This window comes from Thalia democratica, chromosome 4 (assembly GCF_965202585.1).
Source record: "Thalia democratica chromosome 4, ktThaDemo2.hap1.1, whole genome shotgun sequence".
NCBI lineage: Eukaryota > Metazoa > Chordata > Thaliacea > Salpida > Salpidae > Thalia > Thalia democratica.
In genome coordinates, this window is record NC_139168.1 from 21,190,409 (window position 1) to 21,329,741 (window position 139,333).

The 139,333-nt window shown below is 25.3% G+C and overlaps 1 protein-coding gene across 4 annotated transcripts; it reads left to right on the forward strand.

Moving 5' to 3' along the window:
* The first annotated feature begins 16,268 nt into the window (after positions 1 to 16,268).
* Positions 16,269 to 92,118, forward strand: LOC145833855 (uncharacterized). 4 transcript variants are annotated; one of them, XM_082941074.1, is made up of 23 exons: positions 16,269 to 16,361; positions 17,004 to 17,164; positions 17,458 to 17,514; positions 18,332 to 18,442; positions 18,991 to 19,102; positions 19,578 to 19,676; positions 20,844 to 21,022; positions 22,303 to 22,438; positions 22,873 to 22,927; positions 23,358 to 23,425; positions 23,717 to 23,817; positions 24,235 to 24,409; positions 25,854 to 25,936; positions 26,551 to 26,589; positions 27,928 to 28,088; positions 32,093 to 32,303; positions 34,012 to 34,132; positions 35,705 to 35,983; positions 87,197 to 87,259; positions 87,519 to 87,638; positions 89,222 to 89,359; positions 89,748 to 89,876; positions 91,600 to 92,118. In XM_082941074.1, exons 1-23 carry the CDS (start codon positions 16,286 to 16,288, stop codon positions 92,109 to 92,111), a joined length of 3,186 nt encoding a protein of 1,061 aa, XP_082797200.1. In that variant the 5' UTR covers positions 16,269 to 16,285; the 3' UTR covers positions 92,112 to 92,118. The 4 variants fall into 4 exon arrangements, with proteins under 4 accessions (XP_082797200.1, XP_082797201.1, XP_082797202.1 ...); XM_082941075.1 differs by having other exon boundaries at positions 20,868 to 21,022; XM_082941076.1 differs by lacking the exons at positions 87,197 to 87,259; positions 87,519 to 87,638; positions 89,222 to 89,359; positions 89,748 to 89,876; positions 91,600 to 92,118 and adding exons at positions 36,722 to 36,784; positions 38,744 to 38,881; positions 39,285 to 39,413; positions 41,158 to 42,401.
* Positions 92,119 to 139,333: the final 47,215 nt, after the last annotated feature.

A 139,333-nucleotide genomic window follows, 5' to 3' on the forward strand; every position in this document is an offset into this window, starting at 1 on the left:
ACAATATAGTTTTTTAACCCTACCTATTTAAAGTAAATATAAATAAAAGTAAGTGATTAATAGTTATTAGTGTTTATATCATCCATTTTTACTTCTAAAAGTTGTTATAAATAAGTTGTTCTTCTACATTCTATCACATGTTTTATCTTATAAAAGTTAAGCCTTATAAAATGTTTTAAAAGTTTTCTATAAACAAAGCACTTAGAATAGTAATCACTAACTTTATTAGTGTTTACTTAAACTGTTTTTTTAGTTCCAAGTATATTTAGTTTGAAATTTTATTTGTATTAGGTATTGGTCATTCAAATAACTTTGTTTTAATTTTCAGACAAAGTTTTAAACATTTTACAATGGAAACTTTACTACAAGTAGTCGATGCTATATTCATAAAAGAGACAGTAATTTTTCAAGTGGCCTTGTTCCTATTCTTCACTGCATGCTACGTCCTTTCCGGTCCCTTGAAGTTCTTATTGTGGATCACTTTCCAGGTTCTGAAGTTCCTGTTGCAGATCACTTTCAAGATTGTGAAGTTCCTCTTTGGATTTTTCCTTCATGTCGTGTTCACCGCTTTAGTTTGTTTCCTGGCCATGGTAGCTTACAAGAACCAAGAAAAGGTAATTGAGTTCATGGAGTACGGTTTTGGGGAATTGAGCAACTATTTTTGATTCGGGATAGAAGAACACTATTGTGGTCTCTGAGTCCAAACGCTGTTGTTCTCAGAGGTTTAAAATAGCAAATGTTTTTAAGCTCGTTTAATAAATTGTTATTACAAATTCTACAAGCTGTTGCTATGTATCATTCAGTAACTATTTATAAGCTTATTTTGTTTAAATTAACAAGTTTATGATAAACTTTTAATTTAGAAGTCGAATAAATTAAAATCTTATTTTTTGAAATAGCTGTAACTGTTGACATCGGATAAAGATTTAAGAATAGCTGCTTAAATCATTAAAGTTCTTAATTATAGAGAAACTATAAAAAAATTAAAAAGTTATTAGTATTAAAGGTTTATAAACCTTACAATATTTGTTAACACCAAAGTATTTGAACACACTGAAAATTTTAAGAAACATAGTTTTATTTTCTTTAGCTACAACTATGATGTTATTGTTTTTGTCCAAAGGAAGTTTTATAGTTCAAGTAACCTTTGTGTGGATGGATTTCAATTAATCATTGGTTTAATCTGGCTTGGAACAGAATACTCTACTTAGGGCCCATGAGCAGTAAAGGGGCCACAGTTTGAAACTTACACTAGATATTCTGGAGTTTATAATAAAGAGCAAAGAAAAAAAGATACTGGGTGTTTTTACTGGTAATTAAAAAAAAAACACTAGATATTCTGGAATTGATAATGAAAAACAAAAAAAAAGTTTTTTTTAATTGTAGTTTTTCTGAGGAACTTTGTTGGAGGAGCCATAGCATCTTTGAGTTCTTTAAAGGGGAACCTTGAAAAAAAAGTTTAATAAACCCTAGTTTAGAGTTTTTAAATGAAATAAACATTTTTTCTATATCTGTAGAAGCACAATTTATCATACTTTTACATAAAGAGTATTATAGTTGCTATTAATTAAAAAGGAAATTTACTGCAAGCATTAATAATTTCAGATACAAATAATGCAAACAACACTTTAAGTGTTAATCAAAGAATGTCTTTGTTTTTTAAAACGATTCCTCAGCAATATAGTATAAACGCTGTGCTTTTTGTTTTTCCGATAATCTTATTTCAAACATATCACTTATATATAATTATACCACACAGTTAATTTGTGTTTGTCCAAATTACCTTACACATGGAGCATTTTATAAGTTACGCACCGAGTTCCCTGAAAAAAGATTTTATCTGTTTCAAATAAATACGAAAACAGTTATCAGAATATAAATTAGTTGTACAACATCCAATTACAGAGTGGGGCTTTAAAAACAATTATTAGCCTGATCGGTTGTATTGAAATAATTTTTTTTTTTTATTCAAAATAGTACTTTTAAAATTAAAAGTTCATTGCAGAACCTTGCACTGTGGTTCGGCGACCTCTGATTCGTCTAAACCAAATATTGCATTTAAACATATCTGTGTCATATTTTTCTGACAAATCAAATAAGTTTTTAGTTTTAAAGTTTTTCTAATCACTTATGGGAAACATATACTTAAATCACTCCACCACTTAAATTTCAACCACTTAAAAACTAGCTAAAATGACACTACTCAGTTGAAAAAAAACTTTAAAGAACTTTTGATAAACGATTATAAGTTTATTTTAAAATTAGAATTTCGCAGTGGTATTACTATCAGTGCTCTTCGACTTCAGTCAAAATAAACTTGCAAAATCATTACTAATGGCTATTTTATATTAAGTATTAGAAAACTAATTGGGCTTATTAATTGGCGTTAATATTGTGTTAATAATCTGTTAACTAAGCTTCAATAAAAATATAGCCATATGTAGTTAATTTGCAGGTTTGTTTTGACTGAAGAGCACCAGTAGTAATATCATTGCAAAAATCTAATTTTAAATAAACTTAGAATCACTGAATTTTTATTTGAAATAGAAACCAAAATACACTTTGTCACAAATTTTAATAATTTAATTAGTTTTAGTTTAATTTTTGATTTGTTCTGTGTTTTTAAAAATAATACTTTTACAATGAATAGAAATATAAAATTTCTATAAAGTTAAAGATTATTAACACAATATTAACGCCAATAAATAAGCCCAATTAGTTTTCTAATACTTAATATAAAATAGCCATTAGTAATGATTTTGCAAGTTTATTTTGACTGAAGTCGAAGAGCACTGATAGTAATACCACTGCGAAATTCTAATTTTAAAATAAACTTATAATCGTTTATCAAAAGTTCTTTAAAGTTTTTTTTCAACTGAGTAGTGTCATTTCAGCTAGTTTTTAAGTGGTTGCAATTTAAGTGGTGGAGTGATTTAAGTATATGTTTCCCATAAGTGATTAGAAAAACTTTGAAACTAAAAACTTATTTGATTTGTCAGAAAAATATGACACAGATATGTTTAAATGCAATATTTGGTTTAGACGAATCAGAGGTCGCCGAACCCACAGTGCAAGGTTCTGCGGCCTACAATGAACTTTTAAGTTTAAAAGTACTATTTAAAAAAAAATAAATTATTTCAATACAACCGATCAGGCTAATAACTTTTTTTAAAGTCCCACTCTGTAATTGGATGTTGTACAACTTATTTAAATTCTGATAACTGTTATCGTATTTATTTGAAACAGATAAAATCTTTTTTCAGGGAATTCGGTGCGTAACTTATAAAATGCTCCATGTGTTAGGTAATTTGGACAAACACAAATTAACTGTGTGGTATAATTATATATAAATGATATGTTTGAAATAAGATTATCGTAAAAATAAAAAGCACAGCGTTTATATTATATTGCTGAGGAATAATTTTAAAAAACAAAGACATTCTTTGATTAACACTTAAAGTGTTGTTTGCATTATTTGTATCTAAAATTATTAATGTTTGCAGTAAATTTCCTTTTCAATTAATAGCAACTATAATACTCTTTATGTAAAAGTATGATAAATTATGCTTCTACAGATATAGAAAAAATGTTTATTTCATTTAAAAACTCTAAACTAGTGTTTAATAATTTTTTATTTCAAGGACCCCCTTTAAAGAACTCAAAAATGCTATGGCCCCTTCAACAAAGTTCCTCAAAAAACTACCATTAAAAAAAAAATTTATTTTTGTTCTTCTTTATCAACTCCAGAATATCTAGTGTTGTTTTTTAAACTACCGTTAAAAACGCCTATGATCTTTTTTTTGTTCTTCATTATCAACTCCAGAATATCTAGTGTTTTTTTTTTAATTACCATTATAAACACCCAGGATCTTTTTTTCTTTGCTCTTTATTATAAACTCCAGAATATCTAGTGTAAGTTTCAAACTGTGGCCCCTTTACTGCTCATGGCCCCTAAGTAGAGTACTCTGTTCCACGCCAGATAAAACCAATGATTAATTGAAACCCTGCCACACAAAGGTTAATTGAACTATAAAACTTCCTTTGGACAAAAACAATAACATCATAGTTGTAGCTTAGAAAATTAAACTATGTTTCTTAAAATTTTCAGTGTGTTCAAATACTTTGATGTTAACAAATGTTGTAAGGTTTATAAACCTTTAATACTAACAACTTTTTAATTTTTTTATAGTTTCTCTATAATTAAGAACTTTAATGATTTAAGCAGCTATTCTTAAATCTTTATCCAATGTCAACAGTTACAGCTATTTCAAAAAATAAGATTTTAATTTATTCGACTTATAAATTAAAAGTTTATCATAAACTTGTTAATTTAAACAAAATAAGCTTATTTTATTTAATTGAATGATACATAGCAATAGCTTGTAGAATTTGTAATAACAATTTATTAAACGAGCTTAAAAACATTTGCTATTTTAAACCTCTGAGAACAACAGCGTTTGGACTCAGAGACCACAATAGCGTTCTTCTATCCCGAATCAAAAATAGTTGCTCAATTCCCCAAAACCGTACTCCATGAACTCAATTACCTTTTCTTGGTTCTTGTAAGCTACCATGGCCAGGAAACAAACTAAAGCGGTGAACACGACATGAAGGAAAACTCCAAAGAGGAACTTCACAATCTTGAAAGTGATCTGCAACAGGAACTTCAGAACCTGGAAAGTGATCCACAATAAGAACTTCAAGGGACCGGAAAGGACGTAGCATGCAGAGAAGAATAGGAACAAGGCCACTTGAAAAATTACTGTCTCTTTTATGAATATAGCATTGACTACTTGTAGTAAAGTTTCCATTGTAAAATTTAATCTGTTAAAATCTGTAAAATTTTGTCTGAAAATTAAAACAAAGTTATTTGAATGACCAATACCTAATACAAATAAAATTTTCAAACTAAATATACTTGGAACTAAAAAAACATTATAAGTAAACACTAATAAAGTTAGTGATTACTATTCTAAGTGCTTTGTTTATAGAAAACTTTTAAAACATTTTATAAGGCTTAACTTTTATAAGATAAAACATGTGATAGAATGTAGAAGAACAACTTATTTATAACAACTTTTAGAAGTAAAAATGGATGATATAAACACTAATAACTATTAATCACTTACTTTTATTTATATTTACTTTAAATAGGTAGGGTTAAAAAACTATATTGTGTGACTAAAAACTGTTCCGAGTAAACTACCTTAAAGCAACCTGAGTTTATTAAAATCATTAATTTTTTTATTTTTACAGAACAACTAGTTATAACTATTTTTTTTCTTCTTACTAGTGAAAAAGGGAAAAACTTGTATATGGATCTATATTTAATGTTAAAATAAAAATAGCTTTATAATTAACAAACCATTAAACTGTAAATACTAAATTATATTCAAGATTTTAAAAAAATTTATAAAAGATGTAAATAACTGTTAAGTATTCAGTTTTGAAATATTTTTAATATTCTTATTATACTGAGTTACCCAGTACTGTATATACTAAATTTCCTCAAAAGATTAAAAAATAAAATTACTGAGTCTTTTCTTAAACTCTCCTGAGTTAATAAAAAAATATATATATGTTATACTGAGTTACTTAGAACTATATACAGGGTTGCCTTGTAACTTTCTAAAAATTTTTCGAGGTTTTTAAAACTACATACTTTTGGGTCTATTTTTAGTTTAAAATTACGTTTAAGGTAAAAAACTGTTTTAAATAGTTAAAACATTGAAAAGATACTGTAAAGCTACTTTAAATATGTTTTTTAATAAAAAAAATGTTTGTTGATGACAAAAATTTTCTATTTAAATGATAGATTTTTTTTAGTTAAATCGAAATTTTACTACTGAACATTGCAAAAAATTGCTAAAATTCCAGGTTTTTACATTTTCTTTTTCAAAAATTTCTAACTTACAGGTTTTTCCAGGTTTTTTGTCTAAATTGTCAAGTTCCAGGTTTTTTCAAGGACTCCGGGTAAAGTGGCAACCCTGTATAAATACTAAAAATCATTTAAGATTAGAAAAAAATATCTTGAGATTGAAAAAAATTTTTAAACATCCTGATTATTTTTAAAACCCTCCTGAGTTTAAAAAACATATTTACTATGCTTATTTTTTTTATTTGCTCAGTACTGTATATAATAAGTCATATTCAACATTAGGAAAAAAAAGTGACCGGAAATTTTAAAAAAAGGTTAAATAACCCTGAATTTATTTTTTTAGAAAATACCGTCCTGAGTTAAAAAAAAAACTACAATATCCTTATAATACTAAGTAACTCAGTATTGTATAAACTAAACCTCAATCAAGATTAGAATAAAATGTGTCACGAGATAAGAAAAATTTGAATACCTTAGTATTTATTTGTAAATCCTTATTAAACTGAATTACTTAGTACTGTATATACTAAATCTCATTCAAGATTAAAAAAAAATACGTCACGAGACTAAAAACAAAATAAAATATTATATGTTTAAAATGATATATAATGTATATCATTTAAATTGCACGAGCGTACGAAATTGCACGTGGGGACAAAATAGCACAAGTGATCAAAATTGCACGAAGGGTCACTTTTGCACGCGCAGAAAGTTTTGCACGGATTATTTTTTTTTTTATTACTAAACATTTTCATAAAGTTTTATTTTACTATCCCTCAGTCGGTAGTTTTTTTTCTGTTCTTTTTTATTAGTTGTTTTTTATTTATTTTTACTATCCTTGTTACCCCTAACCCTTACCCTCGGTCAGTAACTTTTTTCTTTTTATTTTTTATAAAATCAATTTTTATTTTTATTTTTTATTTTATTTTTTTCTTTTTTTTTACTCTCGGGCAAAATTGATCCTTGGTTCAAAATCGTCTTCGTGCTATTTTGTGCACTCGTGCAATTTAGTAAAATTGTGCAATTTAGACCCGTTCCCAATATAATTACTATACTGAGTTACTCAGTACTTTATATACTAAATTTCATTCAAGATTAGAAAGAAATGTGTCCTGAGATAAAAAATAAACAAAATATACGGAGTTTGAAAAAAAACTTTTTCGAATTAAAGTATAAAATAAAATTCCTATTATTTTGAGTTCTGGGTTGCCACAGATCAAGCTGAGAAAAAATTCCTATATTTTATTAAAATTTTCTGACTTTTTTAAATCTAATTCTTAACTGAAACTTATTCTAAAACTCACATATAAAAACTGAAACTATATTAAGCTTTAAATCTTATATTTCCTTTTATCATTTAGTATAAAGTTTGTAACATTTAAATCTACACTTATTTAATTTAAAAAATTACAGTTATTCTAAAAAATACAAATAAGTAAACTTAACCATGGCATAAACCTCTCTAACTTATTTTTCAGTTTTAAACAAAGAAAATATTATTAAGTGTTAAAGTATGCACAAAAACTTGTTACATAAAATACTAAACTTAGAGCTTGATTATAAAGAACTTATTTACTTAAACAGAAATCACTTTGCGTCTGAAATTCTGCAAGACAATTTTTTGTGTTTATATCACAGTTTCACTATTGAAGTATCCTTGCCACAGATCATCAATACTAAAAAGCATACAAAAACTGCTTGTTCAAGTAAGGTCTGTCTAATATATTAATAGAAAAATTTTGCAGTTTTATAAAGGTAATGTTACTAATTTTATTTTCAGATGAAGGCATTGCAAAATAAGTTGTTTTGTAAATTTTAGGAAATATTTGCAATTTTAGTCTGATTTTAAAGGTATTTTAATCGATTTTCTTATATTTGAAAGCTTTGGAAAACAAGGAATTTTGTAAATTAAAACAAACAAAGCCTGACGTTTTTTTTTTAAATTTTGTAAAATTTCCTGACTTTTTTTCAACAACCCAACTTTTTCCTGACTTTTCCTGACTTTTGTCGTTTTTTTTTTCCTGACTTTCCTGACCTTGTGGCAACCCTGTGAGTTACACAGTACTGTATTAACTAAATATCATTCACGAATAGAAAAAAAATCCTGAGATTTTAAAAAGTTTAAAATACAATAGTTTTTTATAAAAGACACCCCTCTAAATTTAACAAAAACTAACATATCCTTAGTATACCAAGTTACTTAATACTGTATATACTAAATCTCATTCAATATTAAAAAAAGACTTAAGATTTAAGAACAACTATAATATCTTTATTATATTATGAACATGGTCACAGTATGTTTATGGCAAATTTGTTCCAGGTTTTCAAAATTTCCTCCAAGTTTTTAAAATAACAATTTTTTTGTCTATTTTTAGTTTAAAGTTAAGTTAAAGGTAAGAAACTGTATTAAAAAGTATAAAAACATTAAAAAGATAATGTAGAGCTACTTTAAATGTGTTAAAAAAAAATTGATGATGAAAAAAAAGTTTATCTATGTGGTAAATTTTTTGTGTCAAGTCTAAATTTACTACTAAACATATTAAAATTGTTTAAAATACCCAGGTTTTCTTATCCAAAATTTCTCAAACTCCAGTATTTTAAGCCTAAATTGTTAAATTCAAGGTTATTCCATGGTTTTTTTAGGTCTTCAGACTTTTGGGAAACCCTGTAAGTAAATCAGTACTATATATACTGAATCTTACTGTAGATTAAAAAAAACATATCCGGAGATGAAAATAATGAAATACCTTTAGTTTTGTTTTAATTTGTATATCTTTATCATACTAAGTTACTCAGTAGTCAGTACTGTATATACTAAATCTCATTCAAGATTAGCAAAAATGTGTCCTGAGACAGAAAACAAAATTGAATACCGTCAATTTAAAAAAAAATGTGATCCCCCTGTTCTACTGAGTTTCTCAAAACTGTATACATTAAATTTCTTTCAAGATTAAAAACAATATGTTTTGACATTCTAGAAAATTTTTATTATAATTATATACTGAGTAACTATGAAATTTTTGAATATGTTTATGTATTCTGAGTATCCTTTGTATGGCAAATCCGTAAAACTTATTGAGTTTTTTTTACACTAATTGTGTTTAAAAGGTTAAGAATCGCGAATATTTAACAATATAGTTCACATGTTCTAATTTGGCTTTTAATTTGTTGTATTCAAAGATAATATCACATAATCTTTAGATGCACATATTCTTTAAAAAAACCTTTTAAAATCTTGAATATACTTTTGTCTAAGACCTGATTTACAGTTTTTATGTTAATTAGACAACCTTTTGATTTCTCTCAAGATTTAATTAGTATTTTATTGCAAAAATTTATCATATAAATTAAAGTTCATCAGAAAGTGGAGTTGCCAGATTCTTATGATAAAATCGCCACACAACTACTCGAGCGTAAAGTTTTAACTTCAAACAAACAATTATACAGTGTTCGGAACCCTATGGTTCTGGCAACTCTAGTTAAATGTACCGATGTTTTCTGTCAGGGCAGAAAACACTTCAATTATTACATTTTTGGTACACATGAATGTCGTTATGGCTTTCCGACATGCTTAATTTTAAATTTTGTTAAACAAATGAGAAATAAAATAAAAAATATCAGCTGTTAGCAAGTTTGAGTTGACGTCTTTTTAGAAATAGTAAGAAGGAGGGAACAATTGTTTTACAGGTAGTTATACTTTTGTTCTCATTTATCTAAGTTTTATTTTCTACTTTGAAGAAAAAATTAATTTTTAAGCATAACAGTTCAAGTTCTAAAATTCAACAGGTTCTTTATGGTGGAAGAACAGACTATTTATAAAAGAAAAATAAAAACAATGTATTTAAATTATGTATTCGTCACAACTTTTCAAGCAAATACTCAAAAAGTTTTATTGTATAGCATTTATTTAGTAATAGACTTTTTGTTATAAAAAGCTTTTTTTTTAAATAAGTTTACAGTTTATCTATAAGAAACTTTAAATTTAATTTTTAATAATAAAGTAAAGCACTATCTAAAATATCTTACTAAATACTGAACTAAAATTGTAGATACTTAAGTTTGTATTACTACAAACTGTGGTGTACGACTCGATAATCGAAAGGTTCATTTGTTCACCAGGTCCTTGGATCAAACTTTTTGAGCGCTTTTTTTCATAGTTCAATAAACAATATTACTACAAAAAATCCTTGCACTATCAATATGTTTTCGTTTTGTATTGTTTAAAGTTCTCGCAATTTTACCTAACTGTGTTATACATATTAAATTTTCAATATAACTTTACTAAATATTTAATGATCAATTAATATTAAGATTGTTTTTAGTGTGAAAATATTTATCTATAATTACCACGCCTTGTATCTAGTTTGTAAGAAAACTGTTAAAAGACACATTGAATTTTTTTTGAAAATATGGTTAAAATGAGCTTTCAATGGAGGATAAGTATTATTTTAAAACTACATATCACCGTACACTTATTTTAAGCTAATAAGTACTTTCATTGAAAAATGCAGCAAAGACGTTTAACAAACCAAAACTGTTTTAAAACCTTTTAAAATTGAGACAAATGTGATTATTACTTATTACACATATCAACTAGTGAAACCTTTAAACTAAACACTTGTTAATTTTTTCAACAACATATGATGTAGATATGTTTCATTGCAAATTTCAGATCTGCTAACGTCAGAACTTAGGTAGGCCAACGGGCCAATGACAGCAGGCAAAAAAAAGAACGACCCGTGAGATACTTTTCGGCTAAGTACAAACTTTATATTAATAAATTTCAATTAAAATTAAAATTGAGCTATTCGTTCAGTACAGGGGCGTGTCTAGACTTTTTTCATAGCGGGTTCACAATTTTTTTTTGTTCTTAATTTGCCGCTTAAGTACGCATTTTTTAAGTATGTACTGCTAGTTTAATACGCAATGTTTAGCCAAAAACTCTGTATTTAAAATGTTTTTTTCTGCTTAGAAATAAAAAATATATATAAGAAGTAATTCAAAAATATTATATATTTTTATATATTATACTGTATTAAATTTAGATAAATTAAAACTAAATGAATCAAAAAAAAAATTATAAACTTAAAAATAGTATATGAAAATTCAAATATGTTATTAAAGACAAAAATATTACAGACATAACTAACTCACTTTATAAATAATAAACTTTTTTTATACGGAAACAATATTACAAAATAATTAAAAGTAGAATAAATTTTTATAATAAGAATTTCAATTTTGAATTAAATATTAGTAAAGATGGATTTCTTTAAAAAATATTTTATAATTATAAACTCTTTAAATTTATATATGTATTTATAATAAAAATTTTTTTTTAAATAATTTAGTCTATAAAAATTGAAATATCACTAAAAAAATGTTTAAACTTATACAATTAAATTAAAAAATTATTATAAAAAATTATTCTAGTTTTAATTATTTTATAATATTGTTTCCGGATAAAAAAAAAATGTTTTTATAGAGTAAGTTAGTTATGTTTGTAATATTTTTGTTCTAAATCACAGATTTGAACTTTGATATACAATTTGTATGTTCATAACATTTAAATAAAGTTAAAAGAGAATTTCAACATTGATTTGAATGTTATTATAGATGGAGTTCTTACAAATTTTCTTTTAAATTTTAAATTCTTTACATTCATATATCTATTTATAATAAAATATTTTTTTCAAGTAATTTAATTTTTCAAAATTGAAATTTCACTAAAAAATGTTTAAACTTATACAATTAAATTAAAATATTTTTAAATTTATATAAATCTTTGTCTTATATTGAAAGGGTTTTAATAAAGGTTTTGAAACCTCTTTTAGTTGAAAATTTCAAAAAATCAATAATCAACTTTGTAGCCAGCAGATAAACAAAAATAAAATAACTAAATAAAAAAATTAAATACCATTAAATGATAAAAGAATAAATTGCCAAGTGGTTTAGTTGTCTAAACATGATTTTTAAAATTCTCTGAATAGAATTTTTCAAGGTTTTAACCAAGTTGGTTGACACAATAACAAATAATATAAATGTTTAACTACAAACACAACATTATTGTATAACAACATAACAAAAAAGCTTCACACAACATTATTATATACAATAAACTAAGTAAAATAAAACTTTAGTGATTATATTGGATATTTTTTAAGTAAAATTGTACTTACTAGTTCAAAAACAATTTTTTATCAAAAGTTATTTACAATAACTAACAATTTATAATGGGAACTAAGAGCATCTTAGTAAAAAGTTTCCTAGAAAAAAAAATTCTACTTTAAAATTTTTACCTATTATGACGTCACAATAAAAATTTCATTTAAAATCTATTTCAGCTGGGCAAAAACGAGCTTTTTTTGTTAAGGAAACATTTTAATCTTTCAGTGTTTTAAATTCAACATTTATTGTTCAAAGTTTCTTAAATAACCAAAACAAAGTCAATAAACAACGTTTTTAGTGATATTCTAAGAATCTTTTATTTTCTTTTTTTTCAGGAGGTTCACAGGAAACAGGAAACCATTCAAAACACGCTCCTGGTTCAGTACTATTCTTTAGTGACACGCACTCTACCACTGCATAGTTTTATTACGATTTTCGTTTCTTATTTTCTTTATTTTATAACGACAATTATTAAGTATAAACAGTGGCTTGCAAGCTTTTTTATAGAAAAATCATTTCGCGAATTATAAAGTGATATTGTTAGTGTGCTAGATAATTTAGTTAGACAAAAATGTATCATATTATGCATTTGAAGATGTAAATTTAAGTTTTGGTAAGAAAACATGAGATTATTTACATTTTTGTTTCTGAATTTTGTTTAACTAGAAAGCAGTGACATGTTTTAAAACTGTTTAAATAATGGCTGTTTTTTGATAATGCTTATAGTTTAAAGCAGACTGAAGACTTTCCAACTTTTAACAGTTTGTTTACTTTATTTTAAAATATGAAAAAATAATAAAAATATACAAATTAAAAAAAAAAAAGGATTTTAATTTTTTTTAAATAATAATACTTGTAGAAAAATTTTACTAATTTTAATAATAAGTAGTATTATCTTTATCTTTATTAATATGTGACTTATTTCAGTGCTTCTGAAATGGGGTTCCGCGGAACCCTAGGGTTCCGCGACGCCTCTCAGGGGTTCCGTAAAGCCTTTCGAAATTTAAAAAAGAGCATTTATTTAATCAAACATTTTATGTAAAATTAAAATTAGGGGTTCCGCGGAAAAGTTGAACTTTGGAAAAGGGTTTCGCCACTAGAAAAAGGTTCAGAAGCACTGACTTATTTGATACTTAACATATATATTCTTTTCTACTTAATATATTCAATTTATAGTTAAGCATTTGTTTACAATTAAGATATGGCGTAGTGTCTATATTAAAATTTGTTTCTATAACCATTTTAAAAAATATGCATTTGGTGCTTTAATCGATTTCTTATTTTGAACAAAAATACACAAAATATAAGAAAAACGTTTAATTAAAACTAAGTTACTACAACCTTTTTTTAATTTGACCTTTGCTCACATAAAGACAAATTGTATTGCATTGTATTTAAGATATATTAATGGATTTTTTGCTTAATGCTATAAGAACTTGAGGAATTGAAAAGTATGAATATGAATTGTAAACTTAATATGTATAACACTGTTAGGTACAAATGTACCATTGAAAAAATTTTAAATAACACAAAATGAAAACATTTTAGTTGTGCAAGGATTTTTTGTAGTAAATTGAGCTTAATTATCTAAAGTTTAGTTTAATATTTAGTAAGATATTTTAGATAGTATTTTACTTTATTATAAAAAAATAAATTTAAAATTTTTTATAGACAAATATTTTTAAATATAATCAAAATTTTTAAGTTGTTGATAACAAAAAGTATATTACTAAATAAATGCTATACAATAAAACTTTTAAGGTATTTACTTGAAAATTTTTGACGAATAATAAATTTTAATACATTGTTCTAATTTTTTGTTAGAAGTAATCTCTTCCATAAAGAACTTGTTGAATTTTTAAGCTTGAACAATGATGCTTAGAAATAATATTTCTTTTAAAGTATAAGAAAAAACTTAAACTTAGATAAAGTGAACAAATAGTATAACTAACCTATAAAATAAATTTAATTTCTACTACATCCTATATCTAAAAAGACATCAGCTTAAACTTGGTAACAACTGGTAAACTTTTTTATTTATATCATGCTCCAAAGTTTTTATGATAAATTTAGCCTGTCAATAAAAAGTTTACCTAAAGTTACTCTAACAGTTCTACAGCTTTTTAAACTTCTATAATATAATAAAAGAGTAGTTTTGTATATTTTACAGTATAACTTGATTTTAAGATTTTAGTTTTTGTTGATAAAAAGTGTATAAACATACTTTTAACTTTTTAATAAACTACTTTTAACACTTTATCAATCAAAAAACACAAAGGTTGTTAACTAGATAAATATTTTGTAAACTTTAGTTAGTTTAAAGCAATTTTTTCTGTATTCTTAAGAAATTTTAACTACTATAAACTTAAGTAAAGCTTAAGTGTGTTACTTAGTACATTTTAGCACTAAAGTTTTATTTTTACTAATTCTATTAAGTATCGAACATAAACAGCTGGTAGACAAGTACAAACAATGTATATTCCTAAATCTAAGTTCTTTAAACTAAATTGCCACATAGCTCATGTATAAATAAAGAATACTTAAAAATTAATATAAAGAAAACAGCTATGTTAATTATTTTTTAATACTTATTAACAATTATTAACATTCCTGTTTTGTAAAGCATTTACCAATCGTAGACACAAATTTAGATCAAAACTAAACTGCAATTTTTAAAACGTAGATTTTTAAGTTTTAAAGTTTTAACCACTTAGTGGCGTATAAAGAGCAATTTTCACTAGTCGATTTTACTTCATGCAATTGAGAGACAACTTAAATGCGCGTTTTTTGCAGTATATCAAACTGCATTGGCTGTTATACGCTTTGTACGCAGTGAAACTTTATACGCTTTGTATATAGTGAGTTTTATATCAAGACTTTTGTTTCCTTTTTTTTTATAGCTTAGCTTTGTGTGTGTTTAGAAAGTTTCTATTTTAGTTGTTAGATATAGTTTTAGCTTTTAATTTGTCAATTTTTTTTGCTTACATTAAACCATCAAAATATAATAAAAACCAGTTATTTAGTTTTATTTACAAGTTTAAGCTCAAACAGTTTAAAATTATTTTATTTATTTACTTAGATACTCAGATTTTAAAATATGACTGTTACGTTTACTTACAGTATGGTTACAAAAAAAACAGTTTTTTTTTTTAATTTAGAAAATAGCTTTTAATTAATGTATTTTTAAGTTTCAAGTAATTTGAAATAATCGGTTTAAACTGTTTATTTTAATTTGCTTATTTTTTGTTTTATTGAAACAGTTATAAAGTGAAAAAGTCTTAAAATCAAGTTTTGTTATAGAATAACTGTTTTTATTTGTATTATAGAAATTTATAAAGCTGTAAAACTTTACTTTTTTTGAACAAAAACTGATTAAATTTTATCAAAAACGTTAGTTATAACGGTTTCATAAAACTAAAAATGAAGATATAGTTTTTAATTTAGCATCGACATAGAGTATTTTGAAACAAATTAATTCATTAAGTAGTTTTCATTAGGCTTATATAGTTTAGTAGTGACTTTAAGATTAAAAAGAGCTTAATGATAGTTTTAAAGTAGCATAAATTAGAAACTCTTAAAAACACTTATCTAAATATACACTTTAGAATAATGTAATACTTTGTCCAGTTAAAACTAGCCTAAGGGTTTAGAAAATTAAAAGAAAGTTTTACAAGAGTTTTGATATTACATACACTTATTGTGTGGTTTGTACCTTTTTAGTTTAAAAAAGTTTAATATAGCTTTAAACGTATTAATTTTTTTTTTTTTTTTTTTTGACTGTTGTGTGTTTTTTCAGAATACTTAGATTCTCTACAAAAGTTAGATAAAAGTTTTAAAAAATAGCCTGTTACCTAAATCAAAGTGACTTTAAAGTAGAAAACAACTGTTTTTATTTAAAAACAGTAAATGGTAAGGTATTTGTTTGAAAAGACTTTGCAATTAGCTATATTAACAAAATTATATTATAATTTATATTCTTTTAATAACGATTGACTGTTATATGACAAACAAATTACTAAAAAAATGAAATGAGTCTAGCTATAATTTGTAGCAATTATACACAAATTTTTTTTTAAAGTGAAAAACCAAACAAAATGTGAATAAAAAAATCAAAACAAATAATAAATAAACTTATTTTTTTATTCCAAAACGACCGTGTGTGGTCAAGGTAGCTAATATTTATCTTGGAAATATAAGTTTTACTCCTCTTTGCAGATTAAATTTTTTGATATTGAAATGGAAATAAAAACATGCCTTGATATAGCGTTATTGGTAGTTTTCTTATGCATTTACAGCACATCAGCAGCAAATTGTAAGCTTACTCATTACTTGACTAATTAACTTTAAATTAAATTTTAGTCTTTTGTAAAACAAATTAAGGTATATAAGTTGCAAACACTAATTATAGTTATAATAAAAAACTTAATGGTTATTTTATCGACAAACAAAAGACTGAGAAAAACTTACATATCAAATTTTTAAAGGTTATATTTGATTTTAGATTGATTTGTGAAAACTAGTTTGTGTTATAAGCCTTCAAAAATATAAGTTTAAGTAAAATAAAAACATTTCTTATGAACATTACGCATAATGTTGCTAAATAGGGTTCAACTGTTTTAAAATTCACTGAATGTCTAAGTTGAAAAATAACTATTGGTTAAATTGAATAAAACATTCAGTCGTTTATTTTTTTTACTGTTCAAATAACAACGCTTTACTCGCATGAAAACCAATTGAATTATGCTTGTCTAAAACACTAGAATCTTTATTAAATTTTTACTTGTAGATTAACTTCAAGCTTTCGAATGCATAAGTTACAAAAGTTTGATCAAATTTTTATAAAAATTCATCAACCTTATAATAATCCACTTTATACAAAAATAAAACTATTGCTAACAACTACCTACAAAATGTTCAAAATAAAATCTAATTAAACCTTGTGCATATTTACCAGCAAACCCGCATGGAGTGTGGGAAACCATACACACGTTCAAAGACAACGCTAGAGATTTGCAATCGTTCGACAGGCCCATATTCAACCAGGGAAAGCTAAGTTTGATTGGATCATTCGGAAAGGTTTACGTCATCAATAGAACTTCGTTTGCTCAGAAAAAGGCTAGTGTAATCTTTTGATGTTTTTATGCGCGAATAAGTTATCATAAATGCTTATAATTTTTGATAAATTAAATTAGTTATGCAGACCAATTTTTTATTAGTACAAAGCATTTTTGAAATAACATATTTTTAAGTTTATGTTTGCATGTATACGAAACTAGAATAACAAGATAAAAGGTAAATCGAAATCAAAAGTTACCATTATTGAAGCAAAGTTGTTTTTGATTAGTTTCTAACTCTTCGTATTCATAGTTTTAACTACTTACCACTTTTGAAACTTTTGAAATCAACAGATAGTTTTTCCCAAAGATGACCCTGAAGCTATTGAAAGAGCAGAAAACATCGGTTTTGTTAGTTTTTTTAATTAAATTAGTGTACCTTTATTTTAATATTTTTTATTTGTTTCTTTTCTTAGTTTTATAATTTTGTTAAACTGTTATGATCTTAATTCAAGCATTCTTCAGCTATTGAACTTTGAAAAATAAAAAAACAATACACTCAGTCAATAAGTTTTTAGAATAAATTAATATAACTTCTTGTAAGTTTATTATTAAACCATAGCACTTTAAAAATAATGTACATAAAGAAATATTCGATTTTAAAGGCTTGAACTTTATTGACTTTGTTGAATAGGCTACTTAGTCAAATAATTAAATCTTTAAAAAAAACAATTTAAAAAGTTAATCAGTTTGAATTAACTATGTAAAGCTTTAGCCGTGTTTAGATTTTCTTCTCAATATTTAACTAACTCATTAATTTTACATAAAATACCTATGTCACCTTACAGAACTTTACATGCAAAATAAAATAAAAACATGAAATTTGTTTTGTTTTATTTGTTATGTCAAGCATATTAATTTGTTGAAATGTCTTTAATTTTTTTTAAGTTAAACAAACGCGATTTTTTTTTAGCACTTATATAGGGTAAAGTACATGAATTAAACTTTTTTTACTAAAAACCGACGATGCTGTTTTAGTCCAACAACTTTAGAAATTTAAAACTGCCCTTATGCAGGGTATCGTTTCAATCGTTCGTTAAAGCCCAACAACCTTAGAAATTTAAAAGTACTATAATGCAGGGCACAGTTTTAACTTGTTTGTTACACTTTCTTTAAAGCTGATCACTTTATATTATGTATGATTATTTGTTCTATACTATTCATACAGCCTGAATACCACCATATATGGACAATGAATCAGTTAGACGATAAAACGAGTGTCATGTGCGGAAGCTCTGCAATTCCAAAAAAGAACACTTGCTACTTCTTGGATAGTGAGGTTGGTATATATTTAGTTTCAACGGGACACGTTCAAAATCCACCCGCGATCAAAATCCACCCAGTGAAATTTGAGAACCGCTTACCGATCGAGGGTAAGGGTTAAGGGTAACAGTAAAAGTGAAAAACAAATAAAAAATTGAATTAAAAAAAACAAAAAAAAATGTATAAATAAAATAAAAAATCGGGTGAATTCTAAACGAGGGTGGATTTTGATATTATACCGTTTGAATAATAAAGGGGCAAGAAGGGATCAATATCACCTTTTGTGAGATATGCTGTTCTTTGCTGAAGAAAGCTTTGAATGATATTCAATTTCTAGAAGAAAAATTTTTAACACATACTAAAGTGTCACTCCGTGCTAAAGTGTCACACTGTGCTAAAGTGTCACCCCGTGCTAGAGTGACGCTGTGCTTTTCTGACACTTACTCAAATATACAGTGTTGCTAAACTGATGTTTTTGTTTAAAAATTACTTGATTGCATTAAAAGATAAACTATTTTTCAAATAGGTATGATTACATTCCAAAAAAAGGCTTTTTTTTTACAGAATTTAACAATACAACGAAACGAAACTTATCCGAAGATAGACACTCAGTATATTCTTAAGAATAAGTGGGATACAGTGTTCTTCACTAGGATCTTTCCTGACAACAACATCAGTAAGTTTGAAACTTTACCGTAACTTATTATGTGCTAAAGAGGCATTCAAAGTAATTAAAGTGCAAAGTGAAGTAAATGAATAGAAGCTTATATTATTAAACTTAACATAAAAAAGGGATGTTCGAAAAAACTATTGAAAAGTCATTACTTTAGTTTAAAATTGATACCACATTTAAATTGTTTGCTCACATTTATTTGTTGAGGTCATAAACTTTAGTTGAAATAACTATGAAAAATACTTTCTGTTACTTCTTGAATAATAATATATAGCACATTTGTTCTTTCAACTCTATATAAACGCGTTGAAAACTGTCTTTTAATTTTTTGATGCCTACAAAACTGTTAACTGTTTAACTACATCAGTTTTTTACTAATATATAGTGGTTAAAAACACATTTAAGATTTATAGTTGTTTTCATATAACAAACAAATTTACTAGCTGTATCAATGATGGTTTTATATATATATTTACAGACAAAATGCAGGGATACATGACGAGCTGTGTCAATGATGGTTGCCTGATAAGTCAGATGTTCGGCAACAACAGAATCACGTCTAAAGTTACCAAAAGCTGTAAGTAAATTACTGTGTAAAACACACACGTGTATAGAAAGTATAAAGTTTTTATAATTGAATATTGGATTGTGAGCACTAATAAATAACGTTTATTTGAAATATTATCACTGTTTTTAGTTTAAAAACTTATAATTTAAAAAAAAATAATTGAGCTGTGCAGAAAAAACTTATTCATTTTAATGCTTTAATATAGATTTAATTTTAAATTAGGTAAAATTGCGATTAGGTTTTGCAAAGGTTGATAAATCAGAAATGTTAAGCATTGATTTTTCAGTCTTTGCAGTGATACTGTTGCAATCTTTTTTTATTAGATGATTTAAATTAAGATTGATGAAACACTTCAACTGTTTATGAATAATTTATTTTCTTCAATTTCTACACTGCGCAAGTGTAAAATTTAATTTTAGTTTAAAGTGCTTAAAAAACGTTATGTAAATATTGTTTTCAATTTATATAAATAAGACGTATAAAGCATTGATTTTTTCCTAAAACTAAATTTTATTTTAATAGTTTTTTAAACTTAAATCTTGTTTACTTTAAAACATACTTGATGAAGCTAATCAAACAGATTTTTAGAATGATTATAAAGTATTAAAGTACGATTTTTTCTAAATACTTATTGGCATGGAAAAGCAATCAATTATTGATCTTGAAAATTGTTCAACCAAAAACATTTTTGTAAAACTGCCAAAAGTTAAAAAAATATTTAGGCAACATTTTACTTATATTTTACAAAATGTTTTCAATTTCTAAAAGACAGATAGAATACTACCTAGCATAAGTATAAGAAAGCTGAAAAAATTCATTAGCTTTATTTTTATGCAATTGTTTTTTAGTTGTTTATTTAAACTTATGATTTGCTGCTATATTTAATAAGGTGCATTATTTTACAGTGTTTACAGTTCTAATCAGATCTTTTAAAACAATAAAAAAATATTATCCTAGAAAAAATTTGTTTAATTTTAATAAGCTTTGTTTTTAAAACTTTTTTGCTAAATTCAAAACAAAATCTTAAAAGTAAACAACAAACTTTTGTTCTTTTTTTTTAAGTAAGACACTTAAAGATCTAGCAAATGCTGATTATACATATTTAGTTTTTTATTTATTATGTTTTTGCCTGTTGCACGACTTATCATTTCATCACCCTCCATCCCTCCTTCACAGCTTCAAGCCTGAAGCACTTTTCAGCGGAGCCCAGGTTCGCCGGCATAGTCGCTGACGAGGGAAATACCCGTGCGTTCACCTTCTTCACGGAGGTGCAGACCATATTCAGCGGGAGGAATTTTGTCAGGGACAATGTGGGAGTTAAGAGCCAGTATGGGATGGTTGCATCCGTCTGTAATGTGAGTTGGGTATTCTGTAGTATAAACGTCTTATTTTTGTATATCTTTGTCTTTATATATTTAGTATGTTTCTGCTAACGGACAAAACTCTTTTCGAATTATTATAAAAGCATCCAGAAAGAAAGATATTTTTGTAGTATCAATATAGAAATAAATATAAATTAAGAAAAAGAACATAAATTTAGTTTGGTAAGGTATTTTATTGTAGCTTAAGTCAATTTTTAATTGACTGAATTTTGAATAATGTTTTGACTACGTTATTAAGTATAAGTAATATATATTACACTCATAATAATTGGTATATTTAAGTAATGCATATTAAATTCTATTTCTATGTTTTAATCATTAGTAAATAAATGTTGACCTTATAACAAATCAAAACATTTGTATATCTGTTTAATGTTGATAATCATGTGTTTAGGTTGTACATATAGTTTAAATTTTTATGTTTAAACTTCATTCATTTTAAGCCAATTAAGGTTATATAGATTTGTTTTATTCTTATTCAAAAAAACTAACATGTGTATCTAAATAAACGTTACTAGCTTAAGTGTTTTCAACTTCTTTAATGCTTTCGATGATTAAACAGTATTGTAATAGTAACATGAATTGTATAAAATATTTGACAAATTACCATGAATTGTGTATAGTTTAGTTATTAAGCTAAAAAAACGTGTTATTAATAATAACATTTCACTTCAAACTGTGTAATGTGTATGGATTTAAAAAAACTTGCCTGCCTTCAAATTTTTATTAATATTAGAAAAGTAGTTTGTGTATTTAATAATCTAATTCTACAATAATATCACACACTGTGAGCCCATATTACAATACATAAAAGTTTGTTTACTTCTTTTAGCACTGCTAAAGTTATCATAAAACCAGCTTTATACCACTAGTAATAGTTTATTTTGTTTATTTAATAATTTAAATTTTTTATTTTAAGTTTTTATTTAAACGTAAACTAGTAAACTATTTCTAGACATTAAGACATGCATAATTACATTGATATTGTGTTAACTTTAACATTAGGCTGCTTGCAATTTAAAATATTATACTAAGAATTTTTTAAAACGTATAGTTCTTTACGATCAAAGCCAATACGTTTAAAGTTTATACAAAGTGAAGATTTTTTTTTCCTGATACTAATCACCCTAAATATTTTTTTTGTTAAACTTTAAAAAATTATACTCATCTATATCAGAATAAAAACACCTTAATTTTCAATATAATACTTTTATGGTTTTTAATATTTTTTTAACTATTTGTATATCAAATAGGACGACAGAGGCAGACTACAACCGAGAATTTTCGAAACTTTTGCGAAGATGAGGCTGTTGTGCCCCCATGTGGTGAAGGAAACAGATCCGTCCAGCAATTACAAGGATGGCGGTACCCTTCATTATGACGTCATAAGTAAGTTGTATTACGACGTAATAATAAAGTTGTTTTACGGTCCATTTTTATTCAACGTTTGATTGAAATTAATACTTGTAAGTATTAATGTTATATACAGTACTATATTTTTCGATTAATATAAGTTTAGTTGTTATTATGTATTACTAAGATGTTGGCACCTTGTATTATGACGTAATAAGTTAGTTGCTTTACATACTTATGATACTCCTATTTAGACTAACATATTTAAATGGGTATGTTTTATAAAGCCTAACAACTGTTTTTTAATCAGTTTAGTTTTTAAAATATGTGTTATCATATTAAGATCTTTTTCTGTTTTTTTTTTTTTTTGTTAAAATAATATCATCTTTTAAATAAAAGGTTTTCATAAAAATTTGTTTTTTTATAATAAAGCAGCTAACTAATTATTTTAACAACGACTGTTTTTACAGAAAAGGTTATTGATTTGGACGGTGATACAGTCTTCGCTCTGATGGAACTTCCTAGGTTAGTGTAAATTTTATACGCACGTTTTCATGTTGTTTATTATTGTCGTATTTTTTGTTTTAGTTACGGATTAAGCAATTTTATCCGTAACATTAAAGTGACTTTTATGTTAGAAATCGATTTCATGTTTTAGAGCTGTTTCAGACTATGTTTATTTGTTTATGTAAACTTGAAGTAATGTCACTTTGAACTTTACTTTAATATATATAATTATAGTTCAAAAAACAGAGTTGAAAAAAATAAGCGCATTGTAGTTTTGTAACATAAGCATTGTTTCATTTCATGTACTTTTTATTGATTTCTTACTAGTTTAAGGTATTTACTGCTCTTCACAATAACCACAATCTAACTGAAAAATATATTACATTCTTTATTTTAGTCCAATTGTTTTTAATAGATTTGATTAATTTTATAATAAATAAATTTAAAGATGGTGGAATAAAAACTCATCAGCACTGTGTCAGTTCTCTATGAAGAAAGCTACTGAATATTTCTCAGGTGAAAAAGCTACTATATTTTTTTACATTTAAAAAACTTTAAAAGTAGTAAATGCATTGTGAACCTTTTTTTGATAAACATTTTAAAGCTATTATTAAATACTTAATCAAAAATTTAAAAATAAGTAAAACTGGAGTTTGCTTTAATTTTAAGTATATCTTTCTTTGGTAATTACAGAAGTTTACAGTAATATAACAACAAGTTTGAAAAATGGACCATTAAAACTACTACAAATTGTATCTTTTTATTTTGTTATTGTATATGTAGTTTAATAGCTTTATTACGTCACAGGAGACAAATTCAGCGGCAACAGGATTCAGTATTACGATTCAGGCGCGAACGATTTGTATCGCTACACCAACAACCACAACACGCATCTCCAGCCTGGGGAGGTTTGAATTTTTATATCAAACTTAATTTGGTTGGTATTTTCATATTAAAATAAATTGCAGTAAATCAATATCAAATCATCACTACTTTGTTCTGTGATTTAAATAAATATCACCTACAAAAAATTATTTGTTTCAAAAGCTCAATCGTTTTTGTAATGCTTAAATTATATCTAAGAAATTTACAGAACTTTTCGGGCATTGAAATATATCTATTAAAATCTTATGTTTGATACAAGTTTCCAATATAACAATACAAACTTTAGCAAATAAAAATAGCTATTTAAACAAGAATTATTACCTGTTATACCACCAACAGTAAAAAAGACCAGTTGTTACATACGACAGCAAAACATGTTTGATAATTTTTTAACACACTCTACACCCACACCGGCTGTAATAATTTTATACGATTTTTAGTGCGTGGGGAACGGCATGAAGCCATCGTTCGCGGACGACAGGATGTCCCGGATGATATTCAGGATGCTGGAACCGGAAGGAGGGTCCGCGCTGTTCACCATGCAGGAACACTTCCACCAGGTGGCGATGTCGGATCTGAAGAACGGAAAGTACATCCTCTTCTACTTCTTCACCGGTGAGTTGATAAAATTTGTCATTGTTTTAAAAATACTTTAAGTTTTGATTAATATAATGAAAAATAAGTTAATTTGTATATCCTATTCTACTTCTTCACTGGCAAACTGAAAGATTTTTTTTATTAAAGTTAAATTAGTTTATCAAAGGGTAATTTCTAAACTGATTGCCCGAAACAACTTTTTTTCTTTTTCAAATATTTATTTGTTTGATGTTTTTGGTAGTTTAATAAACAACTAACTATGACATACCATGACAAATCGGTTCCTAACATCTGTTCCAAAATAGACATTTACTTTTAAACATGAAAGACTTTGCTTATTTATTATATTTTTTAAGATGAACTAAGTTAGTTATGATTTAAAAAGACAGAGTATAATCTCTGAAACTTAAACTAATTAAAATTAAAAACATTCACTTGAATTTGTTTATGAAATTTCTAGATGAAAAAATAGTTAAAGTGTTTTTAGGAAAGAAAAAATTTTTCAAACAATTTTTTTTGTCTGCAAAGAAATATAATAATAAGAAATATAATAATTAAAAAAAAAATTAACTTTGTTTCTCTGTAAATCATAATAATCCGTTCATTATTTACTAATAATAAACAACTTTCTTTGATTTAAACTACTATTACAAATCTCCATTTTGCTAACTATGTTTCTTTATAACAAAGTTATACATAAAAGTTTTAAGAAAAAATAATGTTAATTTTGCTTAACAAAATTTTAACTTTAAATTTGTCATATCTAATTAGTAGGTTATATTTAATTGTATGTTAGCACTAAAAAACTGTTTCTAAAATTGTTATTGTGTAAAAAAGTGTGGTAAAGCAATTTTACAAGAACTTTAGATCGTTTTTAGCTGTTTTATAGTTAACTGTTAAGTTAGTACGTTTTATTTGCAAATGAAAATTGTAGTAACAAAATATTATTGTTTAGATGTTTCCTGTCACAAGAGTATATAAATAATAAACAATCTATGAAATACATGCTTATTTATTTGTTTTAATTAAGGAAAAGGTTACATTAAACTTACTACTTTTAAGTCTAATTTTAAACTTCTCTATTAGCGTATTATTGATGAACACATAAATGTGATATTTTTGTAAATGCTAATTAGATTAATATTTATCTAATTTGTTTTAATTTGTATTAAATTTTTCTCTAATATTAAGTTATCGATGATCAACTGTTGGAAATCTGCATAAGCTTTTCTAGTTTTACAAAATGTGCAATAAATACCTAAAAGTAAAATATATGGAAGTTTATACTACCAATATACTAAACACATCTATCTAAACTTTATTTCAACTTGTTTAAATTGTTACTAAAATTGTATAGATCTATTTATCTAAATAAGTCTTCACTTTACTATTTATTTTACTTTAAACCTATTTTTAAATTTTTAGCGTTTTTTATTCATTAAAAGCTTTAACTACTTTTCAGAGAACGGACTTATGCATAAGTATGTGCACGAAACAAACCCACTCACTTCAAAATTCCTTTTGAAATACGACTTCTCAAGCCAAGTAAGTTTCATAAACAATCTATATGACTTAAAGTTTCTGGTGGAATTTAGTTTATCAAGTCAAACAAGTTTTATAACCACTCTATGACCTAAAATACTCATTAAATGTGTGTCAGCACTGTGTAAACATGTAGTCATATAAAGTGTTTTAAAATTCCATTTAAGCCACGGTTATTTTTCAGCTAATTCAGTTTTGATGTAGAAAATATGTTCTTTCTACGTCATAGATAAATTTCATGTAGCTTTAAATATTTATACATACAATCGACACGCTCCAAATACTTATTTATATTTTCCCACATAATTTTGCTGTAGTAAATAACTGTTTTGGTTTAATAAAAGTTTTAGGTAGTAAATGCTACAAAAAATATTACACAGTACACATTTAATAAAAGATATTATACAATATTATTACAGTCAAAATGTGTTTTTTTTTAAATACAAGCTTAATTTACTTTATAAATCGCTTTTGATTAGTTTTATGTATTTCTTCAAAAAATTCATCGATTATATATGTTGTGGTTAGTTTTGAGAATTTAAATAGTTGCAATGTTTTTCTTACTTCGAAGTTGAAATAATTTTAGGCCATTATCAAACAAATTATGTTTTTAACAGATAGAAGGAAAAATATTCAGCGTTTCATACACCGATGAGGTAAGTATTATGACGTCATAATGTAGTAATTTCAACTTGTGACGTAGCATATATGGTATGCTTGCTAGTGTTTTCTCTTAACTATAGCTCGATATCAAATATTTCAATTTAGTAGTAAGAATTTGTTTATTTCAAATCTTATATGAATTAATAAATTTATTAGTATAGTTATAGGTTACAGAAGTTATCTTAATTTATAAAACTGGTCATATCTTGTGTGTGCTAACAATTTCTCTTGGAAAAAAAATATTATGCTACTAATCGTGTTATAATACACTTTCACATTTTAAGCTTTCAACTACAAAAGTACAAGCAAACATTGAAACAAATAAAAACATACTATACTACTAGTATTTCTAAACATTGATATACATGTATATATTAACATAAATAGAACTTAAACAAAAACAGGAAAAATTAAATCTTTTTGTTAATTTTCACAGATATAAAACTGACACATACACTATATAAACACTTGGTTATATTCCCAAAAGTTATACAAGTATTTCGGAAAGGCACTAACTTAATAAAGCTTTTTAAACTATAGTATTTTATATACACTTCCTACTAAATTATACCCTTCAAAATTTTCACATGCTATGCCTCAAAGCATTTTCTCACCAACAAAATTTTTATAGTAAACTTTACGCACACGTTATAAATATCTATTTGTATTGCCAATGATAACGCTCCCTTTTTAAGTAATCTTTAAAAACTTTCTAAAAATGCCATCTAACTGATAAGAGCTTTTGATAAGGTCAAAAGTTTTGACAATATTTGCTTTGAAATATTTACCATAAAAACCTTTTATTCCACTGATAACGTTTGTTTTGGAAAAGTTTTGATTTCTTTTACTTTTTGGAAATACAATGCAAACGTAGTGTTATTTGTTTACACTTGCTAGAGTTAGTTTCTTTCACTCACGTTTTTTTAAAGCTTCAACTCGTCAAAAAATACTTTATTTATTAACTCTGTGTTCATAAAACTTTAAGTAACAAAGAATTGACAAAACCATAAAAACAATGAAAGTTTATTAAGTGATTTGCCTTAACTTTGTTGTACTTTCTGTTAAGTTTTTTATTTGCTAAAAAACTTTAAAGCTATATAAATAAGTTGACAGGGCCACCTAGTAACAAATAAATATGACACATACTAATAGCCCATTCTTAATACCATAATAATATTAAAAGTTCAATATATATTTATAGTGACAGGGCCAATATAATTAATATAATTAATAGTAGTATAATTAATAGTGGGTAATAACCACTGAGTACAATATATACCTGATAGCTCACTTTTACTAACATATTATTATTTACATGTTTATTTTAACAGGGTCTTCTAATAACTACCGAGTACGACACCTTCATGATTGCCCACTCATACTGTCACGCCCACATTCATTGTGGGGATTGCAACATGGATCCCAGCTGCCGATGGACCTCAGATTTCAAATGCGTGGCTAACGAGGACCAGGACTTCAATATCGATGATTAGTTAGTTTTGTAAAATAATTTTTGCTATAACTTTTTGTTTAAGTTTTTTGTGTGTTTAAAATGTTATTAAATTAGCAGCTGTAACTTAAATTCGTGGTTAATTAATTAAATTTGTTTTAGTTGTAATATAAACTAATTCGATAAGAGTTGTATGTTTCTTGATGAGAAACTGCCATAAACTTATGTAAGATTTATAAGCTTTTTTTACTGTAAAAACCCAAACTTTTTTTATTAGTTCAGCTGTTTACAAAAAAGTACTGAGTTTTAACTTTATACATGCTTTGAAATTTATAAAAACTTTGGTTTCACTAAAATCCACATTCAAAGACTAAAAACACGTAAACACCATTTTAAAACCATCCGTCCAGAAAAAATAATTGGAATATTGCTTGACAACAAACAAGTTAATTGGAATATTGCTTAACAACAAACTATACGCTTCATGGGTTTACGAAAACGGAAGTTGTTTAGCAACAAAGACTTGTTTGTTGAGAGTCTTTTTTATAAACTAATGCGATTAAAAATCTTTGTCGGAAATACTAAACTTTTAAAATAGTTAAGTTTTTTTAATGCAGTATTCTTAGGAAGCACTAAAATTTACAAGAAAAGTGCTACGCGTGAGATTTATTTTAATACAAAAACTTTTGAATTAAAAATGGTTTAGTGTCATATTTTTTGTTTAAATTTAGTCGAAAACGCGTTTAAATTTTAAATAAAAGTACGCACTGTAAAAAAAACAAATGTAATACACGTTTTTATTTTAATGCCTTATGAAAAAAACATGCTTAAGCTTTTTAGGTTTCTATCTTAAAGTAATCCTTGTTATTTTTAAGAAGTTATTGTCAGTACTCAAAAACAAACATTTCAATTTATTGACTTTTCCACTTAATGTTACTAAAAAACTTCCAGTAAAAGTTATTATTAAAAGTTTTCTAGAGAAAAATGTTAATACTTATAACTATCTAAAAAACACGGTGTTTTTTGTGACCATTTGAAAAACATGAAAATGCTTTCACAAAAATCAAAGCGATTTGTATTTTTGAGAAAGTTTAAAACGTACGTAATGTTTGTTTACTAACAATTGCCCTTAATGTTGTGGGAAAACAAAAAGAAAGATTATACTTAAAGTAAACAAGATTCATTTCAACGATTTCAGACAACACTCTGCAAAATAAACTCTAAATCACCATATCAGAGGACGAAAACTAGACGTAAAATAAACAAATGTATTCACGTACGTTATTTTTGTTTTGGGGGCATTATATTGTTTAGGTTGTAAGGATTAAAATCAATCTTACTTATCTTGTGTAGAAATTTTGGTTACAAACACACAAACCAATTCTTCTTATCTCGTATTGTAAACCGGAAAACTCAGAAATAAACCAGACAAAAAAGTGCACTGACGGAAAGGATTATTAACAGTTTGAAAAAGAATCAACTGTATTAATATTTACAAAGTACACGAAGATAAAGCTTATTTAGTTTATTTGCAAAAGCGTACTAGACGTTTGTTTGATCATACTGATTTTTATCTCTATCTAAGATAATCGCTTATCTAAAGCACACAAGTTTTCAATCAAAAAGTGCGCTTAGGTGGACATAAAATAAAAATGAGTCTGTTCACTTAACTTTTATTTACACAATGTGAAGTTAGTAGCTGAGCAATAGGATTGCCAACATAAAATGCTTAAGTTTTTATGAAGTTTTTTATGTAGTAAAACTATTTTACATAATTTATACGCTATAAGTAGCAAAACTTTGTAGGTTTACTAATTTATTGTTAAAAATAATGAAGTTAGCTGAAACACTTTCCTATATTTCAACTAAAAGATTAAACTAATTTGTTTTAGCAAACTAGTTAATATTAAACTCTTTGTCTAAAACTAACAAAGAATAACAAAACAAAGCTTATAATCCATACAAATTGAATTTATTAAGCAGACAACTTGCTGTGCGGAAATGCTAAAACTAGTGTTTTACATTAGAACAAAATACAGACATAATTTATCAGTTTTATCTCGTATGATTTAATTTAATTTAAATTAATTTACATTTTGTTCTTTTAATTGACCAATTTATCATATGCTTTGTATTGATGATATTAGCTATCTGGTTTAATTTTTCTATAACAAGTCACAATTTGTATTAATGTTTAATGACTTTTTAATCAAAATTTTTTAATGAAAACTTTAAACATCAAAACAATTAACAAAAAAATGGTATCTTTCAAAGTTAACATTGTTCGTATATAACTAGTCTTTTCTATAAGTGAAAGTGTTTATTATTAAGCTGCTATAAGCAAGTACTGTATAAGATTTTTACATGTTCACATTGTATAATCCTTGTTTTTGACAACCTTGTCACAAAGTTTATTGATTGATAACTTGTAAATCTTCTTAAATCTACTTAACTTTACTATAACAAAGTTTTACTAATAACATGGTTTAAACTGCTTAAGTGAACATACGTCAAAAAAAAAGTTTTTTTTACTAAAAAAAAAACTATCTTCTTTATTGTTTCCATAAAAAGCATGCTCCGTTTTCAAATTTAATACTAAAACAAATTACTTTAAAACAAAATTCAAGTTGTTTATAGCTTAAAAACTTTTGTATATTGCTTGTTAGTTGTATGAAGTAATAATTAAGCATAGTTAACAAAATCTACTATTAAACAACTTTATGGATGGTTTTGTAATAATAAGTTTTAAACTGGTTTAAGTAGATTATCGTGCTTTAACTTTATTATAAATAAAATATAGATGCATTAATATATAGTTCTTAGACCAGTAAAAACTGCTAGATAATTTAATTTGAATTATGTGTGTCAAATTGTAATTTTCTAATATAGAGAAAAGAAATTAAGCAGGGAAAATGTATTTTAATGTGTTTTTTTAAACTTAAAAACATAGTTGTAAAGCTCTAAAACAATAAAGGAGACTTTAGTTTCTAAGACCGCTTAACTAGATCTACCTCGAGACGAAATGTAATCTTATAAGTTGTAACGACTTTCTCACTTATTCACCAAGCACGTGTAATGTGTTTGCCGAGAAATAGTCTGATTGTGACGTAATAAACAAACTTCTTTATGACGTATACAAACATCAATGACTGGTGTGTAATGTGAGGTTCAATCAATAGTTTGACCACAGATTTGACTAGTATTGTATTGTTAGTATGAATGCCCTGCCATTAAAAGCAAATTTTCTAATATTTATTTATTTGTTGTTACAAAAATACTTTTTTTGTTTTACACTGATGTCATATTACGTGTACGTCTTATGTATTGGTTTTTATTCTATTTTTGTGGAAAAAATTGAGTTGTTATTTTAACATTTTAATGTTTCAAACAAGTATCAATGACTAGTTTAATTTAAGGTTCAATAAATAAATTGATCACTGATTTCTATTGTTTGTTACCTTATAGTGACTTGCAAGTATTGATTTGTTTGTTGTTATAAGCTGAAGTGCTTTTTGTTTGTTTTAATCTAAATCGTTCTACGTGCATTGAACGTATTTATTGGATTTTGTTCTATTTTTGTGGGATTATTGAAGCTTAATCTAATAAGATACACAAAATGTTTTGTTTACCACAGGATAATAATACATTCTAGATTGCTTTAAAAAAAACTCACATTATAACTATTATCAAACTATTTTTATACAATGTAAAAAAAACAACTCATGATAAGTAATACGTTGTACAAGCTATTTTTTAATTAATTAACTACATTAACAAGCGTTTGTAACATTTTGTTAAAGGTCTGACAAAAGTTGTGGAATAAATTCAAATTTTATTACGTAGCTAAAAATATGAACCTATTTTAAACTACAAAGCTCGTTAATATATATCGAGTAAATATGTTAAGTCTTAAATTTTAATTTGTATTCTAATTTATAACAGTTTCTGTAAGATTTTTTGAAACTTAGTTATACTACTTAACTTATAGCTGAAAAATAAGACTTGAACTATAAACTTAATTTTAAACTTAATATATTTTTTAACAGCTATTGCGGCACCAACAACTTGCCGGTCCGGTTCAACGGAATCGACGTGTCAGGAACAAACGTCAGCATCAACCTGCTCAAAACAAAAGTGGACAACAAGGTGAGACCGGACGGTTTGCTGGCGAGGACATACGACAACGACATTGTGCTGTTGGACCAGAAAAATTTGCCAATCAACATCACAGCCGACACCAAGATCATACCGTACGACGTGAGTTTTTGTACTTGTGGTAAAATAAATAAGACTTGTATATTAAACTGATTCAGACTCACTATTTTGGTCGAATCATACTTTTGGAAGTACTTATACCTTACTGTTAAATAGTTATTATAAAAGCTACTATAAATAAATTTAATCAGTTCCCAAAACTTGCTTATCAGCATCACAGCCGACACCAAGATCATACCGTATGACGTTAGTTTTGAAATGTAGTAGGTAATTGTGGCTTGTTTAATTAAATATTTTGGTCAAATAGTAGAATAGAAAAGAACAAAGTTTTCAATGTCGTTAACAATTGTTTTGGCAGTTCACTGGTAAAAAAACTTTATAACGATTAAAAAAAGTAAGTTTTTCGATGGTACCAAGCTAATACCATATGACATGAGTTTAGTATTTATACTTAGTGGTAAAAAACTATAATATTTAAAAAAATATTTTTAAAGAAAATACTATTTTCTTATACTAATAGCTTACTACTTATGGCTTATAATCAATAAATTAAAGCGTTACGTTTATAAAACAAGTAATTTGGTAATTACAATAAATTATTATTACTCTAAGCTATTGTGAATAGACAGAAAATAAGCTTATTTGAATTGTTTTCGTATATTATGTACAGTATTTTGCAACACGTATTCATTTAAGTTCTGTATAGTTTAATAAACATTTTAGTTAAAAACCTTTGTTCTAAATAATACATACATTTACATGTAAAAAGGTCATGATGATTTTCAAGTTTTTAATAAAATTTAACAACGTTTATATAAATCGTATTTACAATAAAGCAAATCATCAAAGAGAAATTAAGTAAAACAACATTTCAAGTTTTATAGTCTTCTTTGTTATTGGTCGTTCATACATAAAAACTTATTTTACAAACTATTAAGAAAGTAAAACAAACTTGACTTAGTCAAACTATTCTCACACAAACAAAAGGTTTAACAGTTCAAAAAGCGGTCATAACTTTCTGATGTTAACAAGCATTAAACTGAACGAAAGTTTGCATATAACAAGTCAAGCGTATACTTTAAATTGGCAGACGGTTCTGCGTGACTGCATATGACAATTGACTATTATGAATGAGTTATTTTTAAGAGTTTGCGAAAGCTCTTTAAGTGTAATGTTATTTCGGTATACTTTGTTTGAATATAACTATTTTAAAGGTAAAATAAATGTTAAGCAAATAAAATGATATCAGTTTGTAGGGTTGTTTTTAGATACTGACATTCAAATAAAAGTTAGATGAACTAATTTGAGCTTGTTTAGGCATTCATTTAAACAATTTTTTTGGATACACACCAAATTTACAATTGTAGTATTACTGTATTTTTTTAATAATGATTGATTTAAGAAGTATATTAAAAATAGTTATTTTTGTATTGACATTTAAAAATACAATTTGTTGCTTAACAAACCAATTTCCGCTTGTAAAGCTTTCCCTATAATAAAAATGTTTTAAAGTAGTAAAAAACTCTTTTTGTTGTATAAAAACTAACTTTTTTATCTTATGCTTATAGTTTTATTTTGCATTTCATTTGTAAACATTAATTCAAAAATCACAAGACATTATGACTGTGTGCTGGACTAGTTTAAAAAAAAAAAGATACGTAAAAGCTAATAATTAGGTTTATTAAAAAATTGTCCATATGTAATCTTAGTTTTTTTTTATATTTGTAATTATTTTAAGTTGTTTTTATAGATGAGTGCAGTCAAACAAACATTAGCTGCCGGACAAAAGTACTCAATTCATTTCAACTTCATCTTGGGAGTAGCTCTTTCTGAAGAAGGTCTAAACTATAGAAGTGCTTCATTTGAAACTGGTAAGTTAATTTTTGCAACTATAATGTAAGAGGCTTTGGAACATGATAAGTAAAAAGATTAGAGTACATTGATACCTTAACAACTTGAGTTTGTGTGTGTTGCTTAAAGGGTTTAGTTTAGTTTTCAATATCAAATTTTTTCTAGTTTGTCTTTAAATGTTTGTGAGAAAAAGTTTGATAGAAATAAACACAGCACAAGTTTGATTTATACAGCTAATGTTCAGCTACTTTATATAAACAACTGCAAAACTTTGCTTATAATTTAATACTAAGTTTTACTCTAAGTACAGAGCTTAGAAATAATTAAACTTTTAATTGGCTTATAGAAGTCTTTTTTTTTTTCATTGAAGCTATTTTTTCCTGTTTATAGTTTTTAAACAAAGAATTTCTAAATTTTATACAACTAAAATTTTTATAACTAAAACTTGATCTTAAAGATTTTGATGGACGTATCAAACTAATAAAAACAGTGGAAAATTTTCATTTAGTCTGGAGTCTAGACTAACAAATATTGATAAGAATACGATAGTAATTTGCTTTGTAAAACTTGCGTAGTTAATAAATTAAGAAAAGAATTCAACTTTATTGTAATCTTTGATCGTGTGATTAATAAGTTACTACGCTCGTTGAATAACTAGTTATTGTATTTGAATAAAAAAATTCAAGAGTTTAGTCAGATAATTTTTTACTGAAACTAATTTAGATTTGAAAGTATGTATTAAAATTGTCATTTATTTTTTTCTAAGTGTTTATTCAAACTACCTAAACCAACCTTCTATTTTTAAAAGTTAAGTAGTTTGTGTATGCTCACATAAATTTGTTATTTAGTTCAGTTATTTGAAGTAAGTCTGTCAGTTAATTTAAGAAACTAAAAGTTGAATTCACTTTATAATTTGTATTCTTTTCATATAAACTTTGTATAGTGAGAATATTCATGAGAGTATAATATTGTTTTGTACATTATAAAAAAGTTGCTTTGATTGATCACAACTTATGACTTAAATTGTTTAGTTCTCCAAAACTGTTCTTTTTAACAAAATCTGTGGTGCAAAGTTCTAAATTTACCTTGTATACAAAAATAGACAATAAACACATATTAAATATTGGTTTCTTAATAAGCTGTTGTATAATTTCATTTATTAATAGTTTTACGGCTATAAACGTCCTTGGTATAACAATAAGCAAAAAATAAAACTAAGTAAAAGTTTTATTTGTTCTTTTAATATTGAATGACAAACAAGTAATTCTGTAAAAAAATATTTTAACTTTTAAAGCTTTGTTAAACTAGGGATTTTTAGTTTATCTATAAGTTTTACTCTTCAATATTTTTAAAATAGAGGTATAACAATATGTATATTTATTTTATATTGAATATTTCAATAGAGCTAACGTAACTTAGTACACACATATATTTATAAATATATTATATAAAGAAATCTGTTTCTTTTGTGAAAGCCGTAATAATTTTATTGATAGTTTTATTAGTAAATGCTAACACAACAAAAAAATAACCTTGTACTTACAAAAAATATGAAATATGTGTTTTGATCAAAGAATAATTATTTTTTTTAGATCTCCCGCAACCGACCGACATCCATACATCTAGTTCCTACCTCGGAACCGAAATCACGTGGCAGTCAAATAGCCAATCAGCAGAAGATAAAATCAAAATAACCAATCAGAATTCAGATGTCGTCAGGAGCGTCAATATCAAAAAAGTCCCCGACCAGAAAAACAAATACCTAGTTCAGGGGTTGAAACCTTCAACACCTTTCACCATTGAAATTGTTTCGACGTCCGCTCAAGGTATTGCATCTCTGTCAACTACCGCAGAGTTCACCTCTGCTTCCGGTTAGTATTGTTACGTCATAAATGTTTAGCCGAGTATGATGTGACCTCATAGTAGTTGTTATCGTATAAGTTAGTTAATATGTGATTGGTAAAGTGTATATGAAAGTTACCTGATGTTGAAATTGTTTTTGTGATCACTTTGACGTCATATTAGTTAGTGAAACATTCGAATGCCGCTTTTTAAATGTTGTAAGTAGTTAAAATTAGCAAAACTTTATCGAAACTTAGTTTAGTCATTTAGGTTTGAGCGTCATTTATTGAAAGAAATGGAGTTTATGAACTTTAAATAGTTTTTCCTTGTGTTGTAATGTTAACCTTATGATTAGTTGCAACATAAACTATACAAGGTAAAAAATTGTTTAACTGAAAAATAAATGCTTGTTGTTAAAAATCTAGCTTTAATTAGTTTAACTGTTTGGGTCTGCTTTGATTGTTAGAAAAAGATGGTTGTTTGATTTAATTAGAAGTAGATATCGTTATATAACTAGTTTTAATTAAAACAGGTTGAGTAATTTTTAAAATAAAAATATTGTTTGTGTTTTTATAATAACATATAATTTAATATTATTTCCTTAATCTAATACTTTAGCATTATTTTGCAAACATTTTTTTCACTAACTTTATGTGAAGTGTATCAAACGTAAAAGAAAATGTATCAATATTATTCTTTTTTAAACATAACACATTGTTTTTTATAACTTTGCATGTTACTAGCTCAGAGTTTGTTTTTAATTTTAGAAAACAAAGAAGTGAAATCTTTGACAACTCAAAGTGCAAAATCTCAGCTAAAAAGCAACACAAGTAAGATAATAAAATCTGTACTTTTATTTTCAATAAAATCAATTACATTCAAACAATGATTCAAAAATTTGTTTTGTTATGACTTGAATTTGTAACATTTTTTAAGCCTAGTGCACTTTGTTTATAAATCAATAAATTTAGATAACATCAATCTCTTTTTTTTGTTTTTTGTTTGTGTCATGCACAACCTCATAGTGGAATACCAAAACATTTTTATTGTTTTTCTCATTTCATTTAAATGTACACACATACAGCAAAAACTTCTTCTACAACTGACACTATAACATCAACTACAATGAAAACACTAGTTATAAGAAGAAACAACAAACTAGAACCAGAAAATAATACTGTTGTAAAAAATCAAAAAACGAGTCAAGGTAAAGGCCTATATCGAAAATTAGATCAACATAAACTTATGCTTGAAACTAAAACTTCAAGGTGTTTTTTGTGTAATCTAGAAAGGATAGCTTTCTACACTTTCGCACAAACTACTCACTCTTGTTTAAATTATTCATTATGATTTTTTGGTTTTGACGTCTAAGCAAATACTGACTTGAGCTTTAATGGAAATGTTGATTTTTACTGTACTGTTTTCTCTGTTTTATCGAGTTGTTTTTATTTGATAACGTAAGAGAAATTTATTTAATTGCTTTTTTTTTAATTTTATTTTGTGTAGATAAGAAAGTTTTAGATTGAAGTATTTTTTATCTATCAGTACAAAATTTTTATTAATTTAAACTGATTAATAACAAACTAAAATAAATAAACTTATTATAAATGTAACATTTTTCTAATTTTAAAGTGAATTTTTGCATCTTAAAATTTACAAACTTTCTTACGAATGCTTATGTATTCAATGAGACTAAACTGTTCAAAAAGACAAAAACACAGTTCAAGGTTAAATATATTTTAAAGCACTAACTTTCGCCTACATACTTAATACTAAAATTGTGGTCATTGCTGGAAAAATAAAAGTGTTCTTTCTAGAATAGACAGCTTTTAAACGCTCTTGTATAAATAATTCAAGATAAGTTTCTTTTTATTACGTCAAGAAGTCGTTTTAAGTCTGGCTTGTTTCAAAATTGAAGTTTGAACTTCAACTTTATTGATTTAATTTTATTTGAAACTTGGTTGTAAACTATTTTTTGTAAGCATTTTTTTCTTTTTCAAATTTAAATCCATAATTTGAAACGTTGCACTTTAACACCTATTAGCTATTTTGTCATAGTTTTTTACTGAAAAATCTTATTAACTGTATACTTAAAAAGTTATAATTTTTTTTTATTATTTTTAAAATGTCACTACTGTTTTTATTTTTAAAAAACAACCACAAAACTAAATTTACAACTTAATATAGAAAAAAAATGTGTTAAAACATGTATTAATGTATATTATTTTGTTAAGTATTACACAATTATTTGATTTTTTACTACATTTTATTTAAAACCATGCCCTTTCCTTGTATTTTTATGTTTATACTGATAAAAAATCATGTGATAAACTAAAATGTATTTATTATTTATTACGTTTCGTAGTTTTTATCATGTAACAAAATTCATCATAATCATTTTTTCATTTTCACAATTGCATGTTTCTAATCAAATTTATGAACGTTTTTATATTAATATCACGAATAGAAAGAATAATGATATCAGATTTTGCTTAATTAATTTGCATTAATTATACTTAGAATGATAGAATTAGATTATATTGCATGAAACATACACTTAAAATAATTTATCACTGTTTATTTTTTTTTTTTTTGTGTTTGTTAAGTAGTTATTTTCTGAATTAGTGCTTTTTTATTTATATTAATTCTTTTATTTTTAACACAGAAAATTAAACAATAAAATAACAAAATTTACTTTAGTTTCATTTGTTGGTTTCATAAAACAACAAGTTTGAATAAACATCTATCTATAAAAATTTGTTAATTAAAGTTGTTGTATAAATTTACAGATACCGGAGTTAATTACGCATCTGCAAATTCGTCCTTACAAGTTGTACTTATTGTTTTCATTGTTCTTTTAGTATTTGCAGTAGCAATACTTGTCAACAATGCCAGACTCGTTGGTGGAAATACAGTCCATATCAATGGTAACATTAGTATTTCAATAATTTCTTGAAATTAAAAATATTGTTTGTACAAAAAATTGTTATTGCTCTTAAGAATATAAGTATGGCAATGCTATCAAAACAAAATAGGTCATAGCATAGTTAATTATAACTTTTTTAAAGAAAATCTACACAATCAAGTGCCCAATTTTGATTATAATATTTTTTTATACTAAAGTACTAACTTTAAAGTGGCTAATATATTATTTATTTTCATTTTGAAATGACAATAAAAGAAAAATATTTTTATTAACAATGCATTTTTTCTTACGGAACACAATAAAAAAGTTGCCATATAACCTAGAGAGCATTTAATCTAAAAATGAAGATTCATCGAAAGTAAAGTCTTTGCTTTACATTGAATAATAAATTTATTCTTATTCAGTTAAAGACACATACGATGGAAATGAAGATGTAAAACCAAGGAGTTTCATTCTGAACAGAGTCGGATTTTTATTTTTAAGGAAACAAAAGAACTCCGTGTCTTCAATAGGCACTGATAGCACAAATAATCGTAAGTTTAATTTAACAACTTTAATAGCTCTTTTGACAATTACTTTAAAAAGGTAAATACTCAAAAATAACTTTTCATGTAAATAATTTGTCACATCGTACAAGTTTTTTATAGAAGAAAAAAATTAAAACATATAAACTAAATGTGGTTATTTTAGTAAACAGTAATTCAAATTAAATTCTTGTAGAACCTAACCAACCAAGCTCCCGTAAGTTGAACGCTTTTAAATAAAGTTTTGTAATTTTATTTATCTACTAATGTACCAGTTTTCACAATTATGTTTGCATGTAGGTTAGAATTTTCTGTCATTGATCAGAAAATTTTGAAAGCTAGTATACTTTTAAATAAAGTTACAAGCACTTTATGAGTTTATTTTTGTTTTTATAACTAAAAAGTAATTTTTAGGTAAATAGAATAAAAAGTAGTAAAAACTTATCAAAAAAAAAATTACAAAAATAAACACTTTTTGTTATGTATTACTTTTTTGAAAGCTAGATTTTAGTATGCTTACAAAAAATTTCTTAGTACATGAAATATGGATGGTTTAAGATTTTAAACAAATCACAACAACAAATAGATACATTAAAATATAATTTAATAATTTTTTGCTGATTTTTGTAAATAAAAATGAATTTAATGAATAGAAAACCCTCATTAAAATGTGTAAAGCTTAAAGTTTAGTATAAAGTGGCATAAAACTATGACTAATTCTAACATTTGTGCTATAGTTCTTGTCAAGGTGCTTATTTTGTTCTGAATATTGAAAACTAAATACTTTTTGTTCCAATTATATTTGTAAAAACTCACACCGATTTTATATCAATTACTTTTTTAAATATTTTTTTGTTTCAAATTGATATGATGTTACAAGTACTGATATAAATTATGTTTAAGCTTTTCAGTTACTATTTGGTTAGTTTTATAGCTATAAACAATAAGTTTTCAGTTTTGTACTTAAACCGTTTTAAAGGTAATTATAAAACTGTATTGACCATAATTAAAACTTTTTCAAAATAACAATATATACAAAACAGTATAATTAGTTTGAAACTATATAATGAGTAATTTTACTGTCATAATTAAATTAAATGTTCATAATGATTTGCAATTGCACAGTAAACGAAATGCTAAACATTATGTGTTAATAATTAGTTTTTACGCTTTATTTTTAACACTAATCAAAAAAAACTTATTTCTTTATATTTCTTTATAAAATAACTTCTTAAGAATTGTGTTTTAGCACCTATAATCCTTAAATATAAAGTAAACTTTTGCTATTGATTTATAAGTTGTCAATCAAAATTTTATAAATTAGTCTAAAATTTCTTCGGTTTTCAATCAATTTTAGTATCTAAAAAAAAAAGCTTTTATACTAAGCTAAGGGTATACAAAAGTTAAAAAATGGTTTTTGGAAATAATGATTTTATATTGTTTTTTTCTTGTTTTATAGTTCCTGCAGTTTAAAACCTTAAAGACTACAGAAGATTAGTCAGGATTTTTAGTTCTTAGAGTTTATTACTGTAATCTTCCTACTTGAATTTAAGCAAAATGCTGTTAATTATAACTTTTAAAGTATAGTTTAAAGAAAAAGTACTATCGACTATAAATTTTTCTAAAGATTTTAACAGTTTTTAAATGGAAATAATTTTTTTTAAACAAAATTTAAGCTTAAACTATTATTTTTAACAAAATCATTAATGCATTTTGTTCAACAAAAAAGTATTAACTGCCTTTTTTTTTACAGCATCGCCAACTACCCCTCTCAGGTCGCAAGTAAGCAAGTCCCCTAAACAATCACCTAGCAACAAAAAGTCGCCTAGCAACAAGTCCGACAAGCACTACGTGGTTACCATGTCTGAAACGGACGGATCCCTGTACAAGAAGGACCTCATCAGGGAAATGTCTCTCAAAATAAGGGATTCCCCCAAACGAAAGGGTAGCGACAGTTCCGGGTTCCTGAGGCCATCCCCCAGAAATTCCCCATTGAGAAAAGCGAAGGATGTCAATTGGGAGTCTCCGAGAAATTCCCCAATTGTGAGAAAGCCGCCGAAGATGAACTTGTACGAGGAGATAGAAGATCCGAAAGGCGAAGATCAACAAAGTGGGGATCTGCTGAAGTCGATTCAGGAGGAGATGAAGAGTCCTGGGAGAGGGAAAACCCCCAAAGTTGAATCTGCTGACGGGAAAACTCCCGATTTGGAAGATCCGAAGGGAAACACATCTAAGGCTTGAAAACTATTTCGTTGAAAATATAACATTTTTATCTTTTATGTTTATGGATTTTTTTCTAGGGTCTGGGCAATACTTTGTACGTTTCATATTAGGTTCTTTTTTAATATAGGCATGACATTTAAGTCGGAAGACATTGTTCAAGAATATATTTCAACGAGTCTACACTTTGTGTATAAATTATTATAAAAATTACGTTTGTAATACACAAAACTAAAAGACTATCTAAATTTTAAAGTAAATATCCTACACAAATGTCGATTCTTGCTTTGTTTTTTTTTTTTTTTTTTTATTTTTGCAGTCACAAAACAATCATTGTGTCATTTGAGTTTTGAATTATTTCTGTTTTGTGTCTGAATATGGTAAAAAGCTAAAGTTTTGTTATATGTCTGAACTTCTTTTTTGCACAGAGTTTAAAAAATTCACAGGATTTGAATTAAATTTTAATATGAATTACATAGTTAATAAAATGTGGTTATAAACGATTGAAATTGTCAATAAAACGTTTAAATGTATTAGGAAATAGCTTCAATCTTTTCAAATTGTTTAAAGGTAGCAAACAATTCACTTTTAATTGCTAGGAAGTGATTGGATTGCGTAGTTAAATGTCGGAAAAATTGTTTGATTTTTGACATTTTCTCTTATGTTTTCTGGTTATGTTTAAGTTATTAAAAACTATATTTTAAACACTTCTGCAACTTAGTTTGAATTTAAATTTAGAATAAATTTAAACCTGCCGGATTAAAAAACTTTAATTTGTTACAAATATGGACTTTAACTTTTCAATTTCTTAGTTTTGTTAATTAATGTTGTTTTAATGTGTAATAATTTTTTTTCGAGCTGTGTTAGAATAATAAACACTGAGCTTACAACAAAAATGTGTTTATTTTTACTGCATGTCAGCTAAACTAAAAGCTGTTAATAAGTTGTTCCTTAGATTAACTTCTTAAACGAATTCAAAAAGATTAATAACTCTTAGAATTTAAGTAAGTTTTTGAATATCATAAGACTAGTTTTTTTAACTTACTCAAAAGTAAAGTTTTCATTAAACGCACGTTTTTTGTTTTAAAACAAGTTTTTCGGTTTGACTTTTCTTCAAATAAAGGTTATTGTAGAGATAAGTATATTTAGAGAAACACAGAAAACTTACCACAACTATAAAATATCGATGCTTATTTGGTAACAACAATTTTAAATACGTATTACAAATCATTGGTATTAATCATTTTCTCATATTGTTTAGTAAACGTCTGAACATTTTAATTCTGAACAAAGTTTGAGTAATTAGTCGAATAAAATGACTGAATATTTTAGATATAAAACGTTTTAAAGTTTACGACTAAAGTGGTAATAGGTAAAGGAAAAAATAAGTTTTGTAATCCAGCAAATTCTTTAAAGACAAAACTCATTTTAAATTCAAAAATTTCTGAACTTTTGTTTTTACGAGGATGAATACCAAAGTTATTTAGTATAATAAAGTAAGAATTAAAAGTAAAGTTTCTTAAATCTTTGAATTAAGATAAAATAATAACTTTAAATGGCTTCAAATTAAAAACCGCTAGATTTTGAGCCAAAAAACAAAACAATAAAAATTATATTTTAATTTGAAAACTGTTCAACTTTCTTTCATTCTTACAACTATAGTTCTTATTAATTTGTTTTCAAAACTTAATTTTACATACATTTTTTCAATTCAATTTGTTTTATTTTTAAAGTAATACAGTTTTAGCTACCTAATTTTAACAGTTTTGTTTGACACTAATTCATTTTCAAAATGATCAAAAAATGAAAGTTGAAAACTATCAGCATACATAAAAGAACATATGAAGTATTTAAACAAAATCAACTATTTTAAGTGCACTCAACACATCCTAAACTTAGTTTGAAGTTTGAACTTTACATACCACAACACTCTAGCATGAACCGCAATACAAATGAGCTTAGGAAACATGAGTTGATTTTATTTTAAAAAAGTAGTATGGTACATAAATACTGTATTGTAATTTAAATTTGTTTTTTTTCAGTTTAGTAGTTTGCAGCTCTCAAATCGAGTAAGTTTGAAAAAAATAAATTGTTTTATGAATATATACTTTTTAAAGCACTGTAAATCCTTACAAATTCACACATTTCTTATAGTTAATTATAAAGTAAAATACTTTAGGGGCAAAAATGACATTTTAATAATAACTTAAAATGTTTGCATATATCTGTTCTTGAGTAAGATCTGCTAAAAATAATATTAAAATATTTTTACACTTGGGAATAAAACTTAGATTTTATTTTGAATAAAAAATTTAAGTAATTAAATTTTAGTTTTTTTTTGTTTTTTACTTGTATAATAAAACAAATGTTTAAGCACTGCTTTGGTTTATTACCGGTTTCGGTGAGCCTTGGCCGACCTTTTCAAATAATTTCAAAACAGTAAATAACATTTAGACATTGGCAGTAATGTGAATCTGAACTCATTGATGCGTAAAAAATAAATAAACATTAACTATTCAAATTTTAATGAAAAATGCATAATTAGGTGAACTAAATATTGGTATTAATTAATAAATAAAAATAAAAGAAATTAAAAAACTAAATGCAGTAATATAAACGAAAACACAACAAATTCTTAACAAAATTCTGAAAAAAACTAACGGATGATTAGAATGCTAAAAATATTTAAATTATTAGGTTTTAGACTCATTCCAATAGAATAATAAAAATTTGTTTCTGTGCCTGCAAGAACTCATTACTTCTGATCTTTTATTAATACAGTTCTTATCTGCTTGTAGGATCTTTAATGCTTCTTTCAAGCACAACCTGCACGTCTCGATTCTCGGTCTTGATTCATATTCTTTTTCCAGTATTGTCCAAGTCAATTCATAATTCTTATTTTCGTTCTTCAATGTGTGGATGTATTTTGATAGCTCAGTTGCTTGTTTGTATTGAATATAATTTCTATCTTCTGGGTTGCTATTTATTGTCGTTCTGTGGGTTGCCACTCTTTTTTTTTTTTTTTTTTTTTTTTTTTTTTTTTTTTTTAAAATTGGTTGGCGCTTAGACCAATATATGATTTAGTTGCATTGTCAGTTTTTACTGTGGCCTGGTATATGACATTTTTTGCTCTACAGTTACCGCCTTTCAAAGGACATTTCTCTTTGTTTCTATAGTTACATGTTTCATCTTCATCATTCTTGTTGCAGTTTGTGAGCTTCTTGTTATGATTCTTTATGATTGTCTCAATGTTTGGCAAACAGCTGTAACTTAATTTGATGTTGTTCTTATTCAAGTATTTTTTAAATTTACTGTCTACTCCGAAGTATTTGTTTATTATTTGGAGAAATTTCTTGCCAATGTTTGCTTTTATTGATTTGCAGTATGGTGGATTAAACCATATTATTTTTCTTTTTCTTTTTCTAGGCTGTTTCTTTTCATCATCTTCATCTTTGAACTTTATTTTGTAATTATAGCCACTTAACTTTATTGCGTCATTGTAATCTTTACTTATTTCATTAAATAGATTTTCATTGCTAGAATTTTTGGAAAGTCTTTCCTCTATCATTTTTGGGATTTGTTTCAGTATTGCTGGAGGGTGGTTGGACTTTGAATTAATATATATAATTTTGCTGTTTTCTTTTCTATATGGTTGGAATGTGTGGTTGTATAGATTGAAGCTTAAGTCTAGATAGTTAATTTTACGTGAAGGATTTTCAATATCTAACTTTATTCCCATTTCTTTTGATATGTTGTGCATGGATTTTTTAATTTTCTCTATATCAACATTACTTTTGTTTTTTTCTATGACCATTAAGCCATCGTCGCGGTACAATCCTGTTGTTAGGTTTGGGAGCGCATTCCTGAGTTTATGTAGTATATAGAGACCTACTAGTTCGCATATTTCCGCTCCATGTTTACCTCCCATGGTGATGTCGAAAAGTTCATTCTCTTCTGTGTTACTCTTTCTTTTTACCCATACTTCTTCTTTATTATGTAATACAGATTTAGATGCGTTTAAGATGATCTTAATTTCTTGTTCGCTTACTTTTGTACTTTCTTTTGCAAAAGCTAAGGCTTTACTTAATAGTTTTTCTGATATAGATGGGTAGAACTCCACAATGTCAAACTTCATGAACTTGTATTTGTGTTTTTTTAGTTTTTTGTACCAGTTTAAGACTTCTTGTGAACTTCGCCACTGGAGGTATTTGGTTGATTTTCTTAATACATTGTTGATTCTGTCAATTATGCATTTGCTAATTTGACCTATGTCTGAATAGCTAGGATTTATCAATCTTGTTTTGGGATTGCTGGCGAAATCCTTTTTGTGGTCTTTTAGCGTTATATAGCATTGTTGCTTAGGTAAGTGGTTTACTAATTTCTTTTCAAGTTTTAGATTTGTTACTATTTCTTTGGCTTCTTTATTTATCTCATTCATAATTGCTTTGTCACTTTTTTTATATGATTTTCGGATCGATTTTAGTAATAGGCTGTCGTATTCTAATTTAGGAATCTTGTAGTAGTTGTTTGTCTTGTCGGCTGGTACTATTAGGCTTTTGGTTTTGCCTATTTGTCTTGTAATAAATTACAAACTAAAATAGTTCATAAAAGTTCGAAATTATAATTTTTATTTATATTAACAACCTATTGAGACTTGAAAAAGCGTATTATATTTTCATGCATTTGGGAATAACAAAATTATGTGGCATATGTTATGTGAAGGAATTTATCAATAAATTTCAAAACGAGAATCTTTTTAAATTAAAATTTTCAAATGTTTAACTTATAGTATACACATGGGAGCAAATTATTGATTATAAAAACTTACGGATTTGCAGTTTATTTCAACTTGTGTGGTCTTTATTTGAGATATGTTTAACAGTATAACATAACTGATGATAGAAGTAGTTTTTAGAACAAAGTATTGTAATAAGATAGAAGTTAGTAAAATAACTAAAACCAAACAAATTAATTTATGTATGTTTTAAACATTTTTTTACATATTATTCATAACCTTTAATGTATTGTTTAATGAAAGGTTAAGTAATTTTTGCGTTTTAATTAAAAAACATTTGAATATATTGTAATTTTCGAATAAGAATAGTTATTTTTAAAGTTGTTAAACTATATATAATTATAATATTATAAAATTTGTAATAAACTCACATGACACAGAATTGATCATGACTATTACATAATTAATTGGGTTTATAAGCCAAAATAAATTATTATCACTTAATTATTAAAACGATGCAAATAAAATTTTCAAGCAAAAACATATAAAATGATTGATACCGTTTTTAGTCAATCAAAAATAAAACAAATATTTCTAGGCAACAGCTTAAAAGTATAAGTTGCAAGTTAAATATATGTATTTATTATATATTTATGAACGCTATTTCGTAAATAATTAATAACTTCTTGTACCGAATGCTTTTAAATAAAAGCTAAATTTTAATTATTTATAAATATTTGTTGGAAGCACTTTTAGTCCGGGTTTTAGTCATAAAAGCATCACTACTGTTGGAATAAGTAACGGTTAGGTAAAATCTGTACCGAGCTTAACAGAAGTTTAAATTCTAAACTGAAATACAGTTTTGGTTCAAAAATAAACCATCCAAGTTTATAAAACTTAACCATATAAAGTTTTACTCAAAAAAAGTATATATTTTAAAAGTTTGTTGTAAATGCTACCAATTTTTTAGATAATTAAATTGTTTTTTTTTCACAATTTTCTAACACTTGAGCTTAACACGCTAAACATGTTTTCTAGAATCTCGGTTACGGAAAGTAGAATATCAAATTATCTAAAAAAGTGTTTATACTTTTATGACTGCATTTATCTTGATACAAAGTCGAGCAATTTTGTGTAATTTTCTTGCAAACTTGATAAAATTGACTTGCTACAACGGAAATAATAAATAGTTTGACGGCTGTTGTGATTCAACTTCAATAATAAAATTAGTATGAACTCTATGAAGCCTAAATTTGGTTTATTTATTTTCATCTATATAATGTTTTTAATATTGAGCTTGTTTTAAAAGTCTTCAAGTTGACAACTATTTAGTTTTTCAAAATAAAACTTTAATTTCTAGTGCAAATAAAATTTATAACTAATAAAAATATAAGTAAGCAAATAAATTTTTAATATAAAGTTAACTATATGGGTTTCGTGTCTACAACAAAAAAAAACTTCTAAATTTCTTATTTTAAACGTTGGAATACAAGTCATGGTTGAAATCTGTTTAAGAATAAAATTCATTCTCGCACAAATAAAAAGTGTTTTATCTAATCGGTCTGCTAAATAAGTCTTACAGTCTGCGTTAAATAAACTTTCAATTATCTTGTCAAGTGAAGAAGTGATTTAACATCATTTGAAGTACTTTATTTAAAATTAAGTTTAAGTTTCCCTTGCAAGAACTGAAAGGTAAACCTAGACAAAAATCTAGTCTTTTTTTATATTAAATTCACAATCACTTGCTCATTTTTTTAATAGCCAAGGACCAATATGTAAAAAGTTGTTTTAGACCAGATCAAATGAAAATAGTTTTTCTCCGTAGCTTTATCACGTGTGGCATGCTAAAAGCTATCTAATTATGACGTAATAACTTAGTTTTAGGACATTAGGCTTAAAAGACGGACACAAATTGAGTATATATTGATTTTGAAGTTAACTTGTCATCTTATTTTTCAAGGTTTGATATTCGGTTTTAACATTTAATTTGAAACTTACTGTTTTTTAAGCAATGTCAGTAACACAATTAAACTTTTAAATCACGTTTGATACTTCTCCACATAAGAGACAAGTAAAACCATTATGATAAAAATTAAAATATTACTAGTTTAATTATTTTATTCAACTAAGATTTTCAGAAATTTTACAACTAGTATTTTTTTATATAATTTATATGCTAGTGTTTTATATTCTCTTTATCACACTAGTAAAGTCTGTCAAGCTTTACAAACCTCTACTAAAGTGATTTAATTTTCAAAATTTACATTGCAACTAATGATGTACCGGACCCACAATTTCGGGTCCGGCCGGACCCGGATCCGGACTTTTTTTTCAAATCAGAATCCGGCCGGAACCGGATCCGGACTTTTTTTTTCAAATTAGAATCCGGCCGGAACCGGACCCGGACTTTTTTTTCAAATTAGAATCCGGCCGGAACCGGATCCGGACTTTTTTTTCAAATTAGAGTCCGGCCGGATCCGGATGTCAGACAAAAATGGCAATATCCGGCCGGACCCGGACCCGGATAGTGAGTACGGTACATCATTAGTATAAACTAGCCTAAGTCACAATGGGGTTTTTAAAAACTAAAAAAAATAACTTTAATCTAATAATAAGTAGAACAGCTAGCCACAAGGTTTACAAATTTAGGTGTTATTTACAATTAAAAATCTGAAATCAAGTTCATAAACAAAATACACTAGAAAATTACAAAATATTGAAAACTGGATCAGCTCAAACTCATTCAAAATCTAAAAGAAAACTAGCCTGAGTTTTTACAAAAAACTAAACTAGCTAAGGCAGGCAGTCCAAGATTTTCTAAAACTCCCAAAAATTTTCAAACTAGCAGGGTTGCCACTGTTTAAATTAATAAAACTAGCTAGATTGAGTATAAACAAGCCTGAGTCAGAATGAGGTTTTTAAAATTACTTTAATCTAATAATCAGATAACAGCTAGCAAAGGTTGACAATTTGGTAGTAAAGTTGTGGACTGATTGTGGTACACTTAACTTTTTAGTAGTACACATCATAATTTTATCCTACCTTATATAATTAATATCTAACAAATACTAAATTCAAACTGAGACTACTTTCTATAATCAGACACGACAGTTTTGAGTGATGAATCTTTTATATAAAACACAACAAGAAATACTAGCATATACAAAATTATTAATTACTTTGGTAAAACTTTGAAAACTGGAAACTATTTAAATCTATTTCAAAAGACTTCAAACAATATACTAAAAATTAAATAAAACTTTTAGTAAACAAGAAACTGTAAAATTTTTCATAAACTATTAAACTATAAACCTGGCTTAAATAATTAAACAATTAAACACCAGTTGAAATATTCACTTTTAAAACAAAACACTACTTACAATAAGCATTCACAAAAAGTTCAAGATATTTTGTTGCTTCAAGCTGCTCACAAAACTAACTAACTGCTTACATATAAACTGCCTGTCATGTTCTGATGTTTTGTTGCATCAGTATTTAGTTTGAAACATTTCGTCATATGATTCTCATTGGCTCGTACATTCAACCGTATTAACTCTAAATATTCTCTGAGCTCAACTTTAAACAACAAATAATGCAAGTATTCATTCCAAAGTTTTCAATTTTACAACATATGTAAAGAGTTGCATTTCTAAAATGTTTATTTTATAGTTTAAATGTAAACAAGTGTAAATTAGTCACGTGTAGAAAATGAGCCAATCGGGGTAGGTGTTTAATTTTAAGTGACGAAAATGACTCTTATTAATTAACACAGGGTTTGTTTTTAAAAAAATATTTTTCAATATGCTCTTTTTACTAACTAGATCCGGGTCCGGCCGGATCTCTGTTAGGATCCGGCCGGACCCGGATCCGGACTTTTTTTTCAAATTAGAATCCGGCCGGAACCGGACCCGGACTTTTTTTTCAAATTAGAATCCGGCCGGAACCGGATCCGGACTTTTTTTTCAAATTAGAGTCCGGCCGGATCCGGATATCAGACAAAAATGGCAATATCCGGCCGGACCCGGACCCGGATAGTGAGTCCGGTACATCACTAATTGCAACAAATGATTATTTTGAGTAGAAATCAAAGTTAGAAAGTAAAGCAACTAGTTATTATTACTTTTTTTAGTTGACAACTTTTTATAAAAGCTTAAATGTCAATAAACAAACAAAGCAAAGAGATCAATATATGATAAAAAAGATAACTTAAGTATCGAAATTTTATAAAATAATTAAAATATTATTTTAGTTTCAATCGAAATACAAGTAACAAATACTATTTTTACCAAATATTTCTTAAAGCTTAAGTATTGTACAATAAGTTTAAATAATATCTACATTAAAGATAAAACTTGAATCAAGTTTTGAAAGATATAATAATGTATAACCAAATCTTTAAGCTAAAATAAGATAAAAAATGAGCTGAACATTTAGTTTGTATTTCTTCCTATTTATTTAAAAAACAGCTGTATTTTCTAACTAAATAGCTTATCATAGCAAACAAAGGCTATGTATTTACATTCATACAAAAAGTTCAAACTTGAAAAAGTTAATTATTTCAATCTCAACCTTGACCTCTACTTGGATGGTATAAATTTGCCTATAAATATATTTTTTTTTTTGATTTAAACTTTCATTAAATATTTTTATATTTCATTTGTAAAAACTTTTTTATGAATAATGTTAATTAATGTTTAAATTAGAGTTATACTTATTTATTGTCAAATTTTGGTTTGTTATCTGTTTAAATTTTAAGCACTTATAAAAAACAGTGATAGCTGCATAATAACTTTATGTATGTTATTTAAAGCTTTAATGTTTTAACAATGAAGTACTAGATCAATAGAATTATTTTTTTAAATAAGATTTAGTGTGATGATATTAGTTAGCTTTTACTATATCTTCTTGAGTCGAAAATAAGTGCAAACAAGTATTTTCTTCTTTTTATAAACCATTTTTAACTTATCTCACTACGGGAGATGATAAAACAATTTTCATGTTTTTTTTTTGTTTTTGTCTGTTTTAATAGATTAATCTGCTTAACTTGCCCCTTCTAGTTAATCACATTTTACAGTACGGTTAAAATTACAAACTTGAAGCTTATATAAAAATCTTATTAGTTGTGCATTAAATTAGTTAAAATTTGATAAGCCTTTTCTTTGAATTTACATCGTAAAAACGGATAAAATTTATGATACTACTGTGTTGAATTCATCAATATTTTATTTTAATATTAGAGCTTCTACTTTAAGGTGTTAAACTGTTACTATTTTTTTATATGATTTGTATAAAACTAAGATAAAAATATTATTTTAAAAAGTGTTAAAAAGTTGTACCACTATGTTCATGCCTAATTATTTTTCTTTGTAAAATTAACTAATACTTAATTTCATTTTACTAAAACTTGTATACATTGAGATAAAAATTCTATTACTAAAGCTATTTTAATTTTATATTAATCGTAAGTTTAAAAGTCAGTAAAAATTTTGTAAAAATAATTATAACGTTTTATCATATAAGTATAATTTGTTATTGGTAGTCTTTTAAGTGTCTGTTTTTAGTTGAAACAATTTATTCTAAAACTAATAAATCATATACTCATAATAGTCTGTGAGAATTTTTCTCAAAATTAAAGTAAAACGCCATTCAATTTTGGTTTTTTACAAAAGTCTTCTCACCATAACTGTCTGATTATAGTACTTTTACTACTGTTTAGACTAATTGTGGTAGAAAAAAACAAATTGCGTTTTGACTTACTGTCGCTTTTTTTTCGTTAGCTTGTTCATCTTATTCTATAAAATGTACCCTATAGTTGGTATCAAAAATATATTGTTTTAAATTCTGATTATCTATTCAACGTTTGTAGTCACTTTTTTTTTTAATTGATTAATAGTAAAAATTAAGTTTTCATTTATTTTTAACAATAATTTCATCTTTATGTTTATCAAACGAACCTTATTATTCATCATATATCTATATTACTTTATCATACTTTCTACAAATTTTGTAGCTGTTATGGTTAATTGATGTATATTGGAACACTGTAAAAAATAAATATATAAAAGTTTAAAAGTAATAGAAGCATTGTTGATGATACAAAGTTATAAAATATAAGTTGACTTTAAATCTTTTTTTTAAGGTTATCACTAAATAGGTTTTGTTATTTAAATTATATTAAATTTTTATTTGTTTATAGAATAAGGAATAAGTGAAATTTTGAAGCTGTAAAACTTTCGTATAAGAAATGAGTTCTTGTGTAAAAATAATGTTCTTATTTGTTGCTCTTGAAAGCTTGAACAAAATTTTTCAATTCATCATATATAGCTAAAAATATTGAACTTTAATCTTTTCAAGGTCACGACGCAAATATATTATTTTGGATTCGGTTACATGAGTTTTATTTGGTAAAAGTTTAAATATTTCAATCTCGTTTTATGGAAATAAAAAAAAAGTTTTCCTGACTGATTTCGTAATGAAAGTTTTACATTATGAAACCTATTAATTAGCTATTTAATAAAACAAAAGTATAATATTTTCTTTTGTTACATTATGCCTTTAAAATACCAGCCATTGATTAGATCTTAAATTCAGTTAAGTTTTATTTACTAAAAAGTACCTTGAAAAACATCTAAGGCTTTTTTTATGTAACTTTAGTTATGTGATATAGCATTTTCTTACGGCTGATTTTATTTTGACGGGATTCAACTTTTAAATTACTAAACATTATAAAACTTTAAATATACAATACTTAGCCTTTCTTTGACGTAATAACAAAATCATTCATGGCTAATTGAAAGTATATTGATCAATAGTTTGACTCTTATTGCGTGATAATGTGGTTAGACTTGATTCTTTATAAAGAGTCAGTTGCTTTTAAAAGTCACCTTATTAACATTTAAACAGTAGCAACTTGATATTTTCAGATAGAACTTTATAAAAATTTAACTGCATCAGTTAAAGGGAGAAAAGTTACGCATATAGTAAATGAAAAAAGTAACTTTTATCTTAACACTACTTTCTATAAAAATTACTAAATAACATGACTAATAGTTAATTATCAAAACTACGTGAGAAATTTTAAAACATAAAATATCTACTAAAGCAAAAATTTTTATTTTAAACATTGACACCTACTTCAAAAATTTACAACTTCTTTGGTAGTTTAAGTTTTATCTTCATCAACAATCTGTTTTAAATATGAGTTGAAATTTGTGCGTGTATTCTACTTCTGTCAATAACTTGTTTCATGCACATTATGTTTATATATGTGTTTATATTTTCATTTACCAAAATACCCTTTAAAAAAGATTTGTTAAATATTAGTAAGTCGTCAACTTTATTATGTTGAAACAATTATATTGTTTTCAAAACGGTTTTTTTTAATAAAAATAATAAATTAAAGTTAATTGATTACGCTATTTTAGTAATAAGAGTAGTTTAAAAACTGACTAGGCACTTCTTAAAACCTCAATCTTACAGTTCAAAGCTGCATACAGTTAAATTCTTAAACGTAATTCTACAGTATCTGAGGTTTCAAAACAAGTTAAAGTACAAAACACTTTGCATCTTTACTTTTACAATGAAACTGATAGGTTTAATTATAAGTTTAAGTTGCTTAAATTGCTTATGGCTCTAATTATTTCTCTTAAACTAAAAATTTATAAAACTACTTTGTTCGATGTGAATGAATTCGTTATAATATAAAAATTTTGAAGTAAACTACTTTTTTTCCATTAAATTTTTTGTTGTACTTATTAAGATACCATTGTTTTTTTTCTTCAATCAATAAACAATAAGTTACCAATTTTAACGCTTCTAATTTAAAAACAAAACAAAAATATTTATGTTTTACCAAACCTATAGATTTTATATTTGTAACGGTTTTAATGTTATTATAATATTAAATGCTTAAACTTAAAATTTTAAGAAACTTTTACAATTTATAGCTTACTAAAAGGTGAACAATACTGTGTTCTTAAAATTTGTTTGTGTTAAAATAGTATATACTTTATCTTTTTATATATTAACAGTTCAAAGAACTTAATTAATTTTAATCTTGCGGTAAAGTTCATTGTTTATTAATATAAATATGAAATTTTTCTATTTTTTATATTAAATTTAATTGGTTAGATTAACACATAATAAATTTTCTTAAATGCAGCATTTTATAACTATTCGCGGTATTTATTATAGAGAAAGTAACTAAAGAATTTCACAACTGTTGTAGTACTGCAATTAAACAAGAATGAAATAACACACCTAATAAATCTATTTTAAGTTTGAATAATTTTAAATATTTACTTTACTTTGATGTGATTTATTGGGAGCCGATTATGAGAGAAATATAATTGCGGCAATAAATATATTTTCAGTCAAAAGCTTTAATTCCAATAATATTTTTGTTTAAACATATTCTGCGAGAATAATATCTGTTTTAAGTTATAATTTCCTTTAATCTTTCAGACACTGTTATGAATTTAATTGTAACTTTTTTTAGCTTAAAGTAATTTTTTTGTTCATAAAAGCTAAATAAAAACACTTATAGCTAAATTTTACTTAATTATGTTTTTAGTAAAATTACAAAAAAAAAAACTTACTCATCAGTTTCCTCAACTTATTTTTATTTTTATCAAATAATCTAAAATCTAAATAATCTAAAATAATCTAAATCTAAATAATAAAAATAACAAGTTTTATATCAGTTTTTAAAATACAGTTTGCTAAGTAAAACAAATACCTTTTACAGTGTTATTTCTGTATTTTATTACTTAGCAAACTGTATTCTGAAAACTGTGAAGATTATAGAAACTGTTTGTATGAAAAAAAGTTAAGAAGTTTCGTTATAAAATTAAATTTATAAATATTTTTTCTATAGAGTATGACTAGTTTAATATTGACTTAATTGTAGTGTCACCCTACGATAATGAAATAAATATAGTTTGTAAATACGGTAAACATATATTATAACAAAATAGAGAATTTTAACAAAAAACAATTCAAACAGTACATTGTTTTAGCATTCTAAACTTAGCTCGAAAATAATACGAAATACTATAGTAAAAACACAATATAAACAGGTTTGGAAAATATTTTTTTAGAATACATTTTTTGTTTATTAACCACTTTGTTAGTAACAGCATTTTTTCTTTAGTAGTTGTCTTTAAACTTTTAATAGTAAAATTGTTTGTATAAACTCAATAATATTCAACTTTTTGATTTTTAGAAGAAAACTAGAACCCGAAGCAAAACATATATACTCAAATATTATATACAAATCAATATTACTTTAATTAAATTTACAAATGAAAAATGTAGGTTATAATATCTAGGATGTTTTTGTTTATTCCCAAAAGATCCTTTCTTAAAATATTGTATTAGCATATATTCAAAATATTCTATAGTTCGGGATTAATATAGACTAAATTTTGTGTTTTATATTTTTTATGTGCTATTGCATATTAACAATGTTATAATATCTATTTGTCGAATCATAATGTATCATTAACGTGATATTATTAATATGTTTACAATAAGTTCTTTGAAAACATTTTATAGTTGTTGATTGAATTTAGAAAATATATAAATACTTGTATGTTTTGGGATTACAAAAAATATCTGACATATTAAGAAATGTTACATTTTAATAAAAAATGTATCAAATATTAAAAAACAAATGCTAAATTACTTAAAAACATTAAAACATATATTTATACAGATAAAAAAATATTGATTATTATAACTTATATTTTTTCAGTCTTATTTTAACTTGTGTGGCCTGCTTTTTTATTTTAAAAAATATTGAAAAACTTTGAATGTTAGTTATTAATTAAAGAAAAATATGAATAAATTAATTTATTTTTACTGAAATTAGTAAAACTACCGCAAAAATTATTTCACTGTATAGTTTTTTGTTTTTTGGTATAGTTTAGATAAAAATATTTCTTTTACTATTGGTAAGCTACATCGTATTGCTTTGAATATTTAAGTAGCATTTTAGCTTTGGTCAAATATTATGATTTTAACGAGTAATTTATATAAATAAGCATTAAGATTCAATTTTTTTATTAACTGAAATTAGGAAAGCAAACAACAACATATGTTATCATAACAAGTTGTCAGTTTTGTTCCAAAAAAGTTATGATTAGTTATAGGAAAACTACAGCCAAATCATATAAAATTTAAAAAACAACTTTGAGTAAAATACTGAATAAAACAAACTTTAACCTACAGGTTCAAACTATCAGTTGCAAGTAGAATATATTTACAAACTCTTAATCTTTAATAATTAATAACTGCTTTTAGCTAATGTCCTTAAATAAAATCGAAAGTTTAATTATTGATATGCTTTTTTTTGAAGCTTTTAGTCCGGATTTTAGTCGTAAAACTACTAATACTGTAATAACTAAAACAAGTTGAAAATAAAACTTTTAGTAATCTATACAATAGTTTCAATTTTTTATGATTTTATATTTATAACCTTGGTAATACATCATAGTTATAGTTTTCAAAGTGTTTTTTTCGATTCGTAAAGTTTGTTAACTGGTTTTAAGTAGCACACAGTAACTCTAAATAAACTAAGTTTGTAGTACATATATTAAAATGTTTATTAAAACAATCAAGACTAATTTTATTATTTAGTTTTAAAAATTTATTAAAATTGTGTTAGATGGTAAATTCTAATCAAAAATAAAAAATTTAGAAATAAATTTTATCCATAGTAAAAAAGCTAACAAAATTTTACAGATATTAATTTTAATTCCAGCAATGTTCTGTAAGTTTCGCACGAAAAAAAGTTTATTTTTGACGGAAGTTATAGATAATTAAAACAGCTGTTATGATTCAACTTTAAAAAGATAAAATTTCCATGAACTCTAAATTTATAAATATTTGTTTTCTTATAGCTTTATATTTATTAAAGTAAAATTACCCTTTAATTTTCGTATACGACTAAGTTTAATAAGACATCATATTTTACACTATGCTTTGTTGTGAGAAAAAACCAGTGAGACTATTGTAAAAAGTATAGATATAAAATTTCAAAAGGATAAAAAATAAAAGTGTAGAACTTATCAAGAAACTGTGTCACCGTCACATTGCTTGTTTTAAACGTGGGATTGAATTGTAAATCATGTTTTAAATCAATTTTCTTCTCACATCAAGTAGTAATTGTTCTATTTAATCTGTCTTCTTTATCAAACCTCACAGTCTGCATTAAATAAACTTTCAATTATCTTGTCAAGTAAAAAAATGATTTAACATCATTTGCAGTACTTTATTCAAAAAAAATAAACGTGTTCTTTGTAAGAATTAAAAGGTAGACCTACACAAAATCTAGCTTTTGTTCACAATTTTATTTATTTAAATTGGTTTGTTGTTGTTTTTGTAATATTTTGCTTGGAAATAAATAAACTACGTTTTAAACAAAAACAGTTTTAATCAAGACAAACAAGACAATTTTCTTTTTAATTTAACCACCTGTAGTGTGTTTTAAAATCAATCTATTTATGACGTTATAAACAATGATTTTGAGATTTACCTGTGACATAATGACTTGGTTTCAAATCATCGGGCTTAAAGGTCAATTAAAAAATTAAATTTGTACTGGTTTAAAAATTGACTACTCATCTTATTCTAAAAGGTTTTATGTTTGCCTCTAGTATTTATTTCAAATATAAAATTTAGTATTTTTATAATTTAAAAAATTTAAAACACGAATCTATGAAAAGTATAATCGGATTTTTATTTACAATAATTTCAAGTTAACTTTAAAAAAACAGTTGGAATATCTAATTGAATAATTTCCCGTAGTAAACAAAGGATATGTATTCACATTCCCCTTAAAAGTTTAAACATACAAAAGTTGATTATAATAACCGCTAATGAATATTTAGACATCTACTTGGGTGGTAAAAATTATTTTTTTTATAGAGACAGCAAACTTTGAGTTGTTATTGTTTTTCTATATTTATTTAAATTTAAGACACAAAAATCTTCTTCAAAGTTGTTTAGTGTTAATGATATTTTTTTAAAATGTTTTTTATATGTTTTAAAATAAAACCTGTGTAGTTTTTTAAATAACACTCGTTACTTAAATTAGCTGTACTTTAGGTTTTGTATTAATTTTTATTTCATCGCTCTAAAAGTTTGGACTACTGATTTATTGTGGTTTAACTATTGAACTATATTAATTTGTTTTACATAATTTTTCATTGTAAAACTAATGATCTGAAAACTTTATCACAAAATTTTATTACATTTTAAACACATTGTGAATTTATGACTGTTATATAAAAAAAGTTAACTGCGTTCTGGTTTGATAATACCAAATTACCTATACATAAAAAAGAGTAAGTTTTACAATTCATCACAGTCTGTACAATATCACATAAGTATTTTGCAAAACATGTAACTATGGCTAATTAGAAAGTGTTTTTTACAAACTGTCTCAATAAAATATCTAAATGATCAGTTATTCAGTCTGACTCTACTTGGAATACTTTTTCATGTTGTTTTGAGTCGTAATTAGTTATAACACCTTTTTACTTTTTTAACATACTATGATAATTAAACAAAAAAAGTTTACTTTCATACTATAATTTTAAAACCGAATTTTGTGCCGTTGAAACATAGTTTGAACTTAGATACTGTAAAAAGTTCTCAGAAACGTTTTCCGCAAATAATATTAAACTTAAAGATGATTTTTTTTATAAAGAACATCTTCACAGTCTGCTTCTACACTTTTAGTGACAGCTGCAGCAAAAAGAAATAGTTTTTGTATCTCGTAGTTAAACTTTGAAGTTTTTCCTATTTAAGGAGTCTAGAATACAAGCATAAAGCCAAACACACCGTTACTATCAAAGTATTACTTTTGATGAATTCTGCGACAGTTTAAAATGGTTTTGGATTATTAAAATATGTCACTTACGATAACATAACAACGTAACAATGCTTAGTTACTTCAAACTGTATTCTTCAATATCTGATTTTGTTTTTCTTTAATTTTTTACCTTTACTTAACATTGTTGTAATTTATGTAATATTTTCAACATTTTGTTGTCCAAATTTATACTAAACTTAATTTACTTAAATTTAGATAATAAAGAAAAAGACAATCTAACTCAGCATGTCTTCTTTAAACTATTTTTATAAACTTTTGTTTTAGAATATAATACTATTATAAATATTTAACAATAATACAAATTATAACTTATTGACATCTACTTGGGCGGCTACGTTTTTGAGTTTTTGCTTGCTTCATCAACAATCTATTTACAAGTTTAAAAATGTACGTTGTCGGAGTTTGATGCTTTGCAATATATACCTTCAATAAAACTAATTACGCATAAATGGTAACTTTTTTTTGGTTTCTGATGTTAGTCTGTATTTTTTATATATAAATAATTATACAGTTTAAAGAAAAGCTTGCTTAAGTTAATACTAAAGTATTGTTGTAGTTTTAAACTTTTCTATATTTCTATCATTCTCTCTAATTAATTAATAAATTTTCAATTAAGAAATATCAAAGTTGCGTAAATTAAGAAAATATTACTAAGTAAAGAGCATACATACATATTTATATTTATTAAATCTACTAGTAAAAAGAAGTTTAGTTGAGCGAAAAAGTTTAATTAATTTTTGTTGAACTTGAAAACTACTATTTATAATTTTTTTTTATAATTTTTTTCAGTTACAAACTTAATTAAAAATTGTAATAGTAGTACAAGACACAAGTTTCTGAAATGATGTTATTGATTAACGGCTAAAGTTAAAATGTTAATGCATAACAGAATAAAATAATATTTGAATAAAATGAATAAAAATGAATAAAAAATAGTTGAGTTTAAAAAATTAACTTGTTCATAAAAAAGTATGTCATGTAACAGGTAGTATGAAATATCAAAATATGAAATTTTCGCGGCAATATAACGAAAATGTTCTAAAAGAAGATAAATTAATAAAACAACTTAACAAAAACGTTGTCATGAGGTACTTAAATTTAAATTAAAAAACATATTTAAATTTTTTTTTTATATTCTTAAAATAAAGCTTCAAGTGAAAACAAATCTAAACACTTTAATTTAAACAGTCAACAGGTTTTTTAAAGATATAACTCCACAATATATTTGTGGCATGTGTAACGAAGAATAATATAAAATCGCATGTAATTGCAGTGTTGCTTGTTCAATTCAATATAATCATTTTCTACTTTGATGCTTATTAAAATAGTTGACAACTCAAAATATATTTCAAAGATTAAAGATGTTGGATATATTTACTTTGATAGAAGTTATTACGTATTAACTATTAATTCAATTTTAAATAAAACACAAATTAAATCGAACTAAAATGATTTTTTAACTTTAAATCGTAAAAGTTTAGTATTCTTGGAGTATAAACTAATATATCAAATTAAAAAATTACTACTACAAAAATACAAACTTTTACTAAAAAAAATAAAGTTAAGTTTTAACTTTAGTTTCAGAATTATACAGTTTAACTAACTAACTAACAAAAAATTTGATTTTAAATCTTAAAAAAAGCTAGTTTAAACTTTTATATTTAAAATTTTATGCGACTATCCTAATGATTAGACTACAACAGGTTGAAGTTTTTTTATTTTAATCAGATTTGCATGAAGTATCACTTTTTTACGGTTTACTGTAGTGAGTTACTTACGATTGTCGTTCGCAAGTTATCTTTCTGATAACTTCAATTATATTTTATTTTCATTCTACTGTGATAGCGAGAGATTTAAAAACAACGCGATTTAAGTTACAATAATTTTTGAGCTCTAATTTTCTGTCTTGTTTCATTAAAACCACTCAAATAACGCTTGTTAAATATTTATTTGAACAATTGTAATTTATACAATTTTAATACATTTTTAATTACACATCTTAACTCTTTTCTAGTGACACATAAATATTAACTTATATACGTACTGCTGTTTTTATCAAAAATCAGTATTGAGATATTTACTTTTTTATCGTAATAAAGTGTACAGTATTACAAAAAATATTACAGTTAAGTTGTTTTCTAATTTAATCTTTACACTTTTGCATAAAACATTTCGTTTATTATAAGGAAATGAGTATATTGAAAATGCTGTCTGATAAGTTTATGTGGTTTTAATAAACTTTTATTCTATTCTCTAACAGAGGAAGTCGTTAGATAGTTTTAGATATTTCTTAACTTTGTTTTAATCTGGTTTAATGTCAACCTAATCCTTTTTTCTTGTCCAAACACTTACGACCTATAAATCCGCTTAGATATTACTTAGCCACAATATATATATATATATTGTAATTTTTTCACAATATTATTTACTGATTAAAGCAGAAGTTCCTCCGGACATACTAAGTAGTGACGTAATATTAAATTAGTCTAAATATCAAAACTTGATAAAACAAGAAGTAAATCTAATCGTAGGTGGTAGTCAAACATTATCAAAAACTATTTTACAGTAGGCAGGGTTTACAACGATTTTAATTAAGTATCTTTTATTTAAGTTCTTAATTAAATACGTAAACTTCTTTTTATTCAACTAATTAATAACTCAAAAAATAAAGATCGCAGTTATCGATAATATTTTAAAAAACACAGAAATATTTGTTTATCTAGATTATTATTAGATAAATTCTTTAAACTTCATTTTAAAAGAAACAAAATTCAAAAACTTAAGTCTTTAGAACTTTGTTCAACTAAATTATTCAACAAAATAGTATTCATCAAGTTTTTATTTTTCATAAACGTAAAATACACAACCTTTAGACATAAAAAGTCTAACATAATACATAATTTCTAAACGTAATTTGTTAAAGATATTTCAAAACTAAATTAAAAATTGCACATTAGATAAATTTCTTAAGTGTAGCACTCAATAGACACATGGGGTATTTTTAAAGGAGAAAATAACTAAAAATTTCACTACTGTGCTAGTACTGCAAGTACGCAAATCTGGAAGAGCAATATATTTTTAAGTTTTAATCTTTTTAGCGTTATATTGTTGTAAGTAAATGAACATGAAATATGCAACAAATATTTTTAACGTTATTACTCATATTTAGCTAAAATAAAAGTTTGGATTAAGTTTAACTGCTTTTGTATGTAAATTTCCTAAAAACAAACTTTGTTAGATGTAATACTTTTAACTAGCCTATGATAAAATAAGTCATTTATAAACAAGTGTTTGTCTTAATATTTTTTAGAAGACATTACATCTTGTCATACTTTTTTTAGTTAAAATAATATGCTTTTAAAATAATAATTAGACTATTGATTAAAAACATATTTTCATGATTGTATTGAAATTTTGAACTAAAGTAATACTTTTTGTTTACTTAAATTTAAAAAAAAGTATAGCTTTGTTTGGGTTAGTTTTTAATATAAATATTCTGAAAATTTGCGTGCAGTATTTTCTTTAATTTATTAATGCCGTCCATAAAAAATCATGATAATAAGTGTTACAAATTTGTAAAGCTTGTTTATAGTCACAAACTTAATTCAAGTCTTTCATTCAAGACAAACCTATGTAATCTACAATTTATAACTAGCACCTAGAGTTCAAATGTCACAGGTTACAAAATAATCCAAAGTAAACTGTATTTGTTATTACTGATGACTCTGCTTGTAAAACTTTTAAATTTCGCAAACAATAATAAGGTGAAAGAAATTAAAAGGTTTTTTTTTATATATCTTGTGATAAATTTTTAGTCCTAAAAATTAAAAGTAGGTAAAACTTAGATGTTTTGTTTTACTGATTTTACTGTTTTATGTAATTTCTAACTGTTTTAATAAACTTTGTTTCATTTATACTTCATTTTTTAAGACTGTTTCGAGAATTATTATATAGTATAGATTATTTTATATCAATATATTAGAGTCATAAATCATACTGAAATTATTTTTTATTTAAAAACAGAAAAAAGAAATGCTTTATGTTCAGTAGAAAAGTTATATTCAAGTATTTAAATTTCAAAATATTTGTAATTACATATGTAAGATTAAATTATAATTCTTGACAGAAATAAAAGTATAATTTTTGAAACTTAAATTCAAATAAAGCGTTTAAATGAAACATATTAGAGAATCAATATAATTCATTTACTTTAAAAAAGTTTTAAAACTTGCTTTTTTCTGCAATGTTTTATCAAAACAATTGTTTTTTTTAATTTAAAACTAAATTATAAGAAACAGCTGTTTTGTTTTTCTTGGAAGCAACCAGAAAAAAATAATCAAGAAGTAAGTTTACCACAAATTTGAACTTAATAATGTGGTTAGTATTTTGTTGTGTTGCATTTTCGTTGGTACAAAAATTAAATTTACATGTTTTATATAATGTTATTGTTTTATTAATGTATTTTGTTATTGCATAATGTATAGTTTTTCTTACCTTACGATCTTGTTTGTTTATTAAAAACCTTTCCGAAATAAAATCTAATTTTTTTAGCTACTATAGGAAGTATACTAAAATACCATTTAAAAAATATATTTTATAGAATTAACTACACACCATGATAGAGTAAATTTTAAGCAAAGTTTTTTGGTTAATTGTACCTGAAGTACTGTTTTGTTTCTATAAATCACATACTTATTATATACATTTTAACTAGAAAGTTAACGAATATAAATTTTTAATTAGTTTTAAAATATTTTCATTTGTAATATAGTTTTTGGTAGTTTAAAACTAAACTCTATGTTTAAGATGAAACCTTAAATATTTACAAATTTGTAAACAAAATGAACGCAAGGTTGTGACAACTCTACACATGTTAAGTTCATAACAAATTAAATGGTAGCGTTAATTTCACTTACAAGTGGTATGTTTTAAATGTAACAAAATTTTTACCTGCTAAATTGTTCACATGATCTATTTTTACTGATAAATTGTTTACATGATTTTTCTCTTAATCTTTCTTTCTTTTATCGAACTGTTTTTATTTAATAACGTAAAAGGAATTTATATAATTACTAAACCATTTAAGATTATTGGATTTCAAACGATTTTGTTTGATACAATTTAATTTAATGACGTAAGTTTATTTCTCAACTATACTTCATCTAAATGATATATTTTTAGATTGGTATGTATATTCTATCTATTTGTACAAAGATGTTGCTAATTTAGACTTATTGGTAACAAACTAGATAGATTATTTTTTTTGCGCCTGAAACAATTCTTTAATTCTAAAATTGCATTCTTGCATCTTAAAACTTCCAAGTTATCTTACCAATGATAATTTTTTTCTTCAAAAAAGCTTAATTAATCAAAAAGTTAAATATCACAGTTCAAGGTTAAATTCTTATTAAAGCTTTGACTTTCACCTACATAATTTACACTAAAATTGTGGTTATTTCTGGAGAGAAGTCTGCAAGAAATAACGTTTTAACGCTCTTTTGTAAATAATTCAAGATAAGTTTCTTTTTATCACGTCAAAGAAGTCGTTTTAAGTCTGGCTTGTTTCAAAATTGAAGTTTGAACTTCAACTTTATTGATTGTATTTTATTTAAAACCTGGTTTCAAATTATGTTTTTTAAGCAATTTTTATTTTTAATAGAAATTTCAATCTATAATTTTGTTGTGGTTTTTAACTTAAAGCTACTATGAACTATATACTTCTAAACGATATTTTTTTTTTGTTTTTAAAAATAATAATGTTTTTTCCAAACTACCGCTACAAAATTAAATTTACATAATGTTTATCATAATGATTTACAATTGAACACTAAACAAAATGATAAAAATTATGTTTTCATAATTTGTTTTTACACTTTATTTTAACACTAATTAAAAAAACTTACCTCTATTATTTCTTAAAAAAATAACTTCTTAAGAATGGTGTTTTAGCACCTATAATTTCATTCTTTAATATACAAAGTAAAGTTTTGCTATTTATTTATAAGCAGTCTATCAAAACTTTATAAAGTACCTTCGGTTTTCAACTAATGTTATTAAATAACAAAAAAAAAAGGCTTTTAAACTAAGCTAAGGGTATACAAATATTTAAAAATGGTTGTTGAAAATAATGTTTTTTTTTGTTCTGTTCTTGTTAAATAGTTCCTGCAGTTTAATACCTTAAAGACTGCAAAAGATTATTTAGGATTTTAGTTTTTAAAGCTTATTACTGTAATCTACCTAGTTGAAATTAAGCAAAATGCTGTTAATTATAACTTTTAAAGTAAATTTATAAGAAAAAGTATTAAAGACTATAAATTTTTCTATAGTTTTTAACAGTTTTTAGCTAGAAATATTTTTTTAAACAAAATTAAAGCTTAATCTGTTATTAATAACAAAATCATTAACATATTTTGTTTAACAAAATAGTAACAATTTTCTGTTATTTTACAGCATCGCACAACTACTCCTCTCTGGTCGCAAGCCAGCAAGTCCCCAAAATAATCACCTAGCAACAAAAAGTCACCTAGCAACAAACCCAACAAACCGCCTAGCAACAAGTCGGACAAGCACTACGTGGTTTCTATGTCGGAAATGGACGGATCCCTGTACAAGAAGGACCTCATCAGGGAGATGTCGCTCAAAATAAGGGATTCCCCCAAACGAAAGGGCAGCGACAGCCCCGGATTCCTGAGGCCATCCCCGAGAAATTCCCCATTGAGAAAACCGAAGGATGTTAATTGGGAGTCTCCGAGAAATTCCACAATTGTGAGAAAGCCGCCGAAGATGAACTTGTACGAGGAGATAGAAGATCCGAAAGGTGAGGACCAACAAAGTGGGGATCTGCTGAAGTCGATTCAGGAGGAGATGAAGAGTCCTGGGAGAGGGAAAACCCCCAAAATTGAACCGCCGAAAGGAAACACATCAGTGGCTTGAAAACTATATCGTTGAAATTATAAGTTTTTAACTTTTTTGTTTATGGATTTTTTTCTAAGGTTTGGGCAATACTTTGTACGTTTCATATTAGGTTTTTTTTAAAAATAGACATGACATTTAAGTCTGAAGACATTATTCAAGAACATATATTTAAACGAGTCTACGCTTAGTGTATAAATTATTATCAAAGTTTAGTTTGTCTACTTTACACAAAACTAAAAGACTATCTAAATTTTTAAGTAAATGTCCTACACAAATGTCGATTCTTGCTTTGTTTTTTGTTTTATTTTATTTTTTTGCAGTCACAAAACAATCATTGTGTCATTTGAGTTTTAAAGTTTTTTTTTGTGTCTGAAAATGGTAAAAAGCTGATGTTTTGTCTGAACTTCTTTTTTACACAAAATTTAATAATTCACAACATTTATTTTAATTTTGATATGAATGACATAGAATAATAAAATGTGTTTATAAACAATTCAATTTGTCAATAAAAAGTTTAAATGTATTAGGAAAGAATTTTAACCTTTTCAAAAGCTTGTAAACTCTTACATTTATCTCAAAAACCTACCTTTTTAACTTTTTCTCACATTCAAAACAATCCAGTTCAAATTGTTCAAAGGTAACAAGGAATAATAGTTCAAATAACTTGATGCAATTCACTTTTAATTGCTAGGAAGTGATTGGATTGCGTAGTAAAATGTCGGAAAAATTGTTTGATTTTTGACAATTTAAATACATTTTCTCTTATGTTTTCTGGTTATGTTTAAGTTATTAAAAATTGAATATTTTAAATACTTATGCAACTTAGTTTGAATTTAAATTTAAAATAAATTTAAACCTTCCGGATTAAAATACTTTAATTTGTTACAAATATGAATTTTAAGTTTTCTGTTTTATTAGTTTTGTTATTTAATGTTGTTTTAATGTGTAATAATTTTTTTCGAGCTGTGTTAGAATAATAAACACTGAGCTTACAACAAAAATGTGTTTATTTTTACTGCATGTCAGCTAAACTAAAAGCTGTTAATAAGTTGTTCCTTAAATTAACTTCTAAAACGTATTCAAAAAGACTAAAAACTCATAGAATTTAAGTAAGTTTTTGAATATCGTAAGACTAGTTTTTTTAACTTACGTAAAAGTAAAGTTTGCATTAAACGCACGGTTTTTGTTTTACTTTTGTTCCAATAAAGGTTATCGTAAAGGATTAGTATATTTAGATAAAAACAAAAAAAATACCGCAAGTAGCAGTTATCTCAATACTTATTAGGTAACAACAGTTTCAAATAAGTTTTACAAATCATTGGTATTAATCATTTTCTCATAGTGTTTAGTAAACGTCTGAAAATTTTAAATCTGTACAAAGTTTGAGTAATTAGGCAGATAAAATGACTGAATATTTATTTAAATTGATATTGAATTTCAAATGTTTTAAAGTGAGCATTTACGACTGAGATGGTAATTGATGAATAAAAATTAAGTTTCGTAAACCAGCTAATTCTTTATAGACAAAACTTATTTTAAACTCAAAAACTTCTGAACTTTTTGTTTTTACGACAATGAACACCAGAATTATTTATTAAGATATAGTAAGAATTTATAATAAAGTTTCCTAAACCTTCGAATTATGGTAAAACTATTTTCAAATGGCTAAGTTGAAAACAATTAAATTAAAAACCACTAGACTTTGAGCCAAAAACTAAGCCCAAAAACGTTTCAACTTTCTTTTTATCCTTACACTTATGTTTCTTATTAAATGTATTTAAAAACTTAACTTTGGTTAAATTTTTCAAATTCTATGTGGTTAGTTTATAAAATAAAATACGCTTAGCTACAAAACTTCAACAGTTTTGTTTGATTAAATGTTGCAAATTATCAGCATACATAAAAGAGAATTGAAAATATTTGAACAAAAGCAAGTATTATAAGGGCACTCAACACATCCTAAACTTAGTTTGAAGTTTGTATTTTACAGACCACAACACTCTATTATGAAGTTTTTAGGAAATGAATGAGTTTAGGAAACCTAACTTGATTTTATTTTCAAAATGTATTCTAGTACATAAATACTGTATTGTAACTTTTTTTTTGTCAGTTTAGTAGTTTGCAGCTCTGAAATTAAATAATTTTGAATGCCTGAAATTGTTTTATGAGTATATACTTTTTAAAACACTGTAAAGCCTTACAAATTAACACATTGCTTAGAGTTAATTATAAAGTAAAGTGTTTTAGAGGGCAAAAATGACAACTTGAAAATAGTATCCATTAAAATATTTGTGTATACCTGTTCATGAAAAAGATCTGCTAAAAATAATATTGAAATGTGTTTTACACTTGGGAATAAAACTTAATTTTTATTTTGAATAAATACTTAAACAACCAAATTTTAAAATAACTTTATTTTTTACTTGTAATAAATTACAAACTTTAATAGTTCATATAAGTTCGAAATTATAATTTTTATTTATATTGAAAACCTATTGAGACTTGAAAAAGCGTATTATATTTTCATGCATTTGGGAATAACAAAAATATGTGGCATATGTTATGTGAAGGAATTTATCAATAACTTTCAAAACGAGAATCTTTTAAAATTAAATTTTTCAGATGTTTAACTTATAGTATACACATGGGAGCAATTTATTGATTATAAAAACTTACGAATTTGCAGTTTATTTCAACTTGTGTGGTCTTTATTTGAGATATGTTTAACAGTATAACATAACTGATGATAGAAGTAGTTTTTAGAATTAAGTATTATAATAAGATAGAAGTTAGTAAAATAACTAAAACCAAACAAATTAATTTATGTATGTTTTAAACATTTTTTTACATATTATTTATAACCTTTAATGTATTGTTTAACAAAAGGTAAAGTAATTTTTGCGTTTTAATTAAAAAAAATTTGAATATATTGTAATTTTCGAATAGTTATAGTTTTTTAAAGTTGTTAAACTATATATGATTATTATATTATAAAATTTGTAATAAACTCACATGACACAGAATTGATCATGACTTTTACACAACTAATTAAGTTTATAAGCCAAAAAAACTATCATCAATAAATTATTGAAAAAGATGCAAATAAAATTTATCAGCGAAAACATATGGCATGATTGATACCGTTTTTAGTCAATCAAAAAGAAAACAAATATTTTAGGCAACAGCTTAAAAATATAAGTTGCAAGTTAAGTATATTTATGAACCTTTTTTCTTGAATAATTAATAACTTCTTGTACCGAATGCTTTTAAATAAAAGCTAAAGTTTAATTATTTATAAATATTTGTTGGAAGCACTTTTAGTCCGGGTTTTAGTCATAAAAGCATCACTACTGTTGGAATTAGTAACGGTTAGATAAAATCTGTAAGAAGCTTAACAGTAGATTAAATTCTAAACTGAAAACCATTTTTGGTTTAAAAACACTTCAAGTTTATTGAACCATCCAAGTTTTAATCGAGAAAAAGTATATATTTTAAAAGTTTGTTGTGAATGCTCCCAGCTTTTTGGATAATAAAAGTGTAACTTTTTTTTACACTTTTCTAACATTTAAGCTGAGCACGCTAAACATATTTTCTTGAATTTCAGTAACGAAGAGTAAAATATCAAATTTTCTAAAAAAAATGGTTTATATTATAATGATTTTATTTATCTTAATACGAAATCGAGCAATTTTCTGTAATTTTCACGAAAAATTGATAAAATTGACTTGCTACAACGGAAACTATAACCAATTGGACGGCTGTTGTGATTCAACTTCAATAATAAAATTAGTATGAACTCTGTGAAACTGTAAAGCTTTTTCATTTTAGTTTTTACTACATGATAAATGTAGTGATTATATTTGAACTTGATTTTTAGAACAACTTAGCTTACAACTAATTAGTTTGAAAAAAAGTTCTAACATCTAATGCAATTAAAAATAGAGGAAATGAATATTTAGTACCAAGTTAACAAAGGCAAGGTCGTGTCTACAAAGGAAAAATTAAACCGATAAAGTTTTTACTTTAAACGTTTGAACACAAATCATGGTTCAAATCAGTCTACGAATAAATTCCATTCTCGCACACAAATAAAAAGTGTTTTATCTAATCCGTCTGCTAAATAAGTCTAACAGTCTGCGTTAAACAAACTTTCAATTATCTTGTCAAGTGGAAAGGTGATTTAACATCATTTGCACAACTTTATTTAAAATTAAGTTAAAGTTTCCCTTGCAAGAATTGAAAGGTAAACTTAGACAAAAATCTAGTCTTTGTTTATATTAAGTTCACAATGACATGTTTTTTTCAATTTACCAAGGATCAAAATGAAAAATAGTTGTTTATACCAGATCAAATAAAAATAAATTTTCTCCGTAGTTCTATGACGTGTGGCATGCTCAAAAGTCATCTAATTGTGACGTTACAAACAAACACTGTGAGATCTAGTTATGACGTAATAACTTGGTTTTAAGACTTTAGGCTTAAAAGACGGACACAGAATGAATTTATATTGGTTTTGAAATAAACTTGTCAACTTATTTTTGAAGGTTTGACGTTCCATTTAACTAATTTGAAATTTACGTTTTTTTAATCAATGTTAATAACACAGTTACACTTTTAAATCACGTTTGATTCTTCTCCCCATAAGTAACAAGTAAAACCACTATGTAAAAAATTAAAATATTATTTAAATAGTTTTATTTAGCTCAGTTTATCAGAAGTTTCACAACTACTATAGTGTTTTTTGTATAATTCATATACTTGCTTTTTATATTCATTTTGTCACATTAGTATATGTATGTCAAGCTTTAAACACCTCTGCTGAAGTGATTTAATTTTTAAAATTTACAGTTCAGCAAATGATTTTATTTTAAGTAAAAATTAATATTAAAAAGTAAACCAACTAGTTATTATTACTATTTGTAGTTGATAACTATTTATAAAAACTTAAATGTCAATAGACAAACAAAATAAAAGATCAGGATATAATAAAGCAGATAATTTTTTGTATTTTATTTAATAAAATAATAAAAATATTAGATTTGGTTTTAATCGAACTACAAGTGAAAAAAATATTTTTTAACAAAAACTTCTAAATGATAAAATATTGTATAATAAGTTTACTAACTACCTACATTAAAGATAAAATTCAAATCAAATTTTAAAAAAATGTTAGAATATATAAAAAAATCCTTGAGCTAAAATATTATAAAAAACGAGCTGAATATTTAGTTGTATATCTTCAAACTTTAAAAAAAAACAGCTGTATTTTCTAACTTAATAGCTTCTCATAGTAAACAAAAGATGTGTATTCACATTTATATAAAAAGTTCAAACTTGCAAAAGTTAACTATTTCAACCTCAACCTTGACCTCTATTTTGGAGTTATAAATTTCCTATTAATAAATGTATATATATATATATATATATGGCTTTTGATTTAAATTTTCATATAATGTTTTTGCATTTTATCTGCTTAATAATTAATGTGCATAAACTTTTGAATATAAATTTTATTCTTTATTTATTCTAAAATGTTGGTTTGTTGTCTGTTTGAATTTAAGCATTTATAAAAACTGTGTTAGCTGCATAATAAGTTTAAATATGTTAAATAAAACTTTTATCTTTAAAAAATGCAGTAATAGATCAATAGAAATATGGTTAAAAATAAAATTTAGTGTGATGATATTAGTTAACTTTTGCTATATCCAATAAAAACCACTATTGAGTCTAAAATAAAGTGTAAACAAGTATTTTCTTTTTTTACTAAGTTTCTATATTTTAGTTATCTCACTACGGGAGATGTTTAAGCATTTTTCTTGTTTATTCTTTTCTGTTTTGGTCTGTTTTAATAGAATTAATCTTCTTAACTTGCCCTTTCCAGTTAATCACATTTTACAGTACGGTTAAAATTACGCACTTGAAGCTTATATTAAATCTTATTAGTTATGCATTAAATTAGTTAATATTTGATAAGCCTTTTCTGTGAATTTACATCGTAAAAACAGATAAAATTTATAATACGACTACGTTGAACTCAACCAACATTTTATTTTATATGGGACCTTCTACTTTAAAACTGTTACTATTTTTTATATCATCTGTATAAAACTAAGATAATAAAACTATTATTTTAAAAAAGTATTAAAAAGTTGTACCACTTCGTTTCTGCCTATTTTTTTTCTTTGTAGAATTAACTAACACTTAGCTTCATTGTACTAAAACTTGTATACATTTAGATTAAAATTCTATTACTAAAACTATTTTACTTTTATATTAGTCGTAAAGTTAAAATGGTTAGTAAAACTTTTGTAAAATAATTATAACGTTTTATCATATAAGTAAAACTTGTTATTGGTAGTCTTTTAAATGTCTCTTTTTAGTTGAAACAGTTTATTTTAAAACTAATAAATCATATACTCATAATATTCTGTGAAAAGTTTTCTCAAAATTAATGTAAAATACCATACAATTTTGGCTTTTTACGAAAGTTTTCTTACCATAACTGTCTGATTATTGTAATTTTTTTACTGTTTAGTCTAATTGTGTTAGACAAAAACCGAATGCGTTTTGACTCATTGTCGCTTTTTTTTCGTTAGCTTGTTCATCTTGTTCTATAAAATGTACCCTATAGTTGGTATCAAAAATATATTGTTTTAAATTCTGATTAACTATTTAAGGTTTGTAGTCACTTTTTTTTTTAAATTGATTTATGGTAAAAATTAAGTTTTCATTTATTTTTAACAATAATTTCATCTTTATATTTATCAAACGAACGTATTTATTCATTATATATCTATATTACTTTATCATACTTTCTACAAACTTTGTAGCTGTTATGGTTGGTTGATGTATATTGGAACACTGTAAAAAATAAATATATAAAATTTTAAAAGTAATAGAAGCATTATTGATGATACAAGGTTATAAAACATAAACTGACTTTAAATCTTTTTTTTAAGGTTATCATTAAATAGGTTTTGTTATTTAAATTATATTTAATTTTTATTTGTTTATAGAATAAGGAGTAAGTGAAATTTTGAAGCTGTAATACTTTCGTATAAAAAATGAGTTCTTGTGTAAAAAAATTTTTCTTTTTTGTTGCTGTTGAAAGCTTGAAACAAAATTTTTAATTCATTATATATAGCTAAAAATATTGAACATTAATCTTTTCAAGGTCACGACGCAAATATATTATTTTGGACTCGGTTACATGAGTTTTATTTGGTAAAAGTTTAAATATTTTAATCTCGTTTTATTGAAATAAAAAAAAGTTTTCCTGACTGATTTCGTAATGAAAGTTTTACAATATGAAATCAATTAATTAGCTATTTAATAAAACAGTAGTATAATATTTTCTTCTGTTACATTATGCCTTAAAAATACCAGCCATTGATTAGATCTTAAATTCAGTTAAGTTTTATTTACTAAAAAGTACCTTGAAAAACATCTAAGGCTTTTTTTTATGTAACTTTAATCATGTTATATAGCATTTTCTTACGGCAGATTTTATTTTGACAGGATTCAAATTTTAAATTACTAAACATTATAAAACTTCAAATATACAATACTTAGCCTTTCTTTGACGTAATAACAAAATTATTCATGGCTAATTGAAATTATATTGATCAGTAGTTTGACTCTTATTGCGTTATAATGTGGTTTAACTTGATTCTTTATAAAGAGTCAGTTGCTTTTAAAAGTCACCTTATTAACATTTAAACAGAAGCAACTTGATATTTTCAGATAGAACTTCATAAAAATTTAAATGCAAAACATTAAGGGCCAAAGACTACGCAGATAGCAAATAAAAAATAACTTTTATCTTAACACTACTTTCTACAAAAAATACCAAATAACGTGACTAATAGTTAATTATCAAAACTACGCAATAAATTTTAAAACATAAAATATCCACTTTAGCAAAAATTTTTGTTTCAAATATTGACACATATTTCAAAAATTGACAACTTCTTGGGTAGTTTAAGTTTTATCTTCATCAACAATCTGCTTACCATTTGAGTTGAAATTTGTGCGTGTATTCTACTTCTGTCAATAACTTGTTTTATGTACAATATGTTTATATATGTGTTTATACTTTCATTTACCAAAATACTATTTTAAAAAGGTTTGTTTAGTATTAGTAAGTCATTAACTTTATTTTGTTAGAGAAATTACATTGTTTTTAAAACCTTTATTTTTAGTTAAAACAAATAACTAACTTATTAATATATGAAATTCAAAAGCTGACTAGGCAATTCTTAAAACCTTAATCTATTAACTCAGAGCTGCATACAGTTAATTTCTCAAACATAATTCTACAAGTATCTGAGGTTTCAAATCTTATTTAAGTACAAAACACTTTGCATTTTTACTACTACAATAAAACTGATAATTTTAATTATAAGTTTTAAACTACTTAAATTGCTGATAGCTCTAAGTATTTCTTTTAATCTAAACATTACAAAACTTTATAAAACATTTAAAAAACTTATAAATTCACATCACGTTGATTTTAAAATTTTAAATTAAAGTATTTTTTTTATTAAATTTTTGTTATACTTATTAAGATATTATTGTTCTATTGGTCGACCGATAAACAATAAGTTACAAGTTTATAAGTTTGCAGTTTAAAAATTAAACGAAAATATTTGTATTTTAGCAAACTCATAGATTGTACATTTATAACAGATTTAATGATATGATGTTATGAAAAGCTTAAATTATAAATTTTAAAAAAACTTTATAAACTTTTACACTATATAGTTTACTAAAAGGTAAACAATACTGTGTTCTTAAAGTTTGATTGGGTTTGTGTTAAAATAGTATATACTTTATCTTATTATATATTAGCAGTTTAAAGAGCTTTATTGATATAAACATATTTTTTTTTATATATTAGTTTTAGTTGGTAAGATTGTCACAGTAAATTTCTCAAATGCAGCATTCCATAACTATACGCGGCATTTATTAAAAGAGAAAGTGACAAGGAATTTCACAATTGTAGTAATACTGCAGTTAAGCAAGAATGAAATAACAAACATTATAAATCTATTTTAAATATGAATAATTTTAAATATTTTAATTTACTTTGATGTGAGAGAATTACGAAACGATCATGAGAGAAACATATTCACATCAATTGATTGTTTTCAGTCAAAAGCTTAAATTCTAATAAGAAGTTTGTTCAAACATTTTTTGCGAGAATAATATCTGTTTTAAGTTTTTATTTTTTTTTCATCTTTCAGACACTATTATCAATTTAATCATTTCAAAAAAGAGTTAACTGTTAACTCAGTTTAAGGTTAAAATAGTTATTTGTTTATAAAATTTCAATGAAATTATTTATTGCTAAATTTAATTTGGTTGCTACTATAGCAAAATCTCAAAAAAAAAATCTTATGTTTAAAATAAAGTAAATTCACCAATTTTCTAAATTTCTTTTTTACCATAACTATATTATAAAAATTAAAAGTAGTACAGAATTAAAACAAAAAAAAATTGTGAAGGGCATTTGTTTTATGTAGCAAACTGTATTTTAAAAATTGTGAAATTGAATATAAATTTTTACTTTATTGGTATATATATTTATAGTTGTTGATTGGATTTGTAGAAAGTAAAGTAATTCTAAAGAACCAAAGTTCACAAAATGTTAAAACTTTAATTAAAATTCAAATTAAGAGTTTAGTCCATAATTAGTTTTAAAAAAGTATAAAAACTGTGTCAGATAGTAACCCTTACTCAAACAATAATTGTTTAAATAAGCCAGCATATACAGCAAATACTTTATTTTAAAACCAGCAATATACTAAAAGCAAAAATTTCAGTAGAATATTTATAGTAAAAAATTCATTATAACTTTACAGAAATTAATTTAAAGTATAGCAGTTTTCTGTTATTTTCGCACGAATTTGACAAAATTACTCTGCTCCGACGGAAGTTTTAAATAGTTGAGACAGCTGTTATGATTCAACTTTAAAAAAGAAAATTACCATAAACTCTAACTAACTTATCATTTGTTTTCTTATCTATTTATCAATAATAAATAAGTATTCTCGTTTAAACATCTTAGTGACACAGCTGTAAAAGATATCATATTATAAACTAATATGTTTGGTTGTTCTCGTAGTACAATAAAAGAAACCACTAAATCAATTGTAAATAATTTATACTACAAAATATTGTATTAAGATAGTTTTTGGTCTATATGACACAATTTAAGTTTTCACAGTACTTACTTTAAACGTGGGTAAATCATGGTTTAACTCAATTTGATTTTCGCACACAAATAAAAAGCATTTTATCTAGTCTGTATGATAAACATATAAAAAATATTTCTTTAAACGTTGTATTCGTTTTTACTTTAATCGTTGGAATACAAATCATTATTTAAATCAGTTTACGAATAAAATTAGTTCCCACTCACAAAAAAAAGTGTTTTATTTAATCTGTCTTCTTTAAGAAACTTCACAGTCTGCGTTAAATAAAATTTTAATTATCTTGTCAATTGAAAAAATTGTTTAATATCATTTGCAGTTCTTTATTTTTAAGACAGGTTTTCTTTCAAACAATTAAAATGTAGACCAAGACAAAATGTAGCTTTTTTTCACACTTTGTTTGAAATGTTTTGTTTTTCTCTTTGTAATATTTGGATTGGAAATAAATAAACTACGATTTTAACAAGAATAATTTTAAACAAGGCAATTTTCTCCGTAATTCAACTACGTGTAGTGTGCTTAAAATTAATTTATTTATGACGTTATAGATAAAGGTTTTGAGTGTGACGTAATGACTTGGTTTTTAAGACATTAGGCTTAAAGGCCAATATCAAATTGAATTAGTATTGATTTACAAGTCGACTTGTCATCTTATTCTGAAAGGTTTTAGTATTAAAATCAAACATGTTATTTAGCACCTTTATAATTTCAAAAATTTAAAACATGAGTTTATGAAAAGTATAATCGAGTTTTTATTCACCATCATTTCCAAATAGCTAAAAAAAAAACAGCTGTAATACCTAATTAAATAATAACCCATATTAAACAAAATATATGTATTCACATTTAATTTTGAAAGTTCAAACTTACAAAAGTTAATAGTAATGACCGCTAAATGAATATGTTGACCTCTATTCATGGGTGGTAAGAAGTATAATATGTATCAGCAAGTTTTGACCTGTTATTGTTGATAGTTTTTCTAAAACTATTTATTTTAACTTGAGGTAAGGAATTATCTGCAATTAAATGATTAAAGTTTCAAAGTGGTTAAAACTTTTTATTTAACAAAAATAAATGTTTATTTTTGTAAAGTTGTTCAAAAAATAAAGCTTTGTAGCTTTTCAAATAACACTACTTAGTTGAATTAGGTGATGTTTTTTTTTAATTTAATTTTCTTTTCATCGTTTTAAAAGTATTATCTACTGTTTTGTAATAATCAAACTGTTGAATTATATAAGTTAGTTTTACATAATTTTACATTGTATAAGTAGTGATCTGTAAACTTTATCATAAAGTTTTATTACCATTAAAATACATTGAAAAAATATGACACTTTTATTAAAGAAACTTTTAGACAGTATTGTGTTTAAAAAAGTTTTCAACGAAAAATATATTAAGTTTTATAATGCATTTTCTGTATATTTTAAAATAGAGTGGTAAAATAACATAAGGTTATAGACATATTATAGTAACTTTTATATATTAAATGTCTTATAATAAATAAAACAACTGTATATTTTTTTATTTCAGCACACATATTTTCATACCTTTTTTTTTGAAACTTTTTTATTCTATTTATATTTTCATTGTTTTTACTTAACATGTTGCTTATACCATACAGTAGCTACCTTTATACATTCGAATACTTGCGTTTTAAATTTCGGTTCTTGTTTTTCGATTAGCATCTATTCTAAAATATAAAACTAACCTTTTTAGGACTTAAAAAAATATAGTTATTTTAAGTTGTAAAAAGTATTTGAATGTAATAAATTTCCTTTCGACAATAAAAAGTTTAAAATATTTTATAAACAATGCAGTTTAGTACGACTTTTAATACATTATAATTATAAACTTGCATTAAAGAAGGTAAAATTACAATACAAACGAAAGCAATGATGTATCTATTTATTTTAAAACTTAGTACAAGATTATCATCATCATAATAGTAGAACAAGACAAACCTAGTAAGTTTCAAAAAAGTTTTATTCGTTGATATGTAAAGTTCAAATGTCTGTGATATTCATAACAATAAAAATTTACAAAAAAAAAGGTTTTAAAATTATCTTGCTTATAAAACTTTAAAAGCCTGTAGTTCAACAGGCAGTATGAAATATCAAAATAATAAATATTTGCGCTGTTTATTAAATAATTCTTTATGATTACCAGTAATTATTTATTATTATTATTTATAAATGTTTATAACGGTGAAATAATAACATAACTTAGGAAAAAGTTTTCATAAGACACTTTTATAAATGTAAAGAACTTTTTACTGTTACATATGTATTTATTTATGTTTACTGCTACAACTATTATTTCATAAAATGATGTATTCTCAAAATAATGCTTCATGTAGAAGCAAATTAAAATACTTATTTTAAATACATTTAGTTACTCATATACAAAATTCGTTATAATTATTGTGGCATATATAAATAAGAAAATACGAAACAACCCACTAATGCAGTGTTGCTGCATTTAACTCAATATAATCAATTTCTAGTTTGATGCTTATCAAAATAGTTAACCATTCAAAATATATTTCAAAGATTGTAATCGTTAAATATATTAACTTTCATGTAAGTTATTACGTATTAATATTAAACTAACTAAATAAAACAATTATTTTAATCTAACTAAAACAATTACTTTTTGTGATTTTAATCTTAAAAGTTTGCATTTTTTGAGTATAAACTATTTTAATAAATTTAAAAACTTTGTCTTACGCTGAAAATTTACTACTTAGAAATCAAAAATTAACATTTTTAAAATAAAAATTAATTTTTAAGTGTAGTCTAAGGAATACCTTTAATCTTAAAGGAGATAAGTTTTAATTTATATATTTAAATTTTTATGCTACTATCTTAATGTTTAAGATTACAAGAGGTGGAATAGTAATTGTAATTGCACAAAGTTTCACTTTTTTTCACATATTACTGTCATAAGTTATCTACGGCTTTCATTCGCAAATTAGTTTTTGTAATTTACACCTAAATTGATTTAATTTTACTGTGATAGCGGGTGCCGTAAAATCAATGCGATTTGAGTTGCATTAATTTTTCTGCTGTAATTTACTGTTTCGTTTCATTAACACCACTAAAATTATGGTCGCAAATATATATTCAAATATTAATTTGTACATTTTTAGTTATAAATCATTTTTTTATTTAAATAAAAAATAAGTTTTACTTATTTACGTACTGTTGTCTAAAACTAAAATTTAGGTATACATTAAAATAGTTGTTTTTCTACTAAATTAAAGAAAAAAATTATTTGTTCAATTGATTTGCTGTTTCATAGTATAAACTATTCCATGAAAAACTTTGTTAAGTAAAGTAAACAACTGTACTAATATCATTATCTAATGAATTTATGTGGTTTTAATAAGTCTTTATTTTATTCTACAACAAAGGAAGTCGTTAAATAGTTTTAGATGTTTTTTAGATTTAATTTAATATGGTTTAATGTCACGCTAATCCTTATTATGTCCAGACATTTACGACCTATAAAACCGCTTAGATATTACTTAGCCCAAAATATATTTTTCTTTGTAAACTCTTCACATTTTTATTTGTAGAGTAAAGCAATATACTATTTAAGACAGTTTAAATAGTGACGTAATAACAAAGTGGTCTAAATAACAAAACTTTATAAGCTATAACTAAATTTAATCGTAAGTGGCGGTAATACATTAAGGGCTGCTATCTAATAGTAAACAAGATTTATATTGTTTTGGTATGAGTTTTTTATTATTTAAGTTAAACTTTTAACTACATTTAAATTTACTTTGTAGTCAAATGCTAAATGACTGAAAATATGCAGCGTAGTAGTCAGTAATATTCTATAAAACCAACATATACTTTGAGTGTAATAAGTTTTAGCTTGTGAAAAAAACATTAACTTAATTAAATGAAATCAAGTTTTCAAAACTTTATATGTTTAAATCTTGTTTTTACATAAACATAAAAAAAACTATGTTACTAATTTTTTTTTTTAATTTCTACAAACGTAAAATATATAGACTTTAGACATGAAAACAATTTTTACTAACTTGATTAAAGATGTTTTAAACAAAGTTTTTAAACTTAGATATACATTTGTTATGAACTTTTCAAAAGTAGCATTCCATAGATATATGTGGCATTTATTAATTGAGAAATAACAAAAAGTTTTACTATTGTAGTAGTACTGCAATTAAACAAATATGAAATAATCATCTATTTTTAGGTGTTAATCATTTAAAATATTTAGCGTTACCTACTTTTAGTGAACGCACATGAAATATGCAAGAATTATTTCCGAAGTAAATTAGCCACTTTCAGTCAAAGTATAAATAAAATCTAGTTTAACTATTTTTGTATTTAATAAACAGAAATATTAGTTTTTTAAACTTTTTTAATTAACCACACGAATTTGTAGTAAATATACTTAAATACAATTAGTTGTCCTCTTTTTGTACTTTTAGTCTCTTCCAGTTATACAGTTTGTTTGTCATTTTTTGAGCTTAGTTGTTTTTTAAACTTAACATTTAATAAAAAGTAAAATTTTAGCTATACCATGTAAAAAATCTACAAAACTCACATTAGCGAAAAATAAATTGAGTTTGAACAGTGAATGTAAAAATTTATAATTTTTTTACCTGTAATTTGTTGGTCTTCTTAAGTTCGTTTTGCATTTATATGCATAACTTAAAAAACCAATAAATAAAAAAGCATTACCATAATAAACATTAAAACACTAAACTTTTAACAAAAAATATATTAATTTTTTTCTTGGCTAGTCTGAACTTAAGCTTTAAAATTAAACTAGAGTCGATTTTTTTCTATTGTTTTACAAATAGTCTTATTCATTTTGCCTACTTTTGTTTTCAGTAACTTCAGTAACTGTTTTCAGAAAAGAAATGCATTAAGATCTATACCCAAAAATAACTTATAAAAGTGTTTTTTTTAATATGATTTTTCCTATGTATTATTAGTAGCATTAAAAAATTTATGTATACTAAAAATTTTAAAGCACGTAATAAAACGATTTGCATGCAGAATGTTTATCATTTTATTCATGCCGTACACATAAAAACATTATTATAAACGTTACAAGTTGTTGTAAAACTTGTTTTTAGTTAAAAATTTAATACAAGGCTGTCATACAAGACACACCTATGTAATCTTCTGTTTATTATTTGCACCTAGAGTTCAAATGTCATAGGTTACATAATAATCAATTTAGTAATAATAATTTTTTTTTGTTTTTACTGATAATTCCATTGATAAAGCTTTAACTTAAATAGATAAAATTAAGGTAAAAGGACTTAAAAGTTTTTGTCACATATTTAAAACATAATGAATTAAGTTTAAAAAAATAAACCAATCGAAAAAAGTTTTTAAAATTGTTATTCTAAAAGTTTATATATCTAGAGGTTTTGTTCAATATATTCTTGCGACAAACAGTTTGACATAAAGGATTAAAAAAAGGTAAAACTTCAATGTTTTGTTTCATTTATTTACTCTTTAATCTTTTAGGCTGCTTTAAAAAGTTAATATATAGTATCGATTGTTTGACGTTATAATAATAAGTTCATCAATCATACTAAAATAAATTTGTGTTTGCAAACAGAATTTTTTTTAAACTTTGTTCAGTAAAATAATTATACTATATACTTAAACTTCAATAAGTTTGTAACAACACATATAACATTAGATTGTAATTTTTAGACAAGGAGAAAGTGTACAAACTTTTTAAAATCTAAAATATTTATAAAGCGTTAAACTGAAACACTATGAGTGAATACAATAAATCTTACTAACTTTAACATATTTAAGGTATTTTTTGTTTCCATAATCTCTTAATGAAACCGAGTTTTCTTAAACTTTAAACTAAATAACAAGAAACAGCCTTTTATAGGTTTGTTTATCTTGGAAGCATTAAAAAACAATAATCCAGAAGTAATTTTACCACAAGTTAAATTTTAATTATGTGGTAAGTATTTTGTTGTGTTGCGTTTTTTATGGTAAATGAAGTAAATTTAAAATTTGAAATAAATGCAATTGTTTTACTTACATTTACGATCTTGTTTGTATACTAAAACCTTTAAAAATTAAACCTGTTTTTTATTAGCTACTAAAAAGATCATACTATAAGCACCATTGTAGAAAAGTATTTTATAGAATAAACTTCACACGGTAATAGGGCAAATTTAAAGCAAAGTTTTTTGTTAATTGTCCTTGAAGTAATATTTTGTTTCTATAAATCACATAGTTATGAACACAAACAACTATTATCCACATTTTAACTAGACAGTTTTTAAATACTAAAATTTTAATAAGTTCTGAAATTACTTTATTTTTATGTCGGTTTTTGTAGTTTAAAACTAAACTCTACGTTTAAAATAAAAAGTTTAAATTTACTAATAAGAAAACAAAACGATTGTAGAAACTCTAGGACAACTCTATAGATGTTAAGTTTATAACAAATTAAATGGTATTGTAAATTTTACTAACTAACGATATATTCTTAATGTGTCAAAATTTTCTACAGCTAAACTGTTGACATGACTTACTTTTCGACAGCATAACTTAATAAAATAACAGTTGTTTAATACTATTTTAGGATTTTAAAGTTTTAATTTAATTAAATAGGTATGCCTAAATATAAAATTAAACAAGATTATTTTAATTTTTATTTTTTGAAAAAAGTTTCAAATCATTTTGATAGTAAATTAATTGAGATATGCTATACAAATAAAATACCGTATTTAAATGATTTTTAGAATACATTTATGCACTTATTTTAGGACAACATGTTAATAATAATCTTTTTAAGTATTTACTTTCATGTGAGTTATAGCGCATTGATTATGCATAAAAATATTCAATATTAATCAACAAACTTTAGTTTAAATCAATTGTGTAATATAAATACGATTGATAATACCTGTTTTTCTTTTAACTTTTATCTTTTAAAATAAATAAAGTGTATAAAAGTTTACTTTGTAAAGTCTTAGTATTTAGATATAAAATCAGATGAGATCTATACTTATAAAAACTTTTTTTCTTGCTAATGGAACCAATTCTTTGGTTTGTATTTGCTGTACTTAACTTGGTAGTCACCTTACCAAAAACTAAAAGTAGTAAAAGTAAGTATACTAGTACTGTGGGTTAAAACAAAGAAAGATTTGGTAAATAATAAAGTCAGAAAACTTAATGACATGTATGGAAAAAAAAAGTTATAATTAATTGTTTTAATACGAATTAACGTTTAGGTTTTCTTCGTACTTAGAGCCACAGTATTGAAGTAAAAACAAACTTGTTATTATTTTTGGTTGACGCTTATTCACATTATGCTAAGTTAAAAATGGTGTTTATAGCATTATAATTTAATTAAATTTAAAATTTATTCTTTTTATTAAATCTTTTTCATACAAAAAACGTTTAAGTTTTCAAACTTGTCTGAAATATAACTTTTATTAAAGTCAATTTGTACTATTTACAGCATAAAACTAGTATACTGTAAAGTTTTCCGATAAATACTCATAGTACAATTATTTTATTTTTACTTTTCTTTAGCAAACTTTCTATAATAAGATTTAAATATTTAAGTCAGCTCAAAACTTAAAACAAGCATAATTGTTCTTGAAAGCTGGTGATTTTTTGTGAAGCTATAATATAGTTAACGGCTATGAATAATTACATAGTATGTAGTAGACATCTAATAAATATGATTTTGAGTCATACTCTTTTAAAATTGTTTAATGTCAGCTAAAATATTTTTATGTATAATAAGTAGTTGCAAAGTATTGCATATAAAGCATTAGGGTGAGTAACTATTGTATGGAATCAATCTTTAAAGTTTAAGTACCAAATTTAAACTGTTCATAACTTTTTTTTGGAAACTACTATATAAGTTGTTATATTTGTAAAAACTTTAAGTTTATTAACAGATGAGTGAAGTCAAACAAACTTTTAACTGCCGGAAAAAAATACTTAAATCATTGTAACTTCATAATAGGAGTGTCACTTTTCGAAGAAGGTTTGAATTGTAGAAGGCATTTTTTAACACTGGTAAATTATATAAAATATTTTAAAATATGCGACTATAATGTAAAACCTTTTTGAACATTTTATACAAAAGGGTTAAAGTTACTTGATAAATTAAGAAATTAAGATTGGATACAGCTAAGGAAGCTTTATTCTATACTTTATTATCTTATTTTTTTCTTCTTTTTTATATGTGATAAAAAAAACTTTGATCAATAAAAACATGCGTAAAATTTGAAGCTAATTTACAGTTGTTTTGTTTAAGCAACTGTATAAAATTATGTAGTTTTATTCGCACTGTTAATTTGTTTTTCCAATTTTAATGCTTAAAAGTGATTAAACCTTTAATAAGCTTATCTAAGTTGATTTTTTACTTCTATGTTATAAAACAAAGAAGTGATAAATGTTAGTGTAGTTCAAAAAGTTAAGTAACTTTTACCTTTTTTTATTAACTCAAACCTGATCTTAAAAAAATTTGATGGGCGTATCGAACTGATAAAAACTGTGAAATTTTTTCATTTAGTCTGGAGTCTAGACTAAGAAATATTAACAAGAATACGATAGTAAATTACTTTGTTAAAGTTGCGTAATTAATTAATTAATTAAGAAGGAATTTAGTATTTGTAATCTTTGATCGAGTGACTTATAAGTTACTACGTTCGTTGTTTTATAGCTTATTATCTTTAACTTTTTATTTGTAGTAATGAACAATAAAGTTACATACTTATCTGTATTTTTATAACTGGTTATTGTATTTAAATAAAAAATTTTAAGAGTTTAGTCAGATACTTTTTTAATAAAACTATTTTAGGTTTAAAAACATGTATTAAAACCTACCATTTATTTTTTCCAAGTTTTTGTACAAACTACTTAAACTAAACTTCTATTTGTAAATGTTAATTAATTTGTGTATGTCGTCATAACTTTGCTGTTTAGTTTAGTTACCTGAAGTAAGTCTGTTAGTTTATTAGACAAAACAAAAATTAATTTAAATTTATAATTTTAACTATTATAATACAACCTTTGTAAAATGAGAGTATTCGTGAGAGTATAATACTGTTTTTTACATTATATAACTGTTGCTTTGATTGATTACATTCTATGATTTAAATTGTTTAGTTCCCTAAAAACTGTTCTTTTCAACTTAATATGTGGTAAACAATTCTAAATATACCTTGCATATAACAATAAAAAAAAATAATTTTTATTTTATTTATAAGCTATTGTATAATATGATTTATTAATAGTTCTACGGCTATAAATGACTGTGATATAACAATTGGCAAAAAATCAAACTAAGTAAAAGTTTCATTTGTATTTTGACTATTAAGTGACGAACAAGTAATTCATTTAATAAAATATTTTAATTTTTAAAGCTTTGTTAAATTAAGGGAATTCGGTTAATTTATAAGTTTTACTCTTTAATATTTATCAAATGAAGTTATAACAAAATATAAATTTTACTTATTATAATTAGGTTTTTCAATAAAACTTACCTTACTTAGCACTTTTATATATTTATAAATCATAAAATAAAGAAATATGTTTTTTTGTACAAACCGTAACAGTTTTATTGATAGTTTTATTATTAAATGTCAACACAACAAAAAATAACCTTGTAATTACAAAAAATATAAAGTATAAGTTTTGATCAAGAAATAAAACTATTTTTTTAGACCTCCCACAACCGACCGACATCCAGACATCCAGTTCCTACCTCGGAACCGAGATAACGTGGATTTCAAACAGCCAATCAGCAGAGGATAAAATCAAAATAACCAATCAGAATGCAGATGTCGTCAGGAGCGTCAATATAAAAAAAGTCCCCGACCAGAAAAACAAATACCTAGTTCAGGGGTTGGTACCTTCCACGCTTTTCAAGATTGAAATTGTTTCGACTTCAGCTCAGGGGATCGCGTCTCTGCCCACTTCCGCAGAGTTCACTTCCGCTTCTGGTAAGTAGTGTTACGTCATAATTGTTTAGCCGAGTTCGGTGTGACCTCATAGTAGTTGATACTATATAAGTTTGTTTAAAATGTGTTGCTAACTTAAATAATGATTTAAAAAGCAAAGTAAACCGATTACAATGTATGTGACTTGTACAGTGTATATGAATATTAACTGATGTTGAAATTGTTTTGTGATCATTTTGACGTCATATTAGTATGTGATACATTCGAATGTTGCTTTTTAAGTATTGTAGTGTAGCTAAAATTAGCAAAAAATTTTCGAAACTTAGTTTAGTCATTTAAGTTCGAGCGTCATTTGTTGAAAGAAATGGAGTTTATAAGCCTTAAATAAAGTTTCCTTGTATTGTAATTTTAGCCTTATGATTAGTTGCAACATAAACTGTACAATGCAAAAAAAGTTATTGAAAAATAAATGCTTATTGTTATAAATATAGCTTTAATTAGTTTAGCTGTTTGAGTCTGCTTTGATTTCGTAGAAAAGAATGCTTGTTTGATTTAATTAGAAATAGATATCGTTATATAACTAGTTTTAATAAAAACAGGTTGAATAATTTTAAAAATTAAAATATTGTTTGTGTTTTTATAATAACATATAATTTAATATTATTACCTAAATAAAGTTTTAAGTTGAGTTTCATAAACAATGTAATACTTTAGCATTATTTTGCAAACATTTTTTTTTACTAACTTTATGTGAAGTGTTTCAAACGTAAAAGAAAATATATCAATATTATTCTTTTTTAAACGTCAAACATTGTTTTTTATAACTTTGCATGTTACTAGCTCAGAGTTTGTTTTTAATTTTAGAAAACAAAGAAGTGAAATCTTTGACAACTCAAAGTGCAAAATCACAGTTACAAAGCAACACAAGTAAGATATTAAAATATTTACATTTATTTTCAATAAATTAAAATCAATTACTTCAATGACCAATTCAAAAATTTGTTTTGTTATGACTTAAATTTGTAACATTTCTAAAGCCTAGTGCACTTTGTTTAACAATCAATAAATTAAAAACACATCAATCTCTATTTTTTTTTTTTTTTTTGTTTCGTGCACTTTTTCGTGTTGGAAAACCAAAACATTTTTGTCTCTTTTTATCATTTCATTTTAATGTACACATGTATAGCAATATCTTCTACTACAACTGACCCTACAACAACTACGATGAAACCACTAGTTATAAGAAGAATCAACAAACCAGAGCCAGATAATAATACTGTTGTTGTAAATCAAAAAACGAGTCAAGGTATATATGTAAAGCCTATATCGAAAATTAGACCAACATAAACTTTAGCTTGATACTAAAACTTCAAGGTGTTTTATATGTATTCTAGAAAGGATAGCTTTCTACACTTTCGCACAAATTACTCACTCTTGTTTAAATTATTCATTATGATTTTTGGTTTTGACGTCTAAGCAAAGACTGACTTGAGCTTTAATAGAAATGTTGATTTTTACTGTACTGTTTTCTCTGTTTTATCGAGTTGTTTTTATTTGATAACGTAAGAGAAATTTATTTAATTGCTTATTTTTTAATTTTATTTTGTGTAGATAAGATAGTTTTAGATTGAAGTATTTTTTTACTATCAGTACAAAATTTTTATTAATTTAAACTGATTAATAACAAACTAAAATAATTAAACTTATTATAAATGTAACAATTTTCTAATTTTAAAGTGAATTTTTGCATCTTGAAATTTACAAACTTTCTTACGAATGCTTATGTATTAAATGAGACTAAACTGTTCAAAAAGACAAAAATCAGTTCAAGGTTAAATATATTTTAAAGCACTAACTTTCGCCTACATACTTAATACTAAAATTGTGGTCATTGCTGGAAAAATAAAAATGTTCTTTCTAGAATAGGCAGCTTTTAAACGCTCTTGTATAAATAATTCAAGATAAGTTTCTTTTTATTACGTCAAGAAGTCGCTTTAAGTCTGGCTTGTTTCAAAATTGAAGTTTGAACTTCAACTTTATTGACTTAATTTTATTTGAAACTTGGTTGTAAACTATTTTTTGTAAGCATTTTTTCTTTTTCAAATTTAAATCCATAATTTGAAACGTTGCACTTTAACACCTATTAGCTATTTTGTCATAGTTTTTTACTAAATACTCTTATGAACTGTACACTTAAAAAGTTATAAATTTTTTTAATTATTTTTAAAATGTCACTATTGTTTTTATTTTTAAAAAACAACCACAAAACTAAATTTACAACTTAATATAGAAAAAAATGTGTTAAAACATGTATTAATGTATATTATTTTGTTAAGTATTACACAATTATTTGATTTTTTACTACATTTTATTTAAAACCATGCCCTTTCCTTGTATTTTTGTGTTTATACTGATAAAAAATCATGTGATAAACTAAAATGTATTTATTATTTATTACGTTTCGTAGTTTTTATCATGTTACAAAATTCATCATAATCATTTTTCCATTTTCACAATTGCATGTTTCTAATCAAATTTATGAACGCTTTTACATTAATATCACGAATAGAAAGAATAATGATATCAGATTTTTGCTTAATTAATTTGCATTAATTATACTTAGAATGATAGAATTAGATTATATTGCATGGAACATACACTTAAAATAATTTATCACTGTTTTTTATTTTTTTTGTGTTTTTTAAGTAGTTATTTTCTGAATTAGTGCTTTTTTATTTAGATTAGTTCTTTTATTTTTAACACAGAATAATAAACAATAAAATAACAAAACTTACTTTAGTTTCATTTGTTGGTTTCATAAAACAACAAGTTTGAATAAACATCTATCTATAAAAATTTGTTAATTAAAGTTGTTGTATAAATTTACAGATACCGGAGTTAATTACGCATCTGCAAATTCGTCCTTACAAGTTGTACTTATTGTTTTTATTGTTCTTTTAGTATTTGCAGTAGCAATACTTGTCAACAATGCCAGACTCGTTGGTGGAAATACAGTCCATGTCAATGGTAAGATTAGTATTTCAATAATTTCTTTAAATTAGAAAAGTTGTTTGTATAAAAAGTTATTATTGCTCTTTAGGATATAAATATGGCAATACTATCAAAACAAAATAAAATAGTTAGTTATAACTATTTTAATGAAAATCTACGCAATCATATGCCTAATTTTGATTATAATATTTTTTTTAAACTAAAATAATATCTTTAAAGTGGCTAATATATTTTTAGTTTTCATTTTGTAATTATAGATAAAAAAAATATTTTTATTAACAATGCATTTTTTTCTTAAATATTAAAAAAGTTGCCACATAACCTAGAGAGCTATCTAATCTAAAAATACATATTCATCAAAAAAAAAGTCTTGTTTTGAATTAATTTATTTATTCTTATTCAGTTAAAGACACCTACGATGGAAATGAAGATGTAAAACCAAGAAGTTTTATTCTGAACAGAGTCGGATTTTTATTTTTAAGAAAACAAAAGAACTCTGTGTCTTCTATAGGTACTGACAGTACAAATAATCGTAAGTTTTTTTCAAATACTTTTGTTAACTCTTTTGACAATTTCTTAAAAAAGTTACCATAGCTAGTCACATACTCAAAAACAACTTTTCATGTAAAATATTTTGTCACATTGTACAAATTTTTTTAGTAAAAAAATTAAAACATATAAACTAAATGTGGTTATTTTAGTAAACAGTAATTCAAATTAAATTCTTGTAGAGCCTAACCAACCAAGCTCCCGTAAGTTGAATGTTTTTGAAACAAAGTCTTGTAATTTTATTTATTTACTAATGTACCAGTTTTCACATTTATGTTTGCATGTAGGTTAGAATTTTCTGTCATTGATCAGTAAATTTTGAAAGCTAGTATTTGTTTCAATAAAGTTATAAGCGCTTTATTAGTTTATTTGTGTTTGAGGCTAAAACATAACTTTTAGGCAAATAGAATAATAAATTGTAAAAGTTTATCAAATAAAAACATACCAAAAATAAACACTTTTTGTTATGTATTACTTTTTTTAAAGCTAGACTTTAGTATGCTTAGTACTTCAAACATGGATAATTTAAGATTTTAAACGAATTACAACAACAAATAGCTACAATTAACATTATATTAATAATTTTCGCTGTACTTTGTAAATAAAAATGATGTTAATAATAGTAAACCTTTACTAAAGGAAAGCGTAAAGTTTAAAATTTAGTATAAAGTAGCATAAAGCTAGTTCAAACTTTTGTCTTATAATTCTTGTCAACTTGGTTATTTTGTTCTAAATATTGAAAACTGAATATTTTTGTTTCAATTACACTTGTAAAAATTCACACCGATATTATATCAATTACTTAAAAAAAAATTTTTTTTTCAAACTTAAATGGTGTTACTTATACTGATAGAAATTATGTTTAAATTTTTCAATTATTAACTAATTAGTTTTATAATTATAAATAATAATTTTACAAATTTTTGTGCTTAAAACCATTTTAAACAAACTGTATTAACCATAATTAAAACTATTAAAAAAACAAAATATAAAAAACATCATAATTGCTTTTCAACTGTATAATGAGTAATTTTACTGTCATAATTAAATTAAATGTTCATAATGATTTGCAATTGCACAGTAAACGAAATGCTAAACATTATGTGTTAATAATTAGTTTTTACGCTTTATTTTTATTACTAATCAAAAAAAACTTACCTCTTTTATTTCTTTAAAAAATAACTTCTTAAGAATTGAGTTCTAGCACCTATAATTTCATTCTATAAAATACAAAGTAAAGTTTTGCTATTTATTTTTAAGCTGTCAATCAAAATTTTATAAAGTACCTTCGGTTTTCAAATAAGTTCAGTAAATAACAAAAAGATAACGCTTTTAAACTAAGCTAAGGGTATACAAAAGTTAAAAAATGCTTGTGGAAAATAATATTTTTTATTGTTCTGTTTTTGTTTAATAGTTCCTGCAGTTTAATACCTTACAGACTGCCAAAGATTATTCAGGATTTTAGTTTTTAAAGCTTATTACTGTAATCTACCTAGTTGATTTTAAGCAAAGTGCTGTTAATTATAACTTTTAAAGTATAGTTTAAAGAAAAAGTACTATCGACTATAAATTTTTCTACAGTTTTTAACAGTTTTTAATTGGAATTATTTTTTTTAAACAAAATTAAAGCTTAAACTGTTATTAACATCAAAATCATAAATACATTATTTTCAAAAAAATAGTAACAATTTTCTATTATTTTACAGCATCGCCAACTACCCCTCTCAGGTCGCAAGCCAGCAAGTCCCCTAAACAATCACCTAGCAACAAAAAGTCACCTAGCAACAAACCCAGCAAACCGCCTAGCAACAAGTCCGACAAGCACTACGTGGTTACCATGTCTGAAACGGACGGATCCCTGTACAAGAAGGACCTCATCAGGGAGATGTCTCTCAAAATAAGGGATTCCCCGAAACGAAAGGGCAGCGGCAGCCCCGGGTTCCTGAGGCCATCCCCGAGAAATTCGCCTATGAGAAAACCGAAGGATGTCAATTGGGAATCTCCGAGAAATTCACCAATCGTGAGAAAGCCGCCGAAGATGAACTTGTACGAGGAGATAGAAGATCTAAAAGGTGAGTATCAACAAAGTGGGGATCTGCTGAAGTCGATTCAGGAGGAGATGAAGAGTCCTGGGAGAGGGAAAAACCCCAAAGTTGAATCTGCTGACGGGAAAACCCCCGATTTGGATGATCCGAAGGGAAACACATCAGTGGCTTAAAAACTGTCTCGTTGAAATAATATGTGTTAATAATTAGTTTTAACGCTTTGTTTTTCTAGTTTTTAGTTCTTATGTTTATGGATTTTTTTTTCTAGGGTCTGGGTAATACTTTGTACGTTTCATATTAGGTTTTTTATTTAATTTAAAATAGACATGACATTTAAGTCGGAAGAAATTATTCAAGTATATATTTTAACAAGTCCACACAACGTGTATGAATTATTATTAAAGTTAAGTTTGTCTACTTTACACAAAACTAAAAGACTATCTAATTTTTTAAGTAAATGTCCTACACAAATGTCGATTCTTGCTTTGTTTTTTATTTTAGTTTATTTTTTGCAGTCACAAAACAATCATTGTGTCATTTGAGTTTTAAATTTTTTTTTTTTTGTGTCTGAAAATGGTAAAAAGCTGATGTTTTGTTATACTTCTGAACTTCTTTTTTACACAAAATTTGAAAATTCAAAACATTTATTTAAATTTTGATATGAATGACATAGAATAATAAAATGTGGTTATAAACAATTGAAATTGTCAATAAAACGTTTAAATGTATTAGGAAATAATTTTAACCTTTTCAAAAGCTTGTAAATTCTTGCATTTATTTCAAAAACCTACCTTTTTAACCTTTAGTTATAGTTGAAAAAATCCAGTTCAAATTGTTGAAAGGTAACAAGGAATTATAGTTCAAATAATTTGATGCAATTCACTTTTAATTGCTAGGAAGTGATTGGATTGCGTAGTAAAATGTCGGAAAAATTGTTTGAATTTTGACAATTTAAATACATTTTCTCTCTTGTGTTTTCTGGTTATGTATAAGTTATTAAAAATTGAATATTTTAAACACTTATGCAACTTAGTTTGAATTTAAATTTGAAATAAATTTAAACCTTCCGGATTGAAAAACTTTAATTTGTTACAAATATGGAATTTAAGTTTTCAATTTTTTTAGTATTGTTAATTGATGTTGTTTTAATATGTTAACGTTTTTTTTCTGAGCTGTGTTTGAATAATAAACACTGAGTTTACAACAAAAATGTGTTTATGTTTACTGAATATCAGCTAAACTAAAAGCTGTTAATAAGTTGTTCCTTAGATTAACTTCTTAAACGAATTCAAAAAGATTAAAAAAGTAAGTTTTTGAACATCATAAGACTAGTTTTTTTTAACTTACTCAAAAGTAAAGTTTTCATTAAACGCATGTTTTTTGTTTTATAACAAGTTTTTCGGTTTTACTTTTCTTCCACTAAAGCAGAGGTTCCCAACCAGGGGTGCTCGCACCCCTTGGGGGTGCGAGGCAGCATTCCAGGGGGTGCGAGATAGCTTTTTATTTTTGTATGATAAATAAGGAGATTTTCACTCTCTGATAAAGTTTAAAAAGTTAAAAAGTACATTTTGTTATAAAAAGAAGTTGGTGCTAACTTTCTGAATAAATTAATTTTATTAATACGTCATAGAGCAAGAGCGCTTTTCTAGAAGTAAATTTAATTTACTAATTTCATTTAATAGCTGTTAGTTTAGAACTAACATTTCAAGATAGCTTTCTTAGAGTTTTACACCTGTGAATTTTAATGATCTGTTCTTTAAATGTTTTATTTTCTTAACTGGACATTAATTGTTTAAAACAGTTTATGAGCTAGCATCTATTTTAATTGAAATACTTAGATAAAAATTAGTATCTTCAGCAGGCTTTTTATTAGCTGTTAAGAACAGGTTCTATTAAGTCTATTACATTTATAATGTAATCTTTTATTAAGCTTAGTTGTGCAGAAAGTGGTGCTTAAAGATTTAACATCAGTAAATTGTAAAGTTCACAGCAATTCCTGTATGTTATAAAATTTAAGAAAACTTGTTTTTAGCTTCAGTGAAACCAATTTTTATAGATCAGCAAAAGTATTCAATGCATCAACTTTATTTCTATTCAATCCTTTTTTGAACTTAAACTGTTTACCTTTTTCAATCTACATTTTTCTATTTATGTTGTAAGCATACAAACTTTTCTTGTATTTGCTTTTACACATATCTTTGTACAATTTAAGACAAAATATTTTTTAACTTTTTAAAATCTTAACTCAAGTCTTTATTATTTTGAAACCTCCTAGCTGCTAATAGTTTTGAAAATAAAACATTACATAAGCTTAACTTAGAATAGCTGATTTTTATTTTTTAAGTACATATATTCATAACAAAATGTATAAAAAATTTAGTTTTAAGTTTAAGCCTAATATTTATAACTTTTCTAGTGCTTTTTCCTAACTTCTAATATTTTTTTAAATCTTTGAAATCGTTTATCATTGCAGAAGGAAGAGTGAGTTCTTATGTTTTCTACCTTATAAAAAATAGATAAAACTTGTTCGAATATAGTTTGTTATGTTTTTAAATTTCCAAGTATTTTATTTTTGTTAATATAGTACACTATCATAAAAATTAAAACACAAATTATTAATTAATGAAATCAATAATTTTGTAATCAAATTATTAATAAATAATTATAGCATATAGTGTTAGGGGTGCGAGATCAAATTAAGAGGCTTTAGGGGTGCGGGGCATCAAAAAGGTTGGGAACCACTGCACTAAAGGTTATTGTAGAGATAAGTATATTTAGAGAAACACAGAAAACTTACCACAACTATATAAAATCTCTATACTTATTTGGTAAAAACAATTTCAATTACGGTATACTTAAATTATAAGTATTAATCATTTTCTCATATTGTTTAGTAAACGTCTGAAAATTTAAATTCTGAACAAAGTTTGAGTAATTAAGCAAAAAAAATGACTGATTATTTAATATACAAAGGATTTTTTTTGTAAAACGTTATAAGATTAGCTTTTACGACTAAAGCCGTAATTAGTAAATTAAATTTCGTAAACAGGAAGTTCTTGTTATACAAAATAGTTTTTTTTTTAATTGAAACTTTTGATTTTGCTTTTTATGACGAATATCAATAAAGTTTTTCATTAAAATAAAGTAAGATTAAAAGTTTAGTATTTAAACCTCCGCGTAAAAATAAAATTACAACTTTAAATGGCTTAGTTGAAACAGTCAAATTAAAAACCACTAGATTATTAGCGCAGAAAATAAAGCAATTAAAAAGCTATTTTAATTGGAAAACTATTCAGCTTTCTTTTTAGTCTTTTTAACTACGTTTTTTTATCATTAGGTTTTAAAACTTTTACTTTTACATTCACAATTTAATAATATTGGTTGCTATAACATAAATATTTTTAGGTAGATAATTTACACAAATTTGTTTTGTATTAATACATTTTTATAATGATCAAAAGTATGAAAGTTAAAAATAATTAGCAAACATAAAACAGAACTTGAAGTGTTTTAACAAAAGCAAGTATTATAAGGGCACTCAATGCATCTTAAACTTAGTTTGAAGTTTGTACTTTACAGACCGCAACATAAAAAAAGAACCACAATAAAAATTAGTTTATGAAACCTAGTGCATGAACTTTCTACTGTTGAATAATATTTTGCTATTCTAAATACTGCATTGGTTAATAGTTTTGTTTAAAAAAGCTTGCTTAAAAATAGAGTATTTAAAAAGTAGAATGACAGCTTGAATATGCTATCAATTGAAATAGTTACACCTATATTTTCTAAAATGAGAAATTCTTTAAACTTAGTATTAGCATATATTTAGACTAATCTACACACTTCGGAGTAAAATATTGTTTTATAAGATATTTCATTAAAAATAGTTCATCCAAGTACAAAGTTGTAAAGTGTTTTTTATTGAAAACCTATAGAGATTTAAAAAGTATATTATTTTGCATGCATTTGGGAACAGAAAAAATATGTGGCATATGTTATGTGAAAGAATTTATCAATAAATTTCAAAACGAGATTCTTTTAAAATTAAAATTTTCAAATGTTTAATTTATTGTATACACATGGGAGCAAATTATTGATTATAAAAGATTATAAATTTGCTGTTTGTTTCAACTTGTGTGGTCTTTATTTATTTGGGTTATGTTTAACAGTATAACATAACTGATAATAGAAGTAATTTTAAGATTCAAATATTATAATAAAATCGAAATTAGCATAATAACTAAAACTAAAAAATTTAAAGGATGTCTATTTTAAACATTTTTTTACATATCATTCATAACCTTAAATTTATTGTTTAATAAAAGCTAAAATGAATTTTGATTTTTCATCAAAAATTTGATTATTAAATAAATTATTAATTTTCGTCTAGTTATAAATTTATAAAGTTGTTAAACTGTATTTAGTTGTTATATCATAAAGTCTAATTTGTGATAAACTCACATGACACATAGTTGATCATGACTATTACACAGTTAATAATGTTTACAAGCCAAAAAAACTATTGTCTTTAAAAAAAAAATATAAATAAAATTTGTCTGCAAAAACATATGGATTTTATATAAGAGAATTCGTTTTCAGTCAATCAAAAAGAAAACAAATATCTCAAGCAACAGCTTAAAAATATAAGTTGCAAGTTAAGTATGTTTATGAACCCTTTTTCTTGAATAATTAATAGCTTCTTGTACCGAATGCTTTAAAATAAAAGCTGAAATTTAATTATTTATAGATATTTGTTGGAAGCACTTTTAGTCCGGGTTCTAGTCATAAAAGCATCACTACTGTTGGAATTAGTAACGGTTAGATAAAATCTGTACCCAGCTTAACAGTCGATTAAATTCTAAACTGAATAACATTTTTGGTTTAAAAACACTTCAAGTTTATTGAACCATCCAAGTTTTAGTCGAGAAAAAGTATATATTTTAAAAGTTTGTTGTGAATGCTCCCAACTTTTTGGATAATAAAAGTGTAACTTTTTTTAAAACATTTCTAGCATTTAAGCTGAGCACGCTAAACTTATTTTCTTGAACTTCGGTTACAAAAACTAAGATATCAAATTTTCTAAAAAAAAAGTGTTTATCTTGTTATGACTGCATTTATCTTAATACAAAATCGAGCAATTTTGTGTAATTTTCTCGAATACTTGATAAAATTAACTTGCTACAACGGAAATTATAAATAATTAGACGGCTGTTGTGATTCAACTTCAATTTATCAAATTGATATGAGCTCTGTGAGGCCTAAAAGTATCTTTGTTTTATTTATTATCATCTATTAAGTGTTTCAAATATGAGCTTGTTTTTAAAGTGTTCAAGTTGACAAGTGTTTAGTTTTTCAAAATAAAACTTTAATTTCTAATCAAATAAAATTTACAACTATTAAAAATATAAGTAAGTAAGTAAATTTTTTGTATAAAATTAACTATATGGTTTCGTGTCTACAACAAAAAAAAACTTCTAAATTTCTTACTTTAAACGTTGGAATACAAGTCATGGTTTAAATCTGTTTAAGAATAAAATCAATTCTCGCACACAAACAAAAAGTGTTTTATCTAATCCGTCTGCTAAATAAGTCTTAAAGTCTGCGTTAAACGAACTTTCAATTATCTTGTCAAGTGGAAAGGTGATTTAACATCTTTTGCACAACTTTATTTTAAGTTAAGTTAAAGCTTCTCTTGCAAGAATTGAAAGGTAAACCTAGACAAAAATCTAGTGTTTCTTTATATTAAATTCACAATGACTTGTTTTTTTTTCAATTTACCTAGGATCAAAATGAAAAACTGTTGTTTATACAAGATCAAATGAAAATAGTTTTTCTCCGTAGTTTTATGACGTGTAGCATGCTCAAAAGTCATCTAATTGTGACGTTACACAAAACACTGTGAGATCTAGTTATGACGTAATAATTTGGTTTTAAGACATCAGGCTTAAAAGACGGACACAGATTGAGTATATATTGACTTCGAAATCAACTTGTCAACTTATTTTTGAAGGTTTGATGTTCGGTTTTAACATTTAATTTGAAATTTACTTTTTTAAGTAACACAATTACATTTTTACATAAGGTTTGATACCTATCTACATAACTGACAAGTAAAATCAATGAGTTAAGAATTAAATAATAACTAGTTAATTAGTGTTGTTTAACTTAATTTATCAGAGGCTTTACAACTACTCCAGTGTTTTTTATATAATTTATACACTAACTTTCTATATTCATTTTATCACATTAGTATACGTATGTCAAGCTTTAAACACATTTACTAAAGTAATTGAATTTCTAAAATTTACAGTGCAACAAATGATCATTTTTTCAGTAGAAATTAATATTGATAATTAATTAGTTACTATTACTTGTTTTAGTTGATAACTTTTTTTTTAAATTAAATGTCAATAAGCAAACAAAATAAAGAGATCAATATTTAATCAAACAGATATTTTAATTTTATAAAATGATTAAAATATTAGATTTAGTTTTAATCAAACTACAAGAGAAAAATACTATTTTTACGAAACACTTCTAAAAGCTAAAGTATTTTACAATAAGTTTACTAAATATCTACATTAAAGATAAAATTGAAATCAAATTTTAAAAATATATTAGGATATATAATCAAATACTTGAGCTAAAATAAGATAAAAAACGAGCTGAGTATTTAGTTTGTATTTCTTCCTACTTATGAAAAAAAAACAGCTGTATTTTTTAACTCAATAGTTTATCATAGTAAATAAAGAATATGTGTTTATATTCATATAAAAAGTTCAAACTTGCAAAAGTTAATTGTTTCAACCTCAACCTTGAACTAGATAGATAGTATAATCTTGCCTATTAATAAATATATATATATTGCTTTTGATATAAACTTTCATATAATATTTTTGCACTTTATCTGCTTAATAAATAATGCACAAACTTTTGAAATTAAATTATATTCTATTTATTGTCAAATATTGGTATGTTGTCTGTTTGAATTTTAAGCACTTATAAAAACGGTGTTAGCTTCATAATAACTTTAAGTATGTTAAACAAAGCTTTAAAGTTTTTTAAAAATGCTTTACTAGATAAATAGAATTATGTTTAAAATTAAGTTCTATTTCCATAAAAGTAATATGCCTCAAATAAAAAAGACTCTAAAGTCAAAGATTAGTTGTAAAAAACCTCTATTATTGCCAGCCTCTATTAAACTATTTAAAACTCATCTCTTTACTTGAGATTTTAAAATATTTTTCATATTTACTTTTTTTTTTTAATCTATTTTAATGGAACTAATCTTCTTAACTTGCCCTTCCCAGTCAATAACAATTTATAGAGCGCTTAAAATTACGCGCTTAGCAGCTTATATTTTATCTTATTTGTATTTTATTAAATTAGTTAATATTTGATAAGCCTTTGCAATTGATCTATACCGTGAAAATAGATAAAATATATGACATGACTGTGTTGAATTTAATCAACTATTTTGTTTTGAATATCAGAATTTCTACTCTAAGTTGTCAAAACTGTTGCTTACCTTTTATAAAATTAAAAAAAAAACTTTTATTATGAAAAAGTATTTAAAAGAACTACTATGCTCATTCCGATATGTTTTCTCCAGTATATTAACAAATATTTAGCTTTATTAAAATAACCTTTTTTTAATTTAGTTTAAAATAAAACTACTTTACTTTTTTTTAAATCTTTTTTTAATATTTATTACATTTTATAATATAAGTATAACTGGCTATTGATAGCTTTCTAAATTTCTGTTTCAAGTTTAAAGAGTTTGTTTTAAAACTAATAAATCATATACTCATAACAGTATGTGAGAATTTTTCTCGAATTTGTTTCGAATACCGTTCAATTTTGGTTTTGTTACAAAAGTTTTCTCACCTAAACTGTCTGATTATAGTACTTTTTGTATTTATAAGTCTAATTCGAGTAGACAAAAAACCCACAGCGCTTTGACTCATAGTCGCTTTTTTGTTGAGTTTTGGTTACATTGATTAATATATTTCTACAATACTACCATAGGGTTGTTATTAAAAAAAAATAGGTTGAATTTATCATTAATCATTCAATGTTTAATAGTCGCTTACTTAGTTTTTAAACATTTTTATGAAAAGTTTATGGTCTAGCTTTTCAATGTAGTGAAATACTTTTCTTAAATAATTTTATGTTTAAACAATCTAAAAGTTTTGTAGAAATTAGGGTTGATTGTTAATTTTGTAAAACATGAATATCTATTTGATTAAAAAACTAAAATTTTACAACAAGTCTAAGTTAAATACATAAATGTTAATTTTTCAAATGCTTTCATAAAATTAATTTTGAACATTTTTTATGTCTACTTTAATAAAGCTTGGTGAATTTTTTATTTACACAAAGTATTAAAACGTAAAAAGGTTTGAAACCTAAGATATTAACATGTAAATTGACTCTAGGGCAAAAAATATGTATGACTAATTTTTTCTGTTCCTAACAATAGCTTCTAATACTTTCTATTTGTATATTTGGTTAATTCTATATTTAAAAGATATTGGTTTTCAATCTGTACGAAATTTATGCTACTATATTTATATTACCTAAGGATTGCAATATAAAAATGTGCATTATTTTGGTTAACTGTTAAACCTAAACTCATAGGAAAAAATAACGTTTTATAACTAAATTTTATCAATAGCTTCAATAAAATTATAAAAAGTAAATAACTACTTAATTTTCAAAAAAGTTTTAATTATAATGTAAAAGAAAGATAAGATGAAAACTACATTAAGCCTTGTAAATATTTGTCAATGATCGAATCACAAACTATTTTGGTACAAAAAAGTATTTTGAACATCATTTAAAATTTTAATAAACTTAATTTCTATAGAACTTTACAAATAACTTATGTAAAATAACGTTGTGCTATAGCTGCTTTTTTTGGTGTGATTCAACTTTTTTTTATAATCATTAAAGGTATATATTTTTACAGTATTTTGACTCTATATATGACTCGTTATAACAATACAATTCGTGGCCATTTGAAATTATATTGATCAATACGTCCTGGGACCTAGTGTACGAAAAAATAGTTGAGTTATCGAGTCGTACACCACTTGCATACAATTTAATGTCTCGTCTAAGAAAATAACAGTTTTAATGTTTTGGTGAAATTTGCTGTTTAATTTTTTTTATAAAACACTATTAATCTTTACACTTTGTAGCTTCTTAAAAAGTCGTCAAAATAGTGTTTATAAAGTTATTTTAAGTTTGTGTCAGATTAATAAAAGAATACTTTTATTGACATTTAAAAAAGTTTTTGTTCTTTAAATATGGAATTTTAGCATTTAAAAAGTTAGTTTTAGCAACTTAGATAAAACGTAGATACTTAAATGAATTTCTCAAATGCAGCATTCCATAAACATACGCGGTATTTATCTAAGGAGAAAGTGACAAGGAATTTCACAATTGTAGTAGCTCTGCAATTAAGCAAGAATAAAATAACACACCTAATAAATCTATTTTAAGTTTGATTAATTTTAAATATTTAAATTTACTTTGATGTGAGTTATTACGAAACGATTATGAGAGATTATATTTGCGTCAATTAAATTTTTTCAGTCAAAAGGTTAATTTCCAATAAAATTTTCGTGGAAACATGTTCTGCGAGAATAATATCTGTTTTAAGTTATAGTTTTCTTTGATCTTTTAGACAATATTATAAGTTTAATTATTTCAAAAACGAGTTAATTGTTAACTATTTTTTAGCTTAAAGTTGTTTTATGTTCATAAAAGCTAAATAAAAATATTTATCGCTAAATTTTACTTAATTTTTACTATAGCAAAATCAAAAAAAAAAATCTTATATTCGAAATAAACTAACTTAACCAAATTTATAATTTTTTTACCATAACTATAACATAAAAGAAAAAATTAGTACAAAAATACAGCAAAAAAGTTTGTAAAGGTCATTTGTTTTACTTAGCAAACTGTTTTTATAAACTGTGAAGTTAGCTGTTAGTTAACGAATTAAGAAGTTACGTTATAAAACTTAAATTTATAAATATTTTTTTTGTGGAGTATAACTAGTTTAATTTTGACATAATTGTAGTTTTAATAATGAAACACGTATAATATCTTAAAACGATAAACATAATTTATAACAAAAGTAAAGCATTTTAACTAAAGAAATTTTCTAAGAGTACGTTATTTTAGCATGCTAAACTTAGGTTGAAGTTAATAGTAAACCAGGTTATAAAAAACGTTTAGAAAGTCTTTTTTTAGAATATAATTGTTTTTTCTTAAATATTTTGTTAACTACAGCATTTTTGTCGTTCAGATGTTGTCTCTAATATACTTGTTTAAACTTGTAATAAATAAACTATTTCGATACTGAATTGTGTTCAATATTTTTGGTTTTTAAAAGAAAACCAAAGTCCGAAGTAAAATACATAAAAAACAACATTACTTTAATCTAGTTTACAAATGTAAACTGTATATTATAATTTTTAGGATATTTTTATTTATTCCTAAAAGATCCTTTCTTACATCTTTATATTAGCATTTATTCAAAATATTCTATACACTTGGGGTTAACAAAAACTTTTTATTTTGTGTATAGTATTTTATCAAAGCTTTCGCAGTCTAAAAATACTAAAATATTTATCATTACTTTATTAATATTCTAATTACAAAATGTATTAAACTTGATATTGTCGGTATGTTTGCAACAACGTTGTTTTAAAATTTTTTATAGTTGTTGACTGGATTTAAAAAAGGTATATATCCCTGTATAATTTGGGTTTTTAAAGAATATTAAAGTACATATTATGAAAGAGTACGTTTAAGTAACAACTTATTAATAATTCAGAAAAAAATAATTATGATAACATAGAAAGTTTTAACAAATAAATATTCACAAAGGAAATAATATTGATTAATAATATTTATTAATTTTCAGTCTTACTTCAACTTGTGTGGCCTGCTATTTTACTTTAAAAAACATTGATAACCTTTAAATGTTAGTTATTAAATAAAGACAAGTATTAATTAATATATAGTTACTGAAATTAGTAAAATTAACGCACAAAATATTTCACTTTTTTTTTCCTTTAATGGTATTGTTTATGTAAAAATCTTCCTTGACACTATAAATAAGCTTCATCGTTTTGCTTTGAATGTTAAAGAATAACTTTAATTTCGTTTAAAGATTATTATCTTAAATACTACTTGTTTAAAAATAAGCATTAGATTTAGTATGTTTATAAATAGTTCTCAAACTATGAAAGCAAACTAAACATGTTTTATTTTAATAAGTTTTCAATTTTCTTCCAAAATGACTTACAAAAAAACAAAATGCCAAAGCATAATGAATAAATAATTGTCAGTAAAATATTCTTGCGAAAACGTTTAAAACATCAGTTGAAATTATATGTATGAACTTTTACTCATCAATTTGTTTTTCTACCTACTGCGTTTGATTTAAAAGGAGACTTTGATTATTCATATACTTTTGTTTGAGATGCTTTTAGTCCTTGTTTAGTTCATACAACTACAAAGACTATAAGAACTAGTACCGATAGAATAAAAAAAAAATAGTAAGCTATACCAGTGATCGTCAAGCTAATTAAATTCTGTGTAAACCAAGCTGCAAAAAACAAAATCGGTGCACCCCAAGATCTAATTTTAATAAGTGCCGCTTAAAAGTCATAACTCAGTTTGTAATTACATTCAAACTACTTAACAACTGAAACTATTTTTTTTTATTTGATCCTCTTTTTAATTTACCTCTTTATCTGTTTTACCTTATTTTCACAATAATATTTTAGTTATATGTTATTGTCTTACATACTTTTTTATTGAACACTCCTCTACGATTATTACAAAATCTCCAGTTCTGTATTCTTTAAATACTTTATTAAATATCAACTACATACTTAGTCTAACTTTATGTATTTTTTGTATAATCTCAAAATTTCGTGCAGCCCTAAATGAGTTTCGTGTACCCTAAAAATTTCGTGCACCCCAAAAAAGTTTCGTGTACACAGTGTGCACCAGTGTACACCTTGACGACCACTGACCAATACTATAGTTTTATTTTTTATGAATTTATACCACAAAAGGTTGTTAAAATTTCATGTCTATAACTTCCTAAGTAGATTGTTTCACTCGTTAAACAAACTTAACTGCTTTTAAGTTGTACTTAAATTCCAAATAAACAAAGTTTAGGACCTGTTAAAATTTCAAATTACATAAGTCTTTTATAAGATACAAAGCTAATTATTTTGTATAGCCAAAAAAATTTTTGGAAGATATAGTAATTAGTAACGCTTATTAAAAGCAGTTAATAAGCCAAATTATATCAATAAAAAACACTTTTAGAACCAAGAGAGTGTAGCAAACGTTTTATTATAAAACTTTTACAGTAAAATTGTTCACGATTTTTTATCAGATATTGACTTTGAATCTAGCAGCTTTCTGTAAGTTTTGCACGATTTTAATAAAATTGTTTCTCTTCGACGGAAGTTACGGATAATTGAGACAGCTGTTATGATTCAACTTAAAAAATAAAATTTCCATGAACTTTGTAAAGTTATTATTTGAATTCTTATCGGTTTTTCTATATTAGATTAATACTATCCTTCAAACTTCGTATGTGACTAAGTTTAGTTCGACATTATATTTTACATTACTATAATGCATTATGAAAAAAAGTATTAGAAAATGTGAAAAAAATTACTAAAAAGATAGCAGTTTTCAATGTAGAATTAAAAAGTGTTTGTGTAGAATATGTTTAGAAATAAGTTGTCACAATGCAAATTTTAAACGTGAGAATGAGTTGTAAATAATGGTTTAAGTTTATTCCATTCTCTTACACAAATAAAAGCAGTTTTATTTAATCTGTCTTCTTTAACAAACCTTACAGTCTGCGTTAAATAAACTTTCAATTATCTTGTCAAGTAAAAGAGGTGATTTAACATCATTTGCAGTACTTATATTATAGAAAGTTAAAGTTTTGTTTTGAAGAATTAAAAGGTAGACCCAGACAAAATCTAGTTTTTGTGTATGTAAAATCTGCAATCTAATGTTTTTTTTTAGTTTGTAATCACCCTGAGTCAAAAAAATATAATGTTTTTTAAGACCAGAATAAATAATTTTTCTCAACAGTTTAAATCACGTGTAGTGTGCTCAAAATTAATCTAGTTATGACGTTATAAACAAAGGTTGTGAAGTCTAAATGTGACGTAATGACTTGTTTTTTAGACACTGGGCTTAAAAGGTCAATTACAAATTGCATTTATATTAATTTAAAAATCAATTTGTCATCTTATTTTTAATGATTTAATGTTTCGTATTAGCTTTTAAATTGAAACTTAATGTTTTTATCAAATGTAAGTAAAACAACTACAATTTTGAATATCATTTGATAACTCATAAATGGTAAGCAAAACCACTTTGTAAAACATAAATATGATTATGTTAATAAAATAATGTTATTTAGCTTAGTTTAACTGAAGTCTTACAACTATTATAGTATAGTTCAAATAGTATGTTTACAAGCTCAAACAGATAAATTAAATACAGACTTAATTGTACTTCAAATAGAACTGAAAAAAATTATCTTTACAAATAAATCTAAAAGCTTAAATATTGTAAAACAAATGTGTTTAATATCAATATCAAAAAGTAAATTTAACTTAAAGTTTTTTTTGACCTGAGGTTATAAAAAAAAAAGTTACACAATAAAAACATTACGTTTACAACATATAAATTACAAGTTTAATATTTAGATGTATTTTTAATCATATATTTACGAAAACAGCTGTGTTTCCTAACTAAATTACTTCCCATAGTAAACAAAGAATATGTATTCACATTTGTATAAAAAGTTCAAAAATACAAAAGTTAATTATATTAACCGTAACATTGACCTCTAGTTGGGTGGTGTAATTTTTTGAATAAATAAATATTTCATGCTATTGGCACAACCTTTCATAGTATAGTTTTATAGTTTAGCTGTAGAAATATTGATTTCTAAATTATGTACCAAACTTTTTATACCTAAATTATACTGTATTTATTATCAATTTTTGGTTTATTGTTTGTTTAAATTTTATGCACTGATAAAAACGGTGTTAGCTACATTAGAATTTAAAAAAGTTACATTAAGCTATAATGTTTTAAAAGTGCGGTTTTAGATCAATAGAAGTTTGTTTTAAAACTAGTTTTTTGTGTAATAAGATGAGCTAATTAAAGCTGTCTCAAATAGAAAATTTCTTGAGTCAAGGATAAGATGCGAAAAACAAATATTTTCGACTTTTCATAACCCATTTACAACTTATATAACAACAAGAGAGGCTAGAACACTTTTAGTATTTGTTAATTTTTGTTTTAATCTGTTTTAAGGTAACTAATCTACTTGACCATCCCAGTTAATTACAACTTTTTATACGGTTAAATTTACGTAATTGAAGCTTATATAAAGTCTTGTTAGTTATGCATTGAATTAGTTAATATTTGATAAGACTTTGAAAAAAGTATGTTAACTTTAAACAGTCTAAACAAAAATATATACATTTGGACTATCTTAAATTCAGCGAATAAACAATGTTTCATTAGAAAATCTTCTCTTTAAATTGTTAAAACTCTTGCTAATCTTTTATAAGACTTTTATAATACTAAGTTACAAAACTGTTATTACTAGTAAAGTATTAAAAACTCTGATAGATATGTTGTATATATTTTTCAAATATTAAAAACCATTACGATTTATTATACATAGCCTTTTATAAGTTGACATTTAAAAATGATTATTTCACATACTTTTTAATTGTAAAACTAACAGACTGTAAAATATTTGCCTATATATCTATTACGTTGTATCACACAAGTATAACTGTTTTTTAAATAGTCTTAAAAACAAATAACTTATATATGTGTAACAGTCTGTGAAATTTTTCCATAAGGGTACACTTTATTTTAACATAATTGTGGTTTTGTTACAAAAGTTTATATAACTAAGCTATCTGATTACAGTATTTTTCTGTCATTTAGTCTAATTGTGGTAGAGAAAAAAAAACGCTTATGATTCATAGTCCCTTTTTTAATTAAGTTTTGATTTATTTGATGAATATATTTTGTTTAATATACTAGTTGCTACATAATTTTGCTTTGAAAGTTATTGCACTTAAACTGAAATTAATTGTGTTTTAAAGTAAAAACTTTTAAATACTACTTGTTGATAAAAAGCATTAGGTTCAAGTTTTTCACTAGTAATTGCTCAAATTAGAAATACATACTACAAACATATGTGTAATCATAACAAGTTTTTCATTTTATTTAAAATATAATTGTTAAAACTGCAGCTAAACTAGAATAAGTTAAATTATTTTTAGCAAAAAAAACTTTGCCGACAGGTTTTTAATATCAGTTGGAAGCAAACTATATTTATGAACTCTTACTTTTTAATCATTTATTTTGTAGCTAATACCTTTAACTTAAAACTAAGCTTTAATTATTGATATGCTTTAGCTTTGGATGCTGTTAGTCCAGATTTTGTCATATATTACAAAGACTGTTAAACCGATTTTTAGTAAACTGTACGATAGTTTTATTTTTGGTGAACATATATTTATAAACTTGTTATAAAATCATACAAATTATTTTCAATTTTTTTTTTCACTCAAAATGTTTTGAATTAAGTTTGGAGGATGTTTAAATGTTTCAAAGGCTAACCCAAGGCTAACTTAATTATTTATTTAAAAGTATTATGAAAATTCTGTTTGGAAACAACACTTTTTTAAAAACCTTTATCCTTAGTAAAAAAGTTCACGATGTTTTCCCATATATTAACTTAAAATCTAGCAGCTTTTTGCAACTTTCGCACGAATTTAATAGAATTGTATCTTTTCGACGGAAGTTATAGATAATTGAAACAGCTGTTATGATTTAACTTCATAAATAAAATTTCCTTAAACTCTAAATAGTGAACTATTTGTTTTCTTATAAGTTTATCTTTATTGAGAAATACTATTAGTAAACATCGAATGCGACTAACTTTATAAGAATTCATTTTTATACTAATATGTATTGATATAAAAAAACCAGTAAAAGAATTGTCAGAAAAATAAATAATATTAATTTAGTGCTAATATAAAATACAAAAAAGTACAAGTGTAAAACATTTATGCAACTATGCAAGTTCTACCTTATTTTAAATGTGTGATTTAACTGTAAATCATGGTTTAAATCAGTTTTCTTCTCGCACACAAACAAAAAAATGTTTTATTCAATCTGACTGCTAAACAAACCTCACAGTCTGCATTAAATAAACTTTCAATTATCTTGTCAAGTAAAAAAGTGATTTAACATCATTTGCAGTGTTTTATTTTTACGACTGTTAAGGTTTTCTACCGAAGAATCAAAAGGTAGACCAAGACAAATTTGTAGCTTTTGTTTACAATTCTTTTAAACTGCTTTATTGTTTTTTTATAATATTTTGATTGGTAACAAATTAACTTAACAAAAATTAGATGTATCCAAAAATAAACAAAACAACTCTCTTTATAATTCAACCACGTGTAGTGTGCTCAAAATTAATTTATTTATGACGTTATAAACAAAGGTTTTGAATGTGACTTAATGACTTGGTTTTAATACATTAGGCTTAAAGGTCAATCACAATTTGAATTTATATTGATTTACAAATCGACTTCTCATCTTATTCTAATAGGTTTTGTGTTTGCCTTTATCATTTATTTTAAACATATTATTTAGTATTTTTATAGTTAAAAAACATTAAAATATGAGTTTATGATAAGTATAATCGGATTTTTATTAACAATTATTACCATTTAACTTAAACAAACAGCTGTACTTTCTAATTAAATAACTTCCCATAGTAAACAAAGGATATGTATTCACATTCCCGTTAAAAGTTCAAACATACAAAAGTTAATTGTAATAACCGCTAAATGAATATGTTGACCTCCTCTACTTGGGTGGTAACAAATATTATAATTATCAGCAAGTTTTGAGTTTTTGATAGGTTTTTCTAAGACTATTTATTTAAACTTGACTTACGAAATTATCTGCAACTCAAAGTTTTAAATAGCTTATGTATTAAAGAAAAAACAAATGTAAATTTTTGTTTTCAAACTAAAGCTTTGTAGTTTTTTAAGTAACACTACTTACTTAAATTAGGTGTACTTTACTATTTATTCTAATTTATTATTTTATCGCTTTAAAAGTAGTGACTACTTATTTATTATATTCACACACTAAAACTGTATAAATTTTATATTCATACTTTTACACTGTAAAACCAATGATTTGTAAACTTTATTATAAAATTTATTATATTTTAAACACATTACAAATGTATGACTGTTACATGAATTTTTTAGCAGTGTTCTGTTTTGATAATACCTCATTACCTATACATATAAAAGAATAAGTCTTATAACTCATTCTAGTCTGTATAACAACGCATAAATATTTTTCAAAACATGTAATTATGGTCTGATTAAAAATTTTTTTATAAACTGCCTGGAACCTAAATGATCAGTCGTTTAGTCTCACTGTATTTGGAATACTTTTTCATGTTGTTTTGAATCGTAATTACTTATAATACCTTCTCATATTTTTAAACTACTATGTTGCTCAAACGGTAAAAAAGTTTACTTTTATAATGTAATTTTAAAACTGAACTCTTTGCAGTTGGAACACAAATTGAACATGATCGGACATCGCAAAAAAAAATCCAAAACGTTTACAGCAAATAATATTAAAAAAAAATTAAAAATTTAATACGAACGCCGCAACAGTTTGATTGTACATTTTTAGTGTCAATTGCTGCAGTTAGGAGGTAGTTTTTGTATCTCGTAGTAAAAGTTATTTTTTACTTTAGTTGTGTAGTATACAATATAAGAGTAAAGCCAAACACACCTTTACTTTAGAAGTATTACTCTTTCAGATGAACTCTGCAAAAAGTTTTAAATGGTTTTGCATTGAAAACATATGACACTTAACTTTTATATTATAAAATAGCGTAATATCTCTTAGCTACTTCAACCACTGTTCTTCAATATCTAATTTTGATTTTTATTAGTTTTTATCATGATCTGACATTATTGTAATTTAAATAAGATTTTTATTTTCCAAATATACTTCTTTATTTTCTAAAATAAGATAAAAATATAAAATTTAAGTTAAAATTATTATTTTCTTTTTAATTCAGTTAGTATGTAAATTTATTAACTATTTTTTCGAGGTTGTATTTTAAAATATGTTACTACAATAAACATTTAAACAGCAAAGTTATATATTTACAACCTACTGACGTCTACTTGGGTGGCTAAATTTTGTTTGTTGCATCAACAATCTGATTACTAAGTTTTAAAAAGTACGTCGTCAAAGTTTGATATTTTGCAACACAAAGTATTAAACAAATATTGCACAATTGTTAACTTTTTTTGTTTCTTAAACATACTATTGTAAGTTTTCTAAAACAATAACTTAAAATTTGAAATAATATTGTTTATTTTTATTTAGTATTAGTTTTCTATTAAAAAAATTTCTTTATCTTTCTATTTCATAATAATTTGTAATTAATGAATAACAAGTTTGTATAAATAAGAGAAGGTTGATAAATAAAGAATATACATATTCATACCCATTGTATATTTTAGTTGTAAGAAGTTTTATTAAGAAAGTTTATTGTACTGTGTTTTGTTAAACTTAAAAACTGCTAATTACAATTGTTTGAAAGCTTGTTTTAATTTAAAATTGAATTCAAAACTGTAAAAGTAGTATAACACTAAAGTTTCTAAAAAGATACTTAAAATTTAAATGTCAATAACAGTCATACCAATAACAAGTAAACAAAATATAGTTTCAGTCTTGCTTATGTAATTAAAAAGTCTGTTACTTAACAGTTATTATAAAATATTAAAACATGACAGATTTGCACTAAAATGCAAATGTTTTCTACTAAAAGGTAAAATAAAAATTAAACGTAAAAATATTTTTATGTGAAATTTTAAATCAATTTCAAGAATTTTGTACTGTTACAAACATTTGTTTTACTGTTATAATGACTATTAAAGATATACATACTTTTTAAAATTTATCATATAATATAGTAAGTTACTGAAGTATAATATACCACAAAATATTTATGAAATGTACAAAGAAGAAAATGTGCAACAATTTAAGAATACAGTGGTTGCTGTATTGAATTTAAAATAATCAATTACTACTTTGATGTTTACAAAAATAGTTGATCATTTAAAATACATTTCAAAAATTAACTTGTAAGAGATATTGACTTGTTTTAAATTACTGCGCATTAATAATTAAGACTTTTTAAAAGAAACCCAGTTATTTAAATCAAACTAAAATTTTAAACTTTTAATTATAAAATATGGTATTCATTGAGCATAAACTTTTGTTATTAACTCTAAAAGCTTTGCGTACGTCTGAAAACTTACTACTACAAAAAATACAAACTTGTATTTAGAATGTGAAATCAAATGTATACTTTAGTTTCAGAACTACTTTAAATCCTTAGTATAATCCTTAATCTATAATAAACTTATGTATTTAAACTTTTATGCAACTATCTTAATGTTTAGACTACAACAGCTAAATACTACAAAGTAAAATGTTTTTGTTTTAGATTTGCACAAAGTTTCACTTTTTCACGGGTTACTGTCGTAATTTACCTACGATTGTCATTCACAAATTACTTTTTGAAGTTCACACTAATATTGATTTCATTTTACTGGGAGATGTAAAATCAATGCGATTTGAGTTGCAGTAATTTTTTTCAGCTGTGATTTACTGTCTTGTTTCATTAACACTACTCAAACGCGATTGTCAAACATTTTTTTTACACTAATGCTTAAATTTTTGCGTACATTTATAGCTTTATGTCTTTTGATTTTTTGTAAAATAAGTAATATTAACTTATTTACGCTTTCATTTCAAAGTTAGGTACGTATTGAGTGCTTACTTCTTTATCGTAATACAAATTACTGTTTTATAACAGATGTTAAAGTAAATTTATGTGTTATAATAATAAGTCTATTTTTATAAATTTAAATAAAACGTTATTTTAAATATAGGGAAGTTACTGTATTAAACATGTTGTCTGATGAATTTATGCGGTTTTAATAAATTTTTGTTTTATTCTCTAACAGAGGAAGTCATTTAGTTTTAGATATTTCTCAACATTAGTTTAATCTAGTTTAATGTCAAGCTAATCTATTTTCTTGTCCGAACATTTACGACCTATAAAACCGATTAGATGTTACATGGCCACAAAATTTATTTTTCTTTATAAACTTTTCACAAAAACTTTTATAGATTAGAGCAATATGAGTGTCCAGACATTTCAATTAGTAACTCAATGAAAAAATAATCTAAATAACTTAACTCAGTAAACTTAAACTAAAACTAATCGTAAGTTGCTGTGATAAGTTAACACTACGTTCTTTCAGTATAAAATATTTTTATTGTTTTTTGTATGAGTGTTTTACTATCTAAATAAAAGTCTTAACCTCATGTTAAACTTTGTTTGTAGTCATTTACTTAATGACTTGAAAAATACACGGCTTACTAGTTAGTAATATCCATATAAAACCCCAAAATATTTTGTTTATAATATGTTTCAGGTTGTGATGAAGTTTTCAACTAAAAAAATATTAAGCTTTTAAAAGCTTAAATTTTAGAAGTTTCTTCGTTTTAAAAACTGTAAAACTAAAGCTCTTAAAGTTTTTTTAAGTTTTGTAAACGTAAGAATAAATTCTTTAGACATGAACATTAAAAAAAATTTTAAGTAGTTTTATAATAAACATTAAAATTTATAATTCCACATGTAATGAAAATACAGGTGCAACATTCCAATATTTATTGAAAAAGTAAATGACAAGGAACTTTACAATTGCAGTAGTACTGCAATTAAGCAAGAATGAAATAATAATCTATTTTTAAGTGTTATTCTGTTAAAGTACTTACAGTTACTTTTTGTTAGTTGCACATGAAAAACAAAACAATATTTTAAATATAAACTATCCACATTTAGGCTATAATTAAATTAATTTAAACTACTTGTGCATGTTAGTGCTGTAAAATAAAAGTTAGCTTGCGGTAAACGAAGTCGTATAAAAGCAAAAGTTTGTCTTAAATTGTTTTTAGGAGGCAGTAATTTTTTTTCATGCGTTTTATTAAAGACAAGAATGAAATATGAAAAAAAGAAAATAACTGGTCTACAGACTTAGCAAAAATTCATAATAATAAACGTTACAAGTTGTTGTAAAGCTTGTTTATAGTCACAAACTTAATTCAAGTCTTTCATACAAGACACACCTATGTAATCTTCTGTTTATTACTAGCACCTAAAGTTCAAATGTCACTAGTTACAAAATAATCAAAGAGAAACGGTATTTGTTATTACTGATGACTCTGCTTGTAAGACTTTTAAATGTCAGCAAATAAAAATAAGGTAACACAAATTAAAAGTTTTCGTTACTTGGCTGATTTTCGTTTCAAAATTTAGAAGAAAAATATATAGTACAATATTTTTAAAAACGTTATTCTGAACATTGATGTTATCTACGGTGGGTTAATATTTCTTGTGAAAAACACTTTGTTTTAGATAATTAAAACGAGGTAAAATTTAGATGTTATTTTTACCGATTTCACTGTTTTGTGTAAGTTTTACTTGCTTCAATGAATTTTGTTTCATTCATACTTCAGTTTTTAAGACTGCTTCAAACACTTATTATACAATATAGATTACTGCAAATTCATATATTAAAGTTTTATATCATACTGAAGTTAATTCATGTTTATTAACTAAGAAAATAATTTTTTAAAGTTAAGTAAAATAATTATTTTACAGTGTATAAATTTAGAAAGTTTGTATATAACATTTAAACTAAAATTTTTGTATAAACAGAAAATGTATATGTTTTTCAAAACTTAGATTTTAAAATTGCATTAATTTAAAACACTCTGAGTTAATCAATACAACTTATTAAGTTTAATGAAGTTAACATAACAATAGTTTTTTTTAACAATGTTTTATTAAAACGAGTATTTATTAAGTTTTTATACTAAATTATAAAAAAACAGCTGTTTGTAGGTTAATTTTTCTTCGAAACAGTCTAAAAACAATAATCGATAAGTAAATTTACCGCAAATTTGAGCTTAATTATGTGGTTAGTATATTTTTATATTGCATTTTCCATGATACAAAAAATAAATTTACATATTTTAGATAATGTGATTGTTTTTCTTATCTTACGATCTTGTTTGTATATTAAAAATCTTTATCAAATTAAATCTGTTTTTTTAGTTACTATAAGGATTATACCGTAATGTCATTGTAGAAAATTATTTTATAGAATTAACTTCACTCCATGATAAGGCAAAGTTTTTATGTTATTTGTCTTTGAAGTACTGTCTTGTTTCTATAAATCACATAGTTATGAACACAAACAACTATTAGCCATATTTTAACTAGACAGTTTTCAAATACTAATTTTAAACAAGTTTTATAATTATTTTGTTTTCCAATCCGGTTTTTGGTAGTTTAACTAAACTCTACGTTTAAAATACAATTTTTAATATTTGCAACTACGTAAACAAAATGAACGCAGAAAATTTGTGACAACTTTACAGATGTTATGTTTATAAATATTAAATGGTAGCGGAAATTTCACTTACTAATGGTATGTTTAAGTATGACAAAATTTTTAACTGCTAAATAGTTTACATGAATTATTTTAATACAAACTTTTAAACAAACTTGTTTTGGTTAATTAAGTATACCTAGGTACAAAATTAATAAAATAAAATCAATGTTATTTTCTGATATAGGTATTTAATCATTTTGATAGTAAAGTCATTAAATCATGCAAGTAACAATTTTTATATAAATAATTTAAAATATATATAGTTGGCATTTATTTTAGGACAACATATTAATAATATTCTCTCAGAATATTTGCTTTGATGTGATTTATTACGTATAAATTAAGCAAGAAATATATTCATTGTTAAGCAATAAATTAGAGTCAAAATAAAATGTCTAAATTAAATAGATTGATTTTACATGTTGTTTTTTTTAACCATTATTATTGTATTGAATGGTTATTTTTATCTGTAAAAACTTAATGTATATTAAACTTTGTAGTTTTTGTGTTTAGATGTGAACTCAGATGACGTCTTTTTATTTACAACTTTTTATCTAGCTAAAGAAACAAATTATTTGTGTAGCCTGCTTTACGTAACTTCATTATTACTATATAAAAAACTAAAAGTATTAATATATACACACTAGTATCCAAATTAAATCAAACAAAGCTTTTATATATTACAAAAGAAAAATAGTTACTTATATTGGGTGTATTTATAAATAGATAATTAAATCTTGTAGTCTTTTTTCGTACTTATATATACTGTATTATATTATATACTTATTTATTAAATATACTTTACTATATATTTTTTTTATTTATACTTATATATTTTTCTTATACTTACTTACGCAACAGTACTAGGAAAAAAGCTTGTATTTACTTTTAAATAGACGCTTATCAGTATAAACTGTTACGTTATGTTTAAATTTTCTAAAACAAGTAACATCCATTTATGGTATAACATTTTTATTTTCAATACTCGATAAATTTTCTTTTTAAGGTTTTAAACTGGTATACTTATTTTAAATAAAACCTCTATCAAAATAAACTTGTATTATTGACAGCATGAAACTAGTATACTGTAAATTTTTCCAATAAATGTTATTTACCATTAATTATTAACTACTTTCTCTTTATCTTAAACAAAGTTTTATAAAAAGGGTAAAATATTCAAATTACTTTGAAAGTTTTACATTAGCAAAAAATTGTCAGTTAGTTAAAATGCTCTCTAGTTTGTGACGTTTCTTACTAAAATTAATGATTTTGAATAACTACTTCGTATGTGTTAGACATAAAATCAATTTGATTTTTGAGTCATACTCTTTTAAATCGGTTTAATGTCAGCTAAAATATTTTATGTCTAGTTGGTGGCCACAAAATACTACATATATATTTTTTAAAGTTATTAATTTTTGCATTATATCAGTTTTGTAATTATTTAATTAACAAACTACAACTTTATTATTTATAAAGAGTATAAAATAATGATTTTTTTTATTAAATTAAAGTCTATTCATTTACTAATACCTTAATATTTTTGCATCATTCTAATATATAATAATGTTTAGTGAACATTAAAGTACTTTGAGTAAAATTTGACATTTATATTTCTCACAAGACTGTCAGTCTTTTAATTTTCCCATGAGGTTTATTTTAGTCTGAAAAATAATTTCAAACAATAAATTAAAACTAAAACATTGTCTGCTTTTGATAAAACAACTCTATGTGTGGTCAATATTTAAACTTTTTTAGTCACTTATATGTGCTAATGTCAGACTAGTCTACTTATAAATCTAATTAAATGATGCTTTTAAACGGTCTTAGTTAGTTAAATAAAAAAAAAGAATAACTTTAATTATTTTTATTGCCGATAAAATTCTGTTTTGCAAATAACTCATGAAAGGAATACAGAATGACTAAGTCATTCGTGTGTCAGTTACAAAAACAGGATAAATAGTTTTGACAACATTTTGAATAATAACTTTTTCGTTTTAAGTTGACTATTTGAAAATAACTTTAGCAGTGCAGTTAAAATAAGATTTTAGATTGAAAACATTGTTTTGATTTTTTTTGGAAATTTATTTAAATCAACTTTTTTGTAATTAACTAAGCAAAAAATTAAAGTATATAACAGCAGTTTAAGTTTTTTTAAAGTATCTATATCTTTTTTAAATATTGACTTATTAGCAAAGGTTGTAAATTATTAGAAGTATTTAGTTTTAATAAATAATTGAAACACTTTAAATTGAAGTGGATGATGATTAGAGCTTTATGAAAAGTTAAAGCTTTATGAAACATATATACCATTATTTTTAAAATTGATTTTTCCAATTCAAAAGGGCATTGTAGAAGGTATTCAAGTTTGAATGATGACCTTATTTTATATATATAAATATTTATGTAGATATATATACATGTTGTAAATCAAGCTGATGTTACATTTAATTTTCCCATTAAATTTGACGACATCGCCGAAGACTAAGAATGGTGTCTAACACTACTGTCTGCTTTATACTAAATTGACAATGGGGTTTTGAACGTTTTCGGATATTTCCTTATTTTCGTTTTTAAATCTGATAATTAAGCTTAGCTAGTGGTTATGTAACAAAATGCGACTAATCTCTACGACTAATCTAAAACTGGATTATATAAACTGTAAAAGATTTAGAAAAGCTTCTTACTAGTTTTCATAAGTTTTATGCTGGTCAGTTTGGTTTTTGGCACAAAATAAAATATCCTACATTTAAAATAAGTAAGCTTTGTGACAAACGTATGAAAAGTTAAACATAAAATAGTTTTGTGTTGCTTTTTGTGTACCAAACCGTTTTTTGTTATGTAAATGATAGTAAAAAACGTTAATCATTTAAAGAAGTTAATAAAGTATAAAGCTGATAAGAGCAAAATAGTGATTTTATTTAAATTCTTAAATTTTCTTAACAAAAATCATTGATATAATTTTTTAAATTTAAATAGGCCTCAAATTTTTAATTTTATAAAAGTTCTAAAAATCTTAAATAAATAGACAAATTCAAATTGTGTGATGCAAATACAAGACCGAATATCTATATTTATAAAAAAATCCTTTTGCTACAAGTTAAACCATTTCCTTATTTTTATGTTTATCTTTAATTAAATAAAACTACTCAGAACTTTAATTTTCAGTCTCTCTACAGTTTTTTTTAGCTATTAACAAGGTATTTTTAAGTCTAAAACACTTTGGTAACATTGTCATTGTGTACATCTTGGTAGTTTCAAATAAAAAAACGTCGATTTTTGAAAAAATCTAAACGAGTCTAAACAAAACATAAAGTTCAAGCTCAATGTTTGCATTATAAAAACATTGTTACGCAGAAAATTTCGGAAACTTTGTACAGGTGTTTTTACAAAAATTCCCAAGTTCTGTTTAAAAAAATACGAAAACTTTAAACAGCATTTATGAGTTGTTTTATGAAAGGTAGGTTTATTTGCTAAGATTGATATTTGTGCTAAAAGCTTCCGTGAGATTCGTTTTTGAATACTTTTATTATAATTCAAAAAGTTAGTTTATAAGTTTAAAGGTAAAACAAAATTTCATTTAGGTTGCCAACATAAATAAATTTCAATCAAAATTAACAAAAATAACTGACCTTAATCATATTTTAAAACTAATTAAGTAGATATATGTATGATTACTTTTTTGCTCTTTTGATGTCATTCTTCGCACATTAGTTATGTAAGAAGTTTAGTTTCAGAGGGTTAAGTATTTCAGCTAAATTAAAATACCTTTTAAATGAGTCTTTTTTTTTTTTTTTTTATACTCACTAACGATTTTTTTCAAATCTCTAATAAATTTATAATTTATTAAGATGCTATATTTGATACTATTTAAACTTAAAACTCACGTGACAACTTCTGAACTTTTCTGAACGTTTTTGTTGGAAAACTAAAGTTTTAACTTTTTTTCAAAAAATCTTAAATAATGTTATTTTAATAGTTTATAAAATAACTACAAACAAAAAAATGTCAATGAAGTCATACAAACTGTTAATGACAAAATATTTATTTTAACTTTTGTTTATACTATAATAAACAAAACATGTGCACGAATTTCACTCATTAATAAAAGTCTTATACAAAACCGTAAACTATGCATAAGTGACGCTTTGCAAAAGTGACAAATTTCTTTTAGCTAAAAGCTCTTTAAATTTCATTCCATAATAAGCAGCATTAATACTACAATCTACAAAAACCATCATAATAAATAAAAAAGAACAGGTTTGATTGTATAAGTATATTTGTCATTTACAAGCTCTGTTTTAATTTTTAAACGACGTAAAACATAACAAGCTACAAAAGTAAAATTGTTTATCAGTCAAAAATAATAAAAGCAAGCTTTTAAACTATCAAATTTGCAAATTAATAAAAAATTAAGAGAAACAACTAGAAAATAAAGTGCTCAATAATCGACGACTGAAACTTTTGACCCTTTTCAAGAACTAAGCGACAAGTATCAGAGATTTAATATGTCATAAAAATTAAAAAAATAGATATTGGATTATTTTATATAATTATTCTATGTAATCTAGTCAATTTGTCAATTATCTAAACAATGTTCTTAAACTTTTCTTAAGTTTTTATTTTGTTAATATGTTAAATAATTTTATGTACAAGGTACTCTCACACTAGAAAACAGTTGAAGGTTTTTTGTTACTTCGCAAGATTCTACCGACCATTCATTTTTATTAGTATCATAAGAGATTATTTTGTGGAGTTTGTCTTGTAACACAAAAATTTTGTTTTCAATAGAATGAGCACTAATATTAGAAAACTTTATAAATTCTGGTGATTTAATAGAGATAAACTTTTTACAAATATTGTCAAAAACTTCACAATTGTCTTCACTTTGTGAAATTACAAACAACTTGTTTTTAACAACTACTAAACTGTGTTCATATTTACCAAAGTTCATTGTTGGAATTGTTGACCTTTTATCAGGTAAGACATCATATGACTCAACAGTATTTAATTTCAGATGGATGCCATTTAATCCACCGCAAACTACAATTCTTTCTTCAAAAACTGCACAAGCTGCACTTGATCTTGCTTCGTTTGTTGTAGCAATTTTTTTCCAACAGTAATCTTTTGTATCAAATTATAAACAAGAAACTAGTTGTAAATTCATCATTATGACCTCCGATAATAAATACTTTATCCATAAATGGACATAGACAAAAAAATATACGATCATCATTCATTTCAGCTACCTGACTCCATGTTTTAGAAGTAAGTGAATATTTATCAACAGACTTTATCAACTCATAATTATTCTTGTTCCAACCACCAAAAACGTAAATATCACCTTTTACATAAACTGCTTTTAAAAAATAACGTCCCGTTTTCATTGGTGGAAAAGTTTCTACATCTCCTACTTTAGAAACATCAATGCAACTTAAATTGCAACAAGTCATTGATGTTTCAGAGTTGTTACCCCCACAAACCAGTAATTTAAAGTGTTTTTGGTTACAATACCTACTTGAATGACAAATACTTGAAGATTTATAATAACAGTTTAGTCTATAAAATAAAATTTTATTCAAAATTTTTACACAACCATCTACTTTTGTAAAAAAATTTGAATCGTTTAAAAGATGTTTTATAGTTTCTGTTGATAGCAACGGAAGACGATCTTTCAATAAAAGATCTTCAGCATACATGCTACGTTCTTCAATGTTGTGGTTCAACCATCTATCAGCTGCATAATAAGCTTCTACTTCTGAAGTTATTAGAAGTTCAGAACTTTCAAGTATTTTAGAAATAAAGTCATATTTTAGTTCTAAAAAGCTTTCATTGTCACTTACAATTGTAAAACAGCGTTCTATATAACTAAGGACTGAATTTTGTAGGCTAGATAAATTAAACAGATCCACACACTGGTAAACAGAAGCAGCATTTTTGGTTTGTATTTTTTCTTTTAAGATTTTACAAATTGTACTAACTGCATTTTGGTTGAGGGAAAGTTTGTTAAATCTTGTAGCTGCAATAATTTCAGTTATTTTTCGGTTCTTCAAACCTAAATAGATTACCATTTGTTACTAGATAAATCAAGCGCTTTAAACTAAAAAAAATGTTTATGAAATCATTAATGTTTTTAATTATTACCTAACTTTGTTTAAATGACATTACAAACTGATAACAAAGCTTTATTACTTATAATGATTTATTATTAACAGTTCATTTTAAATTAGATAATTTAAAGTTTGGTTGATTGATGACGTACTACTGTTTAAAGTAACGCTTGATAACTTTAATATAGCTTTTTTTTATTATTTGAAGGGGGCTATTTAAAAAAAAAGGTTGTGAACCCTGCTATAGACATACAAAAGGAATAACACAAACCTAATCTATGAAGCTCATTTGAGATGGATAATACATCTAACTCATTTTCCTTTATTCCATTTTCCTTGCAGTACTTCAGAATAGCAAGCCTTTTGTATTCGGCAATACTGCTTACATTTTTATCTACTTCAGCTAGTTTAATTTTCTTCATAATATTTTTCTTTTGACTATGTTGTGTTGACATATTTTATCATTTACAAATATTCAAACAAACTGTAAAATTGAAAACTAAATAATAAAAAAGTTAAGTAATTAAAGTTTTAAGAAGAAACATCGTGTTAAATACTGCATTTATTCTTTAAACTTAATCTTACGAATTTAATTCAAGTTAATACTTCTTTCAATTAATATAAAGTTAAAATTTCATAAGTTTATTAGTTTTTTTTTATTCTTTGAACCATTTTGTAAACAACTTACTTTGTCTTTTTTTTTAATTACATGTTGATTTAAATTTTCACTGTAACAAAATTTGTTTTGTGTTAGATTTTACTTTACCAACTACTAATAAAAATAATAAAGTCATATTTTTTTGTAGAAACTTAAAAAACTTTAGATTGATATTTAGGAATTTTTATTGAATTACCTCATTTTAAGCAAAATGTCCTTAACAGAGTTGCCACGCAAATTTTTTAATTTTAGTCTGGCTTTTTAAGATTTTTACACGAATTAGCCTGACTTTTATTTTTCTTTCAGGTACTTTGAGTACACCTACTTTGACAAGTGCGCAATTTAGTATACGCTTCTTATTCTGTACACATTATTGAAACAAATAAAAACTTTCTGTCTGGTTTCTTTTTAATTTAGACTAGTAACTTTTAGCTAAAGTTTTTCTATTGAGTAGCTGCTGTGTTCAGAATCTGGCTTCAGTGGAAGAATAATGTAATATTAAGTTGTTGGAATGTAAAATAAATAATATAAACTTAACTTAAAATAATTTTGCATTGATCTAGGTATATTTTTTTCTCACTGTTTCCTTCATTGAAAATAAATTTTAAGTAAATTACTTACAAAGTATTTTTAATTAAAGTTTTCAAACTTTTTACAAACCTAACTAAAACTTAAAAAAAGTTTAATCATACAATTGATGTATAAAATATTACCATGTATTACTTACTATGAAATCGTTTTAGTAAAAACTTATTAGCAAAAAATATAATCTTACTAATTGCAAAAATTAAATTAATCAAAAAAAAATTTAAGAACTAAACTTAATTACATATCCGTTATAGAAAATACTACCTGACACCATTTAATATAAAAAAAATTGTCGTAAACAAACCAGAAAAAAATCTACTATTATTATTTATACAGAGTTGAGTAAACATAAAAAAATTAATGAATTAAACTATCTGAATGTTATAAAAAAATCCTCTTATCATTAGATATAAAATCTCTGATTTTCAAAATTTGAAACCAAAAATCTACTCTTATTTATCTCAAAAACTTAAGTAATTCTACAAAATATTAGAAATAAGTAAATTTAACCATGTTCTGTAAAATAAATACTTTCTTATATCGTTTAAAGTATAACTTTTAATTTTAAATACTAATAAATACTTTTCTACTCTTACTTACTTCACAAACTAAATAAAAGTTACAATTAACAGGGTTGCCACTCGTGTTTTTCAAAAGTTTTTCCACGTTTTATTAATTTCTTTCAGGTTTTTAAAAGTACACATTTTTGGGTCTACTTTTAGTTTTAAGTTGAGTTTAAGGTAAAAAACTGTTTTATATAAGACAAAACAAGATTGAAAAAATACTGTAAAGCTACTTTGAATATGCTTTTTACTAAAAAAATTTTGTGATAATGACAAAAAAATTTTATTTGTATGATATATATTTTAAGTCTAATCAAAATATTACTACTGAACATGTTAAAATGGTTTAAATCTAGGTTTTTTTAGTGATTTTAGTTCAAAATTCCAGGTTTTTCCATTTTTTTTGCCTGAATTGTCAAATTCCAAATTTTCTAAGGTTTTTCCAGGTTTCTAGGTAAAGTGGCTACCCTGAATAAAGTAAACCATACATCTGTTTTATTAAATACTTCCTCCTTTTATCTTTTTTGAAATCTTTAACACACAAAAATAAATAACATAAACTGCTTTTACTTATTTAAAAAAGTTTAATCAACTCTGAAAACATTATATAAGGAAATAAACCATACACGTTAACTTGTCACAAAAAATACTAAACTAAGCGCTTAATAAAAAAGATCTAAGTAACTTCTTAGTTAACAAAAAACAGACTTATTCTAAAATTTTCCAAAATAGACTTTTGGTGTAAATATCAAAATTTCACTATGAAAGTGTCCTTGCCACATATCATCAATAATAAAATATTAAGTTCAACAATAACTAGTTCAAATAGGTTTACAGTTCAAATAATTCTAGGAAAATTTTGCAATTTAAGTCTGACTTTAGAAAGGATTTTTTCTTTAATTTCATCATTTAAAGGCTTTGGAATTTCACTATTTAGTAAATAATTTTCTAGTAAATATAGCAATTTTCGTCTGACTTTAAAGAATGTTTTATTGTTTTTTTACAAATTGCACGCTTTAGGAGTTTAGGAATTTGTAAGTTATAATTGACAAACTCTGACATTTTGCCATTTTGACCTAAAACTGTTCTAGCCTGACTATTTCCATTATTTGCAAAAAAAAAAGATTTTGCTTGACTTTGCCTGACCTACGAATAGAAAAATATTAATTACAACAACTACTTGTTTAAGTAGGTCGGGTGATAGTTCAAAATCTTTCTAGGAAAATTTTGAAATTTTAGTCTGATTTTAGAAAAAAAAAAAATTTAGTTAAATCATTTGCAGGCTTTGGAGCACAATGAATTTTTCAGTAAATTTCTAGAAAAATTTTGCAATCTTACTTAAAAGGAACTCTTCAAATTTTTTTCTATTCTAAGGCTTTGAGAAAAAGGAAAGTTTGTAAACAAGAACTAGTAGTTCTGACATTTTGACTTTTTTACCTAAAAAAACAGACTTTTGGTCATTTTATCCAAAAAAATACTGACTAAGCCTGATTTATTCAATATTTGCGGAAATAAAAAAATATCCTGACTTAGTTCGTGATAAATCTATAAAAAATATTCTTAAATTATTAAAAAAAAAAATGACAAGTTAAAACTTAAAGTCATTCTCAATAAGATTTTTTTACTAAAAGCTACACAACTAAGTATGACATATTATTTAAATTAGGTTTAGTATGTATCATTGGTATAACAGAAATACATTCAATATTACTAGATAAGATTGACTATCTTACAATAAAAAACAAGTAATTATATATATAGAAGCTGAGACTAGTTATATATGAATAATTAAATAAAGATTAGAAGAATTTTTAGATGTTCTTATTTTACTCTTTGAATATATTTTTCGAGAATGCTGCAAAATGAGTAAAATGTAAAAAGTGTTTTGAAAACTATTAAAATTTTTTAAATCATTAAATTTTATACTTGTTCATATAAAAAAGAGTTGTGTTAAAAACATTACTTAATAGTACTGCACTGTATAAAAACAAAATTAGTATATTAAAAGTTTTATGGTATAATTTATTAGCTAAATTAAAAAATTAATGTTTGTAGAAATTATACTTTATTTAAAAATTATACATTTAATTAATCTTTTGAAAACCATATTTTTGAAAAAATCAGAGACCATTATACATTTCAAGCTTAACATATAAAATTACAACCTATACATTTTTAATAACATTAATAATATTTTAATATGATAATATTTAATAAAAAGCATGAAAAATTAAGAAGCTAGATTCACGCAATGATAGATAACAAAATTTCATGCTGTTGTAACTTTCTGGCTGCTAAAAGTTACAGCAGTATGAGTTTTTTTAAGGTAAAATATTTTTTTAAAGAAGAAAGTTGATAAAAAAAATTATTAAAAATTTCCAGTATTGATGTGACATTTTTGGCTATAGATATTTTGTTAAGTAAATTGAAGGGAACATTTCTCATGAAACAAAATATTTAAGAAAGAATAATTATTATAAATTATAAGAAGGCAAAAACTTCCTAAAAACTAAAGTATTAAAAACTTTTTTTTTTTAAGTTTAAAATATTTTGGAATATAAACATGTAGTTTTATTAATTTATCTATTTAGTTGCTCCGTAATAAAAAACTTGTAGTAACAATTTAAAAAAGTAGTTTTTTCAAGTTTTAATACTTAAATTTAGGCTCCAGAGAATAGTTGCCAAATAAGAATAAACAAATTGGCTATAATTACTCGTGCATGGAGTTTTTAATTTAAACAAAGCTAAGTTTTTTCAGTATTCAGGATTATTTAATTTCGAATATAAGCCTAATCTTATTTACAGCAACTATGTATATTATTCTTAAAAAGTTTAGAAAATAACTAAAACTAACAATAGCTGTGTTAAATGATTTTAGAATACGAAACTACTTAGATTATATTTTAAAAATATAAAACCTCATCATAAGATCGTGAGATTGTAAAAACTGTTTTTTTTAACTTTTTTTACAAACAATTTGATATTTTTGTAAAATTTTTATATTTTTACTATAACGTTTTGTTTTTGCTTTATTTGCTGATAAAAATTTATTCGAACAATAATTTACTAATCTTTTAAATAGAAGATACAAGTTAAAAATATTAGTATTGATAGATAAAATAAATGTATAAATGAACAGCTTTTTTCCGGTGTATAAATTTTTCAAAAAATATAACAAAACACATTTCATTATTTCTCAAACTCATTTGAGTACTTAGTAAGTTGTTTCAAAAATTGTATCTTACTAATTTAAACTAAATTAAAATTCAAATTGAACTTTACTTTAGTTGTTATGGAATATTTTAACAATATAAAATGATGTAATATTAAAATGTAAAAAATAACTAAATGCTATCACTAAAGAGCTTTGATGTACTTATATAACATTTTAGGTTAAAATCAAACTTCAATAAACCAGCGATAGAAACTAAGAATAATACTTGATTTACACTTTTAAAAATTTAGGAACCAATTACTTAAAAAAATTTAATATAAGTATTTAAAAAGTCTAGTTTGGTTTACGAAGTTTTACTGCTTACAGAAACTAAGCCTTAAAGATTGAATGCATAAAGCTTACAGAACATAATAAAAATAAATTGCAACTACAGTATAGATTATTTAAATAACAATTTAGTGTATAATTTAGTACGAAACAATTTTTAACAAAACTTACTTGAAAGTAATCAAATAAATTAAATAAAATATAATAATATGCTTTGTTAGCTTTTGCAAAAAAAAATACTTACACTTTAATATTCAAGCAAATAACGTAGCTCCAATACAAAGAATGTTTTTAATGATTGTTTATTTGATGTTATTGAGGTTTTATATTTAACTTTTGGTTTTAAAGATACTGAAAATAAAATTGTTTTGAAACATTTGACCACAGTTTTTCAGCACTTCTCGTTATGCTCGTTGTTTTGGCAGTCGCAGAGCAAACCGCAGGGCCATACAGGCGCCCGCGTGTCTACTCTAATTACTGTATATAAACCATCTGTATTCAACAGTTAATGTATAAAAGTTTCATTGCAGTAGAAAACCACAAAAAAAAGTATAAGGTTTTATATAAAAGTTGTGTGAAAAAAAGGAGTTACTGTTCAGAAAAAGACATTCAAAGCACAAAAAAGTGGGCGCTGACAGCCTACCTGTATGATTTCGGCTGCCTGACCTGCGTACCAAGTTCACGTCCCAGTGGAATTACAATCTCCCTCTGAAAAGACGACCTTACAGGGTTTACAATCTAATGCACATCGCGCTGACGGGGGTGCTGGCGGCTAATCGCATTCTTATGTGCTTGCGTGGTCGTCCCCATGCAGAGCAACCACCGGGGCTCGGGACGTAGGGCCGGCGGTCGCAGAGCAAACCGCTGGGCCATACAGGCGCCCGCCTGTCTACTCTAACTACTGTATATAAACCATCTATATTCAAAAATTTAAAATAAAGCATACATTTACGATCTTTAAAATCGCAAATAGATTTATAACAAAAGAATTTATGTTTTGTTTTCAATTCTTGAATATAGATGGTTTATATTCAGTAATTAGAGTTTTGAATTCAAATTAAACTATTTATATAATACAGCAGTATGTTTGTCAAGACACTTTAGATAGCGACGTAACTATATATCCTTATTTAAATCAGGTTTTAACCAAAATTTATTGTAAGCCACATACTAGAAATTTTCATTACTTTCTGACAATAAGTAAATTTTTTTTAACCTTATTAAGTTACTTTTGAAGAATATAATCTTTTTTTTTTGAAGGTGACCAACCATACAACTGTATAATTTCATAGCAAATAGTAGTCTGCAAAATCTACAGACACTTTGTATACGATAAGTTAAAATTTGCCATGAGTTTTTCGGACTTGATTTCAAAGAAATAAGTTTTTCAAAGTCCCAACTGTCTATAACGCATTTCAACTTGAACATAGAAAAAATTGTTCATATCTTAAAACAAATAATTATAGATTAGTTCTTAGTTTTAAAAACATTAATAAAATATAGTTTTATAGCTATTGCATATAAAAAGTAATACGTTAAAAAGTTTTTGTAAAACTTAAAAAGAATAACTTCTTATTTAGTAATTCTAGAATTAAACATTGAAAAAGTATTCAACATTTGTTTGTTAACATTTTATTGTGTAGAAGTGAGGGTATGAAAGAAAACTAAATAAAATTTTGTAAAAACTCTTTAGTTTGAATAAACTTTTGTCTTAAAATAAAAACACTAAGGCTTTATAAAATAAAATTTTACTTACTTTAAAGTGAACTTAAAACATTTTTCAACTTAGTCTCAGTTGTTTTTAGACTTTAGTTTAAACACATTATATACTGTTACAATTGAAACCAAACGAAGATAGTAGTATTTTTAATCTTATTCAGAATCAATTATCAAATCTGTTTATTCTTAGAAGCATATTTAATTGAAAGTCATAAAACAATAAAAAAGTGATTTGTTTAAAATAAAACACCATTTTAACTTTAGTACCAATCGCCATCGGCCAATGTGTCAATACCACAAGTGTCTCCATCATATCCAAGATCGCAAACGCACTTTTTCTGCCCGCTGCTTTCGTTAATCAAACATATTCCCTTGTTGTTGCAGTGATCATGTGCAGCGCACACGTATTCATTCTTCGGTTTAACGTACACCTTGATCAGTTCGTCGTATTCTTTTCTGTACAATTGTTCCATATACGAAACTTTCGCCTGAAAATCCGGTTTTTCATAAATAAACAAAACTATGTTACCTTGATAATAACTTTACAAGTATAAAAATTATTTAACAGTAATAGCTCAAAATTTTTCGACTACTTTTTAAGTCATTACATTGGCAATCACTTAGTATTTATGTAATTAAAAAATACATTTGCTTAAAAAAACTTTTAATAAAACAATACAACACTAGCTTGACAGTAACTCTGAAAGTGAGGTTTAAAATTATATTTATGTATATATATATATTATATACATTTCACGAAGTTTGCTTTTGTTATACAAAATTTCTTAAACTTGGCAAGTGCTTTAAAACTAAAAAAATGAAGTATAAAACAACCAATTGTCCGCTCGTCTACTTAATACCAGCTTAAGAGCAGCTCTGTAAAGGTAAAATCACAAAAAAGAAAATATCTCGCAAAGTCTTTTTTATTCAAACTACCTTAACAGTAACTCTGCAAGTGAAAATTTACAAAATAAAAAGCTAGTTTTCAAAATATGATTTTTTAAATTAAACTTACTCAACAAATATACTCGTCAGTTTTGAGTGATTATTTACGGAACGAATAAAAAGTGATCTTAAATTTGGTTCATGGACCTGGTGTACGAAAAAACCTTTCGGTTATCGAGTCATACATTAATATATAATTAATTGTCATGTCCAGGACATTGGTTTTGATATTACAAAGAAATTACCTTGACAGTCAATCTGCAAGTGTAATAGTCAGTATGCTCTGGTGTCGCCTTCATTATTAGCTCCAGTCCTTCCTGGCTCTTGTGAACCTTCAAGGTTTTACCGTCATCCTGGACAGGCTTGCCGTTTCTCAACCACTGCATTTTCCACTCATCGTCCTTGAAAGAGGTTTGTACTCTGCATCTTATGATGTCGACAAACCTGGATAAAATATTTTTTGTTTTATATTTTTTTCAACCCCAAAAGAGGTGTGCATCCTACAAATGATATAATTGATCCACCTGAATGAATTAATAATAATATATTTTAAAATAGAATAAACTTAACGTTTTATTTTATAAGCTTATAGGTTTCTCAAATAGGTCTGAACCCTACAGATTGTGATGCTGGTCCGTCTGAATCAGTTTTTAATAAACCTTTATAATTAACCTGAAAAAGTTTTTATTTCGATTTTTAAGTTTACAATAATATAATTTTTATAAAACAACTTAACTGAGCGAAACATCAAAAAGCGTTTGTTTGATTGTGGCCATGTAGCCATACCAGAGACTAAATAAAAACCAGTTCGCTATTTAAATTTGTTACTGTAACATGTACTTTTGTATTTTAGTTAAGTATTTTGATTTGAATATGTTTATTTATGTAAAGTATGTTTGTTTCACAGATTCACTTTCTCCTAATCTTCCATTTTATCATTCGACAGTTTTTATTCCTTCCAATTCTAAACTTTTTTCTGTACAAATCAAGCACAAAACATAGTTTTTCAAACTTAAATTTTCATTAGCGTAAAAATAAATCTTATACACAACTAAAAAACACCAGTTACATATACCCACTTTGACTTATTTCACTTACCCATCACTCACTAAGACGTTTCTTGACGGCACTCCGATTCCAAATTGTCCAATGTACGGACAGTTACTACCACTGCAGACTCCCTTGTAAATGTTCCTTCTCATGTTCGGCATGGAAGTTGAAACTACCGGCTCCAAAAGCTCAAAGTCCACCTTAAGTTTGAGTGTTTAAAAATAGTTATCTTCCCAAAGTAAATGAAATTTTTTAATTTCCTCCAAAATTTCTAAGTCCACCTCATAATGGATGGGTGTCAAATATGCACATATGGACACTTTTGCACGGGTTAATTTTTTCTCTTTTTAAGTTTTTTTAATTTATTTTTAACTATTACTGTAACCCCTAGCCCCCACCATTAGTCAGTAATTTTTTTTCTTCCTTTAGTTTTTTTTTAAACTATCGCTTTGTGATTTTACTTTTTTTGTTTATAATTTTCATAAGATATCATTTGTTTTTATTTTTATTTTACTATCACTGTTACGATTAACCATTATCTTCGGTCGGTAGCTTATTTTTTCTAACTTTTCATTTTCTATAAGTTTATGTTTTAGTGTTTTATTTTTATCTGTTTTTTTTTATATTTATTTTTTTTCTACTCCTGTTCAAAAGTGTCCTTTTGTGCATGTTTAACCCTTTCCCAACATAAATATGTGTCAGAAGTCTTGTACATTAATGAATTTTTAATTTCTTTCGTTGAATCTTTTTATGATTTTATGCTTTTTTTTCAATAAATTCCTTTCAAAAGAACTTATTCTGTTAAATCTAACACCTCTCACATGGCTAGAACATAAAAAAAAACTAAATCAAGTTCCTAACTTTTTGTTAAAATTTTTCAACAAGTTTTTAAAAACATTACGATCAAATTTTATCTAATTTTTTCATTTTTCTAATTCCCTCACCCCAACATCACCGGTCACTCTCTCGAGGATCAGGTAGTAACGCCTGCCCGCGTGGCTGTAGTGGGGCGCGCACTCGAGAAGACCCCCCGGAACCCTGACCTTGAACCGTTGGGGATCCTCGGAAACTCGGAGGCCGCCCTTGTAACGCGGCCACGTCTCGAGAACGCTGAAGCTGAAATATTTTTTGTTGTTATATAACAAAGTAGACTGTACATTCCAGTTTATCGATGATTGCTTATTTGTGCACATAAGTAAACAAGAAGACCGAAGTTTTAAATGTTTTATGATAAAAGGTTGTTAAACAACAAATAATACTAACTGTTTTTTGTTTGTTTAGTATTATAAATTGTTTAGTAGTTTTTTTAGCAGGCCAAAGCTAAATTGGTTTTAAACCTAAGTTAGTGTTTTCAAATGTTTAAAAATGTACTAGTTTTGAAGGTAAACAAAGGTCAAAAACAAAACTTATATTCTATTTTAGTCTACAGTATACTTTCAAATTAAATTTACACAACAACACTTATAAATACACATAAGTCTTACTTGCAGCTCAAGTTAAAGAACTTTGCTTTTTATGTAGAGGTAATAGATCTGGTTTATAATAAAAATAAACAAAATGAAAAATGAAATAAAAAATGAACAAAAATTAATGTTTTACTATGTATTCTATGCTATTCAGTAGATGAAAAACCAGTGTTTTAAGAAGACCGAAGACAAGTTAGTTTTACGAACATTTTTGTATTAAATTAAAATTAAACAAAACTATTAATAAAAGTGTAACTTGCTGCTTAAGCTTGAGAGTTACAGTAGCTATATTTACGTGGAAGTATATTTGTTTTTGTTACTTTACAGTAAATAAAAGAGGTTTTTGCAGTAACCAAGCAGCAAAAAAAAAATTGAGTATATACGACGCTATAAAACAAAAAAACAATCCGACGCTTATAAAAATTATCAGCATCTATGTGAATGCAATATAAAAAACACACTAATGTTTTTTTTTTTTTTCGCAGAATCAAAAAGATCTAAAACTATCACAAAAACTCTTAAAAGATACATTAAACGCTAAAACGTAGTAACTGTAAGTTTTGTATTAAATCAAATTTCTAAACATTAAATAATACTGAATACAATAAACATACGTGAGAATATCACGGGTCCTGAACATAAGCTGAGCGGTTACCACAGCGTCAACTTCCGTGTCTGCACTCAGACCTGACAATCTTTTAACTTGCGCTTTCCTAGCGTCTGTTTTCTTGCATTTTCCTGCTGCGACACTAGAAGTTACGGATAGTAGAAGTATCAGAGTGGTTGTAATGAGGTGTTTTAACGGCATTATTCGTGTGTATTAATTGTTTTGTAAAAAAAAAACTAAAAATGTTTTTGAACAAAAAAAGATTATAGAAACATAAGTTACACTACTGTTTAAAGCTGATCATGGTTTTTGAGGTTCAAGTTTTGTTTCAATCAACGAAACATAAATTGTCTGCTGTGAATAAAGTTGTAAAAGTACGTATTAAAAAAAAGTATTTAATTGCAATATATTTTAATTGATTTAAGATAGTTAAGTATTTTGCTTTGTATAAATCAATATGGTAGGTTTTTATTACTAATTAATTGAAAAACTTGAGCTATGTAATAAATTTACTTCTTCTAATTTTAACTTTATCATTAGAAATGACTTAAACTATATTACAATTAAACAAAAACATTTAAAAGTAAAAAATATCAAAATTTTACAATCAGCTTTAAAAACTTTAATTTAAAGCTTTTTTTATACTTTAAGTTTTAATAAAATACATGTTTAATAGAACTGCTGAAACTCTAAGTAGTCTTACTTTATGAAATTGAGTTTATATATAATTGAATAATTTCTTAATATTCATTGTCTATATTAGAAAAAATTAACACAATCTAACAAACATTGTGTATTAATCCTTAAAGAACTGCTATTAGTGATTAACAGATAAAATTAATTTCTAAAACTAACATGTGTTAGTTACTAAAGTTATATGTGTTTATAATGGCTTTAGTTTTCTAGAAACTAGCTTGATTAGTTGTGCAAAAGTAAGTTATATCAAAATTTTTTTTTTGTTATTTTCCATATAAACGCAAAAGGTTTTAAGAATGGCCCATGTAAACTAAACTCTTAAACATCGTTTTTTTAGATACTAAATATTTTAAATCCATATTCTAGAAACATGTTTATTACATAAAATTTGCTTGCATTTTTTCCAAAGTCTATTTCTATAAATTAAACTCAAAAATAATCTACTCTTGGCAAATGCCTACTTTCGGAAAATATTTTTAAATATGCTTCGTTTATAGCTGAATACTAACATTAACTATTTCAACTACTATAAAAGTAAAGAAAATAAGATATAGAAACATTTTTTAAAGATACACATAATTTTTTATAAACGACTGTATTTTTTGTTTAAGTGATATGTATAAATACAACTGTACGAGTTTTAATTCTATACACACGTGACAACTTGTATCATTTGTATTAAGTTTACTTTAATTTAGTAGAGTAAGTTCAAAAAATTTTTAAATGTGTAAATATACTTATTAAAAGTAGTTTTATGTTTTAACTAAATTTTGAAATTTTTTAATAGACTTGAAACCTGTATGCCAATTATGATACAGAAAATAACACAATTTATATTGAATTAAAAACCGTTTTTAATAGAATACAAAAAGCAGTTTCGAACTTAATTTTCTTTATACTAGCTTATAATCTAGCATAAATTAACTTTTTACTTTTTCAATACTTTTAAATCTAATTTTTGATCTACAAATTGTAAATATACAAAGTTTTATGTCAAAAAAATGTTTTTAGTTTAACTAAGAATGTAAAATAATCCTACAATCAATTTTACGGTTTCTCTTAGAAATAATATTTCATTGCTCTAACTTTCAACTGCAAATTATATGTTTTCATGTTTTATCAAAAAAGCTTTTTTTTTCTTACATGCTAAGACGCAGTGATACATATTGCAAGTTGAAAGACGTGTAGCATAAAATTAAACTTTCGAACATTTCCAGCACTACTTCTTTTAGTTTAATTTATAACAAGTTACTCCTTTTCATGAGCGAGTTTTTTTTCAGGTTATCTATTTAATAACACGCTTATTTTACGAATAGTTGTAACGTATATGGTTGTGTCAAATAAAAAATCGTAATTTAAGTTTAAGTAATTCAAGTTAAAAAAATTCCGCTGTTGTTTTAGACTAGAGGGATTTAATGAATGATAAATAAAATAAGTTTATTTGATAACTTTAAAAAAATCTTAAAGTTACCTAAAGAGCAGTTTAAATCAGTGGTCGTCAAGCTTATCATATTCTGTGTATACCAACCTGCAAAAAATAAAATCGGTGCTACCCAAGACCTAATTTTAATAAGCGCCACTAGTGGTGGGATTACGTAAACATTTTTATTAGTGCATTACTCCTTAAAAGTCATAACTCAGTTTGTATTTACATGCAAACCATTTGAAAACTGAAACTTTTTATTTGATCTACCTTATTTGTTTTACCTTATTTTCACAATGACATTTTAGATTTATTGCTTTGCCTTACATACTTACTAATTGAACACTTCTGCGCAATTACTACAAAATCCCCAGTTCAGTATTCTTTAGACACTTTAACAAATGTTAACTACATAAATAAATATACCTTTCTTTGTTGAGTTTATTTACAAACTAATTAAAAGAATGATAAAACCTGTACAAGAAAACATAATGAAAGCTAGGTAAATACTTATACATCTCCCCCCAGATTTTATCACCAAGGAGATGAAACGACACGTCTAGCTAACAAAACAAATTATTTACAAAATTTCAAACTTAAATACCGTTTTCTGTGCTAACATCAGCGAAACAACACTCAAAACGAACGTAAATCACTAAAATGTTACAATAAACATAGTTACAATTTGTACAAAAACATTAATTTTAACAACAGTTTAAACAGGTTTGTATGTACCGCTTTCGGCATCATAAATCTTTCTCCGGGTTCTTTCACGACCGGAACGACGCAGTTAATTTTCTGGAAATACTCCATCGTCATTAAAATTTCTTTCAAATACCCTAGATTTATCATTAGGGTCCAAACGAGACAATACACCATTTTTCTGATTTGTAGAGGATTGGCTTTCATCAGTGCAATTTGAGTCCTCAGGTGAAAGGAAGGTAGCTGGTATCGCTCTGCAAATTTTGTCAAAGTTATCTCCAGCTTTGAAACGTATTCCTTTATGGGAGCGCACACAATCAAAACTTTCCTTGGAATCTTTTCTCTCATAGTTGCCAGAAAAAACCAACTTCTGCGTTGGTATGTTTGCTTTTCTAAGATAAGGGATACTATTTTGAGATTTGCAAACAGGAGGATTAAATTTTCTTAAAAACTTTCGATTTCGTACAGTTAAGCGACCTGATCCATCAATCTTGACAACATACTGATGATAGTCTTTTAGTTCTACTATTACACCACTTTTCCCCCACTTGTTAGGGAAGTTACCTGCTTGATTCTGTATCATGACATGATCACCGCAATTCAATGGTGGCAACAATCTTGTGTGCTCACTTAAATTCTCGAGAGACTTAACATAACGAGACCTCTGAGCTTCTTCCTTTTTACTCCATGCGTTACGCCAAATGTTTAAGATCTGCGGGTTATTGTAAGCCATAATACTCTTCCTGAGGTAAGGCAAGGAGTCATTTAAATTTCTTCCAAGAAGGATCTGTGCAGGTGATAGTTTGCATCCTGGGTCAGGCGTGTTTCTCTGCGTAAGTAAAGCTTGTACCATTTTGTCATTATTTAGTTCACCATTTGAACCAACATTCTCCATTAACAATCGCTTAGAAGCCTTTACTGCTAATTCCGCCCTACCGTTTGACACTGGATGATATGCAGATGACATACGATGGTGTATACCCCATCGTTTCAGAAAATCTTTGGTAACTTTTGCAGAAAACTCTGGACCTCCATCAGAAGATATTTCAACTGGAACACCAAAAGTCACAAAAATACGACGCAAAGCTTTACACAGCCCTTTTGAACCAGAATCATTTGTACCCAATTTGATTCTTTGTTGTTCTGTCCATCCTGAAAGTCTGTCGGCAGCTACAAAATAATACCAACCTTTGAACTGAAAATAATCACAAACAATTGACTCAAAAGGAACCTTTGGAATCAATGGTTCAATTGGAGGTAGGCGAGGATTGCTTGGTGCAATTAAGTTGCAACTATTGAAATTTTCCCGACAGCCTTGAATGTCATTTGTTATTCCCGGCCAATAAACAATCGATTTTGCTCGCTCGTTCATTGCAGTGACTCCTTGATGAGCAGAATGCAACACTCTTAAAACCTCTTTTCTTAATGATGGAGGAATAATAATTCTATACACATCATCCTTAAGTATACTGCTAGGTGATAGAAGCTTATTATGATCAAGTTCTCGTTTACGATCACCACACATAATGACCCCATCCATCATAAACAAAGAATAGCGAACTATCCAAAACTCATGCAATTCTAATGGTAGGTGGTCTTTGGTCTCTGGAAAACCAGCTTGAACATAATGAATAAGCTTCATCATTTGTTTATCTTTTAAAGTTTCTTCTTTAACTCGGTCAAAAGTCACAGCTTGAAAATTGTCACCTACTTGATTACTTGCAATGATACACTCACTGTCTGGCAAACGTATTCCAGCTAAAATTTCAGAAGCACTTATCTCAACTTCATCTTTTGTTTTATGTACGGTAACCACTGGGTGACGTGACATTGCATCTGGAGCAAGGTGTAGTTTACCAGGTTTATGTAGAATCTTGAATCGCCATAAAAGACTTCTCTGCTTTAACCGGAAAAGGCGGGGGTTTGCAATTTCATCAAGCGTTCTGTCTCCAAATAATTTAACCAGTGGTTTGTGATCAGTCAGAACCAACAAATTATCACATCCTTGTGTGAAATACCGTGATTGCTCAAGTGCCCACACAATTGCAAGGCTTTCTCCCTCTACCGCAGCATAACGTGATTCAGAAGGTCTAAGAAAGCGAGAGCCTGCTAAAACAATACGCCATCCGGTTTGACAACATCCTGGCACAGCAGACTTACAAGAGCAATGTTTCTGCGACAAAAAGTAACCAATACCAGTTGTAGACCAGTCTGGCTGTATACAAGTGTGCTTTCCCAAATCAAAAATTTGTATTCCCTTTGTTATGGCTGCAACTATAGCTTCTCTTGATTTGTAGAATGTATCATCTAGCTCATCATTCCAGTAAAATTTAGTTTTTGGACTTAATAATGGCTTAAACACAATCATCAAAGAAGTCAATTGGTTGTAGTGTGAAACTTGGTGCACTAAACCAAACCATGATCGCACATCTGTTATTGACTTTGGTACAGGAAAATCTCTAATAGCATTTATGAACTTTTCTTGTGGCTTAATTTCAGATTTCGTAATAGTAAAGCCAGCAAAGTCTATTTCTTTTTGTGCAAATTGAAACTTTTCAGGATTGAGTACAACTCCATTTTTTCCCATTAAATCTAAATAGTCTTACGCCACCAATGATCAGCCAACTTCTCATCCCATAAAACAGTGTCATCAACGCATTTTGTCTTTCTAGGTATATCTATTATGATTTCATCATACCTGCGCGTATATGCATCTCCACTTGCCAAATAACCTTGTGGTGCTACTTTGTAGTAGTACCTCCCCCATGGAGTGAGAAATGTTGTGAGATGATGATCTTCTGGACGAAGTGGTACTGAATGAAACCCATTCCATGCATCGGTCACACTTTTCCAGGTGTTTGCAGGAATTTCACATACTTGAATAAATGGAGGCTTTACATGATGAGTTTCTCGTACACAATACTTATTTAAAGGTGAAAGGTCAACAACTCTTCTACAGCTACCATCAGCTTTAGCAACTACAACCATACGATGTACCCAAGTAGACGGAACACCAACTGGAGTCTTACCAAGCACACCTAATCGAGTATCCCTATCCAAAGTTTCTTTTACTTCATTTTCCCAATGTTTTGGAATTGGGGAAGCAGTTGATATTGCTTTTGGAATGGCATCTGGGTCAATATGAATTTTCAAAGGTGGACCTGTCATTTCTGGAAGCAATTGGTGAGTACATTTATTAAATGTAGATGATGCGTACCTATCTAAAAGCCATTCTCTCATCTTTTGATTGTTTGCAGGAATGCAAGCAAATGGCAACTCCTTTGGCCTATCAGGGGGCGGAGTTCTAGGTATACAATCACAAGTTTGCAGTTCTTCATGGACAGTGCAGGATTCAATGGTCGCACCAATACGAGGAAAATCATGATTTATTATGCCAAGTGTTATGCAGGCATTTCTTGAAAGGAAAAACCTGTCAGTACATGGGCTTATATATAACATTTCTTTTGCAACATGAACTTTACCTTGTACATCTTTAGCCATTAATTCCATAAATATAGCACCAGTTATTTTGATCTGTTCTCTGTTGGCCGCTAACATTTTCCTTTTAACTGGTATAAGACTTGACTTCTTAAAACCATGTTTGAGGTAACTATTAAGGTCCCATAAGCATGACTGTGCACCCGTATCTGTAACAACGTTAATTTTGCAATAATTTTGTCTAGGGCATTTTATATTCATCTGAGTGTATGCTTGTTCATCAATAGAAGCTTTTAATTGAATTGTTGGATGTTTCAGTGACACTGATGCTTTCCATCCATTCAAACAATCAAAGACGTAATGATCAAGTTTTACTACACTATCATTAACATCAACTGACTGATCAAAATTTTGTGTATATGATCCACCAACTAGAAGTGCATTCGTCTCATCTGCACAATTGTTGTCACCATGATAAACTTTTTTCCTGGATTTAATCCAGCATTGCTTACATGTAGAACACTCAATATACTTGTTATTTTTCCTGCTCCAAATAAATTTTGTAGATGTTTTACTACATATATTACAAGTTATTTTACCACTTGGTCGTTTTGTAATTTTCCTAAAGGATTTGTACGAGGAAACTGAGGCAGTAACAGCAGGTTGTGTCATTGCATCACGTGCCATCTCTTTTGCTTCAATAAGACCAATTGTCTCATTGACATCTTTCTCGTCTAAACTACCCCAGCCTAACACCTCTTTGCGTATATCCTCATCAGCTAAACCGGTTACCATGACATCTTTAAGGATAATGTCTGTGAAATCTATCATTTGGTTACAGCTATCCTTTGGGCATTTACATGAGTACGAGCATGTACTAGCTTTTCCCTTTAAACGGGCAGCAAATGATCTCGTGTTTTCAGTCAAATCCTGTCTTGTACTAAGAAAGTCTGATCGTCGTACAACAACTGAAACAGGAATAACTGCAAGCTGCTTGATCATCCTTAAAAGCTCTTGCTCACTTAAATTTACTACATCATTATGTCCCTTCAAAATAGCATCGCCTAGATCTTCCTCACAGCACTGGTACAGTTGACGATGCTTTTCTACTTCTGTCATTTCCATACTATCTTTAAAAATAGTCCACTTTTGCAAAAATATGTTCCAACCCTCTTCATTGCAGTCTCTCCCTATTCGAGGACGGTCCATTTTTGGAGGCGTTGGTTTTGAAGAATTTGCATTAATGTGA

What these genes read in the sequence shown, in the direction of transcription:
- LOC145833855 (XM_082941074.1), top strand. Translation starts at nt 16,286, where the DNA reads ATGGAAATAAAAACATGCCTTGATATAGCGTTATTGGTAGTTTTCTTA. An exon ending in CTTTCCTGACAACAACATCA is followed by an intron (nt 19,103 to 19,577) that starts GTAAGTTTGAAA and finishes ATATATTTACAG; the next exon opens with ACAAAATGCAGGGATACATG. An exon ending in AAGTGCTTCATTTGAAACTG is followed by an intron (nt 34,133 to 35,704) that starts GTAAGTTAATTT and finishes TATTTTTTTTAG; the next exon opens with ATCTCCCGCAACCGACCGAC.